Source organism: Lissotriton vulgaris, chromosome 7 (assembly GCF_964263255.1).
Source record: "Lissotriton vulgaris chromosome 7, aLisVul1.2, whole genome shotgun sequence".
NCBI classification, from domain to species: domain Eukaryota; kingdom Metazoa; phylum Chordata; class Amphibia; order Caudata; family Salamandridae; genus Lissotriton; species Lissotriton vulgaris.
This window is the reverse complement of record NC_141695.1, coordinates 591,220,142-591,364,320: the sequence shown is the minus strand read 5'-3', so window position 1 is coordinate 591,364,320 and position 144,179 is coordinate 591,220,142.

Sequence of the window (144,179 nt, the reverse complement as noted above, 5' to 3'; positions counted from 1 at the left end):
TAAAATATGTTCATATTACATACAAGGATCCTCTGTTCTGTGCAATTTTATGAATGGAGATATGCAGAGCGATTTTTGGTGTTCTGCCAGCCAAAGCTAGTGAATTGAGTGTATCTTGGCTTCTTGGAAATAAAGGTCTGTGGGGCTGTTTTTGCAGTCTTTTGGAACACTATTGAGAAGCATTTCTGGTAAATATGACTTACAACTAGTATTTACAAATGGTTTGGTTTCAGTACAGTCTGTGGGCTGTCCTTTGTTTCAGTCCTAAGTGTTGATCTGTGGGTTAAATGTGTGTTTAAATGTTTATGTGGTTTTCCCATTAGTGCAACTTCTGTAAGTAAATAGCGATGGCGCTATTTATGAAATGAATGGCTAAAGCGCGCCGTATTGTGTGTCCTGAGTGTTTGACCCCTTTCTGTTTATGTCTGAAATGAGCTCAATATGTGTTTGTGGTCTTTCTTGTTGTCTTCAGTCTGTTATGCAAAATGTTAGTTAATTAATATTAATTAGAAATTAAATAAAAATCCTGAAATGAACCATGTGATATGCTAAAATAGCTATATGTTGCTATATAATTTATAGAGTAAGCAATTACACACATGTACAAACTGTTAAATGCTTAAAAAAATAAAATTTAAATTCACATTCACTAGGAATAAAAAGCCCTCAAAAACGAAATTGTGTATTTTGCAAAAAATAAACTTACAGAATTTTCCTTAGATACATTGTATTTGATATTAACAGGCAACCACATCATCTGAATACATTCGATTTTGCTGTATTGCACACACATTTTGAAACTTGAAATGTCTTAGTTTAAGTTTTAAATAGACAGCCACCGTGCCCACGTTTTCAACACCAAGAAACAGCTGTTGCTGCTGCTAAGCAAGCAACACGAAGCAATCACGAATAGACAGGAATGTTTACTCAGGCAGGACTTTGCCCTCAGTTAAACACGGGTGAATCTTTGCATTTCAGAATGTTGTTTTAAAAAGGTTCCAAAACTAAGGTTCATTAATTTGTATTGCAGGAAGACATTTCAACTAAGGGTTTTCCTCTTTTTAAGCATATTTTGTAAGCATATTCTTGGTTCTGTTGCTAAATGATAATTGTCCTTTTAAAAAGAAAAAAGTGGCCCGAAAATCTGTCATGTTTTCAGTTAGGCTTCTGTGCTTAGGCTCATAAATGAATGCGTCTTAAAATGATAGGCAAGAGATTCAGCTTGCTTTTATATGTGGAATTATCAAAAATGATTGGGTTTAGTAAAAATAATTATTAATTATGAAAAATAAATATTAAAAATAAGTGCTTCTAAATTCGTTTTTTAATATTTATAAAGCTTAATACTCATACTATGACCTCCTAGCATTAGAATTTAATTTAAGTTGTGTGTTACCGCATAATCAGGACATTAGCATGTGGGTTTTCACTTGGCGCAGGCATAAAAACTCATTTTTCTAAGGAATTACATGAGATATGTCTAATGTCCAATCTCTGCAATCTGTAAAGAACATTCTGAGGATGATTAATAAGTAATGCAATTGTAGGATCTTTATTTTTAAGTGCCCCAGAGATCAAAGTCGAAATTGAGTTAAATAGACTTTTAAACAACATTCTTGCCTTTTACAATAGCTTTAAAGTGCCCTGGGCTTCAGTAAATGCATACATTTAGATATAATACAAATTTGCAGGTTGTTCTCATTTGGGGTTGCTTTTAGTGGCTCAGTGAGCCAAAGTGCCAGGTGCAGAGGTTTGTGTTTAATATCCAGGGCTCGACAAATCTGAAAAATTGTACTAGTCCTGCAGGTCTAGTAACTTGGAAAATCCCCTCGACCCAACTGCAACCTACTTGACCTCTGTCTTTGAAAACAGAGCAAAAGTGACAAGTTAACAAGATTTAAAGGCATCTTTATTGCTTAGTTCCTTTGTGAGCAATAAAAATGCCTTTAAATCTTGTTATCTTGTCACTTTTGCTCCGTTTTCAAAGGCAGAGGACAAAAGTTAGTTTGTTTCCTACTCGCCAGAAAGGGCGAGTAGGAGCTAAAAATAGCTCGTCCTCATCCATTCTCCCTCGCAAATGCGAGCGGGCGAGTGGATTTGTCGAGCCCTGATATCAGGGTTGAAGGTTCTAACTTTAGCTGGGCCTACTGAGACGTTCATCCATTTAAGGTTGATGAAATGAGTACCATTGCATAGGGTGGTAGCAAACATTTGTTCTAAAGCTGGTATGGTATGTTATTATGTTCTGCGAATTATTCACAGTAAATATTTTAATCATGATTTTGCATTTTATCCTTTTTTGAATTGTTCCTGCTGGTCCTGTGTGTCAGAAGCGACACAGTAAGTTGTATTTGACAGCTGATCTCCACTGACTGGTGATCTGCTGTCAAACGGAGGGCGAGGAAAGTAAAAGAAAGTAATTTTGGTGTAATTTCGATTTTAACCCTGACAAATTAAGCAGGTCAGAATATTGGGTTTTGGGCTGCAGGTTCACAGTGCATAAAGTGCATGCAATGGTGTTGTGTGTCACCGCTTATTTACATATGCTATTGTACTTTGTCCATGCTTTTTGTGCTTGATATGCAGCGCGTATATCTGATGGCTTGGCATGTGTGTGTTTTTTTTATCTTATGCATGTTTTTGTTTTATGTTGCTGCTTTTGATACTATTACAAGTTCCCCCGTGTTGTGAAGGGATTTTTCATGACGATGCATATCGCTACACAATAGTTGGGTAAATTTGCGCTGATACTAAATTTCACAGATATGATTTTTCATGTTGTGAACAAGACAGACAACACTTTACCAGTGTATGTCAAATTTGGCTATATAATATGGAAGAAAAATAAAAGAGATATACAGGATCAAATTGTCTCACCTGCAGTTAGCTATGACTGCCCTTTCCCTCAAGGAACAGGCAGCCCTAGATTTATGTTTCCTTGATTGGACCTAAGGATGAAATTATAGATTTGTGGCTCTTGCTAAAGGTGACCTAAACTTTTATTTTTTTTTCCCTTGAAGAAGGAACTGGACCATTAGCTGAGATTACCGTATATGGTGTAGGGGCCAGTGGTAGAGTTAAAATTTGTGTACTATTGTGACTTTTGTGTATCACCCATACTCTTGGTATTATGTCACAAACTTGACTATCACCCGAGTAATTTGTTTTTGTTCTTCCTATAGATTTTTCTTTCACCACTTCTCCCCTGACTGATATTGCATTTTGCCTAGTTATTGGGGATTTAAGCTGTGTCCTACTCCTATTTTCCTTTTCCATATTCCTTTCACCAGTCAGCTCATTTATTATAATTGATGTATTGTTCAGGTTCACACTTCCAGACTGCAGTGATGTACCAGGGACCATCATATTATGCATAATTCCCTTTGGTATGACCAGACTGGTTTTCAAGAGTTTTCTTTAGGCCTACTTTGATGTTTTCCAGTCTGACTGGCAGGGTAGTGATAGACTGGTTAACTGGCTTAATATTATAGTAAGACAAGTTTTCCATCTCAATAGGAGATTCCTTATGTTTATTATTTTTTGAATATAACAAATTCAATGCCTATTCTAATTTGGTTTTCAGTTCCCTTTTTCTGCTGCTTTAATTTTTGATGGACCAGATGTGTTTTAATAATGGAAACACCAGGACTCTCTAGTTATTGTCTTTTGTTTCCACATTTTGATCATTAGCCTTTGTATTGCATAGTACACCTGATGCACAATTATTAAAAAGGAGGTATCTATATGTCCCTGATAATCTGTATTATCTAATTTCGCCTTTGAGGTGTTCGAGATAAGGAATTTAGGAACACTTAGACTTAATCACTGAGAGAAAATGTTTACCCCATTAGACGATGTCACTATGTGTGAGGACATCCATTCATATAGAATTCTCATGTAGTTATCTACCCTTAGATGGTAGAGGATATGCTCTCACATGGAAACCCAAATGAAGAGGCTAGAGTCACTGTTTTGCCTACTACCTTTGTCTTTGTATTCTATGAGAATGACAGTGTATTTTAGATCACAATAGTCCCATGGCGTATGGCCACTCCTTTGAAGATTACAGGCCACCTGTTTGCAGTCCCCTTGTTAAATATTGAACAGTTTTTGTACTAAATTGAAGAAAACTAACAACTGTGTCACATTTCCTACATCACCAGGTTCTGCTGGATCTTCCAGAGTCAAAGGAAGAATGATACCCTGCAGAACGGTGATAAAGATGAAATATAATTCTCATCAGTGTCCGCTACAGATGAGGGCTACATACCTTGGCCCTACAGTCCAAACACCCAGAAAGTGCTTCATCAACTACATCTCCAGAGCATTGTGCTTGCTTCATCAGAAGGCGTTGAACATCAGAGAAGAAGGAGGATCTGGTTTTGCTACAGAACCAGAGTTTCAGTGCAAAAGAGCAAAAGCTACCGGTCATGTGCTGGTAACCTCTGACAGTGTCCAGTCCCTTGAGCCCCATGGCCTGAGTTTTGGCCACACACTCCCCCTTTTTCCTTTGCTCCAACGGAAGGGCAGTGCACCGGAGGATCCAAGATTGACAAAAGGCACTACATTATGGTGCCCATGAAAGAGCAGCCTGAGCGTCCTCTGACACTGAATAATGAGTGTTGGAGCCTGAGAATGTAGACCCAGGTCTGCACGAGATGATCTGTGCCCAAGATCAATGAAGAGCACACTATCTGTAGTGTCTGCCGCAGAGGAGAGATACCGGTGCACTGCCTTGAGACATTGAGACTTTCAAGTGAGCTGTGAGTGTTTGCCAGGAGGCCATTCCAACGGATACTGAGAAGAACTATTTTCATGGAAGGCCTGAATCAAGAGGCCGAATGCGGAAGAAGACATTGGATGCATATTTGATGGACGATAGAAGCCTGCCAGAGAGGCTTTGAACGGACTTTGGGCACAGTTGCACAAGCGATTCCAGTGCAATTGTATAAAGTAAATGTTAATTAAGTTCTCATTTGACTGAATTGCCATGGAAGAGGAAGTGGCTCCGCCTCTAGCATCCAAAAATGGTCCACCAGAAGTGAGTCTTTGTGCTACTATGTGTGTTCGGAGACCTGTCCCAAGAGAAGTAGAGAATAATAAGATGATGTTACATCAACACCTTGACGAACTAATGAATATCGATATAGACCTAGATTCAGATTAACACGAGTCTTAGGTTATTGCCTACGTAATGGCAAAAGGAGGGTCTGAGGTTCTGTAATTGTTGAGACTGACTACATTTTATATTGTGCCACCATTTTGGTTTGCCCTCACGTAGGCCTGTGAAGGTAGCCTGGCGAATAAAGTGGCCTGGCCTTCTTAGTCCATGTATACATTAACTAAGGTTTCTTTTTGACTCTGAAATGAACTGTAAGAAACTGACCTCTTCACCTGAAACTGACCTTGCAAAGCCAATTTCCCTGATTGATCTTTGTCTGAGATTGCCAATCAATGTTCAGGACATCGTTAACTTTTAGTTTCCTTGCACATGCCTTATCTTGTTCATCATCTGTTACTGTTTCTTTTTATGTTTCTTCATTACATGGGTTATGCTTTCAATTATAGGTTTGTCCAGCTTTTGGAGGTTGAATTTGGGACATTCTTAATGATTAACTTTTGGGTTGGGATACTGTACATGTAATCATGCCATTGCCCATATCCTTCTAAAACCCCAAAGGCTACTCACCTGCTGACCCTCCAGATTTTCCATTTGTTTAGGAATGTAATTGGTACAACTCCCTTACATGCCTGGGGCAGGATAAAGAGTATATAACACGTGAAGTAAGACCATTCTAACAGACTGCCTCATTCAGTTGCTAAGGCTTCTGTGTGACGTAGTCTCACTCATTTGAGTTTAATAAAGATGTTATTTTATATTCCAGCTTCGGTGTCAACTTCTTTGTATTAGTGGAACCCCTGAGAAGTGGGTTTTTGATTTCTACACAACAGGCCATTTTGTATGGTTTGATGTGAGGGATGTGGTATGAGCGAGATGGCATGTGCAGGCTGGCAGTGTGCACTGAAGGCATCTCCTTGCACTGAGGAGGTGTGATGCCCTAGCAGCTCTCACACTTCTCCGACATTCCTATCTCTTACCCAAGCCATGATGTCTTGATAGACACACCCTTTGCATGTGAAATATCCGGCATGCCCCCCGCAAAGCAGAAGACATGGCATAGTCCTGGGGGGAGTCGTGGTCGAGCAGGCCGCATTCTGTCCTCTTCTACTTTAGAGAGCACAAGGTTCTGAGGAGAACTAGAGTAGGGTGACCAGGTGTCCCAGATTTGCCCGGACAGTCCCGTTTTTTCACCAGCTGTCCCGGCAGATTTCAGGAAATTAGGCCCATGTCCCGGTTTTTAGAGAGGGTCGGCTGAAAACTGTGGGAGGTATCTTTTTTTTTAATGCCTTTATTTAGGATTTATATCAGAATGATACATTCTTGGCCTTCATTTCTGTGTTTCCCTTCCCACCTCCCTCGCTCCCATTGTACCCCACATCAAGATCAATCACTTTGTGCCCCTCCAACATCAAACCTTTAATGCTATTAAACTGAGTATCCGTTCCAAGTTCACTATAAACTGTCCTCTGCGCTCTCCAGCCTTCCTGTGATTTTACCTGCCATTCCCCACCCCGTCCCACGGTTGTCCCCGAGCGGAGACTGCACAACACATACATATATTTACATTACATGGGATCATGGGTCGCTTTCGGGTTCGTTTGCTGACTGTGGTGGCTCGCAGATTGTTCCACGTGATTCGTTCCATTTCCCTCATATCCTAGACCACTTTCTGGGGCAGCCTCTATGTAAATAGGCCGCCCTTTCCGCCACCATAGCTATGTCCATATCATTTTCCCACTGTGCCCGTGTGGGGGCTACACCAGAACCCCAGTTTCTTGCTATATTTCTTTTTGCTACTGCTAATCCCAGCGTGGCCCAGGTTTGTAAAGCCCGGTTGAGGTCCGTAGGCTTCCAGATTTGAAGGAGACAACACCCCGGGCCCAGCCTCGCCCACCTCTGATATCTCAGTGAGTACTCGTTTCCAGTATATTTGTATGACAGGACAGTCCCAGAGGATGTGGTAAAACGTTCCTCTCTGACCGCAACCCCGTAGACAAAGTGGATCAGGGACATGGCCCAGCCTATGCAGTAGCATGCATGGGTAGTACACTCTGTGTAGTATTTTGAGCTGGATTAGTTTTAGTCGTGATGGAATGGCTGCGTCTTTGGGCGATGCCAATGCGTTCATCCAGTCTGTGTCATCTATATCACTTAGCTCCACCTCCCACTTGCTACGGAGTACCACCACAGGATCCGGGAGATTATTTACTAGTTTGCAATATGTTTGCGAGATAGCCTTTTTCCCCAGGTGTTCGGTAAGAAGCCTGTCCTCTAGCGGAGAAGACTCTGCCAGGTCGGTACCGGTCGGGATGGTGCTTTGCAGTGCATGCCTAATTTGCAGATATCCGTATCTCTCTGTGTCCGACATACCATATTTCTCTTTCAGGGTTATAAATGACAGGACATTACCCTTAGCCCATAAGTCCCCTATCTTTGTAATGCCAATAAGGTCCCACTGCCGGAATCCCTTAGTGTTAGCTAGCGTTCCCAGACGGCGTGTGTCCCAGAGCGGTGTGGCAAGTGTAAGTACTCCTTCCCACCCCAACGCCCTTTGTGCTGCGTGTCAAATTTTAATCGTGTGGGCTGTAGCTCCTGTGAGGGCATGACGTTGTTTATTTGTGTAGAGGGCCTTCATCAGTTGGTCTACTGGCAGTGTTTGCCTGTCTAGCCTATAGGCCGGTTCGTCGTGTGGTGTGTGAAGCCATTGGTTTACCGTCGTTAAATGTGCCGCCCAATAGTATAGTTTGATATTCGGTAGAGCTATACCACCGTCATACCAGCTGCGTACCAGCTTGGCATGTGCTATTCGGGCCGGTTTCCCGTCCCATAGCAGCGAGGAGACCTCTGCTTCGATTGCTTTGAAATAAGAAAGTGGGACCGGGAATGGGGTGTTATGAAGTACGTAAAGGAACCGTGGGAGCGCCAGCATTTTAAAGAGCGCTGCCCTGCCCAACAGCGTCAGCGGGAGGGATCTCCAGTGGGAGACATCTGACTTGAGCCTTCGCAGGGGCTTCTGCAGGTTCTCATCCATGAACACCGACTCCTGCTGGGTGAGAAATATACCCAAGTATTTAAAGCCTCCTGGAGCCATCTGCAGTTCACACGACCGAGGGAGTTGAGGAGATTGCCCACTCAAAACGTACAGCAGTGATTTCGCCCAGTTTATGGTATATCCCGAGAAGTTACTATATGCCTCAATTAAGTGCCAACAATGAGTCTCTGGGTGACATTAGATATATATATGAGTACGTCATCCGCATAGAGGGATATGCGATCTTCCCAGCCCTCCCCCCATGTGATTCCATGTATTAGCGTGTCTGTACTTTTGCTGCCAATGGTTCCAAAATAAGCGCAAATAGAAGCGGGGATAGGGGACATCCCTGACGTGTTCCGCGCCTTAGTGCAAATTCTCTCGAGATATGTCCGTTGGCAACCACTTGGGCCATAGTCGCCGTGTATAGCAGCCTGTTCCAGCTACAAAATTTAGGGCCGAAACCCATTTTCTGGAGCACTGCAAATAGAAAATGCCACTCTACCAGGTCAAACGCCATGGTGGCGTCTAAAGAGAGGATGGCAGCATCCTCTCGCAGCAACGGGACCCAGTGTAGCACTCCAAACAGATGCCTGAGGTTAAGGGAGATGTTTCTTCCTGGCATAAAGCCGGACTGATCCGGGTGGACCTGCGTCAGGTGGTGGGGCTGCAGACGCCTGGCCAGGAGTTTTGCCAGTACTTTCGCATCTGCGTTCATCAAGGATATCGGGCGGTAGGAGGACACCCGATCCGGGGGTTTGCCCGTTTTATGATTGTCCACGATGGTGGCCAATCTTTGATCCGGGGACATCGGACCTTGCGCCAGACAATCATTGAACATAGGGAGCATGTGGGGGGTAAGTTTTTGGGCTAGTTTTTTGTAAAGTTCCACTGGTAGGCCATTTGGGCCAAGCGCTTTCCCGGTATTAAGGGCAGCCAGTGCTTTTCCAATTTCATCCGTCGTCAAGTCGTTCTCTAGATCTTGGGAGTCTTCTATTGAGAGTGCGTTCAATGGAATGTCATCGAGGTACCGCAAGCAGTCCTCCTCTGTGACCTTACTCCTAGAGGTGTATATGTTCTCATAGTATGCTGCTAGATCGTTCACTATGTGTGGGGGTTCTGTAATAATTGATCCGTCTTCTCGTGTGAGCTGAGCTATCCATCTGTCCGCTCTATCCTTCCTCTCTATCCATGCCAGCATTTTCCCAGTTTTATCTCCTAATTCATAAACCCTATGTAATGTACCCGTGTGTCTAGTCCATGCTACCTCCTCCACTTATGCCCTGTATTCCTGCGTTGCAAGTTCCAGAGTGTGTGCGGTGTCTTCTGCGGGGCCGAGCTCGTGGGCTAACTCTACCTCACGGACCGCTGACTCAAGCGCCTTGTGTTGTTCCCTCTGTTCCTTCTTATGCTTAGTTATTGTGGATATTGCCTGCCCTCTAATGACCGTTTTGTATGCCTCCCACAGAATAGAGGGTGATGTTACTGAATGTATATTTTCAACAAAATAGTAGTCTGTGGAAGTTTGTAATGCTTTCGCTATTGTATGATTTTGCAAATAACCCGGGTATATCGGGTACAGTCTTTTTCGTCGAGTGAGATGTGTCGTGTATGTAAGTTGGATCGGGGAGTGGTCTGAAATACCTCTTGGGGGGTTGTCTATCGTTGTTATTTTCTCTGGGGACACCGATTGTGTCAATATATGATCTATGCGGGAGAGGCAGTTATGCGCTCCTGAGTGGAAAGTATAATGGTGTTCCCCTGGATGTTTGAGCCTCCAAATATCTAATAGACCAATGGCGTCTACAAACTCCTTGAAAGCCTGTGTAGTCCCGGTGGGTTCCCTGGGAGGATTTCGGTCTATAGTGGTATCCATGACTGCATTAAAATCCCCCCTATTAGTAATTCTCCCTCCGGGAGCTCAAGCAGTAGCGCCCCAAGGTCCTGGAAGGTACTCCGATGCAGTGCCGGGGGCACGTACACAGAGATTATATTGAGGCTGTGACCCTCCCATTAACAGGCGATCGCGGCGAAACGCCCTTGATCATCCGCCCATGTGCGCTTAACTATCAGGGGTGACCTTTTATGTATGAGGACCCCAACCCCGTGTGACCCTGAGGTGAATTCCGCGTGGACAACCTTTTTGAACCCCCAGCGGTTTAGTGCTTTACAGGACGATCCCGTTAGGTGTGTTTCCTGGAGCAGTACAACTCGTCGCTTGAGGTATTGCAGGACCAGCCCTCTTTTAATTTTGTGCCCCAACCCATTTACGTTCCATGAGACGAGTGTAAGGGGGGGGAGTCCATTCGAGGCGCCGGGGAACAACTACCGTGTATGTCTGTCATAGTGTCTAATGTAGGTGCGTAATACGCCTTCCACATCAGTCGACAGGGGACAGAGGAGCCACTGATCGACTAGATGGTATGGTGTGAAAGGGCCATGAGTCGAGAAAGATGTGTGTGTACGCAGAAATAGTGTCCAAGAAACCCAGCAGAAGCTAATATGAAAAAATTCTAAATTCAGCCACAGAAACAAGAACCGTGGAGTGTATTTGGCACGTAGAACTTGTGCCCCCCGCCCCTTTCCCTCCCCCGGGGGATCCAGAACTTTCCACCCTCCCCTCAGAAACCAGAAAGTAAGAAAGAACATTACTGTCATAACCCCTACCCCCCTCCCTGCCTCCCTGCCCTGTAGATCAAGAACCGACCACCTCCCCAACTGAGCAGAGCACTTAGTGTCCCAACTTAAGTGTATTGTTCGTGGGGGTGAGACTTCCGTGTCCATTCTCGAGCCCCTCCCAGTAAGACTGTCCATGCAGCGTCAAACAGTTCAGCATGTCCTACCTTCAGGAGTTCAGTTGTCCCCCCCAGTGCTGTGCCACACCCTGGGCATCTGTTCATTGTTACCGGCAATGTCCTTCTCAGTGCCAAGATTGCTGAGCCCCACTCTGGTCCAGATTACTCTGCCCTGTGTGGCCGTTTCACGGCTTCACGAACTCGGTCCGAGATGTTGCAGGTCAAACCTCATTCAATTTCCTCCTGTGCTAGCGGGCTTCCTTCTCCGTTATGCCGGTGCGTGCCGCGGTGCTTGGGTCCTCTTGCAGGTCGACACCCCTCCAGCCAATCTTGTGCATCCTTCGGTGTTTCAAAAAACAACATTTACCCATCCGATTCCACACACAGTTTTGCTGGGTAACTCATTGAGTACTTGAGCTCCCGGGCCCGGAGTTCCTTTTTTACTACCATGAAGCCTCGTCGTTGTTGTGCCACCGCAGCGGTATAGTCAGGATAGAAGTTGATTTCCGCATTGTCGATACGTAGCGGTGTGCGGACCCGTGCCGCCTGCAAAATGGCGTCGCGGTCCCTGAAGTTGAAGATTCGCGCCAGAATAGGGCGTGGGGGCGCTCCCGGCTTAGGTTTCCCCCCCGGCACACGATGGGCTCGTTCCACTGAGAAAATGTTTGACAGTCCTTTCGGTTTGAGCTGATTGTGAATAAGGTCTTCTACATACAGATCAAGTGCCGGGCCCCCCACCGATTCCGGCACACCTATAAGGCGTACATTATTGCGCCGCGAACGGCCTTCTTGGTCGTCGAGCTTTGCTTTGAGCATGGCGTTATCATCCTCAAGCCTTTTTACTTTATGTTGGAGTTCCTTAGTATCGCCCAATAGACCTGTTGTCGTTTTTTCAACTTCCAGGAGTCGGTCAGACAGTTTCCTGAAGTCTGCTCTTATTAATGATATGTCCACAGATATTGTGCCTATGGATGTTTGCAACGCCGCCATTACATCCTGCAATGTGACTTTCTCTGTAGTATTGGACGCATCGTTTGTCCGGGGTGGTGTCTGTCGTAGTTCGTCTCTTGTTTCATCTTGCACCCCTTTGCGATAGGCAAATTTGTCCAGTTTCGGGGCTTGTTGCCCTTTCAGGCCTCTACCACTCATGATAGGTGTGAGGAAGTATATGGTGCCTTCTGTGAATTTGGTGCGATGTGGGGTGCCCAACCGTCACTCCAGCACACCCAGCACTGCCCAGCCGACCTGAGTCACTGTGTTCGCAGTAAAGCAATTGGGCCGCTCCCGCCTGGTATGTCCGTTCTCCTAATAGTCACAGCCCTTGTGTTGAGTGTGGGCCCTCCACGTAGACCCCCTCGTTCCTATGCTTGTCCGGAGTGATATAGCGGGGGGTGGGGGGGATAGACTGCGAGCCCACACCGGGCTCCTTGTCTGATTTCTCACCGGCCGTGGTACAGTATTGTGAGGCCCCGGGTGAGTGTGTTACAGGCGGAAGACATCCAGCGCGGGCCGCTGCCGGTGCTGCCGCTCGATTTTTCCCCTCAGATGAGTCCCGCTGTTTCTCACCGGCCGCTCCCCGGAGCCCGTCAGCACCCTCCGGCCCCCAGCTGCAGGCGGGGGTTTACTGCTCCGTCGTCAGGTCTCGACTTCCGAGGATGCGTCGTTCGGATGGGCGCCTCTCACCGGCAGTCGTCAAAGTCCGCGCCGCAGTCCCTCCCAAGAAAGTGGGTCTCGCCGCACTGCAGTCCCCGGCTTCCTTCTCACAGATAGGCCCCAGGACACACGCCTGCGCTGCTTCGCAAAATTCGGAGGTTTCTGGACACCGATTAGTGCTACAAGCTACATGCACCGGAGGTTATACCGCTTCAGGTTCTGCTGTGTGATGACTGCTATGAATCGGATAAGTTGACGGATTTTTAGGAAAGGGGCTCTCTGGTCAAGGAGCTATGCTAGATTGCGGCCATCTTGGCTGACTGCTAGCCACGCCCCCTGGGAGGTATCTTTTAATATTTTGCAAAGCGAAGATAGTTAGCAGCTGTTATAAGAAAGCAATTTAATTAACAGGCATGCTATTGGCTCTAAGAATGGCATTTTATGTATGTTCTAACTGCCTCTTCTGCAATTCTCTGCTAAGGAGCACTGTCATCCTGTGCGGAGGGTTGAAGTAAAATTGCATCCTTCTATTTTTGGGAAATGTCCCAGTTTTTAGCTTTAAAACTCTGGTTACCCTTAACAAGAGCGCTACCCTCCCAACGGGGCATTCCGTAGGAGAGCTGCCATACATACCAGTTCCAGTGTGAGGGCTTGCGCTGTGCGGGTGCGTGCCAGCGGAGGGCACCGGCGCTCATTTTTGGGGGCTGGAGATTATTTTTCACCTTCAGACTTTGATCCAGCAGAGAAATGCTGAAAGAGGAGAGTTAAGACGGATGAGAAAGACTGGAAAACAGTGACAACGTGAGAATGCATGGATAAAAAAAAGAAAATGCAAGATAAAGCTATAGGCAGTGTCGGGGGATGGGAGAAACATGAATGAGGTGGAATTGAAAATGGACACACCAGGTATATGGTAACCCCAGCATTCGGAAAGCTTCAAAGAAAATCTTTGGGACCTGGACTTAATGCTCTGGACCGGAGGGAAGAGAGGAGATATTGATGGCTGTTATCTGTTGCATTAGCATTTAAACAGAAAACAATTTCGGATGGATGCACAGCTTTTTATCTTAGTTCATCAGGTTTGGGTTCTCCATGGGTGGCGTTTATACCCCTAAAAACGCCAGTGAACAAACGTGAAAATGTGATACCAGTGGGTCACTGGGACCATCCCCTTGGGAACACCTTTTACTCCTCTTAGCAACAGAGGATTCCACACAGTTAGTTTGTATATATCAAATGTTTTTCATTTATTTGTCAAAGTTCACTGAATATTAATATGTAGCATATTCAATAGATGAAACTTTATCCACATTAGTGTACATATATGGTTCAATCATTCATGAGGCATCATTATTTTTGAAATGTCCATACAGAAGCAGTCACGCTTGATTTTTTCGAAAATCCAACTCACCGCACAACAGTGTAACGTAACAAGCGAGCTTTTTGATCTATCCGAATGCTAAAGGCATCGTTATTCCCTGATGAAGGGCTCATCTAGTAGCCCGAAATGCATTGGACATTTCAAAAATAATGATGCCTCATGAATGATTGAACCATATATGTACACTAATGTGGATAAAGTTTCATCTATTGAATATGCTACATATTAATATTCAGTGAACTTTGACAAATAAATGAAAAACATTTGATATATACAAACTAACTGTGTGGAATCCTCTGTTGCTAAGAGGAGTAAAAGGTGTTCCCAAGGGGATGGTCCCAGTGACCCACTGGTATCACATTTTCGCATTAGCATTTAAAACATCCCCCACCAGTGACCAATACCATATTAGGTTGGGTGACCAGATGTCCCGGTTTTCCCTGGACGGTCCCGGTTTTTAGAGCAGTGTCCCAGTGTCCCAACACTTTGCTCCAAATTAAAGAAATGTCCCAGTTTTTGCTCAGTGCCCGGGTTAAACGGATAAATGTCCCGGTTTTTAAATAGTGTTTCGGTGCGTCTGCTTTACTTCTCGCTGTGCTGATACGGGTCTCTATTGGGCTCTCCATTTTTGCCCTCATGGTGATAAAAAAAGCTTACGGCAGCAGCAGTACCACCCTTCACTGCCTTCGAAGAGACCTGTTATAGTGCTTTCACAGTCTTGTCATTCCAGAACTGAACCATTTTCAATGTTATGTAAAACAAAGCCACAGTTGTTGCTTATTTAGCTTATGCAGCTAACAACAATTGACAAAGCTAATAGTCCAGGCTTCTTGTATGTGTATTGTTACTCGTTGTATTATTTATCTGGATACAATGACAGAAGCAGCACATTATTTGGGCGGGACACTAAGCTAAGTACAGATTGTTTTAGCTTATGTGGTTTAAGCCCCACCCTTAATTACACCTGCCAAGCCCCTTGAGACCTCCTCCCCCCACCTCGTTTTTTCATCCCACTTAATGCTCTGGCTACTTCTGTCAGTCCTACTTCTATGTCTCTGACCTGTCCCGGTTTTTAGGTTGAGGACCGTAGGCTGCGCTTGCGCAGTCTCCGGGAGGAGATTTAATGTTTTGGAGTATGGGGGCTTGAACCCGCCTCTCTCCTCCATTATCCTTTATTGGCTGGCTTCCTAAACGGAGGCCAGCCATTGGAGGAGAAGGAAGTCACTCCAATAAACCCCGTCTCTTTCGGATTCGCGGGCGTGTTTTTTTGCGTTCTTTCGACTGTGACGTCATCCGTCACTCAGAACGCTAAAAACACGCCCCGAATCCGAAATTTTCAGATGTTTGCGGCCGCCATTTGTTTTTTGTGCCGTTTTCAGTGTTTCTGCCTTGCAGAACCTCCACCGAGCCTGAAGACGGAGCCACAGGTCACTACAGTATAAAGAGGCCTAAGTAGTACAGGATGGCAGGGGCGTATGTACAGACTGGCAGGTGTATGGCTTGACTTCAGTACAGTATCTCGAGGATTAAGCAAAGGACGGTAGGTGTTCGAGTACAGTAGGCTGGGTTTCAGTACACTGTACGGAGGCTCAAGTAGAAGTCAGGATGTCAGTTGTTCATGTGCAGTATGGCTGGGTTTCAGTACAGTGTACAGGGTCATCTTCAACTCCTTCCCGTGCCCGCCCCTGTCACAGCTCCTTCCCGTGCCCGCCCACGTCATCTTCAGCTCCTTCCCGTGCCCGCCCGCCTCATCTTCAGCTCCTTCCTGTGCCCGCCCCCATCATCTTCAGCTCCTTCCCGTGCCCGCCCCGTCATCTTCAGCTCCTTCCCGTGCCCACCCCATCACAGCTCCTTCCCGTGCCGCCCCGTCACAGCTCCTTACCGTGCCCGCCCCATCATCTTCAGCTCCTTCCCGTGCCCGCCCAGGTCATCTTCAGCTCCTTCCCGGGCCCGCCCCTGTCACAGCTCCTTCCCGTGCCCACCCCGTCACAGCTCCTTCCTGTACCCACCCCGTAATCTTCAGCTCCTTCCCGTGCCCGCCCCGTCATCTTCAGCTCCTTCCCATGCCCGCCCCATCATAGCTCCTTCCCGTGCCCACCCCGTCACCTTCAGCTCCTTCCCGTGCCCGCCCCGTCACAGCTCCTTCCCGTGCCCGCCCCGTCACAGCTCCTTTCCGTGCCCGCCTGTGTCATCTTCAGCCCCTTCCTGTGCCCGACCCCGTCACAGCTCCTTCCGGTGCCCGCCAACATCATCTTCAGCTCCTTCGCGTGCCCGCCCCGTCATCTTCAGCTCCTTCCCGTGCCCGCCCCGTCAGAGCTCCTTCCTGTGCCCGCCCCATCATCTTCAGCTCCTTCCCGTGCCCGCCCCCTTCACAGCTCCTTCCCGTGCCCGCCCCCGTCACAGCTCCTTCCCGTGCCCGCCCCGTCACAGCTCCTCCCCGTGCCCGCCCCCGTCATCTTCAGCTCCTTCCCGTGCCCGCCAGCGTCATCTTCAGCTCCTTCCCGTGCCCACCATCGTCACAGCTCCTTTCCATGCCTGCCCCGTCACACCTCCTTCCCGTGCCCGCCCCGTCATCTTCAGCTCCTTCCCATGCCCGCCACGTCACAGCTCCTTCCCGTGCCCGCCCCCGTCACAGCTCCTTCCCGTGCCCGCCCCGTCATCTTCAGCTCCTTCCCGTGCCTGCACGCGTCATCTTCAGCTAACAGTTCCGTCTGACTGCAGTAGCTGGTGTCCTCGTGCTCGTGAAAGCAGGCATCATATAAAAGTCAGTGTTCCTCATTTGGAGTAGAAATAAAAAATGCATTTTTATACCACTGGGGTGGACAGGTATGCATAGGTAAAAACTAAACACGTCCACCTATTAAAGCATACCGGATTTTGTACTAGGCGTTAACCGATAGTCTGACGAACTTTCAAACGCCTAGTGAGCTGTAAATTTGGTCACCGACAGCACTAATGTGCAGACTCATTTCTTTTCAACTAAGTGTACATCAGTCCACCTGAATAATGTCCGCGCACACCTCTTTCAAAGACCGTCACATCAGATCTTCCAAATACCGCTTGTAAATATCTGGATCGTCCTGCTTGCCCCAGACACGGTCGCTCCTCCTCACGCTGCTCTCCGACCTGACTCCAGACTGGTATTGTAATTACAAGCCCTCCGCCTGCATTGTAGACGCATATTATAATATTGTATTCAGCATCGTACGCCAGATCGCCAGACATCGCCTTAAACTTGTTACATTTGACTAATTAGCAAATCACTGTAGCGTGAGTCGCCCATAGCGCGCTGCAACGCTCCTGTAATCTGTGCTGCCTTTATTTTCACTGTGTGCCTGCCTGTGTCATTACATTAGCGTTTTCACCATCTTGTCTCCCAACCCTGCATCGCTTTTGGCTGTCTGCCATTTTACTTTGTTTGTTGTTGTTTTTGCCCTCCCCGGCTCTCCACCCCGCCTCCCGCCTCCCAGCTACCCCTCCCTCGCCCCTCCCCTTCCACTGTCCACATATGACAGATGCTCTTTCCGTGCAGCGTTCACGCGCAGCGGTCGTGCCCCATGCGCGCCGAAGGTGTGCCAAAGGTAAGCCCGTCTGCGCCCGCCGGCGCCTGGACCGCGCCCAGCGCCAGACTCCCTGGCCCCCGCAAACCGCACTCCTCCCGCATTATGTATGACGCCGCCACCCTCCTAGCCCTTAACCCCGGACGCACATCACAATGCTACGAAGCTGCCCCAGGACGTACCCACGGTCCTTTCGCCTGCCACTCCTGCAAATTTGCCTGCATCAACACCCCCACCAAATTCACTAACTCCAAACACAGCTCCGACCCTAACCACCTGAAGTGCATCCTGCTAAACACCCGCTCGATCCACAGACACGCCACTGAACTCTGGGACCTACTCGACACTGCTTCACCGGACATCGCCTTTCTTACAGAAACCTGGATGAACGCCTCTTCAGTGCCCGACATCGCCATAGCCATCCCGGACGCTTTCAAGATCATCCGAAAAGACCGCACCAACCAAACAGGAGGAGGCATCGCCATCGTCCATAAGAACACCATCAGAATCACGACCAGCCTCGACGATAACCTTGCAACCGCCGAACACCTCCACTTTCAGATCCACACCGACCCCAGGACCACACTTAGAGGCACCCTCATCTACAGACCACCAGGAACCCGTAAACAATTCAGCGAAGACATCACTGACTTCATCAGCCCACATGCCCTCGCCTCTGAGAACTACATTCTACTGGGAGACCTCAACTTCCACCTGGAAAAGAAAAACGACTGCAACAACACCACCCTTCTGGACAACCTGGCGAATCCTGGTCTCAAACAACTTGTTGACTCCCCCACCCATTTAGCCGGACATACGCTCGACCCAATCTTCTCCTCCAGCAAGCACATCTCCTTCGATCACACCTCAGCTCTCCATTGGAGGGACCACAGCTGTGTTCACTTCAGCTACAAAACTACCTCGACCCACAACCCCCCACAACCTACAACCTATTCCACGAAGAAACTGGAACAAAACCACCACCGACCAACTCCTCACATCGCTCAAACAAAACCCTCCCGCCCTCTCATCGGACCCAAACCAAGCGGCCATCAAACTCAAACAATGGATCACTCACAGCGCTGACGAACTAGCACCCTTGAAAAACCACCAAACCAAACAGGGTAGCAAAAAGGCCCCCTGGTTCAACGAGCACCTTAAGAAATCCAAGAAACTATGCTGTACTCTCGAGAAAACATGGAGAAAAAAACCAACCACTAACAACCTGACCACCTTCAAGACAGCCACCCGCAAACACCACCAATTGATCCGATCCACCAAGAAGTCAGCATTCAAGGATCGACTTGACAACAACGCCCAAAACAGCAAGGAACTATTCAACATCGTCAAAGAATTTACCAACCCCACCACAGCTTCAAACGACATTACTGCCTCCCAAGAACTCTGCGACTCGTTATCCTCTTTCTTCTACAACAAAATCGCTGACATACATAACAGCTTTGAGAACATTTCCAAAGACCAGTCCACTCCACCCACCTCCGAACCTAAACCGCCCTCTAACATCCTTAACGCCTGGAACCCAATCACCACTGAAGACACCATCCGCCTAATGAACTCCATCCATTCAGGCTCGCCAACCGACCCCTGTCCCCACCACATCTTCAACAAAGCAGACTCCATCATCGCGCCCCATCTCCGTGATGTCATCAACTGCTCCTTCAACTCCGCTACCTTCCCAGAAAGCTGGAAACACGCCGAACTCAACGCCCTCTTGAAGAAACCCACAGCGGACCCCTCTGAACTTAAGAACTACCGCCCCATCTCCCTCCTCCCATTCCCTGCCAAAGTCATTGAAAAAGCCGTCAATAGACAGCTCGCCGCCTTCCTTGAATCCAACAACTCCCTCGACTCCTCACAGTCCGGCTTTCGGGCCAAACACAGCACCGAAACCGCCCTTATTGCAGTGACAGACGACATCCGAACTCTTCTGGACAACGGAGAAACAGTTGCCCTCATCCTACTCGACCTTTCAGCCGCCTTCGACACAGTCTGTCATAGCACCCTCATACAACGCCTCAGCAACATCGGCATACAAGGAAAAGCCTTGGACTGGATCATCTCGTTCCTCGCCGGGAGAACCCAGAGAGTCCGACTCCCCCCATTCAAATCAGAGGCCACCGAAGTCATCTGCGGAGTACCAAAAGGATCATCACTCAGTCCCACCCTCTTCAATGTTTACATGAGTCCCCTCGCACCCATCGCGCGACAACACAACCTTAACATCATCTCTTACGCTGACGATACCCAGCTGATCCTTTCCCTTACCAAAGACCCTAACACCGCCAAAACCAATCTTCATGAAGGCATGAAAGAAGTAGCCGAATGGATGAAAAACAGCCGCCTAAAACTTAACTCAAACAAAACGGAAGTCCTCATCCTAGGATCATCCCCCTCTGCATGGGACGACTCGTGGTGGCCATCGGCCCTGTGCACGGCACCCATACCCACAGACCACGCACGTAACCTAGGCTTCATCCTAGACTCCACCCTCTTGATGACCAGACAAGTCAACGCCGTCTCATCCTCTTGCTTCAACGTACTTCGTATGCTCAAAAAAATCTTTCGTTGGATCCCCACAGAAACAAGAAAGACTGTCACCCACGCACTGGTCACTAGCTGACTGGACTATGGAAACACCCTCTATGCTGGAACGACATCCAAAGTTCAGAAAAAACTCCAACGCATCCAAAATGCATCAGCTAGACTCATATTGGACATCCCGCGTCAAGCTCACATTACCGGTCACCTGAAAGACCTCCACTGGCTTCCCATCAACAAGAGAATAACGTTCCGTCTCCTCACCCACGCACACAAGGCCCTCTACAAGCTAGGACCCGAATGCCTCAACACACGACTGTCCTTCTACACACCAACCCGCCAACTAAGATCCTCCAATCAAGCCCTTGCCGCAGTTCTGCGCATCCACAGATCCACCATGGGAGGAAGATCCTTCTCCTACTTGGCGGCCAAAACCTGGAATTCTCTCCCCACTCACCTCCACCTTACCCAGAACCACATTTCCTTCAGGAAGGAACTTAAAACCTGGCTATTCGATAAATAATGCACCCCCTCCCCCAAGCGCCTTGAGACCCTCTGGGTGAGTAGTGCGCTATACAAATTCCTGAACTTGAACTTGAACCTGATCGTTGGCGCTATGACCAGGTCATTTCACCTGCAAGATGGGTAAAATGGTCCCATCAAAACCAAGATAATGTCCTTTCATTTAATATCGTCCAGCACAGAGTGCTGCTAAGAGTATAATAAGTGACTGCTTGGGTATCAAAGTACCCTTGTATCTTCTCTTGCCAGACAGGTAACTGCTTCCACTGTAAACTACCCTTTTCTATCTTAACCTACACTGCATTCGCTGCACACACTACATGACCATAACTATCGAGGCATGTGCGCCCCATGAATGTCATGTGACCGACCGCTGCCTCCCGTCATGTTATGACAGCCAGGCGGCTGTCATTGCGGATCAATTCTACAAATGACGGCCTCCTTACACAACATAACCCCTTCCGTCCCTGGGGCAAGCACTTTCCCCTCCTGCCTGGCAAGCAGCCCGCACTGGAAGAAATGCCCTTCCAGATGACTTTCCCCAGGGCAGTTGCGATGATTTTTGCCGCCCTGGGTAAAATGTCATTTTGCCGCTCCTTCCAGCAGTGATGGGACCTCCTCAGATGCTTTTAAGAGTCACATGATGCCACCCCATTTAAAGCGGTACAAAAGGGGTTGGTAATGGACGGAGCATCTGAACCAATCAAACACTCACACCCAGTCAAAAGATCTGGGTTTAATCCATCACCGTTCTTTAGCTCACTCTGCCACCCCAGGTAAGACATGGCTATATGCAAATCAGTTTGACCCTGTGCCTCATGGGAACAGTCCAGCCCGAACTGCCGCCCCATTTAAAGGCGCCTAAGCAGCGCACTACATCCAAGCTACTCTAGGCTGCTGCCTTAGGGTGCCACACAAGATGCCCCAGGAAGGTGCCAGATAATGATTACAACAAAAGGCCATGTTGCTAGTGAGGAGGAGCACTCAAACGGTAAACTGTAGTGGTGTTACTATTATTATTCACATATAGTTACTAAGTATTATACCTAAAATTATAATGTTGTTACCGTCATTATTTTTTAAAATAATTTACACAAATAACTATTTTTGTTACTTTTATTAATACTAAGAATCATGATAATATAATAATAATAGCTAATAGTAGTGGTGGGGGCAATACTGCATTGAAAGTTACCCTGTGTCAGAGAAAACAAAAGTAAACTTCAGTAGAATGTTCAGGTAGACAATTCCTCGTTATCATTGCCAGGGTGTGTACTTATTTGTTATCATTTGTATGTTTGCTTGTTCTTTGTACTGCTACTTATAGCTTTCGTTACCTATAAGAATCGCCACTCATTCCTTGACAAACCTTAAGAAAAAACCCAGGTTTAGTCGAGATGTACCAATTTCGCATATCTGACAGGTGGAAATCACGTTTGCGGTCTGAAAAAAGGAGCTGCTACCGTCTACCTGTTGCAAGCCCATCAAATAAATTTGTTTGCTAAAGAAGTTTACATACTCTGATGATAGATTTAGGCTCTAGGACAGAAAACATTGAGCAAATCAATTTTGTACACTTTCATATTTGCATGTTACAGTGGAGAAAAGAGATTTTCATTTTGCATACAATCGGATGGAGCAAAATCACAATTTTTACCGCTTTTCTAAAGGTTATGTATATTTAGAAAGTTCAAGGCAAAAAGTTAGACCCCCTTCCCCCGTGATCAGGTCTCTCATTGCAGCCGTTTAAGCATTAAACCCACCCCTTAATGCATTTAGACTTTACTTTCCTGCGCTGACATAGTCCAGAGGACTTCCTTCAAAGGAAAGCAGTAGTCGCCCCGTGATGCGTTTCATCTGTGAGCCGGTTACTTGCCGGTATCACCTGTAGGCACACGCACCCCCCCACAGGCACACGCACCCCCCTACAACTAAGCCCCACCCGCCCCACTCACCGGGCTACAGGCTCCTTCACGCGGGGCTTCCCTCACTTGCATCGGCGGTCTCTGCTCCTCCTACGTGCCTACAGCTTTTCACAGCCTCCCCTGGGGGGGACTACCGCCTTCTGCCCTTCTCCTCCAGTGACTTTGTGGGCGCGGGCTTCCCGCAGAAGGCAGAAGTCCCACCCCAGGGGAGGCTATGAATGCGTAAAGCACCTGTGTGTGTGGCTCTGTCTGTGTGTGTGGCTCTGTCTGTGTGTGTGGCTCTGTCTGTGTGTGGCTCTGTCTGTGTGTGTGGCTGTGTGTGGCTCTATCTGTGTGTGTGTGTGGCTCTATCTGTGTGTGTGTGGCTCTATCTGTGTGTGTGTGGCTCTGTCTGTGTGTGTGGCTCTGTCTGTGTGTGTGTGTGGCTCTGTCTGTGTGTGTGTGTGGCTCTGTCTGTGTGTGTGTGGCTCTGTGTGTGTGTGGCTCTGTCTGTGTGTGTGGCTGTGTGCGAGTGGCTCTGTGTAGGTGGCTCTATGTGAATGACTGTGTGGGTGGCTCTGTGTGGGTGGCTCTGTATGTGTGTGTGAGTGGCTTTGTGTGTGTGGCTCTGTGTGGGTGTAAATGCAATAGGTCATGCATTTGCGAGCGATTAAGCTATTGGCATTGTAAATGACAATGCCATTTATTTAACAATTAAGCTATTGGCAATGTAAATGACAATGCCATTTATTTATGATTTAAAAAAAAAATCATGAGCAATGCCAATAGGTCTACCTTTAATAATGCAGAGACCATTGCATTTTAAATGCTTGTTTTTTTTTGTTTTGAGAATCTGGTCTCCCTATGTTAGAGCCACTGTAGTCACCTATCTTTTGGCGCGGCCACAAGAGTGTACCACAGTTCCACAAATGGTCTTGTTACTAGAGGATGGAGCGCCGCCATACAGTCATTTTGCCTGCGGCCAATGCTGCCCTTGACTAGCCCTGCCCTCATTTCCAGTGACTTTACTAAGGGGAGGAGCTGGGTGGGGTGGATGAGGGAGGGCCTGCGCCTTGCCTATTAATGATGCCCTTGCCGTGACCCAATTGTGCTCAACTCGGCAAAATCTACTTTTTTGATGCTGTAATTTGCACAACAGTCAAGTTTTTTGCATTTTATCTCTTTGCTTGTGTAAGGTATGTTCAATTTTCAAAGTGCTTTTTAAATTTGCACCTGAATTTGGTATATATTCTGTATAGATTTTATCTTTTTAATGTATATTTTTTTGCTGTCTGTTAACCATATTGTAATTTGGTATCTCGGCCCTTCTTTTCTTTGGGACTTTGTATACTTTTGTGGTTTTTGTTATGAACCGAATAAAGTATTTCTGACTGACTGACTGAATGTAGAGGTGTGGGGAGGATGGTGGTGTTATTCACTTAAATGTGTCGTGTGATTAACACTTGGATGGGAGCATTTATAAACCTGCGACTACATGTGCAATAAACATAGAGCATATAGTGAAGGGTAACGTGTTTATGTATTCTCTTTCACAAGTGTGTAAAAGGGTCCCTTCAATTTCCATTGTGATGCTTGATTCTTCAAAGTGCTAAAACTGACCACGCCCATCCAGGTTTGCACGCGCTTCCTCCCATCAGGCACATTAACAATCTACATGATTGTACTTAATGACGGCAGTGATTATATTATTATATGCCCTGTGTGTCCGCAATCGATAGTCAACAACCAGCTGCTGCCTAGAAATCTTCAGACATGCTGTGGTGTTCTTGCACCATCTAGTGGACAAAATAAATATAGCCTCCCTTTGCATCAGAGTCAACCGTACCTCCTATCGCGTCAAGATGGCAGTTTCCGTGCCTGGTGTAGTGAGGCCTACCACCCCCGTTTTTATGCATTTATTAATTGATATGTTTAATACTGTGCAAAATGACGTTTTCGCCACTCACAACCTTCTTTAGATAATTACTACTTAGAGTAAACGCAGTTTCTTCCGAATGTGGGAAACGCGTCTCGTCACATAGTCGCAGTCCCATCAGGGTGCAAAAGAAGGGGGTGTTCAGACAACCTCCCAGCTGTGAAAGACTCATTGACCGTGAGATGGAAAGCACCACATTGCTTCAAGTCGTGTCCATTCTTCCTGCACCGCAGGTGAACTGGTGTTGCTGACCCTTCCCAAGTTATCTTACTTATCTGTACCTCCGACAGTTCATACACGAATGATGCACAGGCATCTCAACATACACAACCGACCCCCGGGCCACCCTCGTAGTAGCTGACCTAATACCCCCAACAGAAAAAGCTCTCAATACCTTTAAGTAACACATGGTCCACCTACACAACCCATGCTACTCCATGCATCCGCCCACCTCTCCCTCCAGCATAGTCACCTCAGACTTCAGTCTGTACTTGTGTCCCTCAATGACTCCTCAGTGTTTCCCGATCACCTCTGCACCTTTCTCCCTTCTTCTTGCCTCTCATCCTGCACATTTCCATTCGCTCTGCCTCCTCTCCACCCTCATTTTCCCCCGTCTCTTGCCCATTTCCATTCTCTCACCTCTCCTCCATCTTTGCTTGTCCTTCTCTCCTGTTGCTTTCCATTCTGCCACATCTCATGCTCTGGCTCTAGGCCCCTCACCTTGCAGTTTGATCTCAGTCCCTTTCAACAGTCACCCGAACACGTTCCTCTGGCACTACACCGCCTGTCTCCTCTCCCCCACCTCCTCTGCTGAAGCTCTCCTTTCTTCCTCCTACATGTTTTTTTTATTCGTGCAACTGACCTTTACCCCTATAGCATATCATTTGGATTTTGTAATTTTTTTCTGATGTTGCTCATTATTGCATCACACCAGGACTTGGATGGATGCATGAGGCGCAAGGAGGATGGGCACAGCTTTAAAGTCCGTAGCTGCCTCGCTCGCCACAAGCGCAGATGGGTGCCGTAGCCCACACTGCAACAGTGTATGTCAAGGACAGTGGCCACAGGTCATATTATCAAACACATGAAAGGTGATGGGAGGCTGCCTGCGATAAGTTTAACCATTGGCAATCATTCGGGGTAACATTTAACCCAGTGTTTTTTTGCCTACCATGCCGCCTTAGTTTGGACCCGGTCATATGCAAATCAGTCTGGACCCTGCTCGAATTGGAACAAGACATATTGCGAGCATTCCTCCCACCACCTTTTCTGTGTTTGATGTAATGCCCTAAGTGGCACGGGCATGGCCAGATGTGGGCCCTTCGCTTACGTCCTTCTGGAAATAAGCTGCCCCGAGTCGAGAGCCTCAATCATGGTGACCCGGTCTCGGTTTGCTGAGTTCAGGTTCAGGGAGGGCCTGGATGGGCATTTCGGGCTGGGCTGTTTCTAATGGAACAAAGTCAAGGCTGATTTGCATATGGTTGGGTCCAAACTGAGGTGGGATGGTGGGCAAAAGAATGATGGGTCGGAATACTACCCGAGTGACTGAAAGTGGTTAGACTTATTGAAAGCATTCCTCCCATCACCTTTTCTGTGTTTGACAGAGGTCACATCATGCCACGCCTTAGTTAATGCCACTCTAGTCAAGCAGTGGTCTACCGAAGCCTTGCCCTGGCAATATCAGTGGCGGCCAGCATGACTTGTGGGTGGCGGGGGCGGGCACAGGGCAGACTGAGGAGGGATGAGAGCATGAGGTAGCACAATGAAAAACAAAAAAAAAATTACAGACTTACCTTGGCACATGCCATGCCGCTGCGACTTTGCTTCTTGCTCCTTCTCTCCTCGTGGGACAGGAAGCCAGGCTCCCCTGACCAATTACAACGCTGCGTTGTGATTGGTTTTGAGTGTCCTGGTTCGAAGCTCAACAAGGGAATGGGGGCCAGGGATTATTCTCCATGCAGGCTGTAATGCTGCCTGCATGGAGAATGGGGAAAGTGAGCATGACTGTTTTGAGCATGACCTTTTAACCACTGATTCCCCAGGTTTCCTTTTCCTGACTGAAACTTGGTTCACCGCCGATTCCCTCCCCGACCTTCAAGCCATTCTCCCTGATACCCATTACGCCCTCCGAGCTGATCGTCCGGACGGTAAGGTGGGGGGAGGTGTGGTGATGATCATTCGGTCGACCCTCAAATTTCAACTTCTTACTCACCCCCCCATACCCAACGTGGACTACTTGGTGGCCCGCTCCCTTAACCTTTCTGCTCCCCTCACTGTTGTCCTTGTGTACCGTCCCCCTCAATCTATGCCTTCCTTTGTAGCCTCCCTTCAGGACCTTTTGGCCAACAATTCCTCCGTCCTTCTGCTCGGCGATTTTAACTTTTGGCCGGGCGACCCTAGGGAAGACCTTCCCTCTAAAGACTTTTCTGCCACTCTCCAATGTTTAAACCTCACATCTCACCTCTCAGTCCCCACTCACGTCCAGGGTCACATCCTGGATCAAATCTGGTCCTCACGTCCTGTTGTCTCACCTCTTTCCATATCCCCTTGTGTCTGGTCGGATCACTTTATTATTTCTTTCTCTTTCCACCTAGGAGCGGTCGACAAGCCTCCCCTTCCGAAAAACATTCTAGCCCGTAATTGGAATCAGACCGACCTTGACTCCCTCTCGCTTACCTTGGCTTCCTCTGCCCCAAACCTCACTGATCTTCCTCTCGAATCCCAGGTCAACGCTATTGGCACATGGCTTTCCTCCTCGTGTGATCTAGTCGCCCCGCTCAGAAAGATCAAGGTGATCCTCCCCTATGACGCGCACAAATGGTTTTCTCCAGAGCTTAAAACGCTTAAACTCGACCTTAGGCGGTCGGAACGTCATTGGAGACTGAACTACTGTCACTCTCTGCGTGCCAAATACAAATTACTCCTCATTGAATATAAAAAAGCGTTCTTAGTGGCTAAAACTGCATATTTCACTGAGAGAGTAGCTCTCTCGGCCAACAAATCTCGTGAAATCTTTTCTTTGGTTCACAATCTTGCCACCTTTGATCGCTCCACTCCTAGTTTGGTCCCCTCACAGTCCCTCTGTTCTTCACTTAATGATTTTTTCATCGACAAGATCGTGAAGATTAAAGCCAACATCCCTACTGTGCCTCAACCCCGTTTCACTTGTTTCTCTCCCCCTCCTCCTTCCTCTTTCGCTCTTTTCCCCCCATCTCTACCGATCTATTTCTAAAGCTTCTGGTCAAAGTCAAGTCTGGCTCTCCCGCGGACTGCGTGCCGGCACGCATTCTTAAAACTCTTTTCACCAACTGTCCCGCCCCCCTCTTGCTCTTCTTAATTCCTCTCTGGCTCTTGGTTCTGTCCCCTCTTCTTTCAAATCCGCTATAGTCCTCCCTATTCTAAAAAAACCACCTGGCCTGGATCCCTCTCTCCCTTTTAATTTCCGACCCATTTCTCTTCTTCCCTATCTCGGCAAGATCCTTGAAGCCCATGTTACCTCCTGCCTCTCCACTTACATAGAGGAGAACGGCCTCCTGGCATCCCATCAGGCGGGATTCCGCCCGGGCCAATCCACGGAGACGGTGGTCCTCGCAGTCTTGGACGAGCTCAAGGGGAAGGCCGACTCTAACCTCCCCCAAGCCCTGGTCCTTCTCGATCTGTCCGCTGCGTTTGACACGGTTGACCACTCCATCCTTCTCGACCGTGTCAGCGCAGCAGGCATTCGGGGCACGGCCTTTTCTTGGCTTGCGTCCTTCCTTCGGGACAGGTCCCAGGCGGTTCATCTCCCCGGTTTCTCTGCCCCTCCCCGCCCAGTCACTTGTGGCGTTCCCCAAGGTTCCTCTCTTTCTCCCCTCCTTTTCAATCTTTATATCCATCCCCTCATCACCTCCCTTCTTGAGCTGGGGGTCTCTGTGTACAATTACGCAGATGACCTCCAGCTCGTTTTTGATCTTTCTTCTACCCCTGATTCTCTCCCCAAGTTTTGTTCCACCTTAGTTTTTATTTCTGACTGGATGAGCGCTAACCACTTGAAGCTCAATCCAGACAAGACGGAACTTGTCCTCATTGGTGGCCCCTCGAACCCTTGGTCTCCCGCACATTGGCCCCTTTCTTTTGGCCCCCCCCTCCTTTGCCCACTTCCTCTGTTCGCACCCTTGGTATCAAAGTCAGCCATGACTTATCCATGCATAGTCAGATCAGTTCCGTCGTGTCTTCCTGTTTTTTGTCCCTCCGTTTAATCCGGAAAATTTCACAGTTCTTTTCCACCGATGCACTTAAAACCATAGTCATGGCCCTTGTCACCTCCCGCCTTGACTATGGGAACGGCCTGTACGTGGGCATACCTGCCTACGAATCCCACCGTTTACAGGCCATTCAAAACCAAGCTGCCCGCCTTATCCTTTCCCTTCCTAAATCTTCTCATATCACCCCGGCTCTCAAGTCCCTTCATTGGCTTCCTGTCCGTTTCAGATCTTTCTTCAAATTGGCCTGTTTAGCCTTTCGGGCTCATTCCCGTTCTGCTCCCCTGTTCATCACTTCTCTCATCTCCTCTCATGCCCCTAGCCGCACTCTTCGTTCCTCTTCTCTTTCTCTCCTGCATATCCCTCGCTTCCATAAATCCAGAACGGGGGGTACCCGGTTTTCAGTCCTGGCCCCCCAGTTCTGGAACAGTCTTCCACTCTCCATCCGTTCCATCCCCATTTACACTCATTTCCGCAAAGCCCTCAAAACCTTCCTTTTCTCCCAGGCTTTCCCTTCCTAGTTTCCCCGGGTCTCCTCTGTGAGTTCTGATCAGGACCCCAGCGCCAGGAAGCCGCTTGGTCGCAGTGCGCTCTATTTAATATTTTATTCATTCATTCATTCATTGGGCAACCAGAGAGGGACGACCAAACAGTCATTGTGCATTTTGGAGTGGGCAAACAACTCCTCTCCTACCCTGCACTGTGAGCAGAGCAGCTCCTACCACCCACCCGCCCGCAAAGGAAGGAAACATAAAATACTAATAACTAAAAGTTATTGGCATTTTATACTTCCTTTCCTTCACAGAGCTCAGCCACAGCGGAGGAGCCGCCACTTGACAGTATCTAGAAACCGTGTGTATTCCCCCTTTGAACTCTGGCACCCCCTCAACTTTTACGGTCCTTTGTGTGTAAACTATTGTTCTATTTCTTTACTGCCCACCACTTTTATATTTTCAGATTTTTCACGCTTAACATCTAGATTTATTTAGTGACACATAAGGAGAGGTGAATTTAAACCTAGAGTTTACCTCCTAGGGAAGGCATTAAGCCTTTGGGGGCCTTGTGGGGTTCAGGTGCTCAGCTCTCCTCTCTGTGTGGCAGTGTGGGCATAGTCAGTGTGCTGATATCTAAGGGCGTGCATAATTGCTAACCTTTTTTTTCCTGCAGTGTCGAAAATTTCTGGCAAAGCCATGACAAATATGAACAGGTTGAGAAGTTAATTGTGTTTGGCGTTTTATGTGAAAATCAGTAATTTCACATACTCCCTTTTAAGAGGGTACTAAAGTAGCAAACTGTGCTGAGGTAACATAATATAGAATGGTAAGAGGATTCTAGAACGGAAGGTAGGGTTGGGTTCTCAAGTTAGTGATATAGAGCGTGCAGGTTACCCAGCTAACAAATTTTGACTAATACTCACCTGGGCCCATAATTTTTACAAACTACACACCTTAATCATTTACTTAGGTAACTTACGCACTACCATCAGTATAATTTGAGATTCCATACTACTAATTCCTATATCTATAACCTAGCAAAATAGATACTAGGAACCTAAACACATAGGATCAGGGAGTTGAGTTTGAAATCAGGTAGTCAAGAACATTTATAAACATTTGAAAAATATGAAATGACCACAGACTCTGGGTAGGTTTAAAGTTTTAATCACGGGTTGTAGGCGACATGCTGTGTCTAACCATCCTGCCATGTCGCGTTCAGTATGTGCCTACTTTTACCCTCCCTTCCCTTCTCCTCACGAGGCTGCCGGCCTGAAATCTCAGGTTGTAGGCGAAGGCTGTATGTAGTGTATACTGCTTTAACATCTAATAAAGGCTTCAAAAAAAAAAAAAAAAAAAAGTTTTATCTAATCATCTTCACCATCATATGTCATGAGCATAAGGTTAAAGCAGATCAAGCTATCTATAATCAAAATTATGAACAACGTCTAGCTATGCAAGAGATAAAGTATGCTAAGCATTAAAGAACTTAGAATAAAGGGAAGGTAAGAATTAAGGAACATGCTATATTTAGATAACAATCTTTCGCAACATTGATTAAAGGAGGGTAAAGAAAAGGGAACATAGAAAATCCAAAGACTTTTGAAAAATACAACAACAATAATAAAGAAATGCAACTATGTAATTCTAGAATTTGGTTTCAGTACCATTAAACTATAAGGAAGGTAAGATTTGGAACATTCTATAGATTCAACTTATTTCCTAAAAGTAGGGTAAGGAAAAGGAACATATACTATATAGAAGCGATTTAGCATTGACTGAAGGTGGGTTGAAAAGTGGAACATACTAACAGTCAGCAATACATAAATATCCCATTTACCAAGGGACGGGGAAGAAAATGGAACATATGCAATCAAAACTTTGCAATTCCAGGGAAGTTAAAGAGAAGGACGCAATTTAGAAAAGACAATTACCCACACAGACTTTATATTTACCTAGGATAGAGTGAAGACCAACCCTGGCCACGGGTCAGTTGGAAAAGACGGGAAGAACCCCAAGGACTTAGTTGCCCGTAGGCGAGCAGGTGCAGCTCATGGACAGTCAGGACAGGAAAACCCCAGAATTTGGATCAGGACCGGTTCACCAAAGGTTAAGACCAACACCTGCAGCTTCGGTTGCAACGCCTGCGCTACTCCCTCTCTGCAAGCATTTTGCCAAAACCCCGATTGGGTTCTCGAACCTCCCAGCAAAGTGCTTCGCCAGCACTTTCAATTGCCAAGATCCCAAAATGGGTTTCTCGAACCTCCCAACAGAGTGCTCTGCAGCTCTCTGTTTTCAGTCATCTATGGAGTGCGTTGGGTCAGTGACAGATCAGCTATTCAGACAAGTCGGACAATTTCTCTAGCTAAACCTACGCTAGTTATTCTATTCTTCGGGTCAGTGTACCACCCCCTAATGTTGCAAGTGTAAGGACTCCCAATTTTGATTGGAGAAAGGAGGAGGTTAGGTCTTCACACCACCTACATTTTAGACTTTCTCAGGCTTAATATTCAATTTCTGTACCCGCCCCTTAAATTCCAGGTTCTCATGACATATTCTTTTCGTATAACAATAAATGTTCTATTTACAAATACATTGTATTCGTTTAGAGTTTGTGAGGTGAGGTTCCTAGGAGCATCTTCTCAGTCAATCAGCTCCTTGGCGGCGTTTCAAAGGTCATCTGCTCTGGAGACTTGCAGATCTCGCGCAGACGCAGTTTCATTTAAAATGGGGTACAGCATAATACAACGGGCCAAAGTTTCGAAGTGTACATGAAATGGATAAGAAACAGTTTTAAAACATAGAATAAATGATTTCACTGTATACCATGAATTATTATACTACTCCCATTACTTTATAATAACTATAGCATTATGATTATGCAGAACGAACAGCTTAGGGAAAGCAGCAATGCAAGCTTTGAGCATGTGAGAACACAGAGCAGCCATTTTAGCTTTATTGCGCATGTGCAATTATTTTCCCTCCAAGACATTGAATACGTCACGTCACATGGGTGTGACCGACGCATGCGCAGTCTAAATTCCCGCGTAGCAGCGGCCATTTTAATATGCAAGCGTATTAAGGTTAATAAACACATAAGCAAGCTTCACTCGGTCGCCCCGTATAATGATAAATGTGCAAAATTAGTAAAATGAACATGTTGGTTATTTTATTAACATTATTTTGAGGTTCATGAGTACAAGCAAGTCGCTTAACATGTGAATCATTGCTCCATCAATCCCCTCTTTGATGACATTTACTATCATCACTATTAATGGAACCAGATGCCAACTTTTCACATTTCACCGATTTCAATCTCTTCAAACTTTCTATTCAGCTTTTTCTCAGCGTCTTTATTAGGATGAGAATTTTTCACTCTTTTATAAATTTGATTATTAATTTCTTCTAGTTCGAGTTCTTCAATATTTCTTTTTAGTCCTCGCCTATTGACAGTATATTTCTTTTTGTGCTTTCGACATTTGCAGCAAATTATTATAATGAACACTAATAAACCTATTCCCGCTATTGGCATCAGTATTTTACTCACAAGACTTTTACCTAGACTAGAAAACCAATTACCTACGGAGGAGAGACCATCAGTTAGTCTCTTCCAGGCACTATCAACCTCCAATGGTTTGAGCTCTCTTTCCAAATTAGTTATGTTTTTCTAATACTTCTTAATTTCAACACTTTTGTCTGGTATATAAGTGCAACAATGTTGCACTTTCAACATTCTACAGACTCCGCCCTCTTTTGCCAATAAGCTGTCAAGAGCAAGTCGATTTTGTAAAACCATAGATCTGATCGCAACCAATTCGGTATTGACCCTCAGGAAACCTCCAGCAGCGTCAGTTGATAACCGATCTACTACTGTTGACAATTTGTAGATTCTGCGTGTATTCAGAGCCACTCCCACTGTAGGTATAAATGCACTAAATATATCACCTACTATTTCTCCAACACTTTCTCTTTTACTACGTATTAATCCATTTGTTTCTTCATTGCTTCCAGCGACGTCATTTACATGGTATATCTTTGGGAAGACAATGCCAAAATAACAGCTTCCATACCAATGGTCTGGTAATTTGAAATAAGCCTTGTTCCCACATATATAATAAATTCCGGGAAACACAGGTTCTGACCCATTTTTGAAACCTCAACCTCCAATTACCTTGTAATTGTGTTCGCATTCACTGGAACCAATGAATATGTTATTATAATACCTCGTCTTTTCTCTGTGAAGACAAAGTTTCCCCTTCTTTTCGAAATCCAGCAACATAGCAGCATTAGCTCCACCATTTGAGGTGCTCCCTATATTTTCAGCCCATTTAGGAGTTTTCTGCCTTTTATCATTCGCTTTTCTTTGGAAACTTTCTCTTCTTTTCTCTGCCATATTTAGAAACATTTTCTCTTGTTCATGTAATGGACATGTCAAGTTATCTCTATGTGCTTCACCTAAATCTATGGTACCTATAGTTAGAAATTATTCACCCATATAACGTGTTACATCACTCTTAGTATGTACAGGATTTAGATATCCACGTTTAGGAAGTTCAGAAAAGATCACATCTGAATTAGAGTAATAATGCTGTAAAGGCCCTCTCTTATAGAATAAACTAGCCAGAATTCTACAGGAAATTCCATATGTTAGTGGCAAGTGATGGTATGTCACACCCTCAGCTAGGTAGCTTCATACAAATGTAACAGTCTTCTATCTCCATTGCTTCTACGTAATGTACTAAAAGGTTTGCAAATACATTTAAATGAGTTCTATTCTTGATTCTATGATAATGCAGTCCTTCCTCATCTGGTGCATCTAAGTCCATTCTCGTTTGTCTAAGGCTAAGTGCTTTCTCCTGTGTACCTATTCCTTGTGGTGTATCTTTCGTTTGCAGCTCTTCTGTGTCCTTTGTCACTGGCTTAGTAGGGTACACATTAGTATCTTTACTCATTATATAAGGAATAGTTATTGTTAGTCCTATCCATAATATAAGTACTAATGCTACACTACATAAACATACTTTGCAGCATGTTTTACAACAATTTCGTCTCGGTCTTCCATTCACAGTGGAATCAGACATTTTGACTCTAAAGAAGCTTCAACCCCTCTTTGTAACTTTGCACAGGTTGCTTACTCAGGGCAACTTTAAGGGTGGTTTCACTTCTTCGTCAGTCTGATCAGCAATTAATTCTTCATCTCTTTCATCACTTATTTCAAGGTTTTCAAAGTCCTCCAACTCCAGATAAGTCCATTCAGGACTCTGATACTTGTGATTCAGTCTCCTTATTCGGGCACTACTTCTCTTAGGTTTTATCACAGACAGATCAGTTTTACTGGAGTCTCGATTTTCTTGCTCAAGTTCTTTGTCGATAGTCTTTAGTCTTAGTCTCAGTCTTTTGACAAATCTAGGTACTTTAGCTCCTTTCCTGAATCTTTTAACTGGCACTGTGTTTTGGCCTTCTTTAAGTGCTCTTTTATTCTCGTTCAGTTGTGGTACATCTACTTCATTGTCTTCTTTCTCCCTTCCTGTCTGACTAGTTCCAGGTCTTACTTTAGCTTCTTCTGCCTGATTGCTAAACTGGCCTTGTTCAGGTGTATGCTGGATTGGGCTTTATTTTGTTTCAATTTTTTCTTCCTGAACAAATGTATCTAATTCTATCTGATCCTGTTCAAGCACTTTGAACTTTTGATTTTCTTCCGCTTGAACTTCTGCTCTGATATCTATCTGTCCCTTTTCATGCTCTGGAGTTCTTGGAGGAGTGTCAATAATTTGTTCTTTCCCTATCTGGTCTTCCTCATCATCAGATTTGTTTTGGATTTCGATGATCTGATTATCTTCTTCTATTCCTGTCTCATTCTCACTATCCCACTCTCTATCTAAGTAGGTTTGTCTTCTTGTTCTTATTGGATCTAGAGTCAGGTCGATTATTGGGATCCAATCATCTTGACTGGAGCTCGGTTGTTCTTCTTCAGCTACTTCAGAACCAATCTCTTGAGACCCCTCAGCTGCACAACCTTTAGCCTCAGTTTCTTCAGGTTCAGTCACTTTCTTCGTATGGCTGGCATTGATCCACTGTGGCACACCTGCACACTTCACAGTTGTTGTGGTAACCAGGAATTCTTTTCTTGGTTTGCCCCACTTCGGTGCAAGGCAACTCTTCCGAGTATGTTTCTTTATTATGACCCAATCACCTGGGTTTAAGTCATGTGCTGGAGTTGTTGGTCTGGCGGCGGCGTCTTCCCCAATCTGGTGAGAGATAGAATGCACTTGGTCACCAAGTTGCTTGCAGTATTCTAGTACCAAATCATCAGATATGATTATCAGTTTGTATCCTGGCTCCCATGCTTGCCGCATTGCTCTTCCCATCAGTTTCTCATGTGGACTCAAGCCTGTGTTCTGGTCTGGAATACTTCTGAGTCCCATCAAAACAAGTGGCAAAGCATCTGGCCATTCCATCTGAGTAGATTCACACAATTTTGCCAATTTTGATTTGATTGTGCCATTCAGTTGTTCTACCACTCTAGGGGCCCGATGTAGGTAAATCCCATTTACCGAATTTGAAATACCGAATTTTACCGATTCGGTATTTCAAAATCGGTAAATGGGATGTAGGTCCCAACATCTGGAATCGTTACCGATTCCTTACAAATTCGGTATTCACCGATTCGGTAAATACCGAATCGGTATTTGCTATTGAATCCTATGGGCCTTTGAAGCCCATAGGATTAAAGTCAAAAACCGAATCGGTATTTACCGAATCGGTAAATACCGAATTTGGCAAGGGTGCAGGGGGTGTCACTTTGACACCCTCTAGCACCCCCAAAACGGGCATGTGTGACATGTGTCTGTCTGTCACATGGCACATGTGTACATGCACAGATGTGCATGTAAACAGGAATCGGTATTTTACCATGGATTTGTATTCCATGGTAAAATACCGATTCTGTAAGCCATGTGCTGATGGAACATTGGCTACCTACATTGCATTTTCGGTAATTTTACCGAATCGTTATCATTACCGAATCGGTAAATATTACCGATTCGGTAAATTTACCGATTCGGTAATGATAACGATTCGGTAAAATTACCGAAAATGTGCCCCTACATCTCGATAGCCCTTTACCGATCGGAAACGGCTGAAAATCGGTATTTTCGGCCGATTCCGATCGGTAACGGGCTACCTACATCGGGCCCTAGAAGCCTCTGGGCGATATGCACAGTGCAGTTTCTGTGTAATTTTGAAAGCTTCACAGATTTGTCTTATTATTTCGCTATGGAAATGCCCACCTCTGTCTGATTCAATTGCGACTGGGAAACCTTACCGTGGTATCAGTTCCCTAAGTAACAGTTTGGCTACAGTGATGCTATAATTTCTGCGAGCAGGGTAAGCTTCTACCCACTTTGAAAATAGCTAGACAATGACGAGGATGTACTTCATTCCTCGACAAGGAAGTAACTGAATGAAGTCAAGTTGTAATCTTATGAAAGGGCCTTCAGCTTTTCCAATCTTTCCTGGCAAAACTACAGTTTTCTTTCCGGGATTGAATTGCTGACAAACCAGGCACCTCTGGCAGAGTCCCTCCGCTATGTTTCTGAATTTCGAGTTGAACCATGTCTGTCTAAAGATGCGGATCATACTATCTCTTCCCAAATGTGTGTCTCCATGTATTAATCTAGCCATAGGAGCAAGCAGACAGTCTGGCAACACAGGCATACCATCAAGGTAAATAACGACACCATCCTCATTCCTTCTTTGACAACCACATTTTCTCCATCTTTCCTTTTCTTTTGGTTCTGCTGCATTCTGCAAATCTCTCACTTCTTTCCATGTTTTTATTCCTTCAAGCACCAGAAGTTGGCAGCTGTTTCCGTTTACTCCCATCTTTTTGTTAATAGCCATTTTGTATTTTGCACAATGTTTGGCCAATTGGTCAGCATATCGATTACCTGCTGTCACTTTGTCATTGCCAGATTTGTGAGCAGCACATTTGACCACTGCCAATTCTTTTGGTAACTGGATTACTTCCAGCAACTCTTGCATAACATTTCCATTTCTGATAGGAGTACCTGAAGAAGTCAGAAACTCCCTTTGCAACCACAATTGGCCAAAGTCATGCACAACCCCATAACCATACTATCAGTGTATATGGTTATTTTCATGTTCCTCACAAATTTACAGGCCTTTGCCAATACAACCAATGCAGCTATTTGTGCAGACCTGACTGCATGTAAATAGGATGCTTCCACTGGACCTCCCAAAGTACATACTGCATAAGCAGCACTTAAGCCTCTGTCCACATGTCTTATGCATGAGCCATCTACGAACAGCTCATAATCTTCCTCAGTTAGGGGCACTTCTTTTATGTCTGGGCGTGGTTTTGTGCTATACTCAGTCAGATCAAGGCAGTCATGCTCAACTTCTCCTTTCACTTCTGCTTTGAGTGAATTTGGTAGTAGGGTAGCTGGATTCAAAATATTACACGGGGCAATGGTTACATTTCCTGCACCTACAAGAATTCTCTCATACTTAGTCAGTCGACTAGGTGTGAGATACTGAGTTTTGGTTCTGGTCAACAAAATTACAACTGCATGTGGAACATACACAGTTACAGGATGTCCCATAATAATGGATTCACTTTGTTCAAGACTCATGCAAGTTGCAGCTATTGCTTTTAGACATCCAGGTAATCCAGCAGCCACTGGATCCAAAGTAGAGGAAAAATATGCTGCAGGACGTCTTGTTAAACCATGAATTTGGGTCAAGACTGAAAGTGCACAATTGTCTCGTGTGTCACAAAACAGTGCAAACTCCTTTGAGTAGTCAGGCATTCCTAATGCGGGGGCTGTAAGCAGACATTCCTGTAATTTCATAAAAGCTGACATGCTTTCGTCATCCCACTCCACTGGGTACTTTGCTCCTTTCTTTGTCATTTTTATCAATGGTCTTGCTAGGACTGCAAATCCCACAATCCACTGTCTACAGTATCCTACAACTTCAAGAAACATTCTGATTTCTTTCTGGGTGTTGGGCAGTTCCATGTTTTGAATTATTCTAATCCTTTCTGTGGTAACCTTCCTGATACCTCTCTCTATCTGGTGCCCCAGATATTTCACTGAGGAGGTACAGAACTGTAGTTTGCCCAGTGACACTTTATGTCTCCCTTCACCTAAATGGTTCAGTAAGGCAATGATGTCGACGACACAGTCTCTCCTACTTTTAGACGCCACCAAGAGGTCGTCTATATATTGCACCAGGACTGATTCTCCAGGCAATACCAAGGATTCAAGGCATTTTTTCAGAATTTGATTAAAAATCGAAGGACTCTCTGTATACCCCTGAGGAACACGATTCCAAACGTAAACATGACTGTCAAATTCAAATGAGAAAATAAATTTGCTGTATGGATGCAATGGAATTGAAAAGAATGCATGGCATAAATCGATGACAGTAAACCATCCAGCATTCCTTGGTATTTGGTACAAGATCACTGCAGGGTTTGGCACAATAGGACAGCAAGGAACAACGATCTTATTAACCTTGCGCAGGTCCTGTACTACCCTGTACTTACCACTTGGTTTATTTATTCTGATTATGGGCAAATTACAAGGACTGCTCAACCCCTCTTGAATGATATCTGCTTCCAACAATCTTTTTATTTCAATAGCAACCCCTGCTTTTACTTCTGCACTCAATTTATACTGTTGAGTATTTGGGTAAACTGCATCTTCTTTTATGGTTATTTTAATTGGGTCAACATTTGCCATTAATCATAAATCTTTTCCAGTAAAATCCCATACTTCTGGTTTCACTGTCTGTTGGAGCTCTTCAGGTAAGTCTTGTATTGTCAGTCTTTTAATTTCTGAGTTGGGTCTTATTAGCATTAATTTGTAGATTCCGTCTTCATCTGGGGTCTGAATTTCGATGCCATTTGGAGTGCAAAAGATGGTACAGTTCATTTTGCACAGCAAATCTCATCCTTTCACAGGACTTGAATCACAAACAACGAATCTATGCACCTCTTTGAAATCCCCTATTTTAATTTCCATGGGTTCTGTAACTGGGGTACTAATTAATTTATTAGAAATGCCCACTACTTGGATCGCTTCTCCCGAGAGGGGTAGGTTTGGAACGTCTGCTGTTCTTACAGTAGAACGGGTAGCACCAGTGTCCAACAGAAAGGTGACATCATTACCTTCAACCTTTCCTTCAATGTATGGCCCTGACTGGTCTACCGGCAAGGAGGCGCCAAACACGCACTCCTCGTACTCCCCCCTCAGGCACCGTCAGTAAGGTTTGTCACAGAGGAATGTATCATTTAACAGAAATTGCAAAGTTGCTGCATTTCTATCCTCCCTTCCTTCCCAAACTTCCGTGTCTTCGCCCTGTTGTGCTTTGCTCCTATAATTTGGCCTAGGTGCACGAGGCAACTGATTCTGTTTTACCTGTTGCTGGGTCTTCCGTGGTCCCTCATTCTGTGCCTGTGGATTTAAATCATTAATTTGTACATTATCATTCTGCACAGCCTTACACTCGTCCCTCCAGTGCCCCATCTTTCCACACCCATGGCAGGGGAACTTTTTCCTGGCCTCTTGTCTACTCATTTTTACCCTTGGCTTTCCCCCATTTTTAGGGCCCTGATTTTGAGTATTGGTCATTTTGCTTAAGTGCTGTCCTTGGTGCTCTGCTAATTTTACATGTGCCCACATTACTTTTTCTTTTAATTCTTTTTCTTATTTTCTAACTCATCTTCACAGTATTTAGCATATTTAAGGACTTCATCAATTGGTTTAGCCTGCCAGCAGATTTTATTGTCTTTGATCCACTGTGAAATCTCAGGCCTTAACCCTAACACAAATTGATAAATGAATTGGGTCATATCCTTCATTTCAATATTGTCCAGGCCACTGTATGTCTTGAACACTTGTAACAGACGCTCATAATATGAATGTACAGTTTCATCTCGATTCTGAGAAGTTGTATCTTTTCGGGTTCAGTCTGTCTCTTTTGCAGGCACCTTTCCTTTTAGGTACAACATCACCTGATTGTATTTTCTCATGACATCTTCAGAAGGAGCCCCTGTCTTTGGATCTTTAGGGTATTCCTCACTTGGCCAATCAACAGCAATTTTACATTCTGTCCACAGATCTACGGGAACTACAATGTCAAAGAAACCATCTAGATCTTTCAGGAGGATTTAGAAACTTTCACAAATCTCTCGACCTGTCTGTACCACTCTACAGGTTTCTCTCGCAATTTTGGGAAATCATTTGTAAATGGTACAATATCTTGTCTGGACCATGGCACATGTACATATTCTCCACCTGGTACTTCTCCCATGGGACATCATTTTTCTACCTTGTCTGCCTCTTTTAGGACAAATTCTGAAGCCAATTGTCTTGACCGCACCTCTTCCTTTTTCTTTGCCCATCTTACTTTCCATTTCTCTAGATCACCCCATTTTTGCATCAAATTCATCAGCTCTCTAATCTGGACCTTTTTCCCTGACACATTCATGTTTTCTAAATCTTTTTCAGAGAATTCTACTCGATAGGGTTTCTGCAATACTTTAGGTTTGCCAATGTCAATTCCCATGCTAGCTGCAGTGTCCGTTAATTTTTCGTGAAACACCCTTGTATTTCTGGTGATGCTTTTGTAGACAAACAGCAATTCGTCTTCACTAAGGGTATTCAATCTTTCTAATCCCACATTTCCATTCATCAATTCTTCTATTTCAATTCTTAATTTATATATGTCTAATGGCTTGGGCTGCGGTTTTGGTCTCTCTATTTCATGGGTCCATCTCTCTATTTCTTCAGAAGTTACTACAGTAGCACTTCTCGTACCTGATGAAGTTTCTATCTGTACTTCCCTTGCGGGTACAGGAGTAGTTTTTCTCATGGAACCACTTTAAGACTTGCGTATTGGTAAATCCATTAAGGAAATCACTGATTCACATTCACTTGCCTGATCATCTACTATCGGGGTTTCTTTTCTTGGATGTACTACTGATGTAGGTATAACTGGAGCTTTTGGACTAGCTTGTTTATCTCGGTACAATGCAACAACTGGGCCAATAGTTACTGGAATTGTCAAAGCCTCAGGACTTGTATTTAATTGGGAAATCTTCTGAATTAATTCACTTCTCTGTTTATGTAAAACTTCTCTTTCTTGTAATACCCTTTCGATGGAGGTCTCATGTATTACTTGCGGAATTAAAGGTGGCTTAAAAAATGGAGCAGTCGGATTTGATGTACTTGACCCCTCATTACAGGGAGGCATAAAGAATGGGTTATTTGGATTTACTATTCTCGTTTCTTCACTATACGGTGGTGGATTTTTCATTAATAAATCCTCCAGGTAATCATCATCGGAATCACCACTAGTCATTAAATGTCTAGTTTTCTCAGTCCTTTTACTACTGGGTAAAGTCCTTCCACTAGCATATTCTGTCTCCATTCTTTCATTTTTTTTCTTTGGTTTCTCTTTTAACCTTTGGTAAAACTTACTTAACCCTTTGTCAATTCTTGGTCTGTCCCACTCAAAAGCTTCTATTTCCCATTCCTCTAACGCCTCATATTGTGTTTTTTTAAAAAACATATTTTATTGGATTTTTATTGCCATATAATACACTACAATGATTACAGCATCCATATCCAGTAAACATGCCCCCACTGTTAACGGCAATTTCCTAATACCCCCCCTCATGTTCGATGGTGTGGACCTGTTCAGAGTTCTGCATCGTATCTGAGTACTAGCTGTACAGAAAGCTTTGCACATGAGTTGCAAAGTTCAAAGATCATACGTACGGGTATCATTCAATCTCCATCATCCTCTATTTGGGAGTCCCGCAAGGCCTGAGTCAGGGCCTCCCATGCTCTTGCCATCTCTAAAGCTTTATCAGTATCAGCGCGTTTAGCCTGCCGCAGCTGGACCACACTCTCACATGCTGCCCATTTACAGAACTCCAGACGCCAGCGCCTGCTCGAAGGTCCCACCCTTGACTTCCAATGCCAAGTTATCTCTCTTTTGGCCAGCAATAAACCCAAATCAATAAATTTGCTGGTTATTCTCATTTTAGCCGTGTTCGGAAACCAGTGCAACAAGCAGGTAGCCATATCGTAGTCTAGGTGTTGTTCGGTTATGGCATTTAACAGGTCCCCTACTTCCGACCAGTATTCCCCCATAGTCGGACAAAGCCACAGCGTATGATCAATTTCCGCCCCTTGATCCAAACATCTGGGACATGCCGCATCATGGACCTGGAAGTATTTCTTAATCTTGCCCGGGGTCAAAGAAGCCCGATGTAGAATGAAAAACTGTATGCGTATCAAGAGAGAGAGAGAGGACCAGATAGCTAGTCCGTGTCCCCGTGGTTTATATATATTTAATCAAAAGTAGACTAGCTCATCAACTATTAAGTTAAAGGACTCAAATATGTTTTGTCAGGGGGTAGGAACACCTTGTAGGTGTGTTCATGAAGCCCTCACCCACCAACCTAGTTGGTGGCATGCTTCATCATCGGGCCCACCCAGTAACACCTAGCGTGTCCCCGGTGTGCTTCGATGCCTGATAACAGCGAAGCAGGTATATTGCTGAGTGTGCAGTGTGAGGTGTAAGGTATAGTGATGTTAAAACGGCTTGGCGGGGGTCCCAGTACCCGAGGGTAAATTAAACTTTAATAACTGGGCCTCCGTCAGCGGTTAAAAATAAGGCTTTTTGGATGTAGGAGGCGATTTACGACCTCTCACATCCAGTGGTGGGTCGCCAAATTTCAGCCAGTGCCTTATGACTATGCTGGCTGTCTTCAGGACCAAGATAAAAAGGTGTAGGTGTGAATTAAAGGTAATGGGTGTGTAATCCAGACTATGGGGTCGATTAGCATCGGACCCAGAGCAGGAGGGAACCTCCGCATGGCATGCGGAGTTCCCTCCTGTGCAATTAGGATGTGACCGCCACCCTGGCGGTCACATCCTCGATTTTTAACATTGCGGCGGGTGCAGCTTCAAGCTGCACCCGCGGCAATGTTAAAAATGCACGCATTGCATTTGCATGCAGAAAGAGGCAGGCACCGCGCGGTGCCTGCCGCTTTCTGCATGCAAATGCAGGGGGGTACCATAGGTACCCCCCATGTGCACCCTCCACCCCCCTTCACCTAGGGGGCCCGCAAAGGGCCCCCGCAGTGAAGTTCCGTATGCTTTTCCACGGCGGAAAACCCGCAGCGGAAAAGCATAACTCACTGGCCATCCTAATATGGTGGACGGTGTCTGTAAAACACCGTCACCATATTAGAGCTTTTCCGCCGCGGTTGTAATCCGACCGCGGCGGAAAAGCTGCGGACGGAAACCAGGACCCACCAGCCATCCTAATGTGGCGGTGGGTCTTTGGTCAGTCCGCTGCGGTTTTTCCGCATCCTCGGGGCCGGCGGTGGCTTCCGCCAGCCCCGAGGATGCGGAAAAACCGCAATCGTAATGACCCCCTAAGTGTATACATGCCCTAAAGTGTTTATCTATGTGTGAGAGGGGGATTCCCTTCTCAAAAACACGCTAGTTTTAGCTGTATATGACTTCAAGGTAGAGAAGTGGCAAGGGGATGACCAGCTTTTCTGGGCAGAGCCTGCCTGGGACCTGTTATGCCTCCTTCGCATACACATAGTCTGGATTACACACCCATTACCTTTAATTCACACCTACACCTTTTTATCTTGGTCCTGAAGAAAGCCAGCATAGTCATAAGGCACTGGCTGAAACATGTCGACCCACCACTGGATGTGAGCGGTCGTAACTCGCCTCCTACATCCAAAAAGCCTTATTTTTAACTGCTGACGGAGGCCCAGTTATTAAAGTTTAATTTACCCTCGGGTACTGGGACCCCCGCCAAGCCGTTTTAACATCACTATACCTTACACCTCACACTGCACACTCAGCAATATACCTGCTCCGCTGTAATCAGGCGTCAAAGCACACCCGGGACACGCTAGGTGTTACTGGGTAGGCCCGATGATGAAGCATGCCACCAACTAGGTTGGTGGGTGAGGGCTTCATGAACACACCTACAAGGTGTTCCTACCCCCTGACAAAACATATTTGAGCCCTTTAACTTAGTAGTTGATGAGCTAGTCTCCTTTTGATTAAATATATATGAATGAAAAACTGTACCTGTTGGAACGGGGCATTTCTACTCCCCTTCCATGCTCTCTTAAGAATGTGTTCCCAGGCTGTGTCAGGAATCTGGCACCCTATGCTCGCCTCCCATTTCACTTTTAGCTCCCCCAGTTGCTGCAAACCGTCCTGTAGCATCCGAGATTGGAGGCACTTGACGGCCTTAACAGTCCCTGCTGCCATTACTACATATTGACAAGCCAATTCTGTAGGTGGTTCAGTTTGCCCACCTCTCCAATGTCCCAGAATCGCGGCAGCAACTGCCGCATACAGCAGGAAGCCGCCCTCCGGGATGCCATAAGCATCCCGCAGCGCCTGAAAAGATAGCAGTTCCCCATTCACATACAGGTCCCCCACCACAAGGATGCCCAACTGCTCCCAGTCCTCCAGGGGAGACCAATCTCCTCCATGCGGCAGCGCCCTCAACATGCCCAAAGGTATCTCTAGCGCATATGGACGAGGAACTCCAGCTCTACGTTGGGTTCTGTTCCAGCACAGCCTTAGGGTTCGCTCCTCCCCGTCAGGTCCCGCATAGGAAGTTTCTGCTGTAGGACAATGTAAGAGAGGACATGTCGTGGTACTCCTTGTCCACGTGTGTTTTCAGGACCTCTGAATTCCCGCGCTATGTTTTTTGTCAGAACTTGCAGCTGTGCCGCCAGATAATAGAGCTCAAAGTCGGGTACAGCCAATCCCCCATCCTGCTTAGGCCTCATCAAGGTCGCCAATGCTATTTGTCTCCTGCCCTTGCCCCACAGAAAGTCTATTGTCAATGACCGTAAATCTTTAAATAGGTGTGGCGGTATCCAGACCGGCAATGTACGAAAATAGTAAACCAATCTGGGAAGCACCACCATCTTAAGCAAGGCTATCAGGCCTAATACCGATAGAGGGAGTGAGGACCAGAACGCCATACATCCCTTCAGGGCTTTAATACAACGTCCCACATTCCCTTCCAGCAAGTCCACGGTGTCATGATAGATCCAAACCCCCAAATAGGTGATGCATGAGGGTTCTCAGGTAATCGCCCCAATTGATATCGGCGGCGGCAAACCCGGCCGGACCGGAAAAAGACATGTTTTGCTCCAGTTTGGCTGGAGTCTCGACATTGCTCCGTATCGCGACAGCAAGGAAGTTGCTCCTAGAAGCGCCTCTCCAGTATCTTCCAAAAAGAGGAGCAAGTCATCTGCATATAGGGATACATAATGGGACACCCCATAGAGCTGCAGCCCCTGGTAAGCCAGTCCCGAGCGAGCCTGGATCGCAAGGGGCTCCATCGCCAGGGCAAACAACAGGGGCGACAAAGTGCACCCCTGTCTCGTCCCTCTCAGCACTGGGCATTGGTCGGAGATCACCTCCCCCAGCCGTACCCTGGCAGTGGCCGAGGAATACAGTACTCTCATCCAGGAACCGAATCGCTCAACCAGTCCGAATCATCCCATCACCTCGCGGAGGAAAACCCACTCCAGGCTGTCAAATGCCTTCTCTATTTCGACAGAGAGGACTGCTGGTGAGCGCAGGCTATCATGGTCCCCCGCAAGAACCCGTAGGAACCGCCGTATATTCGAAGCAGTGCTCCTAGTCGGGATGAATCCTGACTGGTCGGCATGAACCAGTGTAGTCATATGTGGCAGAAGTCGAGTCGCCAATATTTGGCTTAAAGTCTTATAATCCACCGTCAGCATGGAGAGGGGTCTATAAGAAGCCACATCTACATCTGACCGTCCAGGCTTCAATAGCGGGATAATTAATGCCTCCCGTAGCGACCTCGGTAAGGGGCCCATTTACATCGCCTCCGTGTATACCGCAAGTAATCGAGGAGCCAATATGTCACTATAATGTGCATAGAATTCAACTGGCAGACCATCAGACCCCGGCGTCTTCTTCCTGGCCATATTTTTAATAGCCCCTCTTATCTCAGCTAGCGTAATGTCCTGGCCCAAGAATTTCACCTGGTCTTCATTCAATTGCGGAAGTGGTAACTCTGCTAGATAATTCTCTATGTCCGTGTCTGCAGCCTCTAGCTTGCTCTGATAGAGAGTCTCATAGTAAGTCCGAAACATTGCGAGCACTTGCGCCTGCGAGTGGACCAGAAGGCCCGCCTCTGTTTCTATTCGCATGATCGGGCCACTTCTCGGTATTGGGTTCGCCAGCCGTGCCAACAAGGTGCCAACCTTGTCCCTCTCCGCATTAACTTTCGCCAGGTAGCCCTTATAATCAAAACTACGCAGCCGCTCAATCTCCACTGCAAGCGTTTCCTTCGCCTCCAACAGCTGTGCTTGTAATGCCTGCTGTTCTGGTCTCCGCTGCTCTAGATCCCGCAGGTTCCTCTTAGCCTTCGCCACATCCCCTAGCACTGTCTTCCTGGCGCCTGCATATTTACTGATACAGAGCCCCATGACGACGACCTTGAATGCGTCTCACTCAAGTGCACGGGTGGAAGCCGTTCCCTGGTTCTCTTGGAAATAGTGTTCAATACCCTCTCTTACTTCTGAGTGAAAAACCTGATCCTCCAGCGTCTCCGGGCTGAGACGCCATGTCGGGATCGCAGATCATATTCGCTGCCATTGAATGGACATCAAGAGCGGAATGTGATCTGACACAGTGCGAGCGAGGTACTCCGAATGTGCCGCCACATGGGCAACCGCACTGGAGCAGAGGATGGCATCTATCCTAACATGTAGCTCGTGTAAGGTAGAGAAGAAAGAGTAATCCCTATCCTGAGGATGTTGCAGGAGCCAGACATCCAGTAAGTCGCACCTTTCCTGCCAGTCCGACCTATCCTTGGCCAGTTTCCGTACCGGCGCGGCCGCCAAAGGGGGATGAGACCTGTCTAACTCCACATCTGTAATGGCGTTAAAGTCCCCACCTATGATCGCGGGACCAGCCAGGTAAAGCGCTAGTTCTCCTGATAGACGGTTCAAGAAACAGGCCTGATCCACATTTGGAGTGTACACACTACACAGCACAACGTCCTTACCATAGAGCCTCCCCTCCACCGCTGCGTACCGGCCCTCTGGCTCCAACACTTGATTCGTGGCCTGAAAAGGGACACCCGCCCGTACCCATATAAGCACCCCCCTGGCAAAAGCTGAATATGCTGTGCTGAACACCTGTCCCCTCCACCTACGCTGCAGCGCACGTCCCCCTGCTTTGGTAAGATGCGTCTCCTGTAACAGGGCTATATGGACTCCCCTCCGCACCAGATACGCATGAACCCTGTGGCGCTTAGTCATTGAATTCAGACCCCGTACGTTCCATGTGATACATTTCAGGTCAGGTAACAACCCCATTTCATATGCCATGCAACTTCCACTCACTCACTCTGCAGCCGCCCACACCATCAATATACCCCTTAATTGCAACATCCCGTGTAACACCCCCCACCCATCCCCCCAGAACAGGACCCAATAACAAACTATTAGCTCCCATCCAAACGTCACAACAACACACACAGAACTATCCTGCAGCAACTGCTACAGGGTGCCTTAAGGGCAGTGGAAGGGTGACTCAGCTCCAACAGGTAGCAGCCTTCGCCTAGGCCCCACCGCCCTAGATCCCACAAAGCAACAAGGCACAATGTACACGTTCAGTGGCGCCTCCAGGCGCATCGATATTTCACATCACTCCCTGGCAAGTCTTACACCTCCTCGGGTCACATTGATCATTACTCATGCATCATTCCATCCGCAGTTTTAGGCGTAACCACAGGGCCCCTGGTGCTATCTGATTCCGAAAGTTCAGTGTCGGATCTCCTCTTATCTTCCTCTGATTCTGTTCCCACCGCTGATTCAGCTCTCTGTGACCCCGTGATCTCTGCCGTCGCCGCCAGCGCTCTCTTCTTATCCTCCGCCATTTGGGTTAACTGCAGGTTCTTATTCCGTTTCCAGAGTTGCTGGGATTTACGCATCTGAGAGGATTCGGGCCGGTCAGGGCTTTTTTGGTTTTTTTGACCTGTACCCGCTCTATATGTCTCTAGCCAAGCCCATGCGTCATTGGGCGTCATGAAGAACTAAGTCTTGCCATCCACTACCACTCTCAATTTTGCAGGGAAAATCAGCGAATACTGGATCCCCTCTTCCCTGAGCTCCTTCTTAACAGCAAGATAGGAATCCCTACGCCTTTGCATCTTCTGGGTGTAGGCCGGGAATATGGTGACTGTGCCATTGCCGACCTTGAAGGGTCCCGCCGTGCGGGCTTTGCTGATCAGTGTGTCCCTATCTTTGTAATGGAGCAATTTGGCCACTACAGGCCGAGGAGGTCCGCCAGGCAGCGGTCGTCGGGCTGGGACCCTGTGTGCCCTCTCCAGTGTGAAGAAGGGGGAGAGACCCTCAGGCGCCACCACAGTTTTGAGCCAGCCTTCAAGATATTCAATCATGTCTGTCCCTTCTGTATTTTCGGGCAAACCTACCACACGAATGTTGTTGCGCCTGTTCCTACTTTTGGAATCTTCGGCCCTCTTCTCTAACATCTCTAGGCGACTCAGCGCATCTCCCAGCTTGACTTCCATAGCCTTCTGCACTGGCATCAGGGTTTGGATGGACACTTCATTCTCTTTCACCCTATCCGCTAACTTCGAGTGGTCTGCGCGTAGGAGCCCCAACCCGGTCGCAACCTGTGCAATATCTTGGTGTAGGGCTTCTTTCGTTGAGGCTATAGCTTCCAGTATTTTATCTAGATGTTGTCGCAATCCTATCTCAGATACAGCCCCCTTGGATTCCCCACCCGTGCAATGAGTGTCCTCTTGTCCCCCAAGTTCCTCTTTCCTATTTTTAGGCTTCATCTCGTGTATCCAGTCGCCCTCCCGTGCAGCCTAAGTGTACTCGCCCGTGCAGGGGCACCACACGCAACCCCCTCCAGTGGAACACTGTGAAAGTGAGAAAGCTAACTCTTAGTAGTCACTGCAGCTTGCCACCTCCAGAGCCTTTTCTTCCCTATGTCTAGCATATTCATGGGCAGGTACCGGCCAGTGTCTCCCATCAGTAATACAGCCCCTGCTTTGGCCCCTCTATGTCTCGATTCCTGGTGCGGACCCCTGACCCGGGCCCCCACTGCTCAGCACACTCCGATCTTGTAGCTCTCCTGACCCAGTGCAGTTTCAGGCTCCACAACAACAGCCCTGCTGCCCCGGAACAGCACACACTGCGAGGATCTCAATCCAGCACTCTCCCCATAGAGCAAATCTCTGGTCCTTGTTCGGCCAACCCCAGATTAGTGTCTCTGTTGGGCTTCTGGCTGTCTCTAGCCTCAAGTATTAGCCACTGCGGACCTCTCCACCTCTTCTGTAGGGCAGCTTGGGCGAGGCCTTCTCCGTGCGTCTTTCTAGTTCGGGTCAGCTATCCCCGCCTAGGCCCCGCGCAAGTGCCCCTGCCTCCGCTCATGCAGCGCTGCGGACCTGCTCCCCGACCCATCTCCGCAGTGCCGGGCACCGGACCCCACCACCACACTCACCGGATACAGTAGCTGGTCGCAGATGGCCCTCTAAGCAGATTGATTGCCCGCTGCTGCTCGCCTCGTCATCCGGCTGTGTCCAGGGCGTCCGGTGCACCGGTTCGTCTCACTGCAATGGTTCTGAGCCGCTGATCATCTGTGCTCGTCCCCCGAGGCAGAACCTCCTTCTGGTACCGCTGCCCGCTACTAGCTATCACGGGATCCGCACCTCAGCGATATCCCCTCGTGCCCATAGCCACGTACTGCTCCCTGTAAGTCCCCCGATCAGCTCTCCATATAGTGGCAGTGCGGGCCTCCAGCCGCCATTTTGAAGCTGCTAATAGCCTCCCAGATCAGCAGTCATCCGGGCCTCCCGACCCTCCGCACCCTAGCCGTGTAGTAACTGCCCAAGGGTACTGGCCGCCTCCCGCAGGCACTCCGCCGCTCGCAGGTGTCCGCTCCTTGTGTAGCAAATCTGGTCTGCTGGCTCCGCTTTCCGCTAATCTCCGCCGACAGCCGCCATGTTGGTTTCCCCCCTCGGGCAGCACCGGCAGTTAATTTTGCGCCTGGAGCGCACAGGAAGCACCGGGGGATACTGTGTCGGTCGGGAGCCCCTGCTCAACCGTTCCGACACACGATTCAGTGTCTCTGCTAACAATCAGGAGATTTAAACAGGATAAATCCTTGGGATCGGGCGCGGAGCTATCAGCTCACACCGCATCTCATCGGAGCTCAAGCCACGAATGTATGACATTACAACGCATGCTTTTACCACGCATGCTGTTACAACGCAGTTTTTACAACGCATGTTGTTACAACGCATAGCGCTTTGGGGTGCTGGATAGTGAATAGTTTAATTTACTATTCCAACTCCAGTCCCCATGGATAGTAGGGAAGGTGTTGGATAGTAAATTAAAACTATTCCCTATCCTAGAGCGCCCCCCAGTGCAATGCGTTGTAATGGTTTTCGTTGTAAAACCTGCGTTGTAAAAGCATTGCGTTGTATAAGTTTCGTTGTAAAGGATGTTTCCCCAAGCCACGCCCCCCCAACGCCTCATATTGTGTTAATCTAGGTCTGGGATGTAAGTCATTCATTCGGGTTCTCAAGTTGAACAAAATTCTTATATTAAAGGTACCTTCTAACGGGAATGCTAAAATTCCATCATCTTTGGTATATTCTACCCAGTTCTCTAACCATACACAAGAATGGTAACCTTTATCAAACATCATGAAGGATGCGGGAGTGTTTGGTGGTGGAATAATAACTCCTTCTCTAGTTTTAATGGGCTTGTCTTTCTTGAAATCATTTTTTCCTTTGTCTACGAAAGTCAATTTTCTCTTGCCTCCGTACATTTTGCGAGGTCTACCTCGTATCGCCTGTTCTCTTGCAAACCCCTGGTATGTGGGATCAGGTCTAATCTCTGGAAAAGTTAGATACCACATATACTTTCCGCAAAGTTTTGTTTGTTTACAAATTCACTTCCAATACTAACGCGTCTTATTTTTCTCGACAACCAATCAACACTGTGGTTGCAAATAATTTTCAACCAATGGATGCGCGGCTTTTCTCGTGAGTCAAATTCTCACGCTCCTGCGCTCACCCCTCCTTTACAATACTATCTCAGCTACACGCCCGCTGTTTCGACCAATACCCGCGCGGCACTGAGTGACCTCAGCGCAGCTCCGCAACTGACTCCCTCCTTCACAAGGTAACAGAAACTCAATTGATTTCTTTAAAGTACAAGTGCTTTATTTAATTTACAACGTAAAACATTCAACACTGTACTTGAGTGTCTAGAAAGGTAAGATTAATTTTACAGTAAGTAAACCTCTTCTGTCTACTTTTCTTATACTGCGGATAGATCCCTTCTGCCTATCCTTCACACAAGCATTAGAGAACCTGCTACTTCCTCGACACATCCACTCAGGGATATATACTAAGTCTAAGGTTTCACCAGCGAACCCTTTTGCTATCAATCAAGCTCCGACGAACCTGCTACTCCTTCCGTGTGACCCTTACTAGGTTATATCACTTTAGAAGTTTTGCCAGCGAACTCGTTGCTATCACTTATTCAATCATTCACCCAGATAAGCCCTAATTAGTGCTTCCAGTTCTGCCCAACCATGCGCTAATTTTCCTTGAGTAAGTGACCTCACTGCGCTGTGGCTTCTATTTACCACCCGCTATTCTGCCCCCGGGGATTCCAGACAAAACATATAACAGGTACGCACAATTTTAGTTAGTACATAGACTTCAATATAGCAGCATCAAATAAACATTTCAATAATAGCACATTTGATCGATCAATGAAAATATGAATCTTAACCTACTATCTAACTAACTACCTAACTTTAACTAATCCCTAACCATCCTCTGCTTACCAGAAAAGTATACTTGGTGGAGAAGTGTGGCTCACTGGTTAGAGCAGGCAGACCCTGAAGCAGAGGTCAGACCCGGGACCAGGGTTCGATTCCCGACGCGGCAGGGTGTTGAGCTCAAATGTCCACGGACTCGATAATTCTCGCTTCGGTGCCTGACCTAATCATGGGTTCTCACTCTGCAACTCTGGGCATTAAGCTTGCTTAATCTCCACAACGGCCCCCCCGCGGCGGGATGCCTGGCTTTCACCTTGGGGATGCCCTGTAGGGGCTATCTCACAGGGAAAAACCAGGACGGGTTCCCAAGGCAAGCGCGGAGATACCCCTTCGGGGGTCGATTCTGGCGCTATATAAGAAATATAATAATAATAATAATAATACTGATAGAGCGTGCAGGTCACCCAGCTAGAAATTTTTTACTAATACTCACCTGGGCCCATAATTTTTACAAACTACACGCCTTAATCCTTTACTTAGGTAACTTACGCACTACCATCAGTATAATTTGAGATTCCATACTACTAATTCCTATATCTATGACCTAGCAAAATAGATACTAGGAACCTAAACACTTAGGATCAGGGAGTTGAGTTTTAAATCAGGTAGTCAAGAACATTTATAAACATTTGAAAAATACGAAATGACCACAGACTCTGGGTAGGTTTAAAGTTTTATCTAATCATCTTCATCATCATATGTCATGAGCATAAGGTAAAAGCAGATCAAGCTATCTATAATCAAAATTATGAACAACGTATAGCTATGCAAGGGATAAAGTATGCTAAGCATTTAAGAACTTAGAATAAAGGGAAGGTAAGAATTAAGGAACATGCTATATTTAGATAACAATCTTTCGCAACATTGAATAAAGGAGGGTAAAGAAAAGGGAACATACTAAACCCAAAGACTTTTGAAAAATACAACAACAGTGATAAAGAAATGCAACTATGTAATTCTAGAATTTGGTTTCAGTACCATTAAACTATAAAGAAGGTAAGATTTGGAACATTCTATAGATTCAACTTATTTCCTAAAGGGAGGGTAAGGAAAAGAAACATATACTATATAGAAGCGATTTAGCATTGACTAAAGGTGGGTTGAAAAGTGGAACATACTAACAGTCAGCAATACATAAATATCTCATTTACCAAGGGACGGGGAAAAAACTGGAACATATGCAATCAAAACTTTGCAATTCCAGGGACGGTAAAGAGAAGCACGCAATTTAGAAAAGACAATTACCCACACAGACTTTATATTTACCTAGGATAGAGTGAAGACCAACTCTGGCCACGGGTCAGTTGGAAAAGACGGGAAGAACCCCAAGAACTTAGGTGCCAGTAGGCGAGCAGGTGCAGCTCATGGACAGTCAGGACAGGAAAGCCCCAGAATTTGGATCAGGACCGGTTCACCAAAGGTTAAGACCAACACCTGCAGCTTCGGTTTCAACGCCTGCGCTACTCCCTCTCTGCAAGAAATCTGCCAAAACCCCGATTGGGTTCTCGAACCTCCCAGCAAAGTGCTTCGCCAGCACTTTCAATTGCCAAAACCCCAAAATAGGTTTCTCGAATCTCCCAACAGAGTGCTCCGCAGCTCTCTGTTTTCAGTCACCTATAGAGTGCGTTGGGTTAGTGACAGGTCAGCTATTCGGACAAGTCGGACAATTTCTCTAGCTAAACCTACGCTAGTTATACTGTTTTTCGGGTCAGTGTACCACCCTCCAATGTTGCAAGTGTAAGGATTCCCAAATTTGATTGGACAAAGGAGGAGGTTAGGTCATCACACCACCTACCTTTTAGACTTTCTCAGGCTCAATATTCAATTTCTGTACCCACCCCTTAAATTCCAGGTTCTCATGACATATTCTTTTCGTATAACAATAAATGTTCTGTTTACAAATACATTGTATTCATTTAGAGTTCGTGAGGTGAGGTTTTCCAGGAGAATCTTCTCAGTCAATCAGCTCCTTGGCGGCGTTTCAAAGGTCATCTGCTCTGGAGACTTGCAGATCTCGCGCAGCCGCAGTTTCATTCAATATGGGGTACAGCATAATACAACGGGCCAAAGTTTCGAAGTGTACATGAAATGGAAAAGAAACAGTTTTAAAACATAGAATAAATGATTTCACTGTATACCATGAATTTCTATACTAAGAACGAACAGTTTGGTGAAAGCAGCAATGCAAGCTTTGAGCATGTGAGAACACAGAGCAGCCATTTTAGCTTTATTGCGCATGTGCAATTATTTTCACTCCAAGACATTGAATACGTCATGTCACATGGGTGTGACCGACGCATGCGCAGTCTAAATTCCCGCGTAGCAGCGGCCATTTTAATATGCAAGCGTATTAAGGTTAATAAACACATAAGCAAGCTTCACTCGGTCGCCCCGTATAATGATAAATGTGCAAAATTAGTATAACGAACATGTTGGTTATTTTATTAACATTATTTTGAGGTTCATGAGTACAAGCAAGTCGCTTAACGTGCAAATCCTTGCTCCATCATTAGCACAAGCCCGTTGGAACAGGAGCATGACGCAAATAAATAACGGAGATGCGAATCAGTGCCCTAATTTATCTTGTTCATCTTTATCATAATGACGACGATCGGAAGAATCTAAACGAAACCGAACAATTAAGACTCATCAAAGCTGTCTTCTCCAAAGCCGTCTCTTTGCTGCCTCAAGCCGTTCTACTTCCTGTCTTTTCCGAAGCTGTCTCCATGCTTCCCCACTATGTTGCCTCAGGCTCACACTCTCATCTCACTGAGGAAAAGATAAAGCAAACAGTGAAGCACGGACATTGCCTGTGCCACAAGCGTCACCATTTGTTTTATTTTGGTCAAACAGACGCGACTGGCCGTATGCGCATGCATGAGTTGACAGCCATTTTATAGAGTGAGCCAGTGTAGCCTAACCCTAGTGTACATAGGCATGATAACGGCTGCCATTTCAAAGTCAGGAGTTTCAAATTGTAAAAAAAAAATGTTGCTGCTTAAAAAAATAAAAAAAATAGAAAACAATAGAAAGACAGTGAATCCCATACACATGAGCAATATTGGTTTTTTTACAGATAAAAGAGCAACACAACACACTTCCAGTGAATTCTAATTGTGCTCTAGCCAACATTCATTCCTGAATAAAAAAAAACAAAAACAAAAAACAAGAAGGCAGCACAGCGTGAGCAGAGCAGTGTCTGAACACTGATGTAGGGTATAAAATCTTCAAACTGTCCAGGATTTTCTGGAGAATTTTCAGGAGAAAAATAAATAGTGAACTGGCTTTCATGCACAATACATATCAAAACATCAGCAGTCATGTCAATAAAAAATGAAGGTAGTGATGTAACAATCACTATAAATTCAGATATGTACAATGAAGAAGATGGTATTGGGAAAATGTCTAATACGATTTTTAGGAGACCCTTTCTCTTTGATTTATCATAACAACAAAATGTTGCTCAGAGGTGGGAGAAATGGACAAGAAGGTTTGAACATTTGTTAAAGGCAATATGCAAAAACTACACTGATGAGCAGGCAAAAGATCTATTGCTCAATCTTGTAGGAGATGATGTAGAAGATGTAGTTGTTACATTGACAGAACAAGAGCGAAATACCTACAAAGGGCTTATGAAATGCTTAAATGATAAGTTTGACCTTCAAAGGAATTTAGATTTTAAAAGGTATAATTTTAATATGGCATGTCAAAAAGAAGACGAGCCAATGGATGATTTTGTCACTAGACTAAAAAAACTTGTAACATTCTGTGAATTCAATAGATTTAGTAATGAAGAAGTGATTAGGTTGAGAGTAATACAAGGTTGTAATTCAGTAAAGTTCAGGAAAAAGCTCCTTGAAAAAACACATGACCTACAAGAAATTCTATGTGTAGCTAGAACAGAAATGCGGGCTCAAAAACATGCCACGGACATGGAAGAAGGAAGAGTGAAAGCTCTAGAGCAAGTGAGACAAATGTCAGGAAAAATAAGTAATGAAAGGAAGATGGAAATAAAATACAAGGAAAATAAACTGTGCTATAGGTGTGGACTTCAATTTCCACATCAATGGTCCTGTCCATCACTGGGACAACAATGCAAGGAATGTGGAAGAAAAAAATCATTTTGCAAGTGCATGCAGATTCAGGAAGGAGAAGAAAGAACATTTGATGAGAAAATAAACTGGAAACAAGCAAACTAAACTGGATGAAAAAAAAGAAACTGGAAGCATAAAATATATAAGATAAATGGAGGAAGTTGAGAGAGACTGAGGAAGAATGTGAATTATGTGAAAGATTATATATGATGCAAGAAGGAAATGAAGTTCAGCAACTTAATATGTTAAAGAAAGAAAATATCCAGAAGAACACGTCAGTTGATCTAATAGTAGGTTCCCTAAAAGTACAGTTTATGCATGATAGTAGAGCGACATGCAACATAATGTGCATAAGTGAATATGCAAAAAGGACTGAGCAACCACTTCTGAACCCTACAAATGTCAGTGTTTTTCAATGGGTAGCTAAACATCCGGTTTTCTGTCTAGAAAAATTTGAAGAAATACTAAAGTATGGAGATATGGTTACCAAAGAAGAAATAGATGTTTTGCAAGGAGAAGTACCACAACCACGTCCGTCGGACGAGGCGAGGACTGTTTGAAATGGATGTCGGGCCACACCGCACGATTTTTCATCAATAAATATATCAAGAAAGTGTTTTAATTTCTGTAAGGTAACAGTTTACCAATGTTTTGTCTACTTAGAAAGGAACATTTAAACAAAAGAGTACGCCAAAACAACAGATCACATATACAAGCATAAGAACATTGTACTCGCCCGGTGCCCCTCAGACTTTACCGGAAGTGAGGTATCAGCTGCGTGTACGAGTTAGAAGGCTGCAAACAAAAGCAAAGCATGGAAGAACCAATGGTAAGTAGAGGCGGGAATAAAGTGGTGCTTAATGATTACAGCAGGTCTTCCAGACAGCGCATGTGCTGTAGGTCCGATCTAAAAATAGAGTAACATTTTTTAACACCAAAAGGACCAAATCCATTAGTACAATCATAGATATGCAATTTTAAAGAGTTCAAGGAAGTAAAACACCACTTGCGGTTATCTGTTTGTGCAAGACTGACTGAAAGTCACAAGTTCAGGCTGACCACGATGGAGCTCTAGTTGGATACAGGGACCAAGTAGTCCCTCTGAAAAATCTACCTTCAAAGTCCAGCATGAAGAGTTCTGTTCACGGTGGAAGGGACAGCGAAAAGAAGGGAGAGCATCACAGATTGTTGTCGATGTAGTGCGAAGAGAAGGCCTGGCGTCATGAACAGTCATCGCTTCAGCGCAAAGATCCTGTTGGGTGTCTCGGACAGTAGTTGCTGGAGTTTCATGTTGGCTGTAGTGTGAAGTGCATATGTCACACTGCTGTGTGTCTCTGGCGGTCGCTCTGACGTGAAGAGTCCGGTTTGCCAGAGCTTTGCTTTGACAGGCAGCACAGGTGGCAATATCTTGGTGCAAACAGGCCCATTCACGAAGAACCTAAAACTACAGGATTTCCCCTTTTCCTGATGTGAGAGCCCTACTGATGCCACACCAAGGCACCTTTCGGGGATCAGGAACTAATTTCAGAAAATCCAAGCAGGGCTCAGGTAGATCCAGCAGCAGGTCCAATCAGCACGTCAGCTGGACAGTTGCAGGCAACCTCTGGAACTTATGTCCCAGTAGCTCAAAACAAGAGGTCAGTCAGCTAACCTTTGGAGTTTCTTCAGCCTGGAATGCAGTGGTGACAATTCCTTTGTGTTAAGGGAGGGCCCAGCCTATTCAGTTGCAAGTGGGTCTGTGCCCAGCTCTGCCACCCATCCTGCCAGTTGATGGTCCAGGCACACCTAATCCCTCTACGGTGTAGCAGTTTGAGAGAAACAAACAAATGCCAATTACACCTAGTCACGTGACCCAGGAACAGGCTGCAGGCACCAAATGGTTAGGGTAGGAAAATACCAAATTTCTAAAAGTGGCATTTTCAAAATTTGAACTTAAAATCCGTCTTTACCATTAAAGAGGGTTTTTAATTACAATTTCTCAGCACCAACCATGAAAGATTCACCTGTTCTTAATCAAATATTAGTGCATAATAAATTAATAAGACAACCCAATAATATTCTATGGGAAAGTTAGGCTTCACAGTTGTGAAAAAATAATTTAGGAGTTCTGCACTACCAGGGCATGTAAAACCTGAAAGTACACGTCCATTCTTTTACATACACCACACTCTTCCCACTGGACAGTATAGGGGTGACTTATATGTATTAAACAGGAAGGTCTAAGCCTGGCAAAAGTTTTATTTAGCCAGGTCGAAATGGCAGTTTAAAACTGCACACACAGGCTGCAATGGCAGGCCTGTGACATGTTTATTTTTATTTTTTCGTTTTCTTTGGTCCTCATTTCACCATTGGCGTCTGCAACTGAACGATCTTAAAGCCCTAATCCATCCTGGGCACCCAGGGCTGATGTTCTTGCATTCACCTGAGGCCGGCCCGGCCTGCTTTTTTTTGTCCAAGGCTTGGTGTAATCACAGGACCTATGAGGCCTTAGACCAGCCTCATTTCTCTGCCCCACAGGATCAAAGGTTCCCAAACCTTACTATTTATTTTATGTGCCAAGCCCATTTCTTAACGCGCCATACTTAATGCAATCCGCAGCTAGTTTTCATATAGAGGGGAGCTAGCATCCTTCCAGAGTTTGCAGAGCTCCCTGCGGGCAATCAGAATTAAGCTAAAGAACAAGGCCACTTGTATCTCCGTAAGCCCCCTTAAAATATCTTCATCCAAACTTAACTCTAGCTGAATTGAGGCGCAATTTAGTTTTCAAAATACCCTCTATAGCCCTCTCCACAGTATCCCAAAAAAGACTCAGACCCAGGCAATCATAGAATGTATGGATATCACCGGCCTCGATCAGGCCGCATCTTGGGCACTTAGGGGACGGAGTAACAAACTTCGCTATCTTTTTTGGTGTATAATACAGCCTGTTGATGACGTAGAAGTGTTTTTTCTTGAGTGAAGCTGGCCTAACAAACTTATATAAAAATTGGAGGGATGTCTCATATAAACTAACTGAGGCGTGGAGGAATTCCTGACCAGATGGAGTGATGGGGACTGCGATTCCTCCGCGTCCAGCATGTTTCTATACCAGAAGCCCACCTCCTACCGCCTGGGGTTAGGGGATTGAAGGGCATACTCGATATCCCAATTGCCCTCAATATTCTCTTTCTCAGCCAAATACCCAGAGCCCAGTTGCAAATATTTAAATCTAGAAAGAGAGTCCCCAATCTTAACTCTCAGGACCTCCCATGGGAGAACCCCCTCCGATGTTACCAAGTCAGACGATACCTCGATCCCTGCTCTCCTATTGGGGAGTGATAGGCTGTCCCTAAGGCATAACGGTAAGCCAGGGGAGTCCCATATTGGGGCAAAGTCAGAATAGTATCTTATGCCCCATCTCCCTTTGACTTTGCTCCAAACCATTAAAGCTAGTTTTGCAGCGAACTTTTTTGTAAAATGTTGGCGCCCCAAATTTACATAGGAAGCCTGAGTCTCCGCCCTCAAGATTAACCATATAATGGTTCCGACCCCAGTTGGAATTGTCAGGGTTAGAAAGGAGACAGCCTGAGACATGTTTAAAAGGGCTACTTAAGTGGCTGGCACAATAAGTGCTGCAGGCCCACTAGTAGCATTTCAGTTACAGGCCATGGGTCCATGGAGGTTCCCTTTGCCAGTGACTTACAAGTAAATTAAAAGTGCCAATTAGGTGTAAGCCAATTTTACTATGTTTAAAGGTGAGAGCACAAGCACTTTAGCATGGGTTACCAGTGTTAAAATGCACAGAGTCCTAAGGCGAGCAAAAACAGGATCAGAAGAAATGGAGGAGGAAGGTAAAAAGCTTAGGGGAAGACCAACTTAAGTCTGACAGGTCTAACACTTTCTAAGACATATTGAGCTTAATAGACCGCCTTCTAAATATTTGTCACAAGACGTTATTACTTTGCTTTTTAAGCTTTCTTTGAAGTGAATAGACACAGATTTACTGGGTCCCAAGGCCCCATCAGAAACACTTTCAGGGCTTTTGCATTTAATTTTGTTTAAAAGAGTTTCAGATATGAGCACATTGGATATGTTATCAGGGAAATTCTCTTCTTCGGCATACATTTCTCAGTCTAGCATAATTTAAACACACTTTGCCAGTACTGAACAGCTCTATTATCCACAACATCATAAGCTAGGTGTTGTTAGATGCCTAAAGGAATGAGAACACTGAAAATATAATCTCAGAATATCTACACATCTCAAACTTTTTTTTCAAACCTCACAGGCCTGTATCATCACACACAGTCATCCACTGGATTAAATGCACAATGGGTGTGGCTTAGGTGGACACTGTGAAAGTAGCAGGTTGATGAAGGGATCTTCCTTACAAGCACTTTGTTTAAATCAAGTGAAGCATGCCTCCTTGATTAATGTCAATATGTTTTAATAAGCCTAATAGGAGCTTCTGCTCTTAATATAAAATGTGGAATCTCCTAGCTAATTACTTAATGAAAGTCCTGATTTTATTAAAATCATTTTGATAGCTATTATCTGCCTCTCCTGTTCAAGTTTAACTTTTAAACATTTCATCTCTCCCTTGACGTTTGTTGATCATGTGCTAATATAGCCTGGTTATACTGGTTATTAAAGGCCTTGAACCTGAGTTTTAAGCCCAAGTGGCTGGCGAGGGCCTATAACAATGGTGAGGGCCTTTAACAACAGGTATAGCTTGATGCAGAAGGGCTATCGGGCTATTAGACCATTCCACCTACTGAGGGTAGGATGATCTAAATTAAAAAGGGAGGAACAGAAAGACAAACATTGGAATATTGGAGCAGAAGTCTTATACCAGACATTATAATCCCGGATCCACACCATTGTCTTCAATAGATCACTCAATGATCCAATGTTCTAATATAGCCGTAGACCCTGACCTGGCAGGCTTTACCTGCCATTAAAGGTTCGCTCCAGCGGTAAAGCCCTGAGCCGAAGGCGAGGGTTTTTAACAAAGGAGCGGGCCTTTAATGGCCACTAGAGTCCACTACAATGGCTCTAAGGCTATTAGAACATTCCACCCCAGAGGGCAGAATGCTTTAATTGATAAAAACAAAGGCCTCACGGAGTATGAGGGGATTTAAATCTGAGACGCCTTTGTTTACAGAAGCAGCTGTGAATGAAAAACAAAATTAGAATGTTGCTCTGCAGGCTTCTAGCAGCCTGTCGAAGCCCAGAGCACTCTATTGTCTGCAATGGAGTGCTAAACATTCTTTTTATATTTTGATAATCCATTATATTGATTTTTTTGATTGAACATAAAAAACAACATTACAGCACAAGTAAGCATTAGCAAATTCGCACATTGGTTCAACCACTTGCCCCAGACTTTTGTGTGTTTGCCTGGACATCTCCTAGCCTCGAACAAAAGTTTCTCTTGTGCTGCACACCAGTCTACGCCCATGCGCCATTTAGATATACTTGGAGGCACCGGTTGTTTCAATGCTGCATCGATTTCGCGTTTGGCCACCATGGTGGCGGTACCTAGCAAGAGCTTGTCTGCCCTGGACCTGTCTAGGCCGTCCATGACTCCCAGGAGAAGGTTCAGGGGGTTGTGTGGCACCTCCCAACCCAGGACACCCGTGAGTTCAGATTCAAGTGCCTCCCAATATGGGGTGAGGTGGGGGCAGGACCAGACAATGTGATAAAAGTCAGCTGGTTCTTGTCCACATCGCTTGCAGGCTGGCGAGGGTCACAGACCTGCTTTGTAGAGGTGGTCTGAGGTTAGGCATGCATTGTGCAGATAATATAGCTGAATGAGGCGAAGCTTAGCTGAGGTAGTAATGGTTTTGGGGGACATTAAAGTATCAGGCCAGTCCTCTTCTTCAAGGGGGCCCATCCGTCCCTCCCAGCGGTGCCTGAGCGAGTCTAGCATTGTTGGGCTATTGCTGGTTAAGGAGCGATATAGTGAGCGACACCCCTCCCCTCCCCAGGTTCCCCATCATGATCTGTGCTTCCATTGAGTTTTGCAAGTTCGTGTACTGGTGGCTGCGCCAAACGCTATGTGCAGATTTTAAAAACTCAACTCTTGCTTTGTTTTGGAACCTCTTTTAACTTTGAATTCTTGCCTGCCTCCTCGCGCTCATCTCCCACTCCGGCCCCGGTCCACCGCAGCTGTTGCTGTTTGTTGTGGAGGGCGGACCAGTGGAGCGAGACACGCCCCCTCTGCCATGTCTCTCTCAATTACATCCCCTTTAGTATCATGGGTGTATAAAAACAGGCACTTACCCAGAACGCGCAGCGGTCGTGCGCAGCGGGCGCACCGGCGGCACCCGGCAGCGCGCCAAAGGTAAGTCCGTCTGCGCCCGTCCGTGCACGGCCGGGCCCAGGGGCCATGGATTATAGCCAAATGATCAGTTATTTGTCGGAAATGTTAAAATCTCTGAGACCCCCATGCGAACTCTGTCCCTCCCTAGCTCCTGTCACCCTTGGAAGAATTATGAAAAATGGTATTTCTGTGCCCCTCACAAATGACAGGACTTCTGTCGCCCCCAGTTATTATCCCCCGGCAGCGACTAGCACTTTTGGTAACAAACAAATTCCCCTCCACGTCACTTACCTTAATAGGAGCTCTTTAGTAAAACACCAATTGGATATTTTTCTACTGCTCACGTCGGATAAACCCGACGTCCTCCTCCTGACCGAAACTTGGCTTACTCAGGACTCTCTGCCTGGCATTCTAGCCGCTCTCCCGTCTGATTATTACATCTTATCGGCCATACGAGCATCGGGAAAGGCAGGAGGAGGAGTCACCGCTATTATCAATAAAAATTTTACATTCATCACCCTGACCCCCCTTGCATTCCCTGAAGTTGAGAATTTGGTTGTACAATTTAACACAGAGACTGGCTCCCAGGTGGTAGTCCTTATCTATTGCCCCCAAGCCAATGCCTACCTTTCCTATTACCCTAAGTGAGCAATTGGCTTCACTGGTGATCAACTATGACAAGGTGATCCTGGTTGGGGATCTGGTACTGGTTTAATGACATCGCAGGGGGCCCACAGGCTGTTGAGCTATCCGAACTTTTATCTAATATTAATTTACTCCAACATGTACACAATCCCACTCATGAAAAGGGACACATCCTGGATCATACCTGGTCCTGTGATTATGCCATGTATCTGGTCAGACCATCATGTGATAAACTTTACTGTTCCACTTTATTCCCGAGGAAAACACTCTCCCTTAGAAGGGGGCGATACAAGGAAGTGGAACTCCGTAAATAGATCTGAGTTTCTCAAAACCCTGGAGAACTCTGTACCGACCGCAGGCCATGATGTTAACATCATGATGGTAGAAATCACAGAATGGCTATCTTCAGCCACTAATATCCATGCTCCCATTGTTAAATTCTCTTGCGCCCGTCATTTTGTGGCACATAATGGTTCTCCTCTGAACTTAAATAAAAAAACTTGATTTGCGCAAAGCCGAGAGGAAATGGAGATTAAATTACTTAAACGATTATAGGATACTTTTCGCAAACGCCCGTAGGGACTATAAGACTGCCATCGCTACCACTAAATCAGCCTACCTTTCTTCTAAACTTCTTAACGCTACCAACAAATCTAAAGAAATCTTTAAAATTGTCAATGATCTATGTAATGACACCAGAACCTCCTTGATTCAGACTTCCACCAAGGACCTCTGCAATTCTTTAAATCAATTTTTTCTGGATAAAATCTTGTCCATTAAAAGTAGTCTCCCTAACACCCTTAATTGGGAATCGCTGGAAGACATCGCCATCAACCAAAGGGTCTTAAACTCCTTTCAACCTATATGTATAAAAACCTTGTCTTCACTCGCGACCAGTGTCAAGTTAGGTTCTCCTATGGACTGTTGCCCACCGCATGTTTTTAAAGAGATATTCACCGCCTTACCTCAGTGCGTGCTTCCACTCTTAAATGAGTCACTATTACAAGGCAAGGTCCCTATGGCTTTTAAACATGCCACAGTAGTTCCCCTTATAAAAAAGCTGGGGGAAGACCTTGCTAACCCTGTGAACTACTGCCCCATCTCCCTTCTTCCCTTTTTTTTCAAAAATCCTGGGGGCCCATGTAGCCAGCAGCCTGTCCAACTTCATGGAAGACTCTGAGTACCTTGAACCTAACCAAGCCGGCTTCCGTCAGGGTCATTCCACGGAGGCTGTTGTCCTGGTGGTACTGGATACCCTCCGAGTCAATGCTGACAGGGGTGACCATCAAGCCCTGGTACTCCTGGACCTGTCGGCCGCGTTCGACACGGTCGACCACACCATCTTGTCGAACCATGTCGAGCAGGCCGGCCTGCGGGGCCCCGCTCTGGAATGAATTAAATCGTTCCTCGCCGACCGCACCCAGGCGGTCAGGCTTGGAAAGTTTTCTGGCCCTAAACTCTCCACTACCTGAGGTGTGCCACAGGGTTCCTCGTTGTCCCCCCTGCTTTTCAACCTATATATAAGACCTCTGATTCACTCTTTAAAAAACAGAAATATGACAGTATTCAATTATGCAGACGATCTTCAGATTATTTTCTCCCTCAGCTCCCCTAGTGCCATGAGTGACTTCCAAACTACTATGCTTCATATCCAACGCTGGATGGATATGAATCATTTGAAGCTCAACCCGGGCAAAATAGAGTTAGTTCTGCCTGGGAATAGCAGGAACAGCTGGAGTCCGCAATTTTGGCCGCCTGAACTTGCCCCTCCCCCTACTCCCTCCTACTCCGTGAAAAGCCTTGGCATCACTATCAATGCTGACCTATCACTTCGTGGACAAGTCGGTTCCGTGATCACTTCCAGTGTCCATCAAATGCGGAAAATTAGGAAAATTGCTCATCTGTTAACCCATTCTGATTTAATTCAGGTGGTGATTGCCCGTGTCCTTTCACGGCTCGACTTTTTCAACTCGATCTACCTTGGTCTCCCACTTGGTTTGCAAAAAAAGGCTTCAGATGGTTCAAAACCAGGCTGTTAGACTGATTTATAAACAACCTAAATGGTCTTCTGTTAAAACCCTACCTGGTTCAACTTCATTGGCTTCCAATAGCTCATCGGATCTCTTTCAAGACAGGCTGTCTGGCTTTTAAAGCCTTTCATGGAAAGAGCCCTAGATTCATCAGTCGCACTCTCACCAAATACTCTCCCCGGCGTAGCCTCCGTTCAGCTCATCAACACTCCTTCTTTCAGACTGAAACGTCAGGGATGGTGTAGCTTTTCTCACCTTGCCCCAAGACTGTGGAACTCTTTTCCTCTAGCTCTGAAAAGCTGCAGCGACCTCCTCTGATTCAGGAAATCCTTGAAGACACTGCTATTTGAGCAGGCGTATGCCTAAAGGCCCTGACCGCACTTGACTTCAGTATCCAGCGCCATGAAACCCTCGGGTGTACGCGCGCTTAATAAATTCCTATTAACATAGCATAACATAACATAACATTGGACTGAACTCTGGAAGTGTAGTGCCAGTCGATAGGTGTGTATTGAGGGTGTGCCATAACTGTAGATATCTATAACATTGTGAGGGGTGGAGAGTGTAGCAGTGTTGTAGATCTTGGAATGATCGTATTTGGTGTCCCGTCCACACATCACCCAATTGCGATATGCCGATAAGGTCCCATCCCCTAAGACCCTCCAAGGCTCCCACATCCCCGAGCCACATGACCTGCCAAAGAGGTGTTTGTTGGGTCCGTTTTTTGTCCCACCGAGTGTGACATAAGACCGAGCACCGCAGGGCCGCTTGAGTCACCGATGGCAGGCCTCTGGGGACAGGGCTTCCATACGCTGGGTCAGCCCAACCACCATTAAACCAGTTGTGCATTGATGAGTAGTCGGTGGCTAGATAATATAGATAGAGGTCAGTCATACCCATACATACCAACATCAAAAGGTGGGATTCGGCAGTGGCTGAGAGCTATACGAGGTCTTGCGGTCCCCCAGAGGTACTGTCTGCTCCGTGGGAGGTGGAATGGGGTATTTTGAATAATATACAGGAAACCAGGGAGAATCATCATTTTAAAGAGGGCTACTCTACCCAGTGGTTTAAGTGGAAAGGTTTGCCAACCTTGGAGATCCTCTTTAGCTTTTATATTCAGTGGGCTGATGTTGAGTGCCCGTTCCAAATCGGGGAGTAGAGCAATCCATGTCCCAAGATATTTGAACGACTGCCACCTGATGCAGAGGGTTCATTGCCAGTCGAATCATTCCATTGAGAGGTGAAGGGGTACCAGTGTCAACTTGGTGGGTTTAGGCCTGAGACCCGTTCAAAGGTGTGGAGGACCTGGAGACACCTGGGTCCGGACTGGGCCGGGTCTGCAAGAAAAAGCAGCACGTCGTCTGCTTATAGGGTGATTTTGTCAACTTGGGAGTCCTTCCATCTCCAGCCCTGGATCTGATCATCATCTCATATGAGGCATGCCTAAGGCTCCATCGCCAGGGCAAAGAGGAGGGGCGAGAGGGGACAACCCTGTTTTGTTCCACTTCTAATTGGGAACGCCTCTGAGAGAGCTCCATTAATGAGTACTCACACTCATGGTTGGGAGTATAAAACACAGATGAGGCAGCGGAAGGGTTGTCCCATTCCTGCTGTGGCCAACACATCATCCAAGTATTGCCAGTCGACTGTGTGAAAGGCTTTCTCGAAATCAATTAGGAGGAGAGCCAGGTAGGGGGTGAATGATTGGCCATTCGGTAGGGCCAGATTTAGGCGCCTCCTACGTGCCAGCATGAAGCCGCATTGGTCCGGATGGATCACCCTACTGAGGGTTATTCTTAGGCGTTGAGCCAGGATCGTGGCATATACTTTCACCTATGTGATGATTAACGGGATTGGGCGGTAGTCCTTGCAGGCGGGTGAGGGTGGTTGAGTCTTGGGGATACGACAATGATTGCTGCATTCATTTCAGGGGGGAAAGCCCCTGTCTCAGTGACTTCTTGGAATAGGGCAAAGAGGTGGGGGATCAAAGTGTCCCAATATGTAGCGTAGTATTCTTGCGGAAACCAGTTGGGACTCAGTGTTTTCCCTGCTGCCATCAGGAAGATGACGTCACCTATTTCCTCTAGGGTGATGGGGCGGTCCAGGTCGGACGCCTGGCTCGCAGCAAGGTGGGGAAGATGAACAGCTTCCAAATTAATCAGAGAATGAGGATTCACGCTTTTGGGCTGTGTAAAGCCGGGAGTAGTAGTCGGCGAAGACCTGGGCTATCACGGCTAGATTACGATGGGTGGTTCCATAGGGGTCCTGGACTTCGGGAACTATACGGTTTGCCAAGGGGAATGACGCCAACCTGTGCAATATTTTCCCATTTTTGTCTCCCCACCCATACACTCGGGCGATGAAGGATCTCCAGGAAGCTTAACTGATTCTAATGAAATTTGTTTGAATTCCAACCATATGAGCGTGAGTTGCCTTTCTCGTGAGTCGCCTGACGCCTCAAAAGAGTTTCTATCCAGGCGGATTGCTTGTGCCTCGAGGAGGGCAAGCCGGCTATCGTAGGATAGTTGTTTCACCTTGAGTTGGCCCATGGCAAAGCCACGGATGGTGGCCTTATCTGCCTCTCAGAGGGTACCTGGAGAGGGGATGGAGTCTTGATTAGTAAGATAGTATTATCAGAGTTCCTCGCCCTAAAGCTTTTTTGATGTATTTGTCCAGAAGGAACCAGGACGTAAGCCTACAGATGGGGCGAAGTGTGTCAGAGGGGTCACTGAGGCAAAGGAGGAGAGGTGAATGATCTGAAATACCTCAGGGAAGGGTATTGAATGATGTCGGCCTCTCTCTGGCAGTCGGGGACAGGCATAAAGATCATATTGATACGTGCATGTGTATGATGTGCTGCTGAAGTGTGGGTGTCTTGGGGGTTCCATGTTATCCAGACATTGCAGAGGCCTAGGGTGGATGCCCCGTCTACCAGTCGTTTTGCATGTGACGTCCTATCAGAGGAGGGTGTGCCTGTGGTTGCATGACTGCATTGAAATCACACCCTATCATTGTCTCACCCAGGGGCAGACCGGAAACAATATAAGCAGCATGTTTCAGTGACAATGTGAGCGTGGCGGGCGGGACATTTATGGAGATTAGATAAAGGGTATTTCCGCCTAGCGTCCCAGTTAGGGCTATGAATCTGCCTTGTGAGTCCTTAGTGACCTGAGTGAGTATGGAAGGAAGCCTGCGCCTCAGGAGCATAGTCACCCCCCAGGAGCCCCTCTCGAAACTGGAGTGCCATACTCTATCAAACCCATTCCCTGCGAGGAAGGGACTGTGGCTCCACAGGAGGTGAGTCTCCTGAAGCAAGAGTATGTCAGGATTGTGTCTTTGAGCGTACCGCAGGACTGCTGTTCGTTTGACTTTATCAAGGATGCCATTGACATTCAATGCCAGGACCCAGAGGGGATTACTTCTTTTTAACCTCTGCGTCATGGTCTACATGTGGGGCCAAGAGACCACGGGGCACCAAGCCCACAAGGGGGCCTGGCCTGACTGTGAGCAATTGTGACCTAGGCCTCTGCCTTCTAGTTTGTGGGATTGTTATTAGCGGTGGGTGGACAACTCCATTCTGCCCACGGAATGTGCAGAATTTTGCCTGTTCCGTGTTCCGTCAAGTAGGCGGAGCAGGCAAATCTCCGCACACTCGCGGCAGAGCGGAGTTGGCCTCCAACCCACATCCCGCCGACACTATTAAAATGTTAAAAAAGAACAATTTAAAACATCTTGCCTTATCGGCGGCGTCCCCAGGCTTCCCTCTTCCTCCATCGTGACTTCTTGGAAAATACTCATGCGCGGGTGCATTTCTCGCGAGGAATGCGCTTGCACGGGCACCCGCGCATGCACACTTTTCAAGAAGAAGGCCCTATGGAGGAAGAGGGAAGCCCGGGGACGCCGCCGATAAGGTAAGGTGTTTTAAATTGCTCTTTTTCAACATTTTAATAGTGCGGGCGGGAGGCCGGTGGCGCATAGCGGAGCTATGCGGAGCTACGCGGAGTGTGCAGAGATTGGTTCTGTCTCTATGGCACTCTGCGTAGCCCCGCTACGCCCACCCTATACGCGCTGGTGAAAGGATGGAGTGCTGTGAACACTTAACATTAATGAACAATAACACAGGACAACCTTCCCAATCCTGCCCCCACCCTATACTTCTGGAACTGAAGCATCTGTCACCCTGTTGAATTCAGGAGTGCTCAACATTCTAATGGTCTAATATTCTTTTAGCTCCGTTTCAAACAATTCCTAATCAATATGATTATTTGGATATGGTCTGGCGAAGGGCAGTCTCATTGTTTCTATTAGTGTTGTGTTGTTTTTTTCACACACAGCACTTTTAGGTCAAAGCCAAGCAGACAGAGCAGCTGTCTGGTTTGTTTGCCAAAGACATCTTGAGGACAATCAGAAAACTGACCTAGGAATGCATTCCACCTGTTGCTTACGATTTGCTTTGTGGATTGTAACTCATTTTCTGTCTTTATATTTGCTGGATTTATTTGCTTTAGGCTGTCTAGCTTGAGTTCATCCCTCCGGTTGTCCAAACCTAATTTACTATATTCTTCCATGAACTCCCTTTCTGTACACAACCCTTAAAATCTTGCTCTTATCTTGTCACATTTGCTTGTGCATTCAAAGACTGACGTCAAATGTCAAGCTCTCTCTTCCGAAGGAGCCTGGTGTTTACTTTTCTTTCTCTGCCTTCAAAGTGAGAGAATATATGTGATAATCCTGCTAAGTGTCCATGTATGAGGAGAGGGTGTAGGATGCTTTATTGTTTTAACACTCAAAAAAAACTGAACTCTGCTGATATTTCAGAATATATCATAATTAGTACAAAGGAAGCACATGTTTTTCGTAATGCTGAAGTGCAGCAGAAACATATATTTTAATAGATCACAATACATCAATACACTTAGGGCCCGATGTAGGTAAATCGCTTTTTCCGATTTCAAAATACCGAGGCGCACCGAATCAGTATTCTGAAATCGGAAAACGAGATGTAGGAAAAAAAAACCGAAAAATTACCGATTCGTTCGTCATCGGTATTGTGATTCGATACGTACCGAATCGGCATGAACCGATTCGGAATGTACCGAATCGGCTACCACCGAATCGGAAATTGCCGAATCGGCAAATACCGATTCGGCAATTACCGATTCGGAGGTCGAAATACACCCCCATGGCCAAAATGCCCATAGGAATGCATTGAACAATCCGAATCGGCAAAATCCGAATCGGTAGAATCCGATTCGGTAAAATCCGAATCGGTAAAATCCGAAACCGCCAATGAGGTGGATCCACCCTCCCCCACCCAAGCAGGGAGTGGCTACCCAGGCAGGTGCAGCTCATTAAGAACTTTATGGAGAGGCAGCCTGAGCTGAACATTCACAGTGAGCAGCAGTGGAAGCAGGAGCCAGAGCACTGTGATAGAAAGATGGCAAGCAGCAGTGAGAGCCGGAAGGCTGGCCACAAGAGAAAGCCCAAGTTTAGTACCATGGAGCTGCAGGTGTTGGTGGATGAGGTGGTGAGGGTGCACAGGCAGCTCTTTGGGAGGCTGTCCCTCACTGTACCGGACAGCACGAAGAGGAGGCTCTGGAGTGAGATTGGTGAGAAGGTCAACTCAGTTGGGGTCACCCCCAGGACCCTTGATGACCTAAAAAAAAGATTTTATGACATCCGCAGCCTGACGAAACGCAAAATGGCTGAGCTGCAGAGGCAAGCTGCACTGACTGGTGGAGGCAGGAACCCGGCGCCACCCCTCACTGAGCTGGAGGAACTGGTGTCCAGCACCATCGAGAGGGAGAGTGTGACTGGAATCGGGACCCTGGATAGCTCAGCCAGAGCTACAGCTACAGGTAAGAAGCATGCGCATCATGACACACCCTACCAGACACCTCCCCTTTAGACACAATGCACAGCCAAACCCCAGCCCAGTACTGTAACCAACATACAAGAGTAAAGCATCATGGTAAATGTAGTCAGCAGAAGTAGGCAAAATATGGCAGTGCAGAACCACAATATAGAAAACAGTGGAACACATTCAAAGTATATGCAAGGACATGTGCAATGCTTTAATTGTAGTGACTGTAATACATCGGCACTCAATTCACAAATGCTTCTTTATACCTAGGGGCACCATCAGGCGGAGGAGCAAAAGCTACTGAGGCACCAGCACCAGCACCAACTTCCAGTGCGGTGGCAGGGCCTAGCACAAGTCAGGCTGCCCTGGAGGAGGAGGAGGACGACACCATTGGCCAGGGAAATGAGGGAGACCTGGGGCTTGACTACGCATTTCTTCACTCCCCACAAATGTCTGGCACACCCCCATTGCTGTTCTCCCCTGAGAACTCTCCTACAACGGCCCACCCTGCACCTACCACATCTCCTGCCAGGAGTATGGTTGTGGCTCCACTCAACCCTATCCAGGGAGCAGCGGGTCAGGCCCCAGCCACCACCACAACAACACCAGTGGCACCCCAGCCCACACAGCAGGGCGGCAGCAGCAGTTCCCGGAGGCGTGCCATTTCCAGCACTGCACCTCCGGCACGGGAGGGCAGCGTCTTCCAGGGGCTTGAAGGCAGCATGGTCAAGATCCAGCGCATGCAGGCAAAGTCCATCATGGCCTGCCAGCGCCAGCTTCGCCAGCACAACCTGCAGATGGGCGAGATGGTGCAAGGGTTTAAGGCTTTTGTTGACACAAATAAGGAAGTTGCTGCAGGTCTTGGCAGGCTGACCACAGCCATCACACAGCTATGCGGCAGACTTGACCAGCACGAGCTCTCGCGCAGGCGGGATGCCCGCATGCACAACAGATCTATTAGCCGCCTTGCTGCTGCTACCGCGCAACTGTGCCAACGTGGGGCTAATATGGAGTCAAGCTTGACACAGAACACCGCTGAGGTCACCAGGGGAATGGCCCGCATAACAACAGCCATGGAGGCAATGATCATTTCCAACACTGCGGCCAATCCAGCCCTGGACCTGGGGGAGGCTGGGGACAGCAGCAGCCGCAGCAGCCCAGCCAGCGCTGTGTCGGAGCCGCGCAGGAGCACCAGGCGCTCTGCAGAAGCCGCAGGACATGCGGAAGGGGGTGAGGCACACCCCAGTGGGGCTGCTAAGTGCAGCAAAAAGTAGGCTTGCCAGGGCGGGTGAGGCAACCCGGACCTTTGACATTTATTTTCTTTACATTGACATTTTCTTTTGTTGCACATCAGTGCAGTAACGGTGTTGCAACATTATTAAAATTTGCTTTACCTCACAACCATTTACCTGTCTGTGCATCTGTACTCACTCAGAAATAGTTTTCTGTAATCTCCTCACGTCTGTATCTGCCATCACTTGGCGTAGACACCCCAGCAGGTTGTGTTTGTGGCACAGCAACGTCGTCGTCATGGTCCTCGTAGTCAGACAACTCCACCTCAGTGACCTTCTTCACCGCAAGGTTGTGCAACATTGCACAGACAGCTATGATCTTGCAGCAGGTGATGGGGGTATACTGCCTTGCACCTCCACTCTTGTGCAGGCATCTGAATCTACTTTTCCAGATGCCAAAGGTCCGTTCAACTACATTCCTTGTGCTTTTGTGGGCCCGGTTAAACCTCCTTTGGCTGGGTGTGGAGGGGTTGAGGTAGGGGGTGAGTATGAATGAGCGGATCGCATATGCACTGTCGCCTAGAAGGAAAAGGGGTAACATTACTCACATGCATACATGTATTACACTTAGCTACTTTGTGTTATGGGGGTCTGATGATGTGTCTCACCTAGGAGGTATCCTTCAGCAAATTCGCCAGCCATCAGCCGTGCATAGATGCCGCTCTGTTGAAAAATGTAGGAGTCGTGGGTACTCCCTGGGAATTTTGCTACCAGGTCTGTGATGGTGCACTTCGCATTGCAGATCACCTGCACGTTGATGGTGTGCGTAGACTTCCGATTGCAGTATATGTATTCTGTGTCAGCTGGGGGGCAAATCGGAATGTGCGTGCCATCTATGTAGCCAATGATTTGGGGAAATTGTGCCATCTGGTAGAAGTCAGCTTTAGTTTGTACCAGTTCTGCGTGGGTTGCAGGGAAAGAGATGTATTGGTCCATCCTGTGTATCATGGCGTCAAGGAATGTGTGGAAGAACCTTGACAGGCTGCTCTGGGTCACCCCTCCTACTGCTGCAACTCCACTTTGATAGCTGCCAGACGCAAGCAGGTGTAAGCTGCATAGCACCTGGACATGCGCTGGGATGGCATGTGCCCTTGGGGTGGGGTGGTCCAACAGTGGTTTGAGGTCCCTGATGAGCTCCAGAATGGTGTCTGAGTCCAGCCTGTACCTCTGTAGGATCTCTGCCTCTGTGAGCATGAACAGGGTGATCCTCTGTCTGTAGACCTGTTCCTCTCTTTGCCATTCACTCTGTCCTTCCTGCTGTAGCCGTAGCCGCCTTGCAATGACATAAAAAGCTGCCATCCTGCAAGTTGCAATGCATTTTGGGTCTATTTTTATGGGTTGAAGTTGGTTACCACCTGATTGTAATCCATGGTAAATACCGAGTGAGAAAAAACGATTTAGAGCCAAAATCGGTATTTCTGTGCTTCCCTACATCTCCCTATCTGTCCGAATCGGGGATTTTCCCATTCGGTGATTCTACCGATTCGGTAGGTTATCCGAATCGGCTTATTTCCGAATCGCTGTCTCTACCGAATCGATACATGGACCGAATCGGATGATTTCCGATTCGGTGTCACTACCGATTCGGTACATGGACCGATTCGGACTTTTTATCCGATTCGGTATGTTACCGATTCGTTACATTTCCGATTCAGGGTATGTACGAATAGGATTATTTTCGATTCGGTAGTCATTCCGATTCGGTATTTGTACCGATTTGTACGTTATTCTTTGCCCTACATCTTGATGGCTGTATACCGATCGGTAAGGGCCCAAAATCGGTATTTTCGGCCGTAACCGATCGGTGACGGCCTACCTACATCGGGCCCTAGGTGATGACGTTTGCACACCTTATAATTTGTGCGTAGTGAAAAAGTTTTTGGGTGCAAATGTAATGGTCATTCAAATAAAAAAATGTTTTTCTGTAATGACAGTGTGCTACCACACCATGCATACTCCACACAATGCCACTCCACCCCACTTCACGCCCTTCCACTCTATGCCACACCACTCCATTCTATAACCCTCCACTCTTTGACAAGCCACTCCACTCTTCGCCCCTCGACTCTGACCCTCTACGACACAGCACAAGACTCCGCACCACTCGTATCTACACCACTCACTTCATGCCACTCCACTCATTACCCTTCCACTCTATGCTCTCACACATCACTTACACCACTCCAATATACCCCACTCCAATCCAATCGGTCCCACTCCACTCCACTCCAATGTACCCCACTCCACTCTACCCAATTAACCCACTTTACTCCAATTTACCTCACCCCAATTTACCCATGCCACCCCCACCTCACATCGTCTATCCCACCCACTTAAATCTACCCCACATCAACCTGCCCTACTGTAACCCAAACTACGCCACTCCAATCTACCCCAATCCACTCCACTCTAATCTACCCCAATCTACTCCACTCCAATCCACTCTACTCCACTCAATCTAATACAGTCAACTCCACCCCAATCAACCCCACTACACCCAAATCTACCACTCTCCACTCAAATCTACCCCACTCTACTCCATCTACCCCACTCTACTCCACTCCAAACTACTCCAATCTAACCCACTCCAATGTACCCGAATCACCAGAACTCCAATGCCCCCATATCTAACCTACTCCACTCTAATCTACTGAAGCCTATTCCAACCTATCCCACTCTACTCCACTACACTCCAATCTACCCAGTCCAATTTACCCCCACTCTATTACAATTTACCCTATCAAATCCTAACTCCACTGCCATCCATCCAACTCCTCTCCACTCCAATCTACTCCACATTCTACTCCACTCCAATCTACCACAATCAACTCTATTCCACTCCAATCTACCACACTCCACTCCAGTCAAATCTACCCCTCTCCACTTCTCTCCAATCTACCACACTCCACTCAAACTTACCCCACTTCATTCCAATCTAACCCATCCACCCCAAGTCACCCCACCCCACTCCAATCTACCCACCACCCCATCTATCTCACTCCAATTTACCCCACTCCACTCCAATCTACCGCACTTCCCTCTGTTCTACCCTACCATAATCCACCCAGTCTACCCTACTCCAATCTAACCCAATTCACTGCACTCCACTGTTTGCCATTCTACCCCACTCCACAGTACCCCATTATATCCCACTCCACTCTACCCTGATCTACCCCACTCCAATGTACCCCAGTTCACTCCAATCTATCCCACTTCACCCCAATTTACTTCCCTTAACCCCAATCTACTCCATCTCACCCCAATCTATCCCAGTTCAATCTCCCCACTCCCATCTCGCCCACTTCAATCTACTCCATTCGAATTTATCCCACTCTACCCCAATCTATCCCTCTCCAGTCTATCCCACCCCAACCCAATCTACCCCACACAACTCCAATCAACCCCACTCTCTCAATTTACCCCACTCCAGACCACCCCAATCTACTCCGACTCCATTCCTTTCTTCCCTACTATAATCCACCTAGTCTACCCCACTGCACTTCAGTCTACCCCACTCCACTCCAATGTACCCTAGTCCACCCCACTCCTCCCCAATCTACTCCACTCTACTCCAATCTACCCCAATATATCACACTCCACTCTACCCCGATCTACCCCATTCCAATATACCCCACTCTAATGTACCCCAATCTACTCCACCCAAATCTACCCTATTCCAGTCCAATCTGCCTCACTAATCTACCCAGCTCTCCCACTCCAATCTACCCCAATCCACCCACTCTACCCCAGGTCACCCCACTCCATTCTACCCCATTCCACTCTATCCCATTCCACTCCACCCCAATATACTCCATTCCATTCTACCCCACCCCACTCCTTACTACTAATTTTTAGCCATGCTGGACAGCAGCCACACTGGTGTACATAATGGCTAAAACACATTGCCAATGCCAATAGCTCTCGCTTACGTGAGACCTACTGGCTTTGCCACTGATTTTTTAGTTTACTAACATCAAAGAAAGGGGACCCACTGGCTCCAGTCAGAGTTTTGAGGTTGTGACTATGACTGTTCGTCTCCCAACCTGTCTGTTCATTGGCTTCTCATATTCTCAGCGCTTCAGAGAAATGTAGGTTTTTGTTGACTACTTGGCTGATGGGGATCATGATGCTCACCTGTGTGTCTTTAATAAAATAAGGATTATTTTTCACTAATTAGCTACGATCATGCATGCTATTAATGTCAGCTGTGCATGGTTTCTTAAGGTTTCACCAGTTCACTGAAGCCCTGCACAGCTGAGGGCCTGTTAGCACTGAGTTCCCCTGTATCCGATGTCATTCACTGCGGAGAACAGAGCAGAGAGTATTTCCAACAAAGAGTTGCATGTTTACCTCCATGCTGCTCATTGTCATTTCCAGGCATCGCGTTCAGGAGACCACATCATGGGCTATTGAGAGGAGTCATGATACCGGATAGGGGCAGCCGTACATCACTGGTTGGTTTCAGTTTCACGCCAGCATTGCTGTGTGTAGTAAAAGACATGGCAAAGAGAATAACCTCTTCCTGTCCTAGAAGATGATTGTAAAGATTACTTAAAAGAGCTACTGGGGAAGTTGTCTGTACCTACCGAGAAGGGCTGTTTAGGTGCAGCATCCTCAAACAGGTTCCCTCAAGCATGTTGTAAAAGCATATTGTATTCTGGATGCCCATAAAAGAAAAGATCAGGCATTTCTCACATTTTCTGAAAGGCAACATTCCATTCAACACATTTTGAGCATTAAATGGCAAACAGTTCTGTATGTCAGAATCATGAAGTCATTTTCTCGTTTCCAGTGTACCTTCTAGATGTCTTGTCCCAATGTTATCAGCTGAGAGTTAATTCTTTGCAACCACCATCTTTCCTCTTTGCTTTTCTCCTGCTGTTCCTACCACATGTCCAAGTGGAAGAGGTGCCTGTTATTTTGTTTACTTCATGTACACCCTCCCTTTACAATGGCTGCCTTTATATAGTACATGCGGTGGGTCTAGTCCTCTGTCGCTCCTGAACGGACCCTCCAAATTATTTGCAAGGACCACCTAATACCAATGCGTGTCCATGGACTGCTTCTCCTGGGCGGACCCCGGAGACCTTCACTCTCTAACTAGGCGCGCTCCTGTGGTTGCTCCGCCATCGTATGCATAGTACCTGATGGGCATTCACTATGGTTGTGTCTCTTCTGTGCAGGGCTGGGAGTTAATTCTCATTGGTTCTGGAGGAATCCATTACTGTGGCGAGCTGTATACAGACAGTGTCTGAGGGTTGCTTACTTGTTCCTCCAGCGTGTTACACAGTGCATTTCCCATGGATGCCTGTCCCCAGGGCATGCAGCGGGCTGCTTCTTTATCGCTTCTGGGTGAATTCTATAGAGACCTCTTAAGCAGGCCCATCTATAGAGTTAGGAAAGGTGCATGTGTACTAGTTCTCATTCCTTTTCCTGCCATCATACAGCTAGGTGCAGTGACTAAGACAAGGTAAGAGAACCACTCTTGTTCTCTTATCATAAAACACATGATATCAAAACACTTCTCACATAGATTACAAACTCTTGCAACTAAGGACCAGATGTAGGTAGCTAATTACGGGTCGGTAACGGCCAAAAATCAGTGATTTTCCCGATACCGACCGGTATTTAGCCCTTTCTAATGTAGGAGGCTGATTTTAAGGATTCGGTATTATTATTATTATTTTTAGGAATCAGTAAAATACTGATTCCTTATTTTAAGGAATCGGTAATTTACCGAATCCTTAAAACCTATGTAGGTAGCACTCAAGTGAGTGCATTTTTGCTTTAAGGATTCGTTATTTACCACCAACTACAAGTTGGTGGTAAATACCAAATACCTTTAAAAAAGCAATAATTTGCTTTTTTCAAGGTGCCATGTGACAGACATACGTGCCATGTGGCAGACATACATGCCCTTAGGGCATGTATGTGCGCCACATGTGCACATATGCACGATTCAAGGGTGTAACAGGGTGTCAATGTGACACCCTGCCACCCTTGAATATGCTCCTACTATTACCGATTCGCTAAATACAGAATCGGTAATAGTGAATGGCTTCTCATTCATTCCTATGGGCCTCCAGGCCCATAGGAATGAATGGGAAGGTATTTCTTATTACCGAATCGGTATTACCGAATCGGTAATAATAAATATTACAGAATCTGTCAATTTTACAGATGTATTACCTACATCATATTTACCAATTCCTAAATACTGAATCGGTAAAATTCGGTATTTAGGAATCGGTAAAATGAGATTACCTACATCTAGCCCTAAGTACTCCTCCACGGTGTTGCATGCTACCCTTCTGGTTCTATGCTTCTGCATCTTGTCAGGGTTATGAAGTGCTACCTAAAACTATACAACCATAAACCATTTTATTATGTTGAACAAATTGCACAGATGCAAACAAAAGAATGACAAAACTAGAAGTATTAACACCAGTGTGAGGGGGACTCTGGGAATGTCAGCCCTAACCCCGATAAACCAGAGGTAAAATCCAATTGGATACCTTACCGTCCTCATGACGATGGCGATGACACAAGCAACGCTGACTACCCAGTAACGAAGGATCTGTTCCCCGCCCCACAGTACTCAAGGTTTGACCCAGAAACCGTTCATCCCGGAAGCGGCGGGACCAGCCGAACTGACCAATTTGGAACAACCAGAGGAAGTCACGAGCAGCGGAAAAGCCGGAAACAAACTCAGTCGGGGCATTAGCTGGAAGGAAGCCGATAGAGCCGGAGATCGAGGCAGACGCCGGAGGAACGGAGAAGACCCCACAGGAAGCCACTGGTCCCGGATACATCGTGGAAGAAAATCCGGACGAAGACCCAGAAGTCTCCGATACCTGGACCGAGGAGTGGTAGATCCCGGAGCACACGCACGAGCCGGCACAACTTAGGAGAGTTGTGGCAGACAGCGGTACGTGACGAGGACAGAGGGAGCCCCTGGGAGAAGAGGAGAAGCGGGGTGGGTCACTTTGAGTGTGGCATTAAACACCCTCGGCTCTCACCTTAACCCTAATTCTTCCCTACGCCGTCCTCCACTTACCCTCCTTGTTAGGAACCATATCCTGCATTTATTTGGTAAAACTTCCATAGGATCAGCGATTGGTTGATCAAATTGGTTCTCCCTGATATTTTGCCCCGGAACTTTGGTTATCCCGTCTTTTGTGTTTTTAAACTCGGACCTCACTCCTGTTAGCAGGACCTATCACGTGGTGTGGTGACAGGTTAGGCTAGATATATATAGGACGTGTACAGTGACTGCTGTTTCTTTTCCTTTTTTTGAGTGAGTGCTAGTGCTCCAGGGATCCAGACCATGAGAGAAGCTCAAGAGGTGCGTGGGCCATCCAGTAGCCCCAACAAGAAGAATCCTTGGAGGACAATCTACAAAACATCCTGTGCTTCATCAGCAGGAATACTTTAGTTAATCTTCTTTTCATCCTGACATTTAAACTACATCCTGACCCTTACTGTGTGGTGATGTATACCATCAATAAACACTACAGCATTGATCCTATACGGCCTCCTCGCTTCTGTTTCCGACCGTCCCTCCGACTACCAGATAATAATTTTGTGAAAAATAATAACAAAGTTTGAAATTAATAAACATCACCGCAAGGCCAACATCTCGGGCCCTATTATGTATATGGTGCACTTTCCTTGTTTGCACCTGGTGCACCTTAAACAGATGCGCCAAGCGCAAACATGGAAAGCGCTCCCTATTACATAGAATAGGCTGCCCCCAGGGTAGTTGCGAACTGAAACTGCCCCCAGGGCAGCGTATTCAGGTGAAAAATGGAGCGGCTCTGAAACAGCCGCTCCATGTTTCACTGTGCAAAGGCAACCTGCCTGCACTTTTAAAGAGGATTAGAGAGCCTCTTGCGGGCAGTTGGAGTGAATGACCATGGAGCCCTCTTTTGCCCCTCCACATGGATCCTATCAGGGTACGCGCTGTCAGTGCGCCTCCTTGAAGCTTCTATGCCTCTGCGTCCACATCTATAATATAGCGCTGGCGCAGAGGCAAAGGGATTCCCTCGTTTGCATGGGGCCACGCCCCCATGCAAATGAGGGAATGCCCTCTTGAAATGGGCGCCAGTGCTTTCAGTATTACAGAAGGGCCCGCACAAGCGTCTGCGGCTCCTTCTGTAATACCAAAGTGGCCCGTGTTCGCGCAAAGTGGGTACGAATTCCAGTTGCTCCCCTGGGGCACTTTGTGTAATACAGCCCCTGGTCATAGAGTGATGCATATACATATGACTGTCTGATTGTCTTCCCAATCACATGAAAATCCAATTTGAATGATTCCCAATTAGTGTTAGACTAGCATTTGGATGCTCTACATTAGTTTATTATTGATTAGCGGAAGATGAATGTCACTCTTCAGACGGATTGATGACTGCTACTTTGCACCAACGAAGATGGTTCTAAACTGAATCATACAACCAGTGTTTTGTTTTGTTTTGTTGATCAGAGGGAATGTAGTCGACCTCCAAGAAAAAGTATTTGGATTTCTGTTGTTTTGCTCAGTTGTTATGCTATAGAAAACTTGGGGTCCAGAAACAATTACATGACTTGGAAACCTTATTTATATAGAAAATACAAGAGTAAAACTTTTTATTAAAAAAAATCTAATTAAAAAGAAGTCTCATGTGATGAAAACACATGTTTGTAATCATTAAAAGGCGAAGGAAAATGCATTTCTGCTAAATAACAAGAAAAACTTTAAAAACTGGTGAAGTGGAATATCTAGTTACATATATTAAAGAAGACAGGTGGGCAAAGCAGTTAGTCTTAGTGGCAAAACTGTACACAAAACTCACAGGAAAATCTATAGGAAGACTGTGCATATGCTGCACATTCAGACTGCGTATTGCTGATTCAGATTGCGCATTGCTAAGTGTCCTCGCGTCTTGAGCTGCGCTTATTATTCTTTAATCGAGAAGAGTGTTCCACAGTAAGTTGGAACCATTTGTCAATGAAGGTGGTAGTCGAGCTGTGACACCCAGCAGCAGAAAAAGGCTGCCTATCTTGGTCTTCTTCACATGTTTAGGCAATGCCATGAGGAAGAGGAATTGTCAAGCTTATAGACTACACTTTCCAAGAAGGTGGATTGTCCAGAAGATAGTATCGGAACTATGAGTATTTCCTGTGATGTCAGTTCCTGTTTGAATCATATATTGGAGTAGCAATTATGAGGGGAAGATGCTTCACAATGTGTTTGATGCCTAATTTCGTTGTGTTAATTACCCACTTGTTCTTTGTTTTGGTCCCGGATTCTTTGCTCTTTGCAGGTGGTTTCCATCTGGGTTCTTCTCCAGGAGTCTTTGGCTTGGCTCTTCTCTCTTCCCAATACCAGGAGAGTTTGGAGTCTAGTTTATCTGAATGTCTTTAAGAAAGCATTATAAGATTGTCAAGTAGGTTTCTTTCCCGCCTGTGACACTTTTAATGAGACACCTTACACATTTCATAACATGTTCTACTGTGCAATATCACACTGTGATTATTGGTAGTCGTTGCCCCTGCCTCCAGCGTGCCAGAAGGAAAGAGAACAGACCTTCACCGCTCCCAGCCCTTGAAAATCCAATTTGAATCTTAGTTCATGGCATTGCTTTGAGTCGGAATGCTAAAGTGTTGAACCAGGAAGAAATCTGCCTGAAAATAACTAAGGAAACTGTGAAACAGAGTCAAGTAAATCAAAGAACAGTGTTAAGCCTCATGGATAGCGGAGTAACTCCCAGAAAACGAACCCTAAATGGCGAGCTTGCAGCTTATGCCCAGTCTAGAGCTAGTAATGCATTCATGTAAATAGCCAGACTAGTGAAAGGGTGCGTTACTGGTCCCCATCTGTCAAAGGTTCAGCAAACATTACCAGAAAACTGTTGTATCTGGGCTATGCTCAGCTTCCATCAGGAACAACAGTGAGAATCTTACTGAATAGGTGGGTAGCAGAAGCAGGCTTACACTCTTCGATTTTGTAGAATTTCTGAAAAGTATTTCCACGGTGCATGGTACTGTGGCCCTACCCACCATGGCAAGAAAGTGTGTTGTGTGTGGTTAGGGACCACAGCACTTTGCATTATTAGATGACGTCAAGGTATTTCACATGGTGAATAGAGAAACATTATGGAAAAAGTAACCCAGGTGAGCACGCCAAAGGCACTGACTATTTGCAAAGATCTTGTTCGCGCTATATAAAACTTTCAAAATAAATAAATAAATAAATTATAAGTGAAATAAGTGATAATAAGGGCTGTATTAAGCACTTTTGGGGGGTGAAAGTTGTGGAAGCTGTTCCTACCTGCCATCAGCTTCGTTGTTGCTTCTTGACCCTTCCTGAGCCTTCCTCCCGCCGCCGCCATCCAAGCAGAGCGGCCGACGAGCGGAGGAGAAGGACTAACTCCCCCAGACTCCCCTGTGGCACTGTCATCAGCCGCCTGCGGCCAATCTCGTGCCTGGAGGCGCTACAAGACCCAACCACAGCCCGCGTCGCGGGACGCGCCCGGGCATCGCCGGGAGAAGTCCGGGACAAGGGCGGGACCGTCTGTGACTGTCGTGGAACGGAGGAGGACGGGACGGGCCACCCCCTTTACATCTACCGAGGACCAAGACATCCTTTGAGGAAGGTACTGTTATTGAGACTCAAAACCCCCTGGCCACTTATACACCAGACAACAGTGCACTTTGAACTTATGTGTCCATATCTATGTGACCGGTACCTTTCGTAAGAATTCTATTCAATCTTATATTGTTTTCTTTCTTGTTATTAATTCTACTCTCCATTACCTATTCTCAAATAATGAGTAATCTGGGGAAAAAATCAAAAACTCCTGCACCAGGCCAAAACACGAGTTTGCACCCGGCAACACCCCAGCCTCTACCGAGTCTGACTGCAATCGATAAAATGTTACAACAAACTATTGGGGTTGTGGCTACTGCAATTCAGAATACAGAGAGAAGACTATCTATTACACCTACTGTATGTTTCCAAGAGCAAGGAGGGGATTGCTCAGTTAATATACCTGATGCTATGGTCTTAAACTCTTACCTCACCTCTTCTTATGCCGAGTTGCCCTATGCACAGGCACTTGCAGAAACCCCTATAGACGTTGAGAAAGTGCAGGCTCCTATTGGGAACCCCATAGATGTTGAAGATTCACCCATTGTTTTGACCTGTACCTCTCCCTCAGCAACTTTAAAAGTAGGCAAAACATGCCCTAGGAAAAAAAAGAAAGCTTTTCTAAAAAACCGGGCAAAAAGAAGCTGGCCAACCATAATTTAGTGACTCAAACTGTTAACTCATCACATCCGACTTCGGTGATACCGTGCTGGGTTACCAACATGGTCGCTGACCTACAGGCAAGCTTGGAGCAGACCATCGTCACCCACATTAAACCCCTGGTGTCAAAACTGGACAGATTAGCTTCTATCCTTAATAATAGGGGGGTAGGGATTATAAAGCCTGCAAATCCCCTGGGAAATCCACCACCTTCTGCTTGTGATGGTACACCTAAAAACTTCCCTAGTGCTAGCGCACCTCCAGCAAAAAACCCTGCATTACAGAATAAAAGCCCATGAACTCTAACAACTGCTACTAAGCAAGTACATATTGCGCTCCCCCCCATCAAACTATTAGTACACATTCTCAAATTCACCAAACAGTGGGGAATTCTATTCCCAACATTAATAAACCTAGACTAATGCACAAGGAGGGGGAAATTGCTGGTATAACCAGTTCACCAATAACGAGGAGCGCTCCATTCAAAACCGCTCCTCTGCAGTTGCCAACTATTAATTTGCCCCCAGAAGCTCTACCATATATGGTCGCCCTCACAGGAGTTCCGGCTCTTGGTGAGGGGAAAAGAGAAATTGAGACCGATTAAAAAAATAAGTGTATTCAGTGTTGAACACAAATAGACCTCTACCCTTAAATGTTTCAGGGGAGATACTGGCGGTCAGAAGAATTGAGTGGATTGGGAGGGGCCCAAAAACAGTGTCAGGAGATGTTGTGACAATAAATTTCAGGGACACCTCTGCTGTGGACCATATTTGCAACGCTCCCCCTTGCAGACTCAGTTCCCAAATATACCCGCTACACTTGTCTTATTTTTACCCTATTCCCAACTTAAGATCGACCCACCGCAAGAGGGTGTACCACAACAGGGGTCTCTACTCTCCTTCTAACAGAATGCAATACTGGCAGACGGATGGTATTGTTTAAAAAGCCTACGCAGGTACAATGGGCCCTGATAGTGAAAGGCTCTGTAGGTGATAATGAGGACCTTGAACAGGATACGCTTTTGTACTGGGAGCCAGTGAAGGGCATCTAATGCCGCAGAGGCCGAGGATTTTCTGGGCCATCTGAGGACCAGCCTGGCGGCTGCATGTTGGACCATCTGAAGTCTGTGCAGGGCAGATTTATTTAATCCTGCATACATACTATTACAGTAATCTAGCCTGGATGTTATCAGCGCCACTACAACCATCCGCCTGACACTCAGGGGGAGCAAGTCGAAACATTTTCTAAGGCCCCTAATGATGTTAAAACAAACACCTGCTACTTCTTTTGCTTGTTGTGTGAAGGACAGGGTATTATCAAACTTGATGCCCAGATTTCGAACTGCCTTGATGGTCTTTGGAGGAGCCTCTGTCTCCTGAGGCCACCAATCCTGAGGAGAGAAGCAGTTGTTAGGTCCAAAGGGCAGAATTTCTGTTTTCGCAGAGTTACACTTTAGGTGATTGTTCGTCATCCACGTAAAGGTTGCCGATAGGCGAGAGCGGAGCTTGCCGGCGCCGATGCCGGACGTGTGAGCGCTGAGCTTCGCGCCATCACCCACAAGATCCGATAATTTATCCTGAATCAACAGACCCACGAGCTCGCAAGTGCGTGCAATAGCTGCAGAAGACCGATGGGCACACTCGGCTGAACTTTCGGTGAAGTTTGGCCGAAAATCGACTAAATTCCGGAACCTGTGTGCATCGTCCGATCAGGGCCCGAAAGCAGCGGACTCGCCTAGGACCCTAGCCGGCGTGCATGCACCGACGTGCGGCCAGTGGGGGAGCGTGACCCTGGAGGACGGCGGCCAACTTCCGTCGCGGCTCCCTGGGTTCGTGAGCAGTGCTCGTCGCCCTGCCTAGCAACGAACAGGTACGGGAACAGGGGTGGACACCGGCGATAGCAGCGGGAAACTTCGCGGCGGTCTGTATCAGCCTTCAAGAAACTTTGGCGGCAGCCCGCCGGAGGCCTCAAGGACATTGCACCTGGTCCCGGAGCATTGCCCCTGGATTGCGTGGTCTCACTACTGGAACCTGCGGTGGCTGGGGAAACCCCCCCACCACATAGTACGGTGAAGTACTGGGCAACGCAGAGACTCTCCCCCTGGTCGCGTGCTCAGCCTCTGGGGGCCTGGCAGAGTTGGAACGCGGGAGTCTGCCTGTGGCAGTATGACAGGGGTTGGCCTGGACTGCGGTGCTGCTGATTGCGGGATCTCCCGCTAGAGCCTAGACCACCTGACACTGGACCACGCGGTTCGTGCCGCGGATTGCCGCCCCCTCCCCCCTCTCCTTGAGAATCTCCTAGGTGAGTGCGCTTTGTTGTGCGTCTTGGGAGGGAACCTATAACTGTTGTGAGGCCCTGTGGGACTGGCGCGAACACACTGCTGGAAGCCACGCGACGAGTATAGACGCCCTTGTGCCCCGGTGGTGGCTCGACTGGGGTAGTTGCGGGCGACGGAGCTGGGGGCCCCCACATACCGTCGTTACCGGAACCAAGTGACTGTGCTCTCTGGGAGGAGCGATTAGGCCACTCCTGCACTAACTGAGACTTGAGCACATAACCTGCACGCCGGCAGAGTGGAGAAGTCGACTGAGTCGCGAGGCGAAGCATTGTCAGCGGATCCTGAAGCAGAGCTGAGTGGGTAGCAAAGAAGAACTCGAGTGATTCGGCAAGAACGACACTGTGGTCCCGTTACCCTTGATTGTTGCACGCGCAGGTCAGATACCAGCACTGAGAAGCGTGGCCCAGGCCGCTCCCGACAACAAGATATGGGCAAGAATGACAAGACCCAAACCAAACTGGTGTTTGACCAGCGTAAGACGAAGGCCTCTGAAGAGCAGTCGCCTGACCTCCCTACAAAGAGTGCTGGCCCGGAAAACACGCTATACGCTGACATCAAGGACATGCTGGTGTCCATGGAAAAGGGACTGCCAGAAAGCATGCAATCCATCGGTACGAAGATCGACGCGCTCACCTACCGCATGGATCACATGTTGGAGAGGGTCGACAAGCATGCGGAGAGACTCGACATGTCTGAGAGACGTATCACCCAGGTGGAGGAGGCGTAGGCTGAGTGGGACAAAGACCGCAAGCAGTTCTCCAGACTCCTGCAAGTCATTCAGGATAAATCGGAAGACATGGAAGCCCGCACGAGGCGTTCGAACATTCACATCACGGGGATTTCGGAGACAACGCACACAGGGAGGATGGAACTGTTTGTAGAGAAGCTGCTGGTCACCCTGTTGGGAGATGATGTCTTCTCCCCGATGTTCATCGTTGAGAGAGCGCATCGCACGCTGGGCCCGCGACCGCCCCCAGGTGCAGCCCCAAGGCCGATAATTGCGAAACTACTGAATTACAGAGATCGCGACACGGCACTGCGGGTTGCCAGAGAAAAGGGGAAGCTGCAGTTTGAAGGTCTGGAGGGCTCCCTGTACCCCGACTTCACGGCAAAAGTCCAGGAGGAGCGGACACGCTTTGCTCCATACAAAAGACAATTGCGAGAGCTGGGTCTTGATTATGCAATGCTGTACCCTGCGATATTACGGATAAACAGACAGGGGCATTCACACTTCTTTACGGATCCTAAGGAACTTCAGAAATCGCTAAAGTAATGGACCAAGGAGCAGAGGAACAGCCCCCACAGATCTACCGAAGAGCAAGCGGAAAGCAGCACTCTGGATGAACAGGAATGATGCCTAAGTCAACTGCAGCGTGGACAGTCTCCGGAGGCACCTGACACTGGGCAGTGCTGTGCCGGTGTAACGCTGCACTGCTGAGACTCTTTGGTGAGCGGACATGCAGGAGCGAAGAGGCAGCAGCATACTGCGGTCTCCTGACGGCTGGTTATTGGGTGAGATCGCACTATTTTTGATATGTACCAGATGTACTTTTGTGTTCTTTCCTCACTGTCATAGAACATTAAATGCAGAAATATGTGTTGGGACAGTAGAGGGGCTTTATTGAGTGCCGCCCTGAGTGGTCTTATGCCGCGCCCTGATTTGACCACCCGTTGAGAGACATGGACTGGGGTGATGGCGCCTGGGGCAGCAGTTGTACGTTACACAGAGGTGGGACTATTGTGTGATTCTTATGGCGACCTCTGCCCTAGCGTGTATAGCTCTAGCTGCCCCCAGGTGGGCTTTGCCTGGGGAAACCCAGGATGTTTTTGTAAGTTTGGAGATGAAGGGTGGGATTGGGTCCTGTCAGGCCAGGTAGGGGGGGTCTGCAGTGGGTGGGGGTGGTGCAAGTTGTGGGGCACTTTTGTTGTATTCGGGGGGAACTGACAGTTACGCCATGCAGAGTATTGCCTGATTTCACTTGCGGAGGAAACATTGCTGTCATTGTAGATTTGCAGGGACGGTTAGACGGTAGGGGGAAAATGCTATTTGCTGCCACTCTGATTTCACTCCTGGTATGGCTGACATAGGCAGGGCGGCCGCTGAAGGCGGTCCTGATACACTGCATGCCTTAACCTGGAACGTAAGGGAATTAAACGATCATCGCAAGCTCAGGAAGGTGTTGAACTACCTACAAAGACACCACATTGATCTCGCACTCATACAGGAGACACACCTCCCTCCTCAGAGCAAGATGCTTAACACTAAAGGCATAAGAGGTAATAGTCTAGCAGCGGGATTCACCACACACTCTAGGGGGGTGATTACATGGGTCAACCCGCGCTCCCAATTAAAGCTGACACTGATTGAAGCGGATTCAGAAGGGCGTTACTTGATTGCAAGATGTGTAGGTAAAGGACACGACCTCGTAGTGGTTAATGTTTATTGGCCCAATTACGACCACCCTGAGTTCTATGCGGGTCTATCCGCGCGCTGCCGGTCCTATGAGACTGCTAAAATGCTATGGGGGGGTGACTTCAATTTTGTCTACGACCCTGACAAGGACAGGTCTATGGGGCCGGCTCGTGGACCAGCGGCCGTGGCCCTCCTTATGCAGGCTGAAATGGTGAAACTAGACCTTGCTGATGTTTGGCGTAGCAGACAACCCACTCAGGGAGGGTTTACACACTGCTCGGCCTTCCACAACATTCACACGCGAATCGATTACTTTAAGGCCTCACAGGCGGTGCTTCCCGGTATCCGGAGCTGCGTGGTGTTGCCCCGTACACTCACGGACCATTCCCCCCTGTTGCTGACACTGGTGTCCACGACGAAAAGAATACCCCCATTTGCTTGGCGATTTCCGCCTTACTCTCTTCTAGATGAAGTGTTTAGAGGTGAAGTAGCGGAAGATATTGACACTTTCTTTGAGACTAATCTGGGTACCGTGGATAGTTTCCTGACCATATGGGATGCGTTCAAGGCTTACATTAGAGGGATGGCCATGGCCAAACACTCCAGTGTACTCAAAGCCATCAGACAACGGTTGCAAAACCTCGAAACCCAACTGAGAGACCTTGAGGCGAGGCACAGTAGTAACCCTGATGCGGAATCCTCGGAACAGCTCAAAGCACTAATAGCTAACTATCATGAGGAAGCTGATAGAGAGGTGCAACACATGGGCAAGTATGCTTCGGGTATACGGGGAGGGGGACAGGCCTAGCTCAGTCCTAGCCAGAATAATGCGACAGGAAAGGAAGCCTTTGGTGATAGACGAACTGTTATCATCCAATGGGGAGGTCCTTACGGATGAGACAGGGATCATTGCTGAACTTAAAAATTATTATGCTGATCTCTATCAGTCCAAATCCTCTCATATGGAAGAGGAGATAGAGGACTACCTCAGCTACATTAGGATGGCATTCTTGTCGGACGCGATGAGAGAATTTCTGGCGGCGCCTGTACAAGAGGATGAGATACGGGAGGCGCTGGGGGGGATGAGAGCTGGCAGTGCCCCGGGGCGGACGGACTCACTGTGGGCTTCTTCAAGGCCTTTATAGATAAACTTATGCCTCACCTGATTACCCTTTTTGATGATATCTGCGCAGACGGGTCCATGTCCCCCACCATGAGTGAGGCCCTACTGATCACGATCTTGAAGCCCGGAAAACCCCCAGACGTTTGCAGTTCCTATCAACCGCTTTCCCTATTAAACGTGGACGCCAAGCTGTATGCCAAAGTGTTAGCCACGCGACTGGCACTCCTCGTCCCTGACCTCGTAGCGCCGGAGCAGGCCGGCTTCGTTCCAGAACGAAATCTAATGTATAATATCAGAACGGTGCTGGGAACAATGCAGCATGTACGGCAAGAAAATAAGGCGCTGGCTATATTTCTAGACATGGAGAAGGCATTCGATTCCGTGGAATGGCCCTTCATGCTGAGAATATTGCGGAAGCTGGGATTGGGTGAACCCTTCCTGCAAATGCTGGGAGCGCTGTATTATAAACCCACGGCCAGACTGCGGATAGGGAACACTGTCACTGACCCTTTTGAAATCAGCAGAGGAACAAGACAGGGATGCCCTCTTTCCCCCCTATTGTACGTGCTTGTAGCTGAACCCTTGGCCTGTGCGATTAGGGAATATCATGCAGCCGAGGGCATCAATTTCCCAACGTACAAGATAGGCATCTCTACGTACGCGGATGACACCCTGCTATACGTTCGTGACCCGGAGACGAATCTCCAGTCAGTCCGCAGAGATGTAGTGAGGTTTGGGGCACTATCGGGGCTGAAAGTCAATTGGGCCAAATCGGTTGCGTCCCCGTTAACCCCAGTCACCAAACCTTTTGTGATGGAATATCCGCGGCAGTGGTCCACTGACCCGGTTCGATACTTGGGGATACAGTTACATACGGATCCTGAAACTCTGATCCGGGAGAATTATGGGACCGCTTTTTCCAGGCTTGTAGATGACATTGAGAGGTGGTGCAAACTTCCCCTGTCACTGGTGGGCAGGATCGCCATCATGAAAATGGTAGTTTTACCCAGACTTCTGTTCCTGTTCACAAACATCCCGGTTGTCCTCTCGAAGGCGTTTTTCAAACAGCTGACACAGGCACTCATTCGACTAGCGTGGGGGGGCAAACACCCTAGGATACAGTGGCAGATCCTGACATTACCATACGAGATGGGGGGCCTAGGGGCTCCTGACATGGAGAGATATTACAGGGTAGCACAGGCAGCGCATCTGCATTCATGGATACATGGAAAATCGCAGATATCACATGTCATACTTGAGCGCCTCTTCGCGGAACCTTTGCCGCTACCCACCACGATCTGCCTGCCGGTGGACCGTAGTGTAGGTAAACTGGACTCCATAAAGACCACGAACCACGCTTGGCATGAGCTTGCGCGGGCGCAGGACTGTGACCTGCTGTATTCCCCGCAAATAAGAGTTGAATGGGCGGTGTGGCTCCCCCTGCTGAGGGAGAGGGGAGTCACAAGAACACTGCACAAGTTGGGAATCTCAAAGCTGGAGGACCTGTTCATAAATGGAGTGGTGTGGACGTGGGATCAGTTATCCCCCCCGCTGACGGACGATTCCCTCCTATCACGCTTCCAGTATCATAGAGTCCGGGGAGCATTGGGGAACTTTTGGGACCAAACCTGGCGGAACCGGCTGAGGTACCGGAACTCTCCTATGTGATTTAAACAGTGTCCTCACGCAAGTTAGTGACTAACCTAAACAAACTGGGAGCCCGTCACAAGCAGCCCCAGTTGTCCAAAGCTAGGACGGAGTGGCAGCGCGACCTCCAAGTACAGATAGAGGACGAAATGTGGAGGTATTGTTGCCTCAGCATAAAAGGCTGTCTTTGAACGGGAGGCACAGATTGGTGCACTTTAAATATTTACAACGTGTCTACTATACCCCGGAGAGGCTGCATAGGTACGGTTTGCGGCAATCCCCGGAGTACGAACGCTGCCATGCGCCAACAGCTGATTTTCTCCACATGGCTTGGAGCTGTCCCAGCGTCAGCAAATTCTGGGGGGAAGTGTTCTCGGAACTCGGTTTGATATTGGGTGTAGAGATTGCAGCCGACCCGGCACTGGCACTGCTGGGATATTCGAAAGCCTTGCCAGTTGCACTGAGACGATTGGCGGATATGGCCTTGTTAATAGCCAGACGAGTAGTAGCCGCTTGCTGGATGAGGGGCCCACTACCCACAAAGAAAAGATGGGCTAGGGACATGCTGTACTGCTGCACAAAGTCTGAAGAATATAGTGAACTACTCCCACCCAAGAGTCGTCCCAAGAACTTCTGGACACTGTATCAGACATATATCAGCGGTAGCGGGGTGGAGGAGGAGAAAGAGCAGGGTGGAAACACTGACGAGCTGAATTCACTCGAGGAGCACGTGGTGGGGCCTCCACAGGGGTCTGGGGATGATACAGAGTAGGGAGTACTAGGATGGAGCTGTAGGGAGTCGGCGGGAAGCGGGGAACTGGAGAGCAGGATACATCGGGGTGAGAGGAGTACGTTGTCTGGGGGCCAAGCTGGGGGGTAATGCCTGTCAGGGGTGGAGAGCAGGAAGATTTAGTGGAGCACAGTCTTCCCCCTCCCTTTCTTGCAGAAAGGTGGTCAGACACATTTACGCTGAGATGTAAATTGGGCAGGAGAAATGCTGGCGAATTGTGGGTGGGGGGGTAGTTGGGGTAGAATTTAGGTGGACTGTTTTAAACTAGGGTGTGTATAGCCTGCAAGCCTTTGGGATTGGCGTGTCAAAGCCCTGTGCGCAGCCAACGATATGATGACACAAGTATTGGAAAGACTTTACGGCAATACCAAATTGTTCACTCCTGGATCTATAGTGCACTGTGTGATCATTGACCGCCGCCGAGCCTCCGGGATGTCGGCATACAGGCTGTGTCGGGAATTGGTTGAGTATGCTTGCTTGGTACCAGCTGCCGGCCCCGGGGCTGCAAGTGGCAAACCCTGTAACAGACTTTGATAATGAATAAAGGTTAAATTATAAAAAAAATTAAAAAAAGTTGCCAATAGGCATTCCCTCAGACTCATTTCCGCATTGTTTTGGTTCTTATCAAGAACCAATACCAACTGGGTATCATCGGCATATGCAATCGTACTGATACCGAAAGAGGAGATCAGTTTAATCAGGGGAACCATATACAGGTTGAACAATGAGGGGCTCAAACTCGAGCCCTGCGGAGCCCCTGTTTTTAACACTTTCTCCTCAGAGCGGAAATTTCCCAGCATAGTAATCTGGCGTCTGTGTGCCAAATAATTTTTGAACCAATCGAAAACGGTTCCCGCTATGCCTGCATTTGCAAGGCGATGTAAAAGGATAGCATGGGACACCGTGTCGAACGCTGCAGAGAGATCTAATAGGATCAGGACTGCCATCTTGCCCTGATCCAATGCAGCTCGAATGGTTTCAGTTGAAGACAAAAGGGAGGTTCAGTTGAATGATTGGCTCTAAAACCTGCTTGACATGGATGAAGAATTTCATTTGCCTCCAAAAAAGCCATAAATTGCTTATTAACATGTAATTCTGTCAATTTGCAAACAGCTGGGAGGAGTGAAATGGGGCGCAGGTTAGAAAGGGTAGCGGGATCCTGCAAAACCTTCTTCTGCAGTGGTCTGACTGCTGCCACTTTCCAGAGAGAGGGGATTTCACCTGATTGGAGGGATGAGTTTATAATAGAGTTAATTACTGGATTAACTTCTTCTATTATTGCTTTAAGCAGCATAGGGGGACAGGGATCGAAAGGAGATCCTGACTTAATCGCAGATATCCCCCGATATGTGTCTTCCAGACTGATTTGATTGAAGGTGTCCCAGCATGATTTGCCTATATCTGTGCTGGTTTTATCCTCTAACTCCTCTTTCTCAGACTGAGGGAAATCTTTCGTAAAGGTATCTATTTTCTGTGCGAAATAATTAGCTATCTCGTCACATAGAGTCTGGGAGGGTGGGATCTCTTGTGTTAACGCTTTGGGCTTTCTGAAGCTGTTAACAATTTTAAAAATATCTTTCTGTTTGTTACTGGAGGCTTCAATTAAAGAAGTAAAATACTTCGCTTTTGCGCCTTTTATAGAGGCATGATAAAGCCTCCTTGCTCTCTTGTATGCCTCCTTTTCTTCAATCCCATAATTGCGTCGCCACCTTCGCTCTAGAATTCTGATTTTTCCTAGCATTTCTTTTTGTTCACCTAAAAACCAGGGTGCAGATAACCTCCTTCTACTTGAGGTAGAACTTCTGCCTGGGTTTTTAATTTGGTTTCCGATCGTGGTCATCCAACTCTCAAATCTCTGATAATCTATCGTTGTGTTCCCTGTGAGAGTGCGTTTACTCTCTTACACCCATTCACCAAGATCAGGGTGCTCTATAATTTTCCACCAGCAAGGTGAGGGTGTGCCCTTTTCTGGTATCTCCTTTATCTTTATCCCATTTCCCTCAATCTTGAGGTTAAATTCAATGAAATAATGATCTGTCCAGGATAGCCGTACAGGGGGTTCGACCGTCATTGCGTCTATGTTGGAACCAATGCAGTCGAGAATATGTCCAGCCTCGTGAGTCGTTTCTAGTACCTTCATTGTCAGCCCCAAAACATGCAGCGTTTCTTTAAAACTAAATGCATGGGGATCATTAGGGTCATCCAAATAAAAGTTAACGTCTCCTAATAGAGTAAAATTGGCAAACCTAAGAGTCAAATCACCAAGGACATCTCCTATGCTATCTAGGAACTGCGTGGGTTGGCCAGGTGGGCGGTATAGCAATGCCCCTGCAAAAGTGAAGGTATCACACACTTGAATGCAGAAACTAAATGCAGAAACTAAAGCTTTCCGCTCCTCTGATGTCTGAGAGCTCCGTTGTTGAGCATTTTAGAAAGTCTCTATAGATAATGGCCAGCCCACCGCCTCGCTGTTCTGGTCGATCTTGTCTACAGATAGAGTACCCAGGAGGCAAGGCATGAGCCTCTAGGCCAACTAAGAATGGGCAGGAATCGTGCACAATTAAAGCACTTGATCTTTTCATCCAGACACTTGATCCCACTATTGCGTTAATCGTTGGTGGTAATTTTAATTACCAGTTTGAGCCCCTGGGTAGCCCCGAAATGCGCGAAGAGGGCGAAGAGGACGAAGTTGATTCACTCTGGTGCATCCTGCCCCTAAGATCACCCCGGTTAGGGCCTGGACTCAGTTGGTACTCCAAATAAAATCTTTCTCCCTTGCAACATCTCTGCGGGCGTACAATGGGAGGCTGGATCCCGACTGTCCAGGGCTATCCACGTTCAATCGGACTGACAATTCTTCCATCATTGACTACCTCATGTTGGAAGTTAAGCACTGGGACAGACTTAAAGAATTCAGGGTTGTACCAAGGCTTAACTCTTAAGCCCGGGTCCTTTGGCTTAACTAACCCTGACCCTAATCCCGCCACGGTGTGTATACCCCTTACGGTAACTAACAATAGGAGAAGGATCAAATGGCCCCATTGTGTAAACTCCCCCACCCTGCTTCCAAAAATCTATCAGATCGCTATCCCGCACATAAGTGAGATGGGTGACTTGATTTCCCATCGGCAGGCCATAGAAATTCATAGGCAGTTAGCCGTGATGCTAGGGGATGTATTCCACACAGTAGGTGGAAACAAACAGCAAAAGTCTACGACTCACCCCTGGTTTGATCACACCTGCAAGAAAGCAAAGAGGGACCTCCTTGCAGCAATCAAAACCAAAGACACAGTAAAAATCTGGGCATCTAGACTGCAGTATAAGAAGGAACTCACCAGGGGTAAGAGTGAGTGGGAGGAATCAAAGTGGGAAGACCTGAGACATGCACTTCTCTTAAAGGATGCTAAGACATTTTGGGCTATAGTCTCTTCTGGAGTGAAGGAAGGAGGAGAGGCTGTACAACCGAATATTGCACCCTCAGTATGGGAGGCTCACTTCACGGCACTTCACGCAACCCCTGAGTTTGGCGCCCAAGGCTCCCAACGTCGGGATAAGATGCCAGAAGCAGACATGGCCCCCCGGATTCCCCCGGCCCTAGACCCTCCCCCCCCCACAAGTATAGACTGGCGGGGGCCTCGGGCTCGCGATACCGGTCTGTAGTGTAGTTCCTATATTCCCAATAGGCTCTGCGCATTGGGATAATATACTCAGCAGTGTAGACGTAGGACTGAGGTCGACTAGGTCTCTACTGACTATATTAGACTTAAGGTTTGCCAGCTAGCTCAGAGGTCACTAGAAACTTTCTCGAATAAACAAGGAGGAGTTTAACCTCCCTGGATAGACAAGAAGGGATTAGCTTCCGACAACCATATAACATGACAACTTTGCTCCCTCAGAATAAGAGTGTATCTCTAGAGTTGTGTGAAAACAATAGACAGCTATTTCACTCAGTCAGATGTGCGTACTTAGTTTCACCAGAGTGCAGAGACAAGAGAGACGGGCGTTTTCAATAAAAGGTGTAATTTATTGAGCAGTCTTTTTTCTCATGCAAGAGAAATGAATTGCCATAATTGCAATACTTAATGTAAAGTGGAGTGCGTACAGTAAAAAGAGTATTATGAAATAATACTGTAAAAGCATTGATATGGTTTCTTAGCCATAAGATACTTTAAAATGGATAAAATATATACATACATATGACTAACGTACTCAACTGGTGCTTCTAAATACACCTACCCCGGTGTACCTGACCTAAGCCTAATACTGGGAAGGAGTAAGTAAGTAGCAGTTTAAGTTAAGATGGTTTTGCCAAGAATCTGATTCAAGAATTCTCTTCAAGGGTTTAGTCCGCTCCGTACCTGGATAATAGAATGCAGGAGGTCTGGTATCTCTCTTTCCGGACTCGATATCCCAGCAGCCCGCGAAGGCGGCTGAGAACACCGGAGCTGGATTTCTCGGCAGGAGAAAAGACAGCGTCTCTCTCAGTGCGTCAAAGAGGAGGGGCAGCGTCCGTGGGCTCTCGCATCAGCTGGGCTCTAGGGCAAGTAGATAGCTGCTCGGCTCCAAAACCACCACCGTGTGTTTGCTTAAGGCAACGTTGGTATATTTATACCTGAAAGGTGCCGAGTTTGACGTAAGGTTTGGACATAAGACGTCAATAAAGATGTCACTAAGAACTGACTGTTCCTTTAGTGTACGCAGGAGTTTAACAACAAATCAAAACAAAAGCAAATGGGGATTTCCCAGGTTGCTGGAGGTTTGGTGTGTCGAAAGAACTCGTTGTGCTTTTTAGGAATCCAAGGAAGTAGCTTCTGCCGTGCTTCGGACTGCAAGGGCTATTTACTTAAATATGGATCTGATTCTTATGCCATAATAGGGATATTATTGATTATAGCCGTACAAGGGCATAAAATAGCAATATTGATTCAGGTTCCTAGATAAAACACAATAGGTCGGGCTTGCAGGATGGTCGGGAGACGATTCTTGCTGAAAGCCTTGAGAGCATTTCTCTCAAAGAAGTGGAATCTGCTATTCAAAGATTGCTCCCAAATAAAGCCCCAGGCCTTGACAAGCTCCCAGGTGACCTCTTTCGCTCCCAGCCTAAAATTTGGGGACCTTACCTGGTAGTCCTTTTTAATGCAGTTCTCCGGGGCCCTGTGTTACCGGAGACCTGGCTGGGAGCGGAGATCGTCCCAATCTTTAAGAAGGGTTGCCCGCTAGTTCCATCTAACTATAGGCCCATTAGTCTTCTAGATACCACCCAGAAACTAATGGGCTGGATACTACTGGACAGACTTTTGGGTTGGATGGAGGAACACGAAATATTGACCACCCTCCAAGCCAGATTTACAACGGGCATCTCGACCTTGGACCAAATCTTCCGGCTGCAGGTCCCATTTTGGAAAACTGCAAGAGTAGGGGGTGTCAGCCTTTACCTTGTCTTCGTGGACCTGTGGTCTGCTTTCGATTTGGTGCCTAGGGAGAGATTATGGCTGGTGTTGGAAGAACTAGGTCTCCCGCCCTACCTATTGGATGTCATAATTAGATTACATGCAGGGAACTATGCGCAGGTGAGGTGTGGGAGGAACTGTGAACTCTCGGCCCGTTTCCCTGTAACCAGAGGCGTACGCCAGGGCTGCGTCCTGGCCCCTACACTTTTCAGCCTCTACATTAATGGTTTGGTAGATGCACTTAATGGTGTCAGGGACAGTGATGCCCCGCGGTTGACCACTGGTCAGGTGCCCGCTCTGATGTTCGCGGACGACACTTTGTTGCTGTCCCGAACGTCAATGGGCATCCAGCGGGTCCTGGACGGGTTTGTAACCTTCTGTGCCTCGAGGGGATTGGAGATAAACTTGGAAAAAAACAAGTTTATGATCTTCAATCCCCCGAGGCACACCCGCCCGAACCGTGTTTTAAGTGGTATTCCACTTGAACGGGTAAAAACGTTCGTCTACCTGGGGGTTACGTTGACTGAACACTTTGATTGGGGCCACCAAGTATCTAAATCTTCCCTGAGACTCTCACAGATTTTGGGGGGCATAGGTAAATTTCATAGAACCTCTCAATTTCAACCAGTTGCCCCTGTTGTCGAGATTTACAGTACCCAAGCAAGGCCAGCAGCTATGTATGGTGCAGAACTTTAGGGACATACGAACATAGAGAGCCTACTAAGGGTTGAGCAGTCCTTCATGCGTAGTTTGGTGGGCCTACCCCAAAGCACCCCTCTCATACCATTGCGGCTGGATATGGGCCTGGAGTCTATCAAAGAATTGGTGGCCCCACGACCACTGCTCTACTGGAGAAGGCTCTGGTCTCTACCAGAGCTTGCTGCCTATAGAGTAGAATTCGCTGCGGTCTGGGGCCTGATAAAGAATAAAAACATACCGTGGCTATCCCATATTAAAGCTTTCCTCTACCAAATTGGCCTACCACAACTATGGGACACCCCTGAGGAAAGTTGCCTGAGGATTCAGAGGTCAGAGCTGTTGGCCTCTGTGAGATATCACAACTTTAAATTACTACATTGTTCGACAACCTTGGGCAGGTTATCCACCGAGTTTTTGTTGATGAAAACTAAATCCAAGAAAGAGGAATTCTTGGACTTAGTCCAGCCCCCGCTTGCAAGGAAATTATATGCTCAAATGAGACATGGCTCCTTGCCCATCAGGGCACTAACTTCTAAATGGGATAATTCAAATGAGGGTAGTTGCCCTGCTTGTAACAATGGCAGAGAGGACATTGTGCATGTTATGTTCTTCTGCCCGGCATATATTACAATTCGGAGACGTTGGCTGATGCCGCTGTGTAGAAATTTGGGACTCAGACAATGTACACAGGCCTGTAGAGTTTTAACATTTGATACCTCCTCCCCTTATTGTTTTCTCTGTTTCCCGTTTCCTGTATGGTATGTGGCGTAGAAGAACTGTTTTTGTTAATAGGAATTAATTGCCCCCTTCTTCTGATAACTCATTGTTTAATCATTCTTTTTAAAAACTGTTTTTATCTATGTATTTTATCATTGTGCTTGTACATATTTCATCTGCACTTTTATGGTCAACGACCGAAATAAAGTTATCAAAAGAAAGATAACAAAAAGGGGAAGATTATTAAAGGAAAGTAAAAACGTGGAAGTAAAACAGGGTATGAGAAGGGTATGACACAGGATTATATTCTTGCATCCATACTACTTAGACATCATCGACTTAAAGATGACCTTAATAAAGTCTGACTTCTCCATCATATTTGTGTATTACCCCTGTAGGAGAGTAGGGTCTGCTTCCTATGGTTACTCCCACTTTTTGCTGTGCTTCACTGGTTTTTCGACTTTAGTATGGCTGTGGCCCTGCTAATCAGGCCCACAGTCTAGCTGTTCTCTCTCTAAGTTGACAACATGTACTTTAGGTACATACCAGATTGGTTACCTTTGTGAGCCTCTGTATATGGTACCTTAGGTACCCAGGGCATAGGGACCCCAGAGGCCTACCAGGGGCTGCAGCATGTATTGTGCCACCCCTGGTTAGCATTCCAAACTGACACCACAGGTCTGTACTTACAGCCTGGGTAAGGTGGTGTAAGCACCCCTTACTTAGATATAGTATACCTATATCTACCTTATATATAGACACATAGTAACCTATAAGTCACTCCTACGGCAGGCCTTGACAATCCTGGAAGGCAGAGTGCTTGGTTTTGTGTGAGAGGGTGCCCTAGCATGAGCAAAGCCCCTCTGCAGCTTTTGGAACCTTCTCCTTATAGCTGTTCTATGATATAGCCTTAGCATATACTCTTAAGTGCATTATATTCCTCACGGTTAATGCTAACTTTAGTTTGGCATTATCAAAACATGTTGTGTAAGGTGCCAAACACTTTGGAACACTACCCCCCTGCCAGTTTTTGTGGCAGGGTAGCATTCCACCCTTCTAACGGGAGAAGGCATGTAGTTACTGGTAAACCCGGTTAAAGTTAAACAGAGCCCCACCATCACAAAATGGATGCTGCTGCCACAGACACTAGTCTGCCCTTCTGCTGCTGGACGAAACTCCGGCAGAGGAGGCCTGGACAATAGGTTTCCTGCCCAGGGAGGTGCTAGCACCTCCCCAGATAGGCTTTAGTGTTTTGGGGCAGGGTGGGTTGCATTTAGTGAATGCTTTAAGACACTGCCTGGGGCACACAAGGTGCTCCATGCATTTCTGAGTTCAAACCGGTTGCTGCGATGCTCAGCCCCAGCTCTGGCGTGAAACTGGACAAAGGGGAAGGGGTGTAACCACCCCCTCCCCAGGTCCACCCATAGGAGAGACCTTAGAGTTAGTCCAACCCCTAAACTTACTATAAGTATAGAACCCCAGTCCCTAGGACTTTAGATTACCCTGGATAAAACTCTTCAACATATATCTTGGACCTTCGACATTCCATTTCGACTAGAAGATAGAATAAATTTCCCTTGTGGTCAAGGAGTGACTACCCTGTTCAAACAGGCACCAACTGCATCTTTGCTGGTCTGTATTTTCAAGGAGGCTCCCGCTGGATTCCGAAGAATCTGCAACACAGGACACAGACTTCAGACATCTCGGATGCTTACCTGCGCTCCTAGCAAAGCTGAGACCTGTAGCTGACACGAGAGACGTGGGACCGGAACTCCGGGACATTCTGCATTTTTGCAGCTGCACCTACTTCCCGAGGTATTCTGAAGTTTTGCATAGGGGTATTTGAAGCCCCTGCCCCAAGCACCTTTTGATCCAAAGCTCAGTGGCCTACACTCCACAAGAATCCCGTGGGCCCGCTTTGTGCATTTCTGCTCGAGGCCCCTTTGCAGTTCCTAGTCTGTTGGCTAGCGAGCCTCCACAAAGGGCCATCTTTGACTTAGTGAGCTTTTCTGGTTGCTCCAGTTGTGCTCCCACTCCTCTCCAAAGGAAGAGTCCATCAAACCTTTCTGGTCTGCACCAAAGCCAATCTTGTCATCTTGCGTGGATTGCTGTTGCCAAGGCTTGTTGGGTCCAATCCGGATTCCGACACCGCAGTTAACTAGATCCTTTGTGGAACAACTCCAATCCAGCTCCTGGTCATTGTCGATGCCTCCTGGGCCTCGTGGCTGAAGAGTCAAGCTACACTTCTTTCACCTGAAATCACCCGACATCGGCTGGCATCTTCTCCTCACCATCTTGGCCACTGGATAGTGACCCAGACTCTGTCTCCTCTGCTTTCAGGTTCTTCACATCTTTGATCCACCCTTGGATCCACCCGGACACTTTTCCTCTGGTCGCCTGCAGCATTTCTTTGCAGCTCTCCATAGGAATCGACAACGAAACCTGACACCAAAAGACATCTATGCACCCGGCTTTCCTGGGTGAGGTAACACAAGTACTCTGGTGCTCCCGTGGGTCTTGACTCTCGAAGTGTCCTAGTCTAAAAGTGTTCCATCGTAGTTCACCTAGAAGTGCCCTTAATCTTTAAAAATGAAACTTGTTTGTTCTCCATAGAAAGTCAACGGTGATCCTGTGTTTAGACACCGCACGCGCCCCCCGTGGGCCTCCTGCATCGTAACCTTCGGTGGTTATAGGTAGCCCCAGCGGGTCTACAGGCCCTAGTCTTGATTTCTATCTCTCATGTGGTTCTTATACCACTAATTTAGTATATGGTTTGTGAGGCCCCTAGGGCATAACATATACTGTGAAAGTTGTTGTATGCTAATTAAGTTCCTTGTATTGTACTTTTACCTCTGGCCTCATAAAGAGTCCAGAGGGGTTGTGTTTAGAATAAATACATATATATTTGATATATACCTTGTGTGGTGTGCTTTCATTTGATCATTCAAGAGATGTTCAGCGAAGTGCAGACATCTAAATATGACACATTCTCCTTCCAGGAGTTAAGGGCTTTGTGTGCCATAAGGAAATTAAAGCAAGGACAAAGTCCCACCACCCAACACCTGATAGATATCTTAGTGGCAGATGACTTAGACAAAGCATCAGACCCAGATAGACTAGGTAATGGGAGTGGGGTGCATCCATCAGCAGAAGAGGATAATGGTGGGGTGCCTCACCAGACCTCTGATGATGATGAGAAAGATGCAGACCAACATGTGGTCAATGGACCCAAACTGGGAGAAACAGGGCTACTTGTAGATGAAGTGGGCCAAAATGGGCCTCCCTCCATCCCCCCACTAGGCCTAATGGTATATGCAGAAGGGCAAGATCACCTTCAGTGGAATCTAACCATTCTGGGTCATCAATAGGGTCCTCTGCCTCCTCTCATAGGAGAAGAACTTATCCTGAGAAGAGGGAACATGCAGCTAGAAGGAGAGAAGTCAAGCTCAGGATCAAGAGGCAAGAGATTGCCTTGGAGAAAGAGACCCTAGCTCTTCAAAGAGAGAAAAAGAAGATGGGATAGAATCCCCTGGTTGCAGCAATATCCCTAGTGGTAGGGATTGAACTTATGACCATAGAAACCTAAACAAGATTGTCCCACCCTATCAGACTGGGGATGACATCCACAAATGGATCACTGCACTGGAAAGGGCCTGCAAAGTACAGAAGGTACCCCAGGAGCAGTGGCAGCAATCTTGTGGCTCTCCTTTGCAGACAAAGGTAGAGATAAGCTCCTCACTGTCAAAGAAGAGGATGCTGATGATTACAAAGTCCCGAAGAGTGCTCTAATAAATGGGGTTTGCCTAACCACTGAACAGTATAGGTTGCCGTTCAGAGATACCCAGAAGACACAGACTCAGGACTGGACTGACTTTCTAGATTGTGCTACTAAGGCTCTAAAGGGCTGGTTACTGGGCAGTAAAGTGTGTGACTATACAGGATTGTATAATCTAATCATGAGAGAACAGATTCTTAATAATTGTCAGAACCAGTTGTTGTATCAGCACTTGGTTGATTCTGATCTGCCCTCTCCCCAAGAATTGGGAAAGAAGGCAGACAAATGGGTCAGAACCAGGGTGAAGCTGAAGGTACAGAACCAATGTGGTGACCAGAAGAAGCAAGACCAAAAGGGTGAGGAGAAAGCTAAAGACCAGAAGTCTTCACATGGTCCACAAGAGCTTCTAATGTTGTGGGTCCCCAATCAAAAAAGAAAGAAGGTCCTAGAAAACCATGGTGCAAAGTTTGTAAAAATAATACTCACTGGACCAGTGAGTGCACCAAAAAGGAGACAGCTGCAGCCGCCATTGCCCCTAAAGCAACTGTTCCCCCTAGTTCAGCTCTACATGGTGGTTCTCAACAGAAGGGTGTAGTAGGGTTAACCCTGGGAACTCAAGCTGTTTTGATCTGTGATGGAGGCAGTCGATATGTCCTCCGCTGTGAGTCCCAGTGACCTGGGCAAGTACAGACAATCTCCTTTAATCAATGAGAAAAAGGCACAGGCCTGTAGGGACACATGAGCCAGTGTCACAATGGTGATACCTGACGTTGTGGACCCTGGAGAGTACATACTTGGTGAAACCTACCAAGTGACCGATGCTAGCAATGCCACTACCACACATAGTATGGCAGTTGTTAATTTCTCCTGCGGAGGGGTAACTGTCCTTAAGAAGGTTGTTGTTAGTTCGGATCTCCCTTTAGAATGTTTGCTTGGCAATGACCTAGATACTTCAGCCTGGTCTGAAGTGGATTTTAGGACTCATGCAGTAATGTTATGAATTTCAGCACATGTCCTTGCAGGTCAAAAAGTCTAACAGACACTGGATTCTGGAATAATGTACCAGTTGCCTCCCAGGAAAAGGAGCAGTAGGGTTAAGGCAGTACCTTCCCCCCCTACCTCAGAGTGAGGATCAGCCTTCTGAGTAAGCTGATTGTGAGCCTGAATAAGGAACTGTCCTAGAAGAACTTGAACCTGATAAGGTTGAGTTTCTTGAAACAGGGGGCCCTTCCATGGCAGATCTGAGGCAGGCGCAGTTGGACTGCCCTTCTCTTGAACTCCTCAGACAGCAAGCTGCTGCTGAGGCTGCAGGGAATTCAAGTCATACCCATAACGCTTATTGGGATGAACCACTCCCGTATTCAGAGAGTATAGACCCCAAGCATGGTGCTTCCAGGAGGTTGGTCATACCTTTGGCATTCAAAGGCTTCCTTTTGACACTAGCCCATGATATTCCTCTTGCAGGACATCTTGGCCAGAACAAGACTTAGGAAATGCTTGCCCCTCACTTTCACTGGCCCCCACATGTCAGAAGACACAAAGGAGTGTTGTCACTCCTGTGTCACCTGCCAAGCCAGTGGTAAAGCAGGTGGCACTACAAAGGACCCCCCTTATACTACTACCTGTGGTGGGGGTTCCCTTTGAAAGAGTGGGGATTGATATTGTTGGACCAATGGATCCTCAGACAGCCTCTGAGCACAGGCTTATCCTGGTGGTAGTGGATCATGCCACCAGGTACCCATAAGCTATACCCCTTAGGACCACTACAGCATCTGTTGTGGCAAGAGCCTTCTTGGGAGTTTTCTCAAGGGTGGGTTTCCCTAAGTAGGTTGTATCAGACAGAGGTGCAAACTTTATGGCTAGTTACTTAACTGCAATGTGGAAGGAGTGTGGAGTGAACTGCAAGCTCACCACACCCTATCCTCCACAGTGCAATGGTCTGGTTGAAAGATTTAACAAGACCTTAAAGGGTATGATTAAGGGTCTCCCAGAAAAGCTCAGGTGGGGATGGGATATCCTGCTACCCTGCCTTTTGTTTGCATACCGGAAGGTTCCTCCGAAGGGAGTTGGCTACAGCCCATTTGAACTTCTGTTTGGGCACCCTGTCAGAGGCCTACTTTGTCTAGTGAAGGAGGGATGGGAGTTACCTCTCAAACCTCCTAAACATGAAATTGTGGACTATATACTTGGTCTCCGCTCCAGGATGGCAGAATACATGAAAAAGGCAACCAAAAATCTTGAGGCTAGCCAGGAATTACCGAAGGCCTGGCATGACCAAAAGGCTGTGCTGACTGTTTGCCAACCAGGACAGAAAGTGTGGGTGTTGGAGCCTGTGGCCCTAGCAGCTCTCCAAGACAAGTGGAGTGGACCCCACACTATTTCTGAACAAAACTGAGAGGTTACCTATTTGGTAGATCTTGGAACACCCACGAGCCCCCATAGGGTGCTTCATGTCAACAGACTGAAACCATATGTTGACAGGAATGACATGGGCTTGCTCATGGCTACTGATGAAGGACAGGAGAAAGAGAGTGACTCTCTCCCAGACCTGCTCTCTCAGAACCCTGCTGATGGGTCAGTTGATGGTGTAGCCTTAGCAGGCAGACTCACTGACCAGCATCAAACTGACTGCAGACAAGTTCTGCAACAATGCAGACATATGTTTTCACTGACTCCAAGTCAGACTACCTGGTGCACTCATGAAGTGGACACTGGGGACAGTCTGCCTGTTAAAAATAAGATTTACAGGCAACCTGATCATGTCAGGGACTGTATCAGGACTGAAGTCCAGAAAATATTGGAATTGGGAGTAATTGAACCTTCAGATAGCCCTTGGGCTAGTCCAGTAGCCCTAGTGCCAAAACCTCACACCCAGGGTGGTGAGGGAGAGATGAGGTTTTGTGTAGACTACTGAGGTCTCAATGCTGTCACTAAGACAGATGTCCATCCAATGCCCAGAACAGATGAGCTCATAGATAAGTTGGCCTCTGTCAAATTTCTGAGCACATTTGATCTAACAGCTGGCTACTGGCAGATCAGACTAGCTGATGATGCAAAGCCAAAGACAGCATTTTCAACCCCTAGTGGGCTTTATCAGTTTGTGGTGATGTCCATTGGTCTGAGAAATGCACCTGCCACATTTCAAAGGTTGGTGAATAAAGTCTTCACAGGCCTGGAATACTACTGTGCAGCTTATCTTGATGATATTGCTGTCTTTAGCTCCACCTCGGAACATCAACTGATCCACCTGAATTTTTTTTGGAGGCCCTGTAGAAAGCATGCCTAACTATCAAGGCTACTAAGTGCCAGATAGGGCAGAGTCAGGTTGTATACCTGGGCCACCTTGTAGGTGGAGGCCAGGTTCAACCATTGCAGAGCAAAATCCAGACCATAATGGACTGGGTTGCTCACACCACCAGACTCAGGTCAGAGCTTTCTTGGGTCTGACTGGGTACTATAGGAGATTTGTCAAGGGGTATGGTTCCATTATGACACCCCTGAATGACCTAACTTCTAAGAGAATGCCAGTGAAAATTCAGTGGACAGTCAGCTGTCAAGAGGCATTTGATGACCTGAAGCAGGCCATGTGCACTGCACCAATTCTGCAAAGTCCTAACTACTCCAAAGAATTCATTATTCAAACAGATGCTTCTGAGTTGGGGATAGGGTCTGTGCCATCAAAATTGAATGAAGATGGTCAGGACCAGCCAGTAGCTTTTATTAGCAGAAGGCTGACCCCTAGAGAGAAACGTTTGTCAGCTATTGAGAGGGAGGCCTTTGCTGTGGTTTTGGCTCTGAAGAAGCTGAGGCCATCCTTGGTTGGTACTTACTTCACAGTTCAGACAGACCATAAGCCCCTCATATGGCTAAAACAGATGAAGGATGAAAACCCCAAACTACTCAGGTGGTCCATTTCCCTACAGGGGATGGACTATACAGTGGAACATAGATCTAGGAGTAACCATGCCAATCAGATGGACTCTCCAGATATTTCCACTTAAAACATGAAGACTCAACTGGTCACGGTTAGTTTAATGTCCCTGCGTTTGGGGGGGGGGGGCGGTTGTGTAGGAGAGTGGGTCTGCTTCCTATGGTTACCCCCACGTTTTGCTGTGCTTCACTGTTTTTTTTTTACTTTAGTATGGCTGTGGCCCTGCGAATCAGGCCCACAGCCTAGCTGTTCTCTCTCTAAATTGATACCATGTACTTTAGGTGCATACCAGATTGGTTACTGAGGCAGCCTTGTGAGCCCCTGTATATGGTACCCTAGGTACCCAGGGCATAGGGACCCCAGAGACCTACCAGGGGCTGCAGCATGTATTGTGCCACCACTGGTTAGCCTTCCAAACTGACACCAAAGGTCTGTACTTACAGCCTGGGTAAGGTGATGTAAGCACCCCTTACTTAGATATAGTATACCTATATCTACCTTATATATAGGCACATAGTAACCTGTGCTAATTCCCTCCTCTTGAAACCTCAGATCTTCCGCAAGAAGAGTACATGCCAACAGGCCTTCTCTGGACCTGCTCCAAAAATGTGGAACTGTCTTCCACCGGAAATTCGTAGATTCTCTTCCAAGGTTGCTTTCAAACTGGAAGCAAAAAGATTCCTCATGAATAAGTTCTTACCTTAACATGAAGGGCAGTTGTTAGCTCTAATCGCATCAGACATACTATAGTATTGGTTAATATTCCTGTATATGATTATTGTATTTGTATTGGTTATTATTCCTGTATATGATTATTGGTTTTGCTCCCCTTATGTCTTTATGCTCCATCGTCTAGCCCATTCTTAGTTTGTTACCTTCCTTTCCCTCAAATTGTAAAGCGCTCTGATATCCTTGGGGATCAAGTTCGCGCTATATAAAACTTTATAAATAAAATAAATAAATAGGTTACTCCTATGGCAGGCCTTGACAATCCTGGAGGCAGAGTGCTTGGTTTTGTGTGAGAGGCTGCCTAGCATGAGCGGAGAACCTCTGCAGCTTTCGAAACCATCTCCTTATAGCTGTTCTATGATATAGCCATACCATATACTCTTAAGTGCATTATAATCCTCACGGTTAATGCTAACTTTGGTTTGGCTTTATCAAAACATGTCGTGATAGAGTGTCAAAAACTTTGGAACACTACCCCCACCAGTTCTGGCGGCGGAGGTAGAATTCCACCCTTCTGGAGAGAGAAGACATGTAGTTACTGGTAAACCCAGTTAAAGTTAAACAGAGCCCCAGCATCACAAAATGGATGCTGCTGCCACAGGCACGAGTCTGCCCTCCTGCTGCTGGACGAAACTCTGGCAGGGGAGGCCTGGACAATAGGTTTCCTACCCAGGGAGGTGCTAGCACCTCCCCAGACAGGCTTTAGTGTATTGGGGCAGGGTGGGTTGCATTCAGTGAATGCTTTTTAGACACTGCACATAAGGTGCTCCATGCATTTCCCAGTTCAAACCGGTTGCTGGGGCGCTCAGCCCCAGCTCAGGTGCGAAACTGGACAAAGGGGAAGCGGTGTAACCAACCATTCCCCGGGTCCACCCATAGGAGGGACCTTAGAGTTAGTCAAACCCCTAAACTTACTATTAGTAAAGAACCCCAGTCCCTAGGACTTTAGATTACCCTGGACGAAACTCTGCAACATATATCTTGGACCTTCAACATTCCATTTCGAATGGAAGACAGAAGAAATCTTCCTTGTGGTCAAGGAGTGACCACCCTGTTCAAACAGGCCCCCAACTGCATCTTTGCGGGTCTGCATTTTCGAGGCTCCCGCCGGATCCCAAATAATCTGTGACGCAGGACATGGACTTCCAGACATCTCACTGTTCTGCGCTCCCAGCAAAGCTGAGACCTGTAGCGGACACGAGAGACGTGGGACCGGAAATCCTGGACATCCTGCATCTTTGCAACTGCACCTACTTCCCGAGTTATCTTGAAGTTGTGCTTTGGAGTATTTGAAGTCCCCGCCCCAAGCACCTTTTGCGCCGTAACTCAGAGGCCTACACTCCACGACTATCCCGTGGGCCATCTTTGATTTAGTGAGCTTTTCTGGTTGCTCCAGACATGCTCCCACACCTCTCCAAAGGAGGATTCCCTCAGACCTTGCTGGTCTGCACCGAAGCCAATCTTGTCATCTTGTGTGGATTGCTGTTGCCAAGGCTTGTTGGGTCCAATCCGGATTCTGACACTGTAGTAAACTAGATCCTTCGTGTTGCAGCTGGAATCCAGCTCCTGGTTGTCGTTGATGCCTCCTGGACCTTGTGGCTGAAGACTCAAGCTTCACCTCTTTTACCTGAAATCACCTGACATCGGCTGGCATCTTCTCCTCGCCATCCTGGTCACTGGCTAGTGACCCAGACTCTGTCTCCTCTGCTTTCAGGTTCTTCACATCTCCGATCCACCCTTGGATCCACCCGGACACTTTTCCTCTGGTCGCCTGCAGCATTTCTTCGCACCTCTCCACAGGAATCGACGACGAAACCCGACACCAAAAGACACCTATGCACCCGGCTTCCCTGGGTGAGGTAACACGAGTACTCCGGTGCTCCCGTGGGTCTTGAATTTCGTAGTGTCCTAGTCTAAAAGGGTTCCATCGCAATTCTCCTAGAAGTGCCCTTAATCTTTAAAATTGTAACTTGTTCGTTCTCCATAGAAAGTCAATGGTGATCCGCGGCTGTGTTTAGATACTGCAAGTGTCCCCTGTGGGCCTCTTGCATCCTAACCTTGGGTGGTTATGGGTAGCCCTAGCCGTTCTACAGGCCCTAGGCCTGCTTTCTAACTCTGAACTGGGGTGGCAGAGTAGGCTAAAGAACGGTGAGGGATTAAACCCAGATCTGTTGACTTGGTTCAGATGCTCCGTCCATCACCACCCCCTTTTGTACCGCTTTGTTCGCCATAAGTTGGCAGAGTATGCTCAGATGTGAGTCCCTTGCTCACTTTGCCACTGGATTCAAGCAAACCTGGCTGAAGACAGCTGGAATGCCAGAAACCGGTCCTAGGAAGCTTGTTTCCGGTCCAGGGAAGGCATGGCTTGGCAGTTCGGGCTGGACTGTTCCCTTGAGGCACAGGGTCAGACTGATTTGCGCATGGCCATGTCTGAACTGGGGTGGCAGAGTGGGTTAAAGAACAGTGATGGATTAAACCTAGATCTGTTGACTGGGTGTGAGTGTTTGATTGGTTCAGATGCTCCATCCATCACCACCCCCTTTTGTGCTGCTTTGTCCCCATAAGTTGACAGGGTATGCTCAGATGTGAGTCCCTTGCTCACTTTGCCACTGGATTCAAGCAAACCTGGCTGAAGACAGCTGGAATGCCAGAAACCGGTCCTAGGAAGCTTGTTTCCGGTCCAGGGAAGGCATGGCTTGGCAGTTCGGGCTGGACTGTTCCCATGAGGCACAGGGTCAGACTGATTTGCATATGCCCATGTCTGAACTGGGGTGGGAGAGTGAGCTAAAGAACAGTGATGGATTAAACCCAGATTTGTTGACTGCGTGTGAGTGTTTGATTGGTTCAGATGCTCTGTCCATCACCACCCCCTTTTGTACCGCTTTGTTCACCATAGGTTGGCAGGGTATGCTCAGACGTGAGTCCCTTGCTCACTTTGCCACTGGATTCAAGCAAGCCTGGCTGAAGAGGGCTGAAATGCCAGAAACCAGTCCTATGAAGCTTGTTTCCGGTCCAGGGAAGGCATGGCTTGGCAGTTTGGGCTGGACTGTTCCCATGAGGCACAGGGTCAGACTGATTTGCATATGGCCATGTATGAACTGGGGTGGCAGAGTGGGCTAAAGAACGGTGATGGATTTACCCCAGATCTGTTGACTGGGTGTGAGTGTTTGCTTGGTTCAGATGCTCCGTCCATCACTACCCCCTTTTGTACCGCTTTGTTCGCCATAAGTTGGCAGAGTATGCTCAGACGTGAGTCCCTTGCTCACTTTGCCACTGGATTCAAGCAAGCCTGGCTGAAGACAGCTGGAATGCCAGAAACCGGTCCTAGGAAGCTTGTTTCCGGTCCAGGGAAGGCATGGCTTGGCAGTTCGGGCTGGACTGTTCCCATGAGACACAGGGTCCGACTGATTTGCATATGGCCATGTCTGAACTTGGGTGGGAGAGTGGGCTAAAGAACAGTGATGGATTAAACCCACATCTGTTGACTGCGTGTGAGTGTTTGATTGGTTCAGGTGCTCCGTCCATCACCACCCCCTTTTGTGCAGCTTTGTTGGCCATAAGTTGACAGGGTATGCTCAGACGTGAGTCCCTTGCTCACTTTGCCTCTGGATTCAAGCAAGCCTGGCCGAAGACGGCTGAAATGCCAGAAACCGGTCCTAAGAAGCTTGTTTCCGGTCCAGGGATGTCATTGGCTTGGCAGTTCGGGCCGGACTGTTTCCTTGAGGCACAGGGTCAGACTGATTTGCATATGGCCATGTCTGAACTGGGGTGGCAGAGTGGGCTAAAGAACGGTGATGGATTAAACCCAGATCTGTTGACTGGATGTGAGTGTTTGATTGGTTCAGATGCTCCGTCCATCACCACCCCCTTTTGTACCACTTTGTTCGCCAAAAGTTGGCAGGGTATGCTCAGACGTGAGTCTCTTGCTCACTTTGCCACTGGATTCAAGCAAGCCTGGCCACAGACGGCTGAAATGCCAGAAACCGGTCCTAGGAAGCTTGTTTCCGGTCCAGGGAAGGTATGGCTTGGCAGTTCGGGCTGGACTGTTCCGATGAGGCACAGGGTCCAACTGAAATGCATATGGCCATGTCTGAACTGGGGTGGGAGAGTGGGCTAAAGAACAGTGATGGATTAAACCCACATCTGTTGACTGCGTGTGAGTGTTTGATTGGTTCAGATGCTCTGGCCATCACCACCCCTTTTGTACCGCTTTGTTCGCCATAAGTTGGCAGGGTATGCTCAGACGTGAGTCCCTTGCTCACTTTACCACTGGATTCAAGCAAGCCTGGCTGAAGAGGGCTGAAATGCCAGAAACCGGTCCTAGGAAGCATGTTTCCGGTCCAGGGAAGACATGGCAGTTCGGGCTGGACTGTTCCCATGAGGCACAGGGTCAGACTGATTTGCATATAGCCATGTATGAACTGGGGTGGCAGAGTGGGCTAAAGAACGGTTATGGATTTACCCCAGATCTGTTGACTGGGTGTGAGTGTTTGATTGGTTCAGATGCTCCGTCCATCACCACCCCCTTTTGTACCACTTTGTTTGCCATAAGTTGGCAGGGTATGCTCAGACGTGAGTCCCTTGCTCATTTTGCCACTGGATTCAAGCAAGCCTGGCTGAAGGCGGCTGAAATGCCAGAAATAGGTCCTAGGAAGCTTGTTTCTGGTCCAGTGAAGGCATGGCTTGGCAGTTCGGGCTGGACTGTTCCCATGAGGCACAGGGTCATACTGATTTGCATATGGCCATGTCTGAACTGGGGTGGCAGAGTGGGCTAAAGAACGGTGATGGATTAAACCCAGATCTATTGCCTGGGTGTGAGTGTTTGATTGGTTCAGATGCTCCGTCCATCACCACCCCCTTTTGTACCGCTTTGTTCGCCATAAGTTGGCAGTGTATGCTCAGACGTGAGTCCCTTGCTCACTTTACCACTGGATTCAAGCAAGCCTGGCTGAAGATAGCTGAAATGCCAGAAACTGGTCCTAGGAAGCTTGTTTCCGGTCCAGGGAAGGCATGGCTTGGCAGTTCGGGCTGGACTATTCCCATGAGGCACAGGGTCAGACTGATTTGCATATGGCCATGTCTGAACTGGGGTGGCAGAGTGGGCTAAAGAACGGTGATGGATTAAACCCGGATCTGTTGATTGGGTGTGAGTGTTTGATTGGTTCAGATGCTCTGTCCATCACCACCCCCTACTGTACTGCTTTGTTTGCCATAAGTTGGCAGGGTATGCTCAGACGTGAGTCCCTTGCTCACTTTGCCACTGGATTCAAGCAAGCCTGGCTGAAGATAGCTGAAATGCCAGAAACTGGTCCTAGGAAGCTTGTTTCCGGTCCAGGGAAGGCATGGCTTGGCAGTTCGGGCTGGACTGTTCCCATGAGGCACAGAGTCAGACTGATTTGCATATGGCCATGTCTGAACTGGGGTGGCAGAGTGAGCTAATGAACGGTGATGGATTAAACCCAGATCTGTTGACTGGGTGTGAGTGTTTGATTGGTTCAGATGCTCCGTCCATCACCACCCCCTTTTGTACCGCTTTGTTCGCCATAAGTTGGCAGGGTATGCTCAGACGTGAGTCCCTTGTTCACTTTACCACTGGTTTCAAGCAAACCTGGCTGAAGACGGCTTAAATGCCAGAAACTGGTCCTAGGAAGCTTGTTTCCGTTCCAGGGAAGGCATGGCTTGGCAGTTCGGGCTGGACTATTCCCATGAGGCACAGGGTCAGACTGATTTTCATATGGCCATGTCTGAACTGGGGTGGCAGAGTGGGCTAAAGAACGGTGATGGATTAAACCCAGATCTGTTGCCTGGGTGTGAGTATTTGATTGGTTTAGATGCTCCGTCCATCACCACCCCCTTTTGTACCGCTTTGTTCACCATAAGTTGACAGGGTATGCTCAGACGTGAGTCCCTTGCTCACTTTGCCACTGGATTCAAGGAGCCTCGCTGAAGACGGCTGAAATGCCAGAAACCGGTCCTAGGAAGCTTGTTTCCGGTCCAGGGAAGGCATGGCTTGGCAGTTCAGGCTGGACTGTTCCCATGAGGCACAGGGTAGACTGATTTGCATATGGCCATGTCTGAACTGGGGTGGCAGAGTGGGCTAAAGAACGTTGATGGATTAAACCCAGATCTGTTAACTGGGTGTGAGTGTTTGATTGGTTCAGATGCTCCGTCCATCACCACCCCCTTTTGTACTGCTTTCTAACTTTGACGTGGTTCTTATACCACTATTTTAGCATATGGTTTGTGAGGCCCCCTAGGGCATAACATATACTGTGAAACTTATCATATGCTAATTAAGTTCCTTGTATTTTATGTTTACCTCTAACTTCATAAAGAGTCCAGAGGGGTTGTGTTTAGAATAAATACATATATTTGATATATAACGTGTGTGGTGTTCTTTCATTTCATCATTCAAGAGATTATAATTGGTAAAACAACTGGCTTAACTCACCTCTAAGTCTTAGTCTAAAGGCGGCTCTCCACAGCTACCACTAGGATAGCTTTCTATACGGTTGACTTTACATCCTACCCTCAATAAGGGTGGTTTGGAGGACATCATATACCAGGCCAACTTCTCAAAACCCCTTTTCGACGTGCAGCTTACTCTCAAGGAAGGACAGGCCCTTCTTAGTCTACAGCGGGGCACCTGAGACTGTACCAGAACTTGGAGTTCTCTCCATCACCTGGCTTGCACACCTGGTGCCTGCAGGCTCAGGGATCACCTATTACCATGAGTGTCAGATTGCCCACTCCTTTCCCCTTCTTTTGATTGGCAGACCGTGGTACAGATACCCAATTAGTCCATTTGTTTCTTACAAATGTGATCTAAGTGAGTATTTACCACTGGATTAATTGAAGAATACATTGATTGTTGGTCTCCCCATTAGAGTCATAGTGGGTCTGCCCTTACACTAGAAGGAGACTCACCATGGACTCTGTTCATATAGGTATTTTGAAGACTCCATCACATTTTGTGGAATTAATATTATTCTGCCTTTACAGCAATTTGTGGTAATTAGTTGGAAATGGAGTCTTTTAAAACAAGCTGGGAACATTGAAAAATGTGTGTGAAGGCAGTTTTGAAAGTGTTTTCAGCTGTTGAGAATGAACATTCAATAATGCATGGTTTTGTTTGTTCTCATTCAAGACACCTTTATTAAAATGTGAAGGAAATGCTGCAGTTCTAGTAATATTTTACTAATAACCATTGACAATAACTGAATGGATTTAACTCTTTCACTGCCAGAGTTTCTATGCATTCCTATGCATTTTGTAACTTATTTACATGCGATAAGGACTGTGAAAAGGGCGAAAAGCAGTTGCATCCACACTGGGCCACAGTTGTGAATACAAACAAATGGTCCTACTCTCAGTCATCACTGCACTGACTGTTGCTGACTTGTCGCTGAGGAAAATTCCTTGATGGAAGAGACAGCAGGACAGATAGACAAAATAGGTAAATGGTATTGGGAGAGTGTAGGCTCAGCTCAGTAAAAAAGCATCTGCCCCTGCACCGTCTGCAAGTCTTGAACCCTGTGCTTGATTTGTGAAAGTCATTGCAGGTGGTGTGCACTGACACATTTTTGTGGGGGATCTACACTTATTTTTCATCATTAGATTTGACCTCAGAAAGAAATTGCTATTTCAGAAGAAAAGTTGCTAAAACCCTTGGCTAGTGTCTAGGAGTTCAAACTGAAATATTCAGTGGTACATCTGTTTTTAGACTTTTCACTTTTTATAGGTGAGAGGAAAAGTCTGTCTGTCCAGAGTTAAATAAGTATAGGTATAAAGGACGTAACAATGCACAAGCCACTTTATGTTCTATGAGGCACCTTGATATCAGTGTTGCAATTGGAAATTATATATCTGGCATATATAGACCAGATATTTTTACTAAAGTTTTCTCTTTTACCAAAATATGGTTTGGATTCAGATGTTTTGCCTTTGATTTTAATTGTCATATGTCTAGGTTGTGAAAGTTTTTCTGATGTAAAATTTTGGGTGATAAATTATTTGATTGAATTACTTTTAATAATGCATGTGGTCGTTAAGTGATAAACGAATGATTTGGAACTTAAAACAATATGATCTCACTTAGAAGTGTGATTAAAAATGGTTCTGAGTAACCACAATAACGGCTCGAGAATTTCTACCTTCGTGCTGGTCAAAGATTTTTACTGCTTTGAACGCTTTTTAGATATTATCTATCCTGTTGTAGCTAGAAAATTGTTTGTGCAATGGAGGCATGGTGTTTTACCTTTAAGAACATTCACATGGAACTGGACATTGTCAGCACCGAAAAATTGCCCTTCTTGTGATTATGGCAGTGAAACGGAGACACATGTATTCTTTTTTTGTCCTGCCTACCAAAATCCGAGGAAGTACTGGCTCAAGCCACTCTGCAATAATATTGGCTTCCGGCAGTGTGAGCATGCGCTCAGAGTACTGAAAACTGATACCGCGGGACCAATTGTATTTGCTGTCCCACACTTTCTGGCTGATATGTGGGGCATTCGAAGAGTTTTAATGGGTTAACCCTGGCCTGCGTGCCTAATGATCCATTGTGCATTGTATTCTTCTTTTTTTAATCAACCAATCTACAATCTCTGTCGCGTTCTTAAATGTTTTTATCCATTGTTTTAAACTTTATTAGAAATGTGACAATTAATTGCTATGAGAATCTTTGGTTGTGAATTATAAATCTGTGCTTTTATGGTATTTTTTACCGAAATAAAGATTTTATGATGATGATGATTAATAATGCAGTATAATTATGGCACATTTTTTGTGTGACACACCATTATTTTAAAATGGATGCAGTTTCTTGTGTTCTGCGCGTCTTACTCCTGCTCATCCCCTCTCCCATTCAGCTTCCGGCTGTGACTATTCTCTTCCTACAGTTTCCGTGGAACACAGAAAGTTATAACACAATTGGACTATAGGGTTAGAAAGCATGTACTGTGAAATACTGTCTATTGTGTGTCTGATGTATCATTTTGAAGGATTTCCACTTCTAGATCCGATGCAAACGAGCAGAAGAATATCATTCGTGAGCTGTTGTTAAGAAAATGTTTTATATTTTGTTGTACATCTTCGGAGTGCAGCTGCTGAGGAAGCAAGCAGAAGATTTTTCTTACCTTAAGAAATGGGTTAGTGATAAAACCTTTCAGACTTACGAAATTGCTTTGGATTTTTCAATACAACCTAACCATGATCATACCATGTTTGCAGTTTGCGGTTTTATTAATTACTTTCCATAATTTGTGTATAAAAAACCCTGACTTTGAAGGATTGGGGTCAACTTTCCATTTTCATCCATCTTTTGAGATTTCTTCACTCAGGATGCTGTTAGGACTCTTTACGAGTCAGACACTACGAATTTAGAAAAATTTGTATTTAATAAATTGAGTTTCTGTTATGATCTGTCATTCTGTACTCAGTATCTGAGAATTCAATGAAAAATATGCAAAATTCTCTGGAACTCTGAATTTTACTATTCTGCATTACATCTTTCAAATTTAATTTTGATTTAGAACTCAATTCTTGAGTAGTCCTTGTTTCTAATTATGATTTTACTAGGGGTTCAGAAGATTTTTGAGGTTCAACCCCCACATAGACATACACTGTACAAAAGGTATACAGGTTTTAACTTTTGTACATTATCAATATTTTTTTTTACTTTTGTACAATGTGGAAGTGGTTTTCATTTAATTATTGTACTTTTTTAGAATTATTTGTTGAAAATAAAGAAATTGATTGACCCAGATGAAATAAAATAAGCTAGAGAAATAAAGTAAGGTAAACAGAGACAAAGGAGTAAGGCATGAGTAGGAAAAAGAGAGAAGGAGTGTATGCTAGTGGAAGAAAGAGGCACCACCAACTGATCCACGCCACCAAGAAGACTGCATTCAAGGAACGACTGGACAACAACGCCCACAACAGCAAGGAACTCTTCAACATCGTTAAAGAGCTCTCCAACCCCAACGCCGGAAACAACGACATCACCCCTTCACAAGACCTCTGCAACTCCCTCGCCTCCTACTTCCACAACAAGATCGCGGACATACACAACAGCTTCAGCACTCAACCGACGCACGCCACGACTGAACCACCACCCCCCACCACCACCCTCTGCGCCTGGACCCTGATCAGCACCGAAGACACCATCCGCACGATGAACTCCATCCACTCCGGATCTCCGACCGACTCCTGCCCGCACCACGTCTTCAACAAGGCCGACGCTGTCATCGCACCCCACCTGCGGGACATCATCAACACCTCCCTCGACACCGCTACCTTCCCGGAGAGCTGGAAGCACGCCGAGCTCAGCGCTCTACTAAAGAAGCCATCAGCCGACCCCACCGACCTCAAGAACTACCGCCCCATCTCGCTGCTCCCGTTTCCTGCAAAAGTCATCAAGAAGACCGTCAACAAGCAGCTGGCCGCCTTCCTCGAGACGAACGGATCCCTCGACCTCTCGTAGTCTGGCTTCCTGGCCAACCACAGCACCGAGACCGCCCTGATCGCAGCCACCGATGACATCCGAGCCCTGCTCGACAACGGAGAAACAGCGGCCCTCATCCTCCTAGACCTCTCCGCGGCCTTCGACACTGTCTGCCACCGTACCCTAGTGCAGTGCCTCAGCAACGTCGGAATCCAGGAGAAGGCACTGGAATGGATCATCTGGTTCCTCGCCGGAAGGACACAGAGAGTCCACCTCCCCCCGTTCAGATCAGAAGCCACCGAAGTCATCTGCGGCGTTCCTCAAGGCTCCTCGCTCAGCTCAACCCTCTTCAACGTCTACATGAGCCCCCTCGCAGCCATCGCACGCCAACACAACCTCAACATCATCTCCGATGCCGACGACACCCAGCTGATCCTCTCCCTCACCAACGACCCCGCCACCACCAGAGCCAACCTACACGAAGGGATGACAGACGTAGCCAAGTGGATGATGAACAGCCGCCTGAAACTGAACTCGGACAAGATGGAAGTCCTCATCCTGGGATCTTCACCCTCCGCCTGGGACGACTCCTGGTGGCCCCCCGCCCTGGGCAGCGCACCCAAACCAACAGACCACGCACGCAACCTGGGCTTCATCCTGGACTCCTCCCTCTCCATGACCAGACAAGTCAACGCCGTGTCCTCGTTGTGCTTCAACATCCTGCGCATGCTACGTAAGATCTTCCGGTGGATCCCTACCGAGACCAGGAAGACGGTCACCCAGGCCCTCGTCACCAGCCGTCTGGACTACGGCAACTCCCTCTACGCCGGAACCACCGCCAAACTCCAGAAGAGACTCGAGCGGATTCAGAGCGCCTCAGCACGACTCATCCTGGACATCCCCCATCGCAGCCACATCTCCGGACACCTGGGAGATCTGCACTGGCTCCCGGTCAACAAGAGAATCATCTTCCGTCTCCTCACCCACGCACACAAAGCCCTACACAACCAAGGCCCAGGATACCTCAACAGCCGCCTCAACTTTTACACTCCCACACGCCAACTTCGATCGACCGGCCACGCCCTCTCCGCCGTCCCCCACATCCAAAGAGCCACCACAGGAGGAAGGTCCTTCTCCTACCTGGCCGCCAAGACTTGGAACTCCCTCCCGACCCACCTCTGCCTGACCCAGGACCACCTTGCCTTCAGGAAGCAACTCAAGACCTGGCTGTTCGAGCAGTAGCGGACCCCCCCTCCCCTAGCGCCTTGAGACCCTCTGGGTGAGTAGTGCGCTATATAAATGCTTTGATTGATTGATTGATTGATTGAGGCTGAATTGAAGTTAGGCAGCCTTGGTTTTCAGCAGTCTCCGTGTGCAGTATGCTTAGCCTGATTGAAGCCCCCCTTTTCTGAACTGTGACAGCAGAAAGCATGTGGCATTCTCCTATTGCTGGAAACTGAAAGTGTGTATCATGGAAACTCGCATTGGCTGAGAAAGGGGTTGGGGTTATTTTATGCAGGGCTAAAGAGTCGTTTTTGGTATCCCCTTAGCTTAGCATTTCAAAAACAGCTCTAGCACTCTTCCACAATGCGCACTCGGTCCTGATAGTACAGCTTGCTCCTCAAGCATAGTTTGTAAGAAAATTAATGGCCTAGTTCTATGAGTCAAAGGTACACCAAGTCATGGACAGATTCATGACAAATGTTACGTTATGGACTATAAGCCCAGCTGAAGAAGCAACCACTTCAGTTGTTCAGACATTTAACATTCCTATAACCTTCAACGAGCACAGGTAATGCTGTAGCAGCCTGCCTCGTTCCCTGGGTGAGGGTGGGAGCAGTGACAGGCTAGAGGGAATGAAAAAAGACACAAGAGAAATGCAGCCGTCATGAAAAGTTATTGTGAAACCCACCAGATAAGACCACAGCTGCATCCAAAGTATTCATAAAGACAAGATTGTGATTTTTGATTCTCAATCTCAACACCACTGTGTCCAGACAAGCAGTGCTTAATTTGAGCTGGTGGTTTCTGGTGCTCAGCACCGGCACTTAATTGTTAGCACCGGCGCTTGTGACAGTCACTATTCAATATACATTAAAAAATAACTATTACGAAACGCGCTGTAAAGTACACGTAAGTTTCTTTATTTGATTGTCAACATAGCACGCTACGGCGCGCTCATGTTTTAGCACCCGCTCAGTGTTCCATCATTGTGCACGCACTTTTGAAGAGAATGTTTCTCTTCAAAAGTGCGTCCCTCGAGTCAATCCTGTACACAGTTGATGTTTAGTGGTTTGTGTCAGTTGTTCCCTGGACTTGACTTGAACAGGCTGCGCTCCTGTGTTCTGCTGTGTATTACTTAAATAAAGTATTTCCTAATACTTTCACCGTCTGCTTCCTGTCACTTCGCTCTTCACATATTGGCGACAAGCATCTCGGCAACTCCGGCGATTTTACCAGCATTTCACCATTTTTGCGCATCCTTCTCAAATACCTTCATTTTTGTGTGCACCGCGCTAACCTCGATTTTGATCTGCTTCTGCATTCCTGGAAACCTCGTCATCCTGTGGCACTGCGCTGAGCCGTGAGGCATTTCTTCTCTTTTCACAGTTTTGGGATACCAGCGTTTGATTTGTCTAGCGGCCAACTACGCGTATGACATCGTCTTCACAACGTCATTACGCTCACGCCCAGACAGCCAGGTTTATTCACTCGTCTCTATGACAACGCTTTAATGAGTGATTTTTAAGTTGATTTTCTTCAACCAGTGACCCTCAAGTTGCTTTTAAACAGCGCGCACACCTAATTCAAAAGGTATTTGTTTTATATTTACAAGAGAAAAGACTTTCTGCATTTTTAAAAAAGTATTTACTTTATATTTACAAGTTAAAAGACTTTCTGCATTTCGTTTTAACTACATGTTATATACTGTTATTACTATTTCACAAGAAATTTAAAAGCTTCCTGTTTTAATTACTTTATCATGGCCACTAGTCAACAAATTGTTTATTTGAACCATTTTTTACCCAATCCTGGTAAACCTAAAGAGTCATGGAAGTTGTGGTTCATAAGTTTTGAAAATTACTTAGTGGCCATTGGAGCAGATGAATACTCTGCAAAAAGGAAGCTGGCCATTTTATATAGCCATTTGGGTACTGCAGGAAAAGAAATTTTCAACAATCTTCCATTGTCTGTACCTCCATCAGGAGATGGAGAAGGATGGAATGTTTTCACAGATGCAGTTTCAAGATTGAATAAAAAATGTATTGATCAGCCAAGTGTTATGATGGAGCGTTTCAACTTCATGAAAAGGAAACAACATCAAGATGAGTCTGTGGAAGACTTCATCTCTGTTTTAAGAAATTTGGCTGCGGAATGCAATTTTGGAGCATATCTAGATACTGTTTTAAGAGACCAGTTTGTCTACAACTGCTATCACAAAAAAATTCAGGAAAGGATTTTAAGTTGTCGTGACCCCACGTTAAATGAAGTGTTGGATATGGCCAAAAGTGTAGAAAGGTCGATTGTTTCTTCCAGATGCATCACCGATGGAAATTCTCTTCAACATGAAAAGGATGTACAAATTAATGATGTTCTTCAAAAAAACTCATCATTTAAACCTTTTCAAAAGAAATTTAATTCTTATTGCTTTAGATGTGGATCAAAAAGTCACCTTAGTAACAGCCCCACATGTCCTGCGTTGGGTAAAAAATGTACTTTTTGTAGCAAAATTGGCCACTTTAATATTGTTTGCAGAAACAGGAAAGGTGTTAGAATCAATAACCTTTCTTCTGTTGAAGACCCTAATGTAAATGTTTCCAACATTGAAATGTCTTTCTTGCAATCTCCATTTGATGATCTTCACATTAACTCTATTCAAAATGTTGATTCTAACCTGTCTATTCCTGAAAGGAAAATTCTCTCCATTGATTTAGTTGAGCTTGATCTAGACACTACACTTGTCAAAGACCCCACTTGCTGTGTAATTGTTGATGGTGTAGAATTAGACATGATGGCAGATTCAGGGGCACCTGAAACCATCATCTCTAATACCTTATTTGATGAAATCTGGAGCAAGAATGTAACTTTATCTCCTCTTGACATCATTCCCAAAGCCTATAATAAGAAACGTATTGACATGTTAGGATATTTTATTTCAAGAATTGAATGTTTAGGTAGGTTTACTAATACGAAAGTATACATTGCCATTGATGGAAAACTTATTGTTGGATGGCAAGATTTGGCTAGAATGGGTTTGAAATTGGTTCCTGGTTCTGACACACCAGTCCAAATCAATGAAACCTCAATTTTTAATGTAGTTCATGAAGAAAACTTGGAGATTCAGAATTTAATATCTGAATTTCCAGAGGTTTTCAAAGATTCCGTGGGCTACATCAAAGATTTTGAGCATCTGATCAGATTGAAACCCAATGCCATTCCTGTCTGTCATAAACTGAGGAATGTTCCTTTGAATGTAAGAGATGACCTTAAAAAAGTTCTAGACAATTTAGTTTCAGAAGGCATTATTGTCCCTACTAATTCTTCTTTATGGGTTAGTCCTATTGTTGTCGTTAAGAAAAAGGATTCCTCTATTCGTTTATGTGCGGATTTGCGCTCCCTTAATCAAAACATCATTGTGGATTGCAATCCCTTACCTAAAATTCAAGAATTGTTGACAGGTATTTCGGAATCAAAAATTTTCTCACTTTTGGACCTCAAGAGTGCTTACCATCAGATTCCTCTCTCGAGGTCCTCCTCTGAGTTAACAACCTTCATAACCCCTTTCGGGGCATTCAAATATCTCAGACTCCCTTTTGGTTTGGCTTCTGCCGCCAGTGTCTTCCAAAAATGTATGGACACAATTTTGCATGACATCCCAAATGTACAAGCCTATCAGGATGATGTCCTGATCCATTCAAAAAATAGATCAGAGCATCTTAAAGTGTTAAAGAAAGTTTTGTCTCGCTTTCAGGAAGTTGGCATAACTCTGGGTGTTTAGAAATGCATATTCATGGTAAAAGAACTTGACTACTTGGGCCATAGTATTTCTGCATATGGTATTAAACCAAAGATTTGTTTGACCAAAGCTATTTCCAATGTTGCTGTCCCTAAAGATAAGGATGCCCTAAGGTCATTTCTTGGACTTGCTGAGTACTATTCACGCTTCATCCAAAATTATTCTCAGTTTGTCCAACCTCTCCGCACCTTACTCAAGAAAGATATCAAATTCATTTGGTCTGAAGAAGCTAACAAGGCTTTTGACACTGTTAAAAAGGTTATTGTTGAAGCACCTGCACTATCATCATTCAATCCAAGTTTAGAATGTACCATTGCTGTTGACGCAAGTCAAAAGGGTTTAGGTGCAGTGTTAACTCAAAGAGACTCTTGTAGGGAGAATACTATAAGTTTTGCGTCAAGAGCCTTAAATGTAGCTGAGTCTCACTATAGCACTATTGAAAGAGAAGCCCTTGCCTGTTCCTGGGCAATTGAGAAATTTAAAACATTTATATGGGGCTCTCACTTTATTCTCCTCAGTGATCACAAGCCCTTACTTCATCTTCTCAATGGTAATGGTACAGGCAAGGCTTCTTCTAGATTAGTTCGTATTTTGTCTAAGCTACATGAGTACAATTTCACCATTAGACACGTTTCAGGTGGCAATAATTTGCGAGCTGATGCCCTTTCAAGACTTACTTTACTTGAAAATGATGTTGATGATGATTCCGTTGATGACGTTGAGTGTGTTGTAGCATCCATAGAAGAGTTGGTCCTTTCACCTTTTTGTATATCAGAGACTGAATGGAAGCATAGTTGCTCTGAGGATTCAGTTCTTCTCAATGTTAAAAATCTAATTGTTTCTGGGTGGCCAAGAATTCGCTCTCTCCCTGCGTCCTTGAAAGTCTTTGCTCAAGTGTCTGGTGAACTTTCCATTGCTAATGATGTCATTTTTAGGGGTGATTTATGTGTTCCTCCTTTGGGTATTAGAAAAAAACTTTTTGACTTTGCTCATCAGGGACACCTTGGCGTTGGCAGCACCTCAAGGAAATTGAAGGAACACTTTTGGTGGCCTGGTTTAGATGGTGATGTTGCTAACTGGATTGGGTCTTGTTCTACTTGTCTGGTTTCGGACAAGCACTGGAAGACACCCCTTTTACCGTTGCATACAGTTCCTTTTCCTGCTGAAGCTTGGCAAAAGCTAGCTATTGATTTCTCTGGTCCTTGGGAGGTTTTACCTAGTAATAAACGTTTTATTGTGTCACTAGTTGACTATCATTCTAAGTGGTGCGTTTTTGACTTCTCAGACTCTCCCACTTCTGTTGCTGCCATTGATTTTCTCAGTAAAGTTTTTCTCTCTGAGGGTCCCCCTAGAGAGCTGGTCAGTGACAATGGCTCTCATTTTTGTTCATCCTCGTTTGAGTCATTCCTCAAGTCTTATGATATCAAACATCTTAAAGTGGCATTATACTCTCCTTCTTCCAATGGACTAGTCGAGAGAATGAATAGGTTTTTCAAGGAGGGAATACAGACCGCTGTGACTTCTAGTCTAGATGTAGAAAAATTCCTTAGGGGCAAATTATGGTCTTATTTGGTTACCCCTCATAGTACAACTGGTGTTTCCCCTTTCAGACTCCCGAGGAAGAGAAATCCTAATGGGAACATTTGCCCTTCTTGGTTAAAAGATTTGAAAACTAAGGACAACTCTTGTTTAGCTTGTCTTGACAAAGAAATTGTCAAAGTAAATGTTGCTTCTAAGCAATTATCCCAAGAAAGAAATTTTAATTCAAAGTTTCTTTCTTCTATTCAGCCCTTCCATGTTGGAGATCGGGTCATGATTAAATTTAATAACAAGGTTAAGAAAGGTCTTTCGACCTTCTCCTTACCTACACAGGTCCTTAAAGTATCTAAGGGATCTCTTTTTCTTGATGGAAGGGGGTGGTGGAGTAAGCGTGTCATTGTCAGACTCACTCCTGAACAAGCAAGGAAAATTTCCACTACCAAATATGTAAATGAATCGTCCTCTTGTTCCTTTTTCCCTTTAGGTACCACCTCTGATGAAGACACACTTGCTAATAATTGTTCTTCTTCTTCTCGAATTTCACTTCCTAATTCAAACTTTGTTTCAGATTCTCAGATTGAAGAAACAACATGTGATGCTGCTGATGACCCTCATGTTGTTGCAACTTCTTCTTCTCTTGTTTCCTCTGACAGGTCTCACAGGAATTGTTCTCTCCCAACTCGTTTTAAAGATTATTTTCTTTCTTAAATATTGACTTTTTATTGTCATTTTGTTTTCTTTTATTTATGTAAATAGGGAGAAGATGTAAAGTACACGTAAGTTTCTTTATTTGATTGTCAACATAGCACGCTACGGCGCGCTCATGTTTTAGCACCCGCTCAGTGTTCCATCATTGTGCACGCACTTTTGAAGAGAATGTTTCTCTTCAAAAGTGCGTCCCTCGAGTCAATCCTGTACACAGTTGATGTTTAGTGGTTTGTGTCAGTTGTTCCCTGGACTTGACTTGAACAGGCTGCGCTCCTGTGTTCTGCTGTGTATTACTTAAATAAAGTATTTCCTAATACTTTCACCGTCTGCTTCCTGTCACTTCGCTCTTCACACGCGCCCAGACATCTCATCATTTTCTTCTGGGGCCCGGATCACCAACCATATCGAGATGTGTTCAAGTACCAACCCACCTGAAACCCGGACACTCTGAACTATAGATGGGTTATATGGTACTCTGAGGAGAGGAGGGCTGAAGGCGTACCTGCTCCATTATTTCCTTAATTCGGTCGCAGGGTGCAATGCAGTCTATTAGCATATTAAACAAAGAAAGGGCGCAGAAAGGGATCCAGTGGAAACAGAATACAGAAATAGGGAAAACGCCGATTTCCCAAATGTGTTCGGGATGCAGCTCCTCACATGACGAATAAAAATGGCTGCCCTTGGTAGCGAGCATCGTCATTACTTTGGCTTCAGTGGCCGCTTGTTAACAGCCTTGTTATCCCTGTGTGAGTTGAGTCATGTGATTGTATGTCGGTGCCTACATTTCTCGCCCTTTGAAAGGGCCCCCCATCGCCCCTGCCTCTCCTGCATGTCCTTGAAGTCCCCCTCTCACGGAGGAGCCTCGAGTCCATCAGCGTCGGCACCCCGGGGGCGCCTCTTATCTGGCCCATCAGTGCTCCCACAACAGGCTCTTATCCCCTGTCCTCGCCGCACTCTCTGGGCTCAGCCAAGGTGAGCTGGAGGGGAGCGCGCGATAACAGCGCTGGGTCAGCAGGGCGCTAATTACCTGCTGCTGGCAGCGGCTTAGATCTGACACGGAGCAACAACGAGCAATGCAGCCCTCCCGGCTTAGGAAAGGAAAGATGAGAGGAGAACACGTGCAGGTGGCGGGGCGGGGGGTACACACAAAGGTACATTGCGGGAGGTAGCGCTTCATGCGTTCCTCACACGCATAACACATACAGCGTGAACCGAGCGCTGCAAGCTTCCCTCATACACGGTGCGGTACAGAGCATGCATCAGAAGTGCAAGCTTCCAGGACCGACCAGCTCATGCACCAACTCTTAAGAGTTCCTCCGCACAAAGCGTGTACACTGCTAGAAATCACAACTAAACGTAGTCACAAACATATGCGCAAACACACACAGCCAGCACCGCAAGCAACCATCTCCTTCACTCTCATAAAAGACACTAAACAGACGACAGCAATGCAAGCTTCCCTCACACACTAAACAGGTGCACCATTGGCGTAACAAAAGACCCTGAAGACCCTGTGGTACGGGGGCCCCACAGCTCCTGGGCCCCCTCTCTGGCACTGCCAGGTCCCTGACCTAAGAGCCGGAGGGGGGATGGGGGTGGGTGGGCTGATTTGCATGTACTTTTCAGGGGAGGACCCTCACACCACTGGCATTGGCAACAGCATCAGACGATTCCCTCTCACAAACACCACCACATGTGGTCAGAACCAGTGACATTTTTCACACAGAGAACAGATCTAGCACAGAAGCAGCAGTGCAAGCTTCCCATGTCACACAGAGAACAGATCTAGTACAACAGCAGCAGTGCAAGCTTCCCATGTCACATGGAGAACAGATCTAGTACAACAGCAGCAGTGCAAGCTTCCCATGTCACATAGACAACAGATCTGGTACAGCAGCAGCAGTGCAAGCTTCCCATGTCACATAGACAACAGATCTGGTACAGCAGCAGCAGTGCAAGCTTCCCATGTCACACAGAGAACAGATCTAGCACAGCAGCAGCAGTGCAAGCTTCCCATGTCACACAGAGAACAGATCTAGTACAACAGCAGCAGTGCAAGCTTCCCATGTCACATAGACAACAGATCTGGTACAGCAGCAGCAGTGCAAGCTTCCAATGTCACACAGAGAACAGATCTAGTACAGCAGCAGCAGTGTAAGCTTCCCATGTCACACAGAGAACAGATCTAGCACATCAGCAGCAGTGCAAGCTTCCCATGTCACACAGAGAACAGATATAGCACAGAAGCAGCAGTGCAAGCTTCCCATGTCACACAGAGAACAGATCTAGCACAGCAGCAGCAGTGCAGCTTCCCATGTCACACAGAGAACAGATCTAGCACAGAAGCAGCAGTGCAAGCTTCCCATGTCACATGGAGAACAGATCTAGCACAGCAGCAGCAGTGCAAGCTTCCCATGTCACACAGAGAACAGATCTAGCACAGCAGCAACAGTGCAAGCTTCCCATGTCACACGGAGAACAGATCTAGTACAGCAGCAGCAGTGCAAGCTTCCCATGTCACACAGAGAACAGATCTAGCACAGAAGCAGCAGTGCAAGCGCCCCATGTCACACAGAGAACAGATCTAGCACAGCAGCAACAGTGCAAGCTTCCCATGTCACACGGAGAACAGATCTAGTACAGCAGCAGCAGTGCAAGCTTCCCATGTCACACAGAGAACATATCTGGCACAGCAGCAGCAGTGCAAGCTTCCCATGTCACACCAAAAACAGATCTAGCACAGAAGCAGCAGTGCAAGCTTCCCATGTCACACAGACAACAGATCTGGTACAGCAGCAGCAGTGCAAGTTTCCCATGTCACACGGAGAACAGATCTAGTACAGCAGCAGCAGTGCAAGCTTCCCATGTCACATGGAGAACAGATCTAGCACAGCAGCAGCAGTGCAAGCTTCCCATGTCACATGGAGAACAGATCTAGCACAGCAGCAGCAGTGCAAGCTTCCCATGTCACACAGAGAACAGATCTAGCACAGCAGCAGCAGTGTAAGCTTCCCATGTCACACAGAGAACAGATCTAGCACAGCAGCAGCAGTGCAAGCTTCCCATGTCACACAGAGAACAGATCTAGCACAGAAGCAGCAGTGCAAGCTTCCCCTGTCACACAGAGAACATATCTAGCACAGCAGCAGCAGTGTAAGCTTCCCATGTCACACAGAGAACAGATCTAGTACAGCAGCAGCAGTGTAAGCTTCCCATGTCACACAGAGAACATATCTAGCACAGCAGCAGCAGTGTAAGCTTCCCATGTCACACAGAGAACAGATCTAGCACAGCAGCAACAGTGCAAGCTTCTCATGTCACACAGAGAACATATCTAGCACAGCAGCAGCAGTGTAAGCTTCCCATGTCACACAGAGAACAGATCTAGCACAGCAGCAACAGTGCAAGCTTCTCATGTCACACAGAGAACAGATCTAGTACAGCAGCAGCAGTGTAAGCTTCCCATGTCACACAGAGAACAGATCTAGTACAGCAGCAGCAGTGTAAGCTTCCCATGTCACATAGAGAACAGATCTAGCACAGAAGCAGCAGTGCAAGCTTCCCCTGTCACACAGAGAACATATCTAGCACAGCAGCAGCAGTGTAAGCTTCCCATGTCACACAGAGAACAGATCTAGCACAGCAGCAGCAGTGCAAGCTTCCCATGTCACACAGAGAACAGATCTAGCACAGAAGCAGCAGTGCAAGCTTCCCCTGTCACACAGAGAACATATCTAGCACAGCAGCAGCAGTGTAAGCTTCCCATGTCACACAGAGAACAGATCTAGCACAGAAGCAGCAGTGCAAGCTTCCCCTGTCACACAGAGAACATATCTAGCACAGCAGTAGCAGTGTAAGCTTCCCATGTCACACAGAGAACAGATCTAGCACAGCAGCAGCAGTGCAAGCTTCCCATGTCACACAGAGAACAGATCTAGCACAGAAGCAGCAGTGCAAGCTTCCCCTGTCACACAGAGAACATATCTAGCACAGCAGCAGCAGTGTAAGCTTCCCATGTCACACAGAGAATAGATCTAGCACAGCAGCAGCAGTGCAAGCTTCCCATGTCACACAGAGAACAGATCTAGCACAGCAGCAGCAGTGCAAGCTTCCCCTGTCACACAGAGAACATATCTAGCACAGAAGCAGCAGTGCAAGCTTCCCATGTCACACAGAGAACAGATCTAGCACAGAAGCAGCAGTGAAAGCTTCCCATGTCACACGGAGAACAGATCTAGCACAGCAGCAGCAGTGCAAGCTTCCCATGTCACACAGAGAACCGATCTAGTATAGCAGCAGCAGTGCAAGCTTCCCATGTCACACAGAGAACAGATCTAACACAGAAGCAGCAGTGCAAGCTTCCCATGTCACACAGAGAACAGATCTAGCACAGCAGCAGCAGTGCAAGCTTCCCATGTCACATGGAGAACAGATCTAGCACAGCAGCAGCAGTGCAAGCTTCCCATGTCACATGGAGAACAGATCTAGCACAGAAGCAGCAGTGCAAGCTTCCCCTGTCACACAGAGAACATATCTAGCACAGCAGCAGCAGTGTAAGCTTCCCATGTCACACAGAGAACAGATCTAGCACAGAAGCAGCAGTGCAAGCTTCCCCTGTCACACAGAGAACATATCTAGCACAGCAGTAGCAGTGTAAGCTTCCCATGTCACACAGAGAACAGATCTAGCACAGCAGCAGCAGTGCAAGCTTCCCATGTCACACAGAGAACAGATCTAGCACAGAAGCAGCAGTGCAAGCTTCCCCTGTCACACAGAGAACATATCTAGCACAGCAGCAGCAGTGTAAGCTTCCCATGTCACACAGAGAATAGATCTAGCACAGCAGCAGCAGTGCAAGCTTCCCATGTCACACAGAGAACAGATCTAGCACAGCAGCAGCAGTGCAAGCTTCCCCTGTCACACAGAGAACATATCTAGCACAGAAGCAGCAGTGCAAGCTTCCCATGTCACACAGAGAACAGATCTAGCACAGAAGCAGCAGTGAAAGCTTCCCATGTCACACGGAGAACAGATCTAGCACAGCAGCAGCAGTGCAAGCTTCCCATGTCACACAGAGAACCGATCTAGTATAGCAGCAGCAGTGCAAGCTTCCCATGTCACACAGAGAACAGATCTAACACAGAAGCAGCAGTGCAAGCTTCCCATGTCACACAGAGAACAGATCTAGCACAGCAGCAGCAGTGCAAGCTTCCCATGTCACATGGAGAACAGATCTAGCACAGCAGCAGCAGTGCAAGCTTCCCATGTCACATGGAGAACAGATCTAGCACAGAAGCAGCAGTGCAAGCTTCCCCTGTCACACAGAGAACAGATCTAGCACAGCAGCAGCAGTGTAAGCTTCCCATGCCACACAGAGAACAGATCTAGCACAGAAGCAGCAGTGCAAGCTTCCCATGTCACACAGAGAACAGATCTAGCACAGCAGCAGCAGTGCAAGCTTACCATGTCACACAGAGAACAGATCTAGCACAGCAGCAGCAGTGCAAGCTTCCCATGTCACACAGAGAACAGATCTAGCACAGCAGCAGCAGTGCAGCTTCCCATGTCACACAGAGAACAGATCTAGCACAGCAGCAGCAGTGCAAGCTTTCCATGTCACACAGAGAACAGATCTAGTACAACAGCAGCAGTGCAAGCTTCCCATGTCACATAGAGAACAGATCTAGCACAGCAGCAGCAGTGCAAGCTTCCCATGTCACACAGAGAACAGATCTGGTACAGCAGCAGCAGTGCAAGCTTCCCATGTCACACAGAGAACCGATCTAGTATAGCAGCAGCAGTGCAAGCTTCCCATGTCACACGGAGAACAGATCTAGTAAAGCAGCAGCGGTGCAAGCTTCCCCTGTCACACAGAGAACATATCTAGCACAGCAGCAGCAGTGTAAGCTTCCCATGTCACACAGAGAACAGATCTAGCACAGCAGCAGCAGTGCAAGCTTCCCATGTCACACAGAGAACAGATCTAGCACAGAAGCAGCAGTGCAAGCTTCCCCTGTCACACAGAGAACATATCTAGCACAGCAGCAGCAGTGCAAGCTTCCCATGTGACATAGACAACAGATCTGGTACAGCAGCAGCAGTGCAAGCTTCCCATGTCACACGGAGAACAGATCTAGTACAGCAGCAGCAGTGCAAGCTTCCCATGTCACACGGAGAACAGATCTAGCACAGCAGCAGCAGTGCAAGCTTCCCATGTCACATGGAGAACAGATCTAGCACAGCAGCAGCAGTGCAAGCTTCCCATGTCACACAGAGAACAGATCTAGCACAGCAGCAGCAGTGCAAGCTTCCCATGTCACACAGAGAACAGATCTAGCACAGCAGCAGCAGTGCAGCTTCCCATGTCACACAGAGAACAGATCTAGCACAGCAGCAGCAGTGCAAGCTTTCCATGTCACACAGAGAACAGATCTAGTACAACAGCAGCAGTGCAAGCTTCCCATGTCACATAGTCAACAGATCTGGTACAGCAGCAGCAGTGCAAGCTTCCCATGTCACACGGAGAACAGATCTAGTACAGCAGCAGCAGTGCAAGCTTCCCATGTCACACAGAGAACAGATCTAGTACAGCAGCAGCAGTGCAAGCTTCCCGCACACTGAAAAGGTTTGTAATGTAGTTGTATTCATGTAATGGTGCATACACCAGAAGAGGTGCATATGGATAGGCGGAATCCTATTCTGTCTTATTGCTATCAAAGGAAGAGAGTGTGTTTGTCAAGTAGCCTCTTCGGGTAGTGTTTTATGTTAGGCTTGAAGGGCACAGGGCTTCTCTTGTGTTTTGTCACTGCACCAATGCGTAAGTTTAAAGCGAAGGTTGTGGATACGATGATTAACCATTAGATGCTTGTACATGGATAAATAACAAAGTGTGTAAGTGCAGTGTGACCTACGGTGGAACTGCTTTGATGTAGTGCATGTATGATAAAGTCTGCTCAAGCTGAGGCAAGTGTGTAGAAAGCCATATGCACGTGTGCATGCAGAAAGTGTGAAAAGGGCGCTGTCATGCATGCATGTGAATGCCTACAATTTTCGGACTGGACTGCATCATACAATTTAAACTATATTGAATATGGAATAGCACGTATCCAGATAGGAAGGATGCTACCACAAGGTAGTGCAATCTTGAATCAGCTATATTATATGTTTTGGGGTCAACACAGAAGGGGTACATTAGGAATGGGCATTATGCAGCCAGCCAAAATATATGCTCCCTAGAACGGCGGGTAGCAATCCATAGGGATGGACATTATACAACCAGCCATGGAAATTGCTCAGCAGTGTCAACAAAGGAGTATATGCCAATCAAACCACAAAAATGGGCATAATATGACCGTCCATGGCACTTGCGATGAAAAGTTCACCCAGTACAGACAGCAGGTCTCAAGTCCTAAAAAACAGAAGTGGGGGGACTCACCAACTTAGGCGGAATGGGTATGACATCACAGTGAGTGACATCACAGTGCATGACATCATGACATGTGATATCGCATGTGGCATCACAGGAAGTGACATCACAGCCCATGACCTCACAGGAAGTGACATCAAACCTTAAAACATATGTTTAGAAGGTTTATAATGAGTACATTCAAAGCTCATTACAATATTTAACAATTATGGACGCAACCCAGACGCAAAATCTGGGCCTCAATTTATACTTTTTTTTTTAACCCAGCCACAAAGAAATTGGCAACAAGGAGAAACATGGCAGACAATCTGTTCTACTTAATTGGTTGCAATGTCTGTATTTTAAAATATCTTATGGGGTTAAGGCTCCAGCTGCAGATATTTTTGTGTGCCAGCTACATCTCAGGAAATAATAATAATGGTAAGATAACTCTGGAGGATAACATATTTGCTGGAGAGATCTGTGTTTTGTCTAGTCCTAGTTTTGAATCAAAGTAGCATAGAGGGTTAATATCAAGAACAGATAAATGAAATTGTGGAAGGCCTGGGAGATATACCCTAGTCTGCTCGATTATATCAGGAAAAGTGGGGAAATGTGGTAGTGACAATTGGGGTAGCGCTCGTGAGCTGGCTGTCCCTCAGGCTATTTTGGACAACCTTCCGGTACCTTCAGAAGAGGAGTTTTCCCGTATAGCCCTAGGTATCTCTTCAGGGTCACCAATGGATCCTATGCCCCCAAAACCGATGAAAGAATTTGGGTCAGAACTCTTTCCTATTCTTCACCAGTTATGCTGTCAGTCTCCCAATTCTGGTGTGGTACCGTCCATCTGGAAGGAGGCTGTTATAACGCCGCTCCTGAAGAAGCCCACACTAGACCCAGGATGTTATAAGAACTATAGGCCAATATCCCTCTTACCCTACCCGATTAAGATCATGGAATGTTGGGTAAGTAGGGCACTGTCCTGCTTTTTGGAGATAAACAGCAAACTGGAGGAGGAACAGTTTGGCTTTAGACCGGGTCATGGAACAGAGACAGCCCTGGTGTCCATTTTAGATAATCTTCGAATGCGGGCGGACAGGGGCCAATCGGCAGTGCTGATACTATTGGACCTGTCCGCTGCGTTTGATACTGTCAACCATGGCATTCTTCTGTCAAGGCTGGAAGACCTGGGGGTGACAGGCATAGCACTGAGTTGGATGCGTTCCTATTTATCGGATAGATGTCAAGCGGTAGCGCTCCCTCCGTTCCAGTCGGAATTTGTAAATAGGTATGGGGTACCACAGGGATCCTCCATCAGTCCTGTCTTATTTAATGTATATATGCGACTTTTGAGGGAGATCATCAAGGCGCATAACATCAGCGTGATCAACTACGCTGATGATACGCAGCTTATGGTATCCCTTGAGGGTGACCAGGTGGACTCACTGGACAGCTTTCACACATGTATGAGAGAAATGGTGAAATAGCTGAAGGAGAACTCGCACCAGTTTAATAACGAAAAAACTGAGATTTTGCAATGTAAGGTGCGGAGGGGGTTTCCTGAGCCTTGCCAGCTGACTTTTGGCCCATAACCTCGGATGGCATGCCGACACCAGTGAATGCCATACGCAACCTAGGGGTTAGTTTTAATGAGAAATTAAATCTGGAATCTCATGTTAATAAACTAGTGGGAGGCTGCTATACCCTCATCTGAGGACTCCGGAAGGAGCTACAGCTGTTTACAGCACAGGCACGGACTACGGTAGTCAGGAGTATCATACTGAGCCACCTGGACTACTGCAATGCCTTGCTTCTGGAATCCCCTGGATACCTGATTACTAAGCTTCAGAGCATCCAGGCGGCAGCAGCTAAATTAGCTTTAGGTCGAGCACGCCGTTCCTCGACAACACAAGCACTGGCAGAGTTACACTGGCTGCCAGTAGCTCAGAGGATCCTGTTCAAATCTTTGTGTATAGTGTTCAGGACACTCCATGGGCAAGGTCCTAAGCTGATTCAAGACAGGTTCCAATGGTACACGCACTCTCCGCTCCTCATCTGCCAGGTTGGCCAGAATCCCCAGGACAAAGAAGGTCACCCCAGGGGGGAGAGCTTTAAGTGTGGCAGCAGCCCACCTCTGGAATCGTCTTTCCCTGGAAATCAGAGCAATCAGAGTCTGAAGCTGTTTCGTAAAATAGTTAAGACCTGGCTCTTTCCAAAAGTCTGAAAATTCTGCCTTTTTTGCAACAGTACTCTTCCTTTGGTTGATCGCCTTTTATATCTTTCAACAGTTTTTCCTCATGGTCACTTGCTATCTTTTCAGCGCCAGGATGCCCAGAGGGTTCCAGAGCGCTCTACAAATGTCAAAATAAATAAATAAATAAATAAATGTCTCATGTAAAGCACATTATGTAACACCCAGATGACAGATGTTTATTTTATGTAAATGGGTAAGTAGTTTACTGCTTTCAAGACAGAGATCCTTTTGTTACTTCCAGTTCATAAATTGTAACATAGCAAAGTGAGGTATGCAGGACATGTGGCTCCTACACCTTGTAACCCTCACTGTCTTATGTTACACATCCTTTATATTGATATACACATATGATTTATTGTCGATGTATAATCTGTACTTGTGATGTAAAGCACTCTAACCCCTGCATTGGAATGAGTATTGCTAAAGCTCTATCAAAGAAATAAAATAAAATAGTGGTATTTAAATTGTTATTTGTGTAAAAACGGAGGACGACCAACACATCTGACATTCTTACAGTGTATGCATGTCTCATAAACAGGAACTGAACAAAGTCAAAAACATTTCCCTCTTAAGTACCTGTGAAGAGATAAGATGTGAGCCTTTGTTTACCCTTCATTGCATCCAGGTGTAAGACTCCCTATTGCTTCCAGCCAGGATACTCCAACAAAACTAGGCTTAATTACCCCTTAACTCCGGCTTTTGTTTTGGGCACAACTGGAATCTGATAAGCCCTCTCCCTGGATGCCCGTTGCTGCTTGGAACAAAAGCAGACCACGTGCCAGCACTGCTGAAAGTGTCCTCGTGCCAGAAAATTACACCGGGATAAGTTCAGCATATTTCTGTGAATTCTGGGAGAAGTAGTAAAGGAACTTTGCTGAAAGGGGCCAGCTTTGCAGCAGGGCACACAGTACCTACCCTCGACTCGAGCCTGGAGCGACAGGGAGCTACCCAAAAATGGAAAGGGACCAGTGTTTCTAGATTAAGCTTAAGAAGTACAGGAAATGATATTGCATTCCAGACTAGCACCATAACTGAATAATTCCACCCTACAAGGAAGACAAATAATTGGTGCCACTTCCGTTTGCATATACGTCCCCAAATTATGGCATTCACTTCTAGCAAATGCCTACAATTCAGGAGGGTGGCAAAGGCTTGGCTTTCTCCACCTGAAGCTACTGAAGGCGGCAGACCAAGACCAATACAATCAGCTACCCATCTGTTGAGACAGGAATCACAAAGTCTTATTGAAAGGTACAAGTTGGACAGCAGCAATTCATCCAGTAACAAATTAGAGTTATAGCACGGTTAGTGATAGTAATTCATTATACAATACACATCACACTTTACTGTTTGGTCTCTAGGTGATGACAAAGAGTTGTTACTCAGTGGTAGCCATATTATCAAACTCAGAAAGATGAAAGGTTTAGTAGACGTTTCGGATTTAAACATATGAACTTCATGTTATACACAAATGTCTATAATGAATGGATTAGTCCACTCAGCTATTTTAATGAAATATTGGTGTAACCTTTCCCTCGCACGCTGAGGGCCGGTATAGCACAGACAACATCAGCGCAAGCACCTCTCTCCAAACAGCACGTATGACACAGCATCAATTGTGTACCCACAGGAGAATATCTCCCATGCTGCAATAAGCCTGATGAAAGATCCTTAGAAGTATGACAGTCACATCTGTTCACAGGGAACTCCGCTGACTCCCTTTGGGCTCAGACATCACATTCAATACTAGCGGCAACCAAGATTAAGACCTGGTGGACCAGACAACCTTTACAGCGGTAACATAGCCAGGCGTAAAACCAGAGAATACAAGAAAGAGGAAAAGAGATAGCAGTCATTCTGTATCCATCTGAACCCCTTCCTGATCCACTTATGGTGGGCACAATCCCTTTGTGACTTCTGAGAAAGCTCAACATTCATCTTTCCAAACAACGCCCCATCACTTTATGACGTTCATGGTACCACACTACCACACTCCCTCTGAAAATATTCTTGTCCATTCCCTTCTCTGAGCCATTATGGCCCCTCAACCATCTCCTCTATTATTGTAAACATTAACCGCTGATTTCTCATTTTAGCCTGTGCCTCCCTCCCGTGCCACAAGTCTGATGATACACCACTTGCCTTGTACAAGGCTTTGCTGTTTTGTAACCAGGATTATGGTATACAAAGCCCATGCACAAAATGCAAGCTTACCTTGCACAAGGGCCATTTCAAGGCAGTGAGAGGTATAGGGAAAAATGCTGTATTTTTCAACAAACATTTTTGCACATTTGGTTGTGAAATGGATTAGAAGATGGAGTAAGACCTTGACCTTGGTCACAGGCCTGCACTCTCCCCGGAAGCTCCTCGCCTCCTTCATCGCCGCTCAGCCCCCAGCCTGGGTGTTCAAGTCTGCAGTTTGTCCGGTCGTGTGCCGTGGCTGCCTTGCTTGCCGCGACACGGTAACCTTTGACATTTTTCATTCTGAAATCTGCTGTTGCTGTAGTCGCGATCAGTATTGTGCTGTCCATCTTTGTATTGTCATCTTTTATTGTGCTTATTGTGTTCTGCACTGTGTTTGCACTGGTATCTGTTATCTGCTTTTTTTCCAATTCTGCTCATTACTCATTCCCCTCGTTGTTCTCCACCTCCCTGCTTCTGCCGCTGCTGCCCCTGCGACTCTTCCCCCGTCCGAGCCCGTTTTCACCTCTCCCAGCTGAGCCTCCCTCCCCTCCCCTACATAATGGCGACCACTACACGCTCGTGCCTCTGGCGCGCCTAAGGCAAGCCCGACTGCACCCGTCCCCGACCCGACCATCACCAGGAACCCTGGATCTCTGCACCTCCAACGCTACAGCCCAACAGCACTCCACGAACTCAACCTAGGCTGCAACAACAACTGTAAGCTAGCCTCGCAAGCCGACACCCACGGACCCTTCAGCTGTAACCGCTGTCGACAAACCTACAGCATCGCCAGGAACACGTACCCAGCACAACCCAACCACAAGAACACAACCGAACCAAAGACCCTCCAATGCATCCTCCTCAACGTCCGATCCCTCCACAAACACGTCACCGAAATCTGGGACCGCCTCTACAGCAACAACCCAGACGTAGTGTTCTTCAACAAAACCTAGACCAACATCACCTCGGGACCGGACATCGCCATCGCAATTCCCCAAGGGTACAAGATCTCCACAAAGGACCGCCACCCCCCCCCCCCCCCCCCAGGGAGGAGTGCCATCACCCACAAGTCCACCCTCGGCTTGAGCCCACTCCCCGACGAGCCCACAAACATGATGGAACATCTGCACTTCAAGATACAGACCAACCCTACCACCACCCTCTGAGTAACCCTCATCTACCCCGCGGACCCCCTGGACCCTGCGGACCGTTCATCATCTCCATCACGGACATCATCTCCCTGCATGCCATCGCATCCACCAACTAAACCCTGCTGGGAGACCGAAACTTCCACATCAACAACCAGCTGGACCCCAACACCATATCCCTCCTGGACAACCTCCACAACATTGGACTCCGCCAAATCGTGACCGAACCAACACACTCAGTAGGATACACCCTCAACCCCCTCTTCACGACAGGAAACTCCATCACCTTCAGCCACATCACCGAACTCCCATGGACTGACCACTGATGCGTCCACTTCACCTTCAAAATACCCACCACCCAAAGACACCAGCACCTACTCCCATGAAGAAACCGGACCAGAATCACGATGACCAGCTCATCTCCTCAATCAGCAACTCCAACCCAACCATCATGGAAAACGAAGACCCCAACACAGCAGCCCAAACCCTGCATAGATGGATCTCTGACAGCACCAACACCATAGCCCCCCTCAAGAAAATTAACAACACCCAGGCTAAGAAAGCTAGATGGTTCACCATTGAACTCCGAGAATCCAGACGCACCTGCCGCCGCCTCAAAAAGCCTGAAGGAACACCAAATCCACTGATTTTCACAACAACTTTAGAGTTGCTACCAACGCCCACCACCAACTAATCAGAAAAATGAGGAAAAAAGCGATTGAAGACAGAATCTCCACACATGCACACAACAGCAAAGAACTCTTCAACATCATCAAGGAGTTCGCCCAACCCACCAGCGAGGCGACTGACATCACTACTTCACAAGACCTCTGCCACAAACTCAGCACCTTCTTTCACCTCCACACATGCACACAACAGCAAAGAACTCTTCAACATCATCAAGGAGTTCGCCCAACCCACCAGCGAGGCGACTGACATCACTACTTCACAAGACCTCTGCCACAAACTCAGCACCTTCTTTCACCTCAAAATCAAGAGCATCTACGACAATTTCGATAAAGACAACCAACACATGGAACCCCCACCAGCCACTCCTGACACCCTGAAGCCAACGATCGACAGCTGGACAGCCCTCACCACCGAAGACACAATGAAGACAATGAAATCAATCCACTCTTGGGCCCCCACGGACCCCTGCCCCCTCCACATCTTCAACAGCGCCGCCGACACCATCACACCCATGCTCCCCACACCATCAACCACTCCCTGGTGACCGCCTCATTCCCAGATGACTGGAAACAAGCCGAAGTCAACCCCCTCCTAACGAAGGCCTCGACGGACCCCACCAAACTAAAAAACTACAGATCCATCTCCCTGCTCCTGTTCCCGGTGAAAGTTATCAAAAAAGCCATCAACAGCCAACTCGTCACATTCATCGAAGAGCACAACATCCTCGACTCCTTCCAATCCGGCTACAGGAAAAACCACAGCAAGGAAAACGCCCTCCTCGCCACAACAGATGACATCAGCACCCGATCGGACAGAGGAGAAGCGGTAGCACTGATCCTCCTCGACCTCTCAGTGGCGTTCGACACAGTCTTCCACCGCTCCCTAATACAAACACTTCACAACGCAGGGATCCAGGACAAGACCCTCGACTGGATCAGCTCCTACCTCTCCGGCAGAACTCAGGGGGTCAGACTCCCCCTTTCCCCTTGGACCCTACACCAAACACCTGTGGAGTCCCTCAGGGGGTCCTCCCTCAACACAAAGCTCTTCAACGTCTACATGGCACCACTCGCCCCCATCGTCAAAACCTATGGACTCAACATTGTGTCATATGCAGGCGATACCAAACTCATCCTCTCCTTAGCCAACGAACCCGACACCGCCAGACACAACTTTTGAAAAGGCATGGAAGCCGTCGCCAAATGGATGAAGAACTGCTGCCTTCAACTAAACATTAAAAAGACGGAAGTACTCCTCATGGTCCCAGACAGACAGCATCACTTCCCATATTCGTAAGAAACCTCAAAACCTGGCTCTTCGACAGACCGCCTCCTTGATGGACTGGAGCCTGCAACCCCCCAACCCCCAGTGCCTTGAGACCCTTACGGGTGAGTAGTCACGCTTAATAAGCACGTGATTGATGGATAAAGGAATCATTCTAATGTACTTGCAGCTGAGTTGGTTTTGCTAATTTGTAATTCATTTTTTTGAATCCACTGAGCTCTTGGTAGGACCACGTTGAGCTTGTGCAGTTAAAAAACAGAGCAAAACTCTAAGATGCAAGATGGAATGCTTTCTAATACTCTGAGCCACTGGCTATCACCATTCCATATTCCAGTCCACTAAGGAAAACACAAGAATGAAGGGGAGGAATGTTTGCAAATAGTCTATGCTACTGTCAATCGCTCAGACCACTTTGCAATCCCTCGATTTTCACCCACCCTGTAGAGAGGGAAATAGCTACATGCAAATCAACGTTGGTCCTGCTCCAGTAGAAACAATTCAGTCCAACCTGCCTAGCCAGATCCCTTCTGAACAAAAAACAAGCAACCACCTGGCTGGTTTTGGCATACTCAAGTCTAATCAGTCAGGGATAGTTTGAGTCCTGTGGTACAGGGCTCAAATCTGGACCCACATCTGGGCATGTCTGCTGGCAATCTGTTGTGGCTGCATTCCAGTCCATTGTTCTTTGTCAACTAGGGTGCCATAGACAAAGACCAGATATACAAAAATCAGACTTGGTCATGCTCCAATAGGAACAGTTTACTAAAAATGCCAACCTAGACCCCCTCTGAACAAGAACAGACGCAACCCCAGGCCAGTTTCAGCCTACCTCATCACGGAGGTATAGCTTTAGTCACGTGACATGTTGAGAATGGGACCTATGCCAGCTCCCCTCTGAATGGGAGTAAATAGAAACAGGAGTAAACCCGTTATCCCAGTTGAGACCGGGCGAATATAGTAACAAGAGAACAATGTCTCAACCGGTATGTCATACAAGGGGACAGAGTATCATGTGTATCAATCACCAAGCACAAAGGGTACAGGGGAGACCAAGTAAAAGTGGAAGGGTTGTTATTTGAATATAGGAGCACAACGGACAACTAAATTGCATTAACCATAACAACCAAATGTGCACTTGAACTGTTTACAGTGAATAAACGGCGCAGTGACACAAGTGATAAAGGAAACAACGTGAGGCGGTGGTAACAAAATAGTGGCTCAAACAAGAGTATTTACAATCTTAAAACATGATTTCATTATTAGCGAAATGACTCATAGGAAGCCGCGAATAGCGTTGTCGAGTCAACGGCGTTTCGACCTGTTAGCTTGAGGTCATCATCAGGACAATGGTTACACGATTGGGAGTGTGCTGTGGAGGCACTCAAGAGGACGAAGAGGTGTTTGCAAGGAATGATTGCCACTTGCGTAGGCCTCGCAGGGGTGCATCCACTGCGGGTGGCAGCAATTAAAGGGCTGCGGACGGTCGCTAAATAAGGTTCAAGGTCCACGTCAAGGGGGTGGTTTGGCGGTTTGCCGGGTGGCGCTCTTGAAATTAAATTATGGGTGTGGCGTGAATTCGGGATGGACCTCGGAGGGTCAGGTTAGCCTGCGTAAGTCCGGGTGAAGGGGTCTCAAGGACGAGTAAAGCGTCTCAGAACGGGAGCACAAACAACCTTAGGCCAGTTTCTGCATACTCAAGAGTCACCAGTGAGGTACAGCTTGCGTTCTGTAGTACAGCAGCACAGGACCCATATCTGGATGTACCGGTTGTCAATCGCTCTTGGCCGCTATCCAGTCCATTGTTCCTTGCCCACTATGCTACTTCAGACAGAGATCAGCTACATAAAAACCAGACTGACCATACCCCAATAGGAACCATTTGGACAAACTGCCAAGCCAGGAACCTTTCAACGAGAGCACAAGCTGCACCGGACCTGTTTTGGCCTTATTAGTCAGTGAGGTATAATTTGAGTCCTGTGTCACAGTGAGCATAGAACCCATGTCCAACATGACCAGCCAAGCCAGGTCCCTTCTGAACATTAATATGAGCATCCCAAGACCAATTTTCATTCCACAATGGTATAATGGGCAAACAATAATGGACTGGATTGAGGTCTGAGCGAGCACCAGTGGACATGATTCATTTATACCTTCCTTCCATCACTTTATTTGTTACAATCTGCAGCAGGCACACATTTCAGCTCCCACGAGCAACTTGCTGAGCTTCTACAGGCACGCGATGGAACTTCTTCTGTAATGTCAAGCCTAAGTAGGCCCACAAGGAAGCTCCTGCAGGCCACCAATGGAATTACAGCAGGAATGCATCTGCCAGATGTTGCATGAACTGCAATCTATGCTACACTTATCACATTTTCTTCCCTTTCCTCGAATTCTCCCTTAATCTTTTTTTACTCCCTCTTCTTCTACCTTCAGTCCCATTTACGCTTTTGCTTCTCTTCTTCCAATACTCCATTCGTCATAACCTCTGGTTTAAGTTTTCTTTTCCTTTCTTTGCGTTATTCAGCCATGGATGTCACTGTAGCTATTGTTCCTTCACTGCGCAGGGACGGCCTCGGCTGTCACTTTAACTACCGGGCTGACGCGGAGATTAGCTGCCAGCCGCCTCATCAGCAGTGGAGAGCTCAGGACTCGGACAAGGAGCCGCAGGGAAGGACACTCTGCTCTCAGCTGCTGGATTTGGCTCCACGCGAGGCAGTCAGCCCAGCTTTATGCAGCAGGGGTCATCTGCCCTCCTCCTCCTCCAGGCCCTGCTTTCCACACCCATTCTCCCTTTTTCTCGATTTAGTCAGTCGTATCCCACCTTCCCTACCCCCACTCTCTTTCTGTAGGCATGCTGCCTTCTTCCCAGGTTTCTTTTATTTTAAGTGATCTATCAGTTCAGAAAGGTGCCATCTTTGGATGAATGATTAAATCCTTGAACTTGGCACTCTGTGTGACAGTGGCAGGTTATCTCAGAGAGTTTACGGTCATTGTAGATACCTGAAGTGATCTATTTCAGATCCCATAAATGTAGACTCTTCCTTACAATTAAGGACAGTGTGCTGTATCCCAACAGGTGCGCTTCTCCAAGTACAGATGCAAAACAGTGCCTGCACTGGAAACAGCGCATTACTGGAAGACGAACCAGCCATCTGAAGCCATTGATATGTCACTTTGCAGGTGACAGCCTGTCTGTCTTTCAAATGTGAGCACAGGTTCCACTGTAAGCAGGCGTCCTGAATGACTGCACCCTCCTGCACGGGGAGGCTTGGGGTGCCTGTGACCATCCTTCCCCCTTCCTAGGGGAAAAGATGGCCCCAGGAGAACCCAGGAACCCCGGGGGCTGTCAGGGATGCATTGCCTGTGCACCACCTCTATGTGCTACAGATTCAGAGTACCTACTAACAGCCTATTTGCCTCTGCTGTCATATGTTGTAGTGCTTTTGTGAAAATAATTGGGTTACTTACAAGACAGGCCGTATTGTATGTAAAATGACATTATTATTATTATTACAGAGTGTGTGCAATAGGCATAGGGCCTAGAAAAGCATACTAAATGTTAGAATGGTAATGCTAAAAAATGTTTAATTTATCACCATGTTTTTTCTATTAACCCCTTGTGCGCTGATGACGGAACCGCTCCGTCATCAGCTGCGGTGGCACTGTGCTTTTGACGGAGCGGTTCCATCATGGCCCGCCCGCCGCTCATGAGCGGCGCAAATTCCGCGCCTGCGCTGAGCGGTCTATTGAGCGGGCGGGGCCATGACGGAACCGCTCCGTCATAAGCACAGCGCAACCGACACTGGTGACAGAGCGGTGCCATCACCAGCATGCGCCCGCCGCTCTTCCGCCCCGCCCCCTTAGCACTGCGGCGGAATAGCCGCCGCAGTGAAGGGGTTAAGATACGTCATGCTTTCTGATACCATTGAAACTAACAGGACAGAGAATTAAAAAATCTCTTCTCTGGTGCACATGTTGTATCCACAATTGAAAAGAAGAATGACAAAATAGTATTTGTTTCTGTATGTATTTGCTAAGGGACCTTGTTTGCACATTTCTGAAACAAAGGAAAGCAGACGCTGAGCATGAATGACCCCCTCCTCAATCGAAAGGCATCATTGTCGATAAAGATGTAGAAGGAACCAGTGCAAGGGCAGAGTTACACAAACGGGAAGATGCTGAATTAATGTGTTTCAACTGCTGACCCCATGAAG